Source organism: Zonotrichia leucophrys, chromosome 1A, assembly GCF_028769735.1.
Source record: "Zonotrichia leucophrys gambelii isolate GWCS_2022_RI chromosome 1A, RI_Zleu_2.0, whole genome shotgun sequence".
In the NCBI taxonomy this organism is placed as follows: domain Eukaryota; kingdom Metazoa; phylum Chordata; class Aves; order Passeriformes; family Passerellidae; genus Zonotrichia; species Zonotrichia leucophrys.
The window spans coordinates 24,363,825-24,493,594 of NC_088170.1; the positions used below are offsets into that span (position 1 = coordinate 24,363,825).

At 38.5% G+C, this 129,770-nt stretch overlaps 1 protein-coding gene across 1 annotated transcript; it reads left to right on the top strand.

Moving 5' to 3' along the window:
* Window positions 1-21,659: 21,659 nt before the first annotated feature.
* LGR5 (leucine rich repeat containing G protein-coupled receptor 5) lies at window positions 21,660-110,158 on the top strand. The gene is made up of 18 exons (XM_064701942.1): window positions 21,660-21,976; window positions 58,032-58,103; window positions 72,495-72,566; window positions 74,139-74,210; window positions 85,170-85,385; window positions 87,743-87,814; window positions 90,192-90,260; window positions 92,720-92,791; window positions 93,607-93,678; window positions 93,783-93,851; window positions 93,982-94,053; window positions 96,989-97,054; window positions 97,251-97,322; window positions 98,193-98,264; window positions 100,174-100,299; window positions 105,114-105,259; window positions 106,929-107,012; window positions 108,669-110,158. Exons 1-18 carry the CDS (start codon window positions 21,756-21,758, stop codon window positions 109,757-109,759), a joined length of 2,736 nt encoding a protein of 911 aa, XP_064558012.1. The 5' UTR covers window positions 21,660-21,755; the 3' UTR covers window positions 109,760-110,158.
* Window positions 110,159-129,770: the final 19,612 nt, after the last annotated feature.

Sequence of the window (129,770 nt, forward strand, 5' to 3'; positions counted from 1 at the left end):
CTTTGGAAATGAGCTCAGCTTTTAAAAGACTAAGTACTGTTACAGGAAGATGTAAAGATTTTACAGTAACAACACATGCCCAAATAGCAACAAAGGCCTACATACAAAACTCCTGACTTGCAAGTAAACAGCTGTGCAGCCCTTGCCTATTATTTTCAGCTCTCAATTTTCAACTCCTTGCCTCCTGAGCTTAAAAGAAAACTCTTTACTAATAAACCAATAAACCTTCCTATAAATATTATCTTCTATGGTTGTTTAACCATAGTTTGACCCATATAAGTGACTCCCAAGCCTTCTTTTTCAGCACACCTAATTTCAGGACAATAAACCCAATTCTGGCAGATCACTCCCCATGAATGATACAACTTCCCTGTCTGGGAAACACTAATCTTGATTGTAAGACTTATAGAAGAATGAGCAGAAGTGTCACCACCTTCAGAAATAGGTGTATAGTCAATATACCTTTCACTTTGAGTTCTCAGCATAAATACAGACACATGTAACTTCATATGCAGATACTCAAATGTTCATTTGGCCAATCTATAAAATAAGGATCCTTTTCCTACATCCTGGACCAAGTAAAAGGAAAAAAGGAGAAGCTTATATTGTCACAGATATTTTTATTTCTAAATACTCATGAAGAACATTGATACTTCAGTAGTGGGCTAGATGGACTGTAGAAATAACTGTGAAAAAAAAAATCATATCCAGGGCAACAGCATCAGGGTTTGATGTCTAAATAAAACAGTATTCTGGCACGTGCAGCTCCTGTGTTGGGCTTGGAAGGAGACAAACCAAATTTCAAAGGAATAGCAAGCCAAACCTATTAAATACAAGCATGGTGTTGAAGCCAGTCATTCAGTCCTCACTAGTTCAAATGTTCTTCCATACTGATGGGTCTTGGAACCCAAGTTATAGCAAATAAAGCCCATTAGCATCAGTGGTGGAAATAAGGAAAATTAAGATTGGAGCTGTAAAAGCAAATGGAAATATGTGATGTAGGATTGGGATTGTCATGTGCTGTTTGTTGTGGAAAATATTTCAAAAGTAACTTTATCTATAAAATGGACAGTATATAAACTTTTACAAGAAAGACACTAAAAAAATAGCTATAAATCAACCGGAAACACTGAGAAGGCTGGAATTCGGATTTGTATTCAGCCCTTCAATGAGTTCCATTCTACAACTGTTCTTGTTCAGAACAACTCCTTTTCTACACGTCCATACTATTAAAAAGCACAATGACTCCCAAAGACCTGGAGGCTGGATGTCAGCTCCACTCACAGATCATACCATGCAAACACTGTAATTTTCATCCAGTCTTGAGAAATGCAAGATCTAGGAATAGATGCTAAAGGCAAAACCAACACACTGTTACATTAGGCAGGTAGTATTTCTTCTTATTTGCTTTCTACTCCTTTTCTCACTTTGAACACATACTGCCTTTTAAAGAAGTAGAACTAGAATCTATTCACTCTTCATCTTTCTGTTCTTTTAAAAGAAAACAAGAGTTAAATCCCTTCATGATACAGCTGTGTGGAACAGAGTAGATCATGTTGGAGAAGGCATGGGGAGAAGAGGAGGCAATAGTCTCTCATTGCTTTGTTCCGGACATGCAGGAAGAAAGACAAGATGCAAGGGATGTGGTTTATTTTGGCTGCAGCTTTATTAACTCAGCTCCTCTGGGAAGTACCATCAATAATTTGTACAGTACAGGTCGTCATTCTTTCCGTAATCATTCCCACCTGCTGGAAAGCTGCAGTTGGCCTCCTTTCTACCATCACTCCTCCCCTCACTCCTCCCACCCCCACCTCCACCTCCACAGCTGGTCACCAGCTCGCCGCTGACCACCATATCCCCCCAAAAGAGAGTAAAGGGGCTGGAAGAGACAATTGATTCCTTGCTGATACAGACTTAAGCAATTCTTACTCTCAGCTTTTTACCTTTCTCCAATTCTTCCTTCAGTTCCATTTTATCACAGATTCAGATCTTTGTGGAACAAATGCCTATATTGTACATCTGCCTTATGGAGGAGACAGCAACTAGCTTGGCTGAGCTTGTCCACTCCTCCATCCTGTTTCCCAGAGTGTTAACAGTGCAGATTTGTGGCTAAGCATAAAGCTGCTATCTCACACCGTGTATACAGACAAAGCAAAGTGCCTCAAATAGAAATAAATGCCTTTTATCCCAAATTCTGATTATCACGACATTTACAATTGCTGTAACAATTTGAAAATGCCATTTTAAATAGCAACGGAAGTGGGTTTCTACACTGGTCAGCAAGAGTGAGAAGCAGAGAACAATCTAATTTCCAAGTTTTTTGTGCACACATCAGAAGATGTCTTTCACTTGCACACAGTCTTTGGCTGTAAGAACGGATAAAACTGCAAAGAGGGAGACCAGAGGACTTGGAATGAGAGGGACAATGTGCTTCACAAGTGCCAAGACTGCAGCTAAGGGGGGATGTGCCTACTGACTATCCCCACACACAATCAATCCCTTGGGCTGTTCACACATCAAGTTTATATGAAATGTGTGTCTGCATGTAGACCTGCTCCCCACATTTCCTGGCAGGAAGATGGGCCCAGTGTGTGCACCTTCAGTGTGGAGGAATGAAGGATGAACAAATGCAGCAAGAATTACACTCCTACCAACAGTCTATCTTTTGAGAAAATAGCAAATATACAATCAAAAGCACACAGAGAAAAAGTTTTCTGATACAATGCCAGCCATTTATCAGGTAAAAGCCACAAAAGTGTCTATGGAAAATTCCATCTGGTATTCCAATGTTATGACTGCTGCATCTTAAAAAGCAATCAGTCTATTTTTGTACTTCTGTTCGCCTAAGATTTTTTTATTTGTTTTGGCAAAGTATCTACATTTTCTATGAATTATCAGTGAATGTGGGAAAGGCTTTCAAAGACCTTCAGTGCAACAAATGTGTTTGGAAATACTTATATTTCTTAAGCCATTAAAATGCAGTTGTAAGCAGTAGCTATGCTATCACTGCCATGTCATTTTAGATAATTATCTTCTTTCTACAAATAACAGCTAGTGCAGACCCACTGACCCGTCTCCCTTCTGAACTAATTCCCTTTTCTCCTCTCTTACTGCTTCAGTAACCAAATTGAAATAATTAAAAGCTATACCAGTTTTAGAGGCAGTGTAAGACAAGAAATGGATCTATTCCCATTGACTTTAGAGAAAATGGAACATCAGTATGCATGATGCTGGCTCCAGGAAAAAAAATAAGAAGGACTTTGCATTTCTGCTTTCATATTTATTTATTTTTCACACAAAATTCACTAGTAAAATCAGCTACATAAAGAAAAAATGCATTAATAAAAATGGAACACATTTTCATCTGGGTTTTATGTTTTCTAAATTGATTCCCTTGAAAACGAAATACATAATTCAAACAGAAATTATATCTTTATTGCTCAAAAAAAATATATCATGTGCAAGATGTTGAATGTTGAACTACTTAGAGAAATTTACTCCTTTGCATTTTTCATATGAAGTTGCATTATTGGAACTGATGGATCTTTTCTGGAATCAAGGACATTTGTCTCTGTTCCCAAATGCAGAAGAATGGAAATATAGTATTCTATCATTATGCTGTGCTTGGTCCAGGTCCATTCAATTTTTTTTCCTCATGTTTTGGAAACATACAGACATGAAAACCAATGTCTGCCTGGCCCAGCAGGAGATAGTAAAATGCTTCACAAACACCAGATGGGATTTTAACAATGTTTGTAAAACATAAAATGCTTGAAGCATTCTCTACAAACCGAAAAACTGAGCATGTTTCATCTCATTATAAGTCTTTTTTTTCACCTAGTGGATTTTTTAACTTTTTTATTATAAGCCTGAGATTAACAGATCTCTGATGTTTAAAAGAGACCTAAAAATCAATTACTTTGGAAACTAATATTGATACAGATACTTATGTGATATCACTAGTGTAAATACTATGTAATCTCTATAATGTGGCATGCATGGTCTCAATGCTGGAAAAAGAAAACAAACTATATTTTTGTTTCATTCTTCTATTAAATAACAAAGGCATTTGTGGGTTTCAAGATATTGTATTATGTTGATGTTTCTAACCATCAGATAACATTTTAAAAGTACAAAAGTAGACTGCCTATCCATCATCACATCGGAAGAAATAATAATGAGCTCCTACTCCTCCAGGACTAGGAATGCTGCTGAATGGAAAATTTAAGAAAGCTGCTTTTACCACAAGATACAAAATGATTTAAACTGAAATTTTCTGGGGGAGATGAGCCAAAGGCACTGAATTTCTTATTAAAAAAGGAAAGCATTTCAAAAGTATTGAGAATAGTTATTTAGACCATTTTCTAACTCATTTTATGTTAGTTCAGTCTTCCTTTCTAAATTATCATCTTAAAATGTATGGCAGCAATAGCTGAAATACTGTCTTTAAAATGGAATTATGTATTTAGAAACAATCAAAAAGAACAATTCATGTCACAGTAATAGTTAAGTTCACAACCATTCTGCAATTTCAACATAGTGCCCTAATAATGAATGAACAGAACCATCACCATCTTGAAAGTCTTCCCAGGATGGAAAATAATTTTAAGTTATATGAAACAATTAAGTTAATTTTCATATCATATCATATCCTATCCTATCCTATCATATCATATCATATCATATCATGTCATATCAATCATTCTCTAAAAGGAGAGACTATTTGTTCTCTTAAATTCAAACATAATCTGAATTAACAAAGTAGTTGAGAGCATATGGTACAGAAGTATTGTTATTTCTCTTGCTAAACATGTCTTTGCCAAACAAAGGATATGCAGCTCTTGTATAATCTGACAATTTGCTGCCTCCATCAGACAAAGCAATTATTCCAAGCCTAGATCTGTTGCTAGCATTAATCGGTGTGTGCTCTCCTGATCAAGGAGACCTGGTCTCCCCAGCTTGGCAAGCTGCAAAGTGATGCTTTATGGTTCCCCTTGGATGCAATCTCTTGCATCCCCAGGAGCACAGGAGCACTCCCAGGGGAAGTGACAGCTAGTGACTACAGAGCGCCTGCAGCTCCTCTTTCTCCCCTCCTGGCAGAATACTGTGGGCAAACAGGACAGTAGCACTGGTGTTGCTCTAGAGGACAAGAGGGCAGGGTGCAACCACTGAGTGTCAATGGAAGGGTGGCTTTGTATGAGGCAGGAATTCCAAAGCCCTGCAAGCCAGCAGAACTCAGATGGGGCAAACTCCCACCCACACTGGGGGGCACTTCTGCATGGGCCTGGTGGCAACTTCAAGACAATCAGGGTCACACTGAAGAATATTAAGCAGCACGAGATGTAATGGTGGTAATGGTGCAAAATAGCTTTTTTGGCTGCTTCTTCAGGAACTAGACACCTCATTTAATGCAGTTTCAGCAATCTTCAGCTAAGGGAACTAAGTGGTGGTAATGCAAAATAGCTTAGCTTAGAAATACTTAGTTCCAGAAATGCCTATTGCCATCTGAAGGTACTTAGGAGAGTGTGGAAGTCTAGATATTTTTGCTTCAGGTTTACCAGATCCTCTCAGTTGCAATTTATATTTATCGTATCATTTTAAAGATGTGTCAAAGGAATTGTGGCCCCTAGAATATGTCCCTTTTAGCTGTGACTCTTGGATGACTTTATGCATAAAAGGGCAGGGTGTTGAATGAAGTAAAGCCACAAATGAGTAATGCATGGTCATCTTTAAACCAGAAGCGCCTTTAAGTATTTAGTGCCTTTAAGTTTCCCTATCCCTTTGCACTGCAGGCCAGATTTTCACAAGGTGAAGCTTGATAGCCATATATTTTATGAGCCTAACTTTTGCATCAGAAAACGCTACAATTGCATACTTAAACACAGCTTTATTTCGAGAAAACACATGGATATTTGTGTGACTGAAGGACTAGTGAGGTCTTACTGAACTCAGTATGAACATTTCCACCAACTTCAGTAGGATTAATGTCAACAGTAAAATCATATTTTTATTAAGAAATGAAAGATTTCTGTAGACACTTGCATAAAACAAACAACAAAAGGATGGAGTCAGATATGTCAGGATGTCTGGCTTGCTTTGTGAAAATCCTACACTGAAGGTCATCCAAGAATGATTTCAGGAGAGGTAGTGCTGGCATAACATTTTTGTTATGTTTTTTGCAGAGTTGGTTGTTCTATTAATTTCATAGCAGATATGGCTTTAGCAACCTAAATGCTATAAATTATTAATTGATTATTTTCATTTTCTTTTTCCTGTGGTGCATTATTGCATTTTCTGAGGGTTTCATGTGAAGTGCAGTTTGTGCATTTTGGTTAAATATTTTTAAACCAGTAACACTATCAGGATAAAGAAAAGCCAAAGTAAATTCTACTCATGAAAATTTTATTTTGGTTAAGTAATGTATATATATATGTACACATGCTACACATTTGGCTGCATCCATTTACAGACAAAATCTGCCTTCATAGAAATTTATGTGCTGAAACAAGGGACAAGCTTTAAAAGCTGGAACACTTCAATAGAGATCTTTTTATAACAATCCTATAATTTGAGTTACTCAGTTCCACATGTGGCACCCCCTTGACAACTACAGCAATTGTGAGTCTACAGTCACAGAATTAGGAATATTGCATATTTTCCTTAGTGATAAAGATATAAACAGCCAGTGTCCTGAAGGAATTCACAGGATAAAGCATATCTCACTGTGCAGTCCTTTACTGAAATACTCCCTGTAAAATGCTGGTCTTTGAGTGTTTTTATTTCACAAAGACCTTGTAGATTTTGTACCAATTTTATTCAGTTTACAAGTTAAATATGTTTGTGCTTCCTTTTGTAAATGGCACCCCTCTAAACTAGGTCTGAAATGTAAAAGTCAAAATAGGTTTTCTTAAGTGTATACTCATCAGTATCACAAGTAGAAGATGCTTCACAGCTGATGCTCCATTAGAAATGCTAGTCAGCAAGACTGAAAATGAATCAAATCCATCTCACTAAGTTTGTTGTGTCTTCAGAAAAAAAAAAAAAAAAAAAAAAAAAAAAAAAAAAAAGAAAGGCACCTAAAAGATACTGGCAAGGGCTGTGCTACCTTTGGAACAGCTGCAAGCACCGCTGCTCACAAATGGCTGCAGAAGGATCTGCTGCAGGCTGCTTACCAGGGCCTGCCTGGTGGTGCCTCAGCTTGTATTCTGCCCTGCTCTGGCTTGCTTTGTGTGTCATTTTGGGCTGCAGGGCTCCTTAATTGGTGCTTCCATGCCTTCACAAACCCTGCAGAAGCCCATAACTATAGAGCATGACTGCTGTGGCCCTCTGGCTTACATGAGAATGACCCTCTAGGGACCACACTCATCCTTAACATCAGCACAGCAAGCTGGCAAAGCTCAGCAGATAATAGAGGCAAACAATCAGAGGAAAAATGAATCAGTTTTAGTGCACAATTACTGAGAATTTGAGTTTTTTCACGGTCATTTTCCTCAGAATTGCTTACATGCAGAGAAGTAGGCTCTGAATTTCAGTGGGAAATGGGAAGCTGTGTCTCCCTTTGCCTCCTTTGAAAACGGCTCTCTGTACATTAGTTTTGATGCAGCAAGGAAAATGTCAGCTTAAAAGAACTTTTTTTCCAATTTCTTTTTGGCCGTAGATTACTGTCGATTACTTTTGCTGTCTGTGTATGTGTCCAGATGCTGCTTTTCAAGTAACACATCCTACCCAAGCTCCACATTAGGACTCCATCCATGCCTAGAGCCTGCAACTGTACTAAACTCTCATTCCTGCCTTCCCTTTGTCATCCAAAAGAGAGCATGAGGCTGCATGAGTCCTGAACTACATCACTTTTAATGAACACAAATGCTAACTGCCCTTTCTGAATTTAAAAATTTACATCTGGAAACAATAATAAAGCAATTTTGTAAGTAACTCTATCCATGCTACTTACAACTTAAAGAACATTTTATTTGTATTTCTATTTAAATAATTTGAGTAAGGTATCTCTGAGAAGCTGGCTGGTTCTCCGTGTCTTGGCTGAAGGATGCAGGGCACACTTTCAACCTCCAAATGTGGTCTTTCTTTCTCTTCTGAAAAAAGTTACTTAGGAAAGCCAGTGGTGTTGGTTCACCTGCCTTCTTCCATAAAACCTATTATTCATAATTTGAAACACCTACTTGATGACTGTAAAGGCACAAGCTACTGGCTGGGATTCAGTATATTTCAGCAAACATTATCCCATGTTATTATTACAGCTGACAAACACAATGTGCAAAAGAAATTATTTCAAAAGAATTTACGATGGCAAAGCAGATACACCTAATATAAAATGAAGCTAGAAAAAACCTAGATTTCATAGAATGTAGACTGTATTTTAATGAACAGTGCATGCTTCTCACAGGATTTTTTTTCAGGCAGCATATGGAATACTTCTTCCTTTTGCATTTTGTGGTAGGATCAAATACGCTAAAACACAGATAGAACTGAGAGTAGGGTAATAATATTCATATTTTTACAACACATCTTGAAAACCCAAGATTCATGTCAACAGAGTATAGTGTTCTGCAGTACATCAAAAATGTGCCAGAAAATAAAAAGCCAAATAAATCTAATGGCTAAAGCTGTGCTCCTTTTCTTGTTTCCGAAAGCAATGTCTTTGATTTTTCAAGTGCGTCTCCACTCTGCAGAACTATTCAATGCAGCCACTTGGCAATTTGCAAAACTTGTGGATGTGGTGCTTAGGGACATCATTTAGTGGGACTTGGCAATGTTAGGTTAATAGTTAGACTTAATGATTTTAAGAGTGTTTTTCAATCTAAATGATTCTACGATTCTATAGTATGAGTTAGCTCAGTTTTGCATTTGTCTGCTCAAAGCCAGCTCAGATATTTCAATATAGAAATATAGGGGCAAGTAAATACCTCTATTCTGTGTCATAATACAGCACTTGTGAGTTAAAATTCCCACAAATGTAAATTAAAATTAGCGTAATAGAGTATGGCCTGACCTGAAAGACTGACTCCTACAATTTTAGAGTTAAGAAAACTATGGAAGGAAATGATTCCCTGAACTTGCATTTTTCTCAATGTGAGCTCTACCATTCATAACTACAACCCACCTCAATTATTACATTTTTTCCCTTTGCTGACAGAAAAACAAAACCTTGAAACCACACCCTTCAAATTCCAGTATTTTCCATTGTGTGTCTCGAAGTAAGGTATAATGGCAGAGAAGTACCTGAGGTGAGAGTGCTTTCAAAGCAGATTTTTTTCTCCATTCATTGCCTGCATAGAGCTTAGAGTGGTAAATGGTGCCTTAAGGGTTTGAATGTAAGTGAATCATGCACAGCTATCTAATAAATGCTGTTTATGTGGGAAGCTTCTAAGCAGCAACGAGTTCTAAAAATCTCCAGTTTACTAAATCCATATATACACATAAGAAATATGCAGACTAACTATATCTATAATTCTGTTGTCCTGGCAACATCTGAGTGCCTGCTGAGATATTGAAGATGCAGGTGGTTTGTAAACCTGAAGCAGTATTCTCTGGTTTCTGTGTACTATCAACTGCTATCATGCCAATTTAAGTATCTAAAGGATAAAAAAAAAATACAGATGTGCTATTATAACTAAAATGATTTTTAGTGCATTTACATTATACTACAAAGTCAATCCAAGAACTGTTGTGGCAGGTGTTACAACAGCATCTGGAAATGGTAATATCAGCTGCACACCTTTCTTCACTCTTCTGACAGGCTCCATTTGGGGCCAGAACTACCAGAAATCCTGTGGACTACATTGTAGGTTCTGCATTTTCAACAAGTATCCCTGAACAAAGCAACCTGTAAAACATACACTGACTTCAAAGCCAGCCTTACAAATTATATTTGCAATGCCAGTTCCTCCAGGTAAATAGAGGGGTAACTTGGAAAAATAATCTCACGAGGTTTCTCCAAATTACCTCTGTATCTTCTGATTGTGATTTTTTTCTATTTTCTGAAAAAACATCCAGTAAATCAAAGGTATTGTGACCAGGCTATCTGAGGATACAGTGTTCTCATCAGGACTGTCATCATAGAACTACCAGGGTGTTTTCTAACATTTCTTCTCATATCTGCTTATCTTGTAGCTGGGTTCATCACTGCTATTATGTGACAGATTTAGTCACCCAGTTTCTTAAAAAATTCAGAGGGTTCCTTCAGAATTTCCCCTTGTAGACTGGGCTTTAGTAATTCCTCAAAAAACCCATCTTGAAATACATCTCACAATAACGTTGGCATCATGTTTGTAAAAGAAGTTTTCCAGATGATTAGTTAAAAAAGCATGTCCTTTCTTTGACAGTTTCCCTTAATGGAAATCACAGTACAGGCCCAAACACACCTGTAACCTAACATGTCCATGGCAGAATAATAGGAATCTATTGGGTCAAGATGATCTCACTGCATTTTCACACGTCATTCAAACTCATCAGGTGAAAAACAAACTCCATCTCCACCCATGGCCTAAAGAAATGAGGAAATCACAATGGACACTGGAGTGAGAGAAGGGAAGGAAACATTCACAAAGGTTAAGTTTAGCCTTCAAAGACCAGATTTTCAAACGAATTCCATTGTTAATAGAAGTAGGTAAGCTGTACTGGCGGGAAATATCAAGAATGCCTAGATAACAGCTTCTACTCTGTGCCATCTTCTCACTCTTGGTGTATTCTATGTTGCCCTGCTTTTCTCTGACACTGAAAACTTCTCTTTCAAACAAATTATGTACTTCAGTTCACAATTTTGGGGGAGTAAGGGTCTGCTCTCTCTCCCATGCAGTGAACAGTTGTGTCAAGCAGCTCTGTGATAACTGTTGGTCAAATGAAGGGTGCTAAAACCATTCCTTGTCATCTTGACTGCGATGCCTTTGCTCAGTGTAGAAGCATGTCAGAGACCACTACCACTCTGTCTAAGAGATGATGTGTAAGATTGATTTTAAAATGAGCTGTGTGTGGTTTTCCACAGATTTATGAATAGACAGTAGTTAGTACAGGGGACATGCAGCCATTTTCCTTAATGCCCAGGGAGGTGCCCAGTCTGCAGCCTTGTCCTCTGCATTTGTATCACACCTCTCCTCTAGGAAAGGCCTGCTGGTATGTAAAGGGTCAAAGTGCAGAAAGGGGACCGGGGCTTTCTCTTTACACAAGCAGAATACCATTTTTACCCTGGAATCTGAAAGACCTTTCAAGATGAACATGGGGTTAAAAGCTATATTATACAAACTCATTTTCAAAACTTTAATCTTCATCTCATATATAGAACAGAAACACAGAGCAACGTAGGCTGGAAGGATTTAAAGAGGTTACCTTGTTTAATCTCCAACTCAAGGATCAAATTTGGATTAGGTTTCTCATAGATTATTCAACTGAGATCTAAAAAAAAATCAATGAATCAATGCATCATGAGATAAATTATGCCTAAAATTTGAGGGTGGCTAAAAAGAAGTGAGAGAGGAATATTAGTTTACAGCCGAGTTTTACAAAAGAACTAGGATTAGTTAATCTGCATCCTCACTTCTCCACTTCTCGCTCTCTCTTTTAGTGATTACCTGAAATCACAGAAAGTAAAAACTTGTTTCTATCTAGTATTTTCTTTTCTGGTCTATCTGATGCTCTTTCACCATAACACTACTGTTACTTCAGAGTGCCTGAGCATTTCAAATGCAAGTTTTATACTTCTGATGCATTTTGAAGATTATATCTAATGTATTTTAATCGACACTTGTATTTTTGCTTCAAAGTGTAATTGGTTGAACTAAACTGCAACTCGAATCTCCTCAATTCTACTGCCCGGAACGCCTGGAGGCGAGGGCCTCAGAGCTCCAGCAGCAACCAGGAGAGGGAGCTCAAGCTTTTGGCTTGGTCTTGTCTCGCTGACGGCGGGAGCAGTATGAAGGCAACATCAAGCGTACAGATTCCGTACAGATAAACTCAAGTTTTGATAAGAGATGGTAGCTAAATTACTTTTTAATTCAAGCAGGAGTATCTGTGTCTTGGGTGTGTGTGATTTTGGCAAAACAATAAATAAAATCCACAGCTTCCAGCAATAAGCAGTTTAAAAAATTAATTTGTATGAATACACAAACGTATGGGAAACCATGCAACTTCTTCGTGGATAAGCTTGGGGATATGGTTGGAATCTATTTATTAGCCCTTGGCCTCATATACCTTTTCATCTGTCACTTTTTTTTCAAAAGTCAAACCAATGACTTGAGCTACTGCTTCAACTTCTTCAGTTCAACCACAGCTTTAGACTCTAGTGCTGCAAACAAATCTGTGCGCTTATATTGTCCATATGAGGATTCCCAAAGAAGTCATGCAATGTCCAAGAAACAGATTTATAATAGATATCTGTAACTTTCCCAAAAGCTAGTTCATCCTTGTAATGTGTTACTGAAATCTAATTGCTTGTGCTGTTTGGTTTTAAGTTGGTTGGGTTTTTTTCAAATACCCCTTTTGCAACACAGTCTTTGTGTGAAAGCAACAATAAACATACTTGTATTGTGTATCATGTATTATGGGTACGTTTTTACAGAGATTTATCTGAACAGTGTCAATTCACTTAAAAACAATTCTAAACTTGCTAGGTTTTACTCTGGCAAGGTAATGAGACAGAAAGATTAGCTTTGCACATAAAATCTTATGGCACTACCACAAAAGCCTCTTTAATTTAGACAGACTGCAGTAAATAGTAAGTTGTATTTGAAAAACATCTACCTACCTGTTATAACATTTTCTTTGTATCTGTCAGCTCAAAGCAGCTGTAAGAGACGAAAGAACTCACATTACTCCAAACTCCTACACATCAAAATAATTTTATGATAGAATTAATCTAGTGTTAAATTTAATGCAGTCCCTTAGATACATATTCTCAAAAAATATAAATTAACAGTTCTTACTGCATGGAAGAAGCTTCTCTTTAAAAATGCTTTTGGAAAAAGTTTGCAGATATAATGCTGGACAACTGTAAAACAGGAGGAAATTCTAAATATTAAAGCTCCAAAATAAAATACATCATAAGTAATCTAATTTAATCAGCGCCGTAAATCTGAATTTAGGTTTTCAAAATACCTTTACTTAGTCTAACTTTTGAAACTCTTTTGAAGTTGTTCTCAATTTTTAATTAAGTTGTTCAGAGTTAGAAAGCAAAAGCTGTCAAAATTAGCAGTTAGATTTTAAAAGTCCAAATAAATAGAAATACCACACTCAGAAGATTTCTGAGCACACATGAGCATTACTAAAGAGTGATGTCTGATTTGAAACTTGTATTCACCTCTAAATTCACCTGTAAATAATATGCTTCAGCCCTAAATAAAGTTTAACACAATGTAAATGTTAATATATATACATATTATAATGGATAATTGGACCATTTATCCTTGACCTCTGTATAGAAGGGGCAAATTTTGCTCTCTGTTAAAAATGGGTCAACCTGTAAACTGTTGAGGGAATAGAAGTCTGAGGGAAAATAATAGGAAAGTTGAATTCTGTTGCATGGCCACAAGCAACACAATGCCCCTCCTGCAGTCTTCCTCTCCTTCCAAATAATTTCAACCGTAATAAGTGCCCATGCCCAAAGAAATAATTCCTAAGATCATTAGCCAGCAGACCTGAAAAATCCTATTTTTTCTGTAATAAAATTTACTAAAAATCTGGATGTGTACTAGTAGTAGTAGTGATAGTTGTTGTTGTTGTTATCATTAGTGCATTGAGTATCTCTTTGTTTTACACATAAAGATATGTTTCCTGAAAAGGAAAACTTAGAGTAGAAATGAAAGTGGAAACATACAAATACAGTTTTTGACTTGTTGCATTCAAAATCCATTCCAAGGGGCCAAAGTGAAAAGTAATTACTTTTCAATACCATGCATTGTTCTCTTCTTTTGTCATTTTCTTTCTCTTTTTAAATTCTCAGTCCCATCTGTTTTTACCATAGTTCACAGAAATATTTCAGAGAAAAATTAAACCTGACCAACTGCTCCTTTCTATAGCACTGCTGCTCCTGCCAGATTCCAAGTGGCATTAGACCAAAATGATAAGTACTGATTTACTTTCAATCTTTTGTTTCACCAGTCTCAGGGGCTGATGAGTTAAAATTTCCACAGACGTAAATTAACATTAGCATGATAGAGTATGGCCTGATGCAGTTCAAAATGCAAATGCAGATCAAAAACTATGCATAAACAGAACATACTAAACCTGAGCTTTTCATAGTAGTCCTTGTTTGTCAGTGTTTCATGCATGTAACTTCTCAGGGTTCTGATCCTATTGCAGCAGAACACTAATTGTAACCAATGCCAGGATACTTTTTGCATGGTGATTTAACTATCCACAAATACATGAAATCATTAATGTAGGTGCTTTGAACCACTTTCTGGAGGAGTCTATTACACTTAATCAGCTTCAGAAAGATGCCTGGGAGATTAAACTTGGGTGGTACAAACATTTTCTCCTCATATCCTACTGTCTCCATTAATTGTTAAAGAAACCCTCAGAGGCCCAAGTTGTTAACAGAAATAAATACTCTGGCTTCCGTGGTCCATGTCCATATAAATTTGGATTTGTTCCAGGCAGTCTTTTAAAATAAAACTCCTGCAGCAACTAGGCATTAGGAAATTTCAATTCTCGTGACAGCAATTGGAGAGATATCCAAACCATCCAAGCATGGGACACTGTAATAGCCTAGAAGAGCCTGTAAGGTTCCTTGGAAGATCTCAATGGACAGAGAAAATAGTTCTCCCAGCTTGAAGCCAGAAGCCAGAAACTGCCTTGAGCAGGTACCTCTTTGTCTTCAATGATCACAGATGAAGACAAATGAAGCCACATCCTGTTCTCTGTTTTGTGGAGATGTTAGTGTCATGGGTCTGTGCTCGCTCTCTGTTGTCATGGGATTCATAAATATAAAACTCTCTCAAATAAGTAGCTTGCTTCAAAAAAAAACTCATCCCAAAACAAATGTGCCTGCCCTGAAGTCAGCTAACCAACCTTGCCAAGGAACAGAAGAGCAATGCAATGCAAAGCATGTTATAAACATGTTGATGTTGTGTAAGGCCCTGATTCTGACATTCAGTCCAGAAATATATCTCTACATCTTTCAAAAAAGTTTAGCCCAAATACATAGCAATTCATAGAGTAGTAACACTATTGGGGTAGTTTTGTAGAAGAAGATCATAGAAACTTGAGAGTTGTGTGTTTCAGCTGACTGAATTTACTGCAGATAACAAAGCCTTTTGCCTCTTTCCCTTGCACCTTCCCTCCTCTTCTCTGTAAAGATCTCCCTGTCATTCCCCTGCTCTGAAACTCCCGTTTGCTCCGAGTGTCCCCATTTTCTTTTTTCCAAATACAAGGGTTCATTGCACTCACTCTCATCTTCCTATCAACATCTGTGCTGCAATCATTCCTCTTTCCTTTGCTTCATTCCTCCCTTCATAAGGCTCCTTCTCTCTTCAGCTTCTTGGCAGCTCTAGAACTTCTACTTTTCCTTTCTGATTTTTGGTCTATTCAGATCCTTAACCAGCTCCCTTCCTCCACCTACAGTAAAGGCTTTGCATGATTGCCAGCCATGCAGAAGAAATAGCATTCCTTGTACATCCATGTAAGTCTGGCAGGCACTGGTGGAGGCTTTGTGGATGTGTTGAAGGTCACAGATCTGTATTTTTCTCCTTCCCCCTGCTTTATGTCATTTTACACTATTGCAGATGGGACTGGATCAACTTCAGAGACTCAGCAGAATCTGACAAAGTATCCTGACAGTTTATCACCATGGTACAAAGTGGATGAAGCACATGAGCCACAGAAACAAGGACGCTTCAACAATTGTTCTGATTAACTATAAAGCTTTGGGAATTAATTTTGCACTGGGAAGTATGCAAATAGTTTCCAAAATCTTCTTGAAAAATGGAGTCCCATTAGGCTTTCCATCTGATTGATTCCAGAGTTCCAGTCAATGACAGAAAAACTTCTGCTGTCAAGAGGACAGAGATGTTTGAAATCTTTTGGTCTTACTCATCAAAAAAAAAAATCTTGACTTCCCTCTCTGAAAAAAAATTTGCTTTTTCTGTGCTTACAACTCAGATGACAAAGAGAAAGAAATAAAAATACAGGCATCTCCCTCCTTCTGCAGAGAAATTTACAGGAAAACACAATACTACACCACATCTAAAGCCTTCTGACAATTTGTCACAATTAGGTGATTCTTTCCTACATACATTTCTTCCTTTTGCAAGGCAGCTGATCCCAGAATGACTAAAGCTATTACAACCACCACAAAAAAGAAAAAGAAGTACAAAAAATATTATTGTGACCTCCTACAAACAACTACAAAACAATGTAATCACCCATTATACAGTATCATGCAAATACACTTCAAAACCACAGGAACCCCAGGGTGTTTGCCACACAGACACAGAGGGAGAAGGAGGAGAGAATTGGACAGAATTTCTATAGGTGCTGCTAAATTAAAAAATTATTCATGCACATGTACTCTTGTCTTTCACCCAGAGGAGAGTGCAGATGAACACAGCACACACAGCACACAGTAATACATCATGCCTCTCCACACTCACACATATTCAAAGGTTTGACATTTTACAAGCATTTAAGGAAAACAAAAACAATCCTGCAACCCTCTGTGAACTGGAGTCAACCTCCTCACAGAAGTGGAGGGATTGACTTTCCATGGGATGAACTTCTGCTGCATTAAGTGAGAAATACTTTAAAGACATCCCTCAAAGTCCAGCTGATAAACACCACAGAATACAGAGCTCTCTGAACTTAAACTACAGTGCTAAAATGCACACTAGTGTGTTTCTAAATGTTTGGTTCTGACAATTGCTATTATAAGGAACAGGTAGTTATTGATTACTTTTGTGGGGTGAGAAACTAGAGACCCAAGGCTATGCAATTCAGGAAACAGAGATTATCTGGGGCTACAAGTGAGACAATCTTTGAATAGGCAGTTAGATATATTTTGATAAAATAAGATTTAGTGAGCCAAAAAGGGAGCTCTTGTTTGTTTTCAAAGATTAGTTGTTCTGGTAAAAAATCTTACTTAATGCCCGCCATTCTTCATGCATCTTTAGACACAACTACCATGTTGTTCTCCTCCTTCTTCTGTCTTTACTTGAGACATACAAGGACAAGGTAACAGACCAGTAAGTGCTAGAGTTTAAAAGCTTCATTTAAAGTAAAGTTTAAAGCACATAGTTTCTGTGTTGGTGAAATACTCAATGCTTTTCCAGCCTGGCTGTGATTCTTTGAATGATGTCACATCCACTCCAACTCAAAATAATAGGAGGTTCTTTTCATATACCTTATTTTCACATTTTCACCTTAACACACATATTTTATTTGCTAAACAGAGAATTACTGTGACAATTAGCTTTCATTTCCTCCAAAAAACCTTCACTTAATCTTCAGCCTTCATATTTACATTTTCCCCTTGCTTCTTTCTCGGATTTCTAACTATTTAAATGTGTCTGGGTAATCCTGACTTTTGCACTAACATTGCCAACTTTGCTATCAGATATTTTCAGACTAATGCTCATGCCAGCATTTGCTTCAAAATTATACATATAAGACAGCTGTCACCATATGAATTGCAACAGTAAAAATTCCTTTTTTTTCTAGTTTTGTCCCTTCTTCCCATTAGAAACTCAACTATTGAAGCATATTTCAGATGAATATCAGTAAATCTTTGCTGTCAGATGTTTCACCACAGCTCTTCCACCACACTGAGTACAGAACTGCTGAGGAAAGTGTGCAGCTAGATGGCAGTGTGCCAAATTAAAGAATCAATATGAAATTGACTATTTCTAATAAGGCATAATATAGTATGTTTTAAATAGCATGAAAACCTAAAAATCAAATCCGTAATGAAAAAATAAAACTGTTCATAATATTATTGTGACTGAAAAGCTGTAGCCAGGTGGTATATTGAGCCAGGGCAACTAAAAATCCTGTTTACATTCTGCTTCAAAGAGCAACTCTACCCTAACCACCCTACATTTCAGGTACCAGCTCTTATCACTATGTAAAACAGAAACAGTGCCATCTGCCTTGGTGTGAAGAGCATTGTATGGCTTAATAAAGGGATGTAAATACTTGTCTTAGTTCAAGGTCCTCCATGAAATGGGACAGATAATGGGATGCAAATGAACAGGAACATACACCAATAGGTAAATATGGGACCAACTGAACACAGCACATAAATACCCTTCTGCTGAATGTATAAAAAGCCTCTATAGCAATAAAACTTAAGGCACCATTCTCCAAGGCTAGCTGGCATAAAAGGACAAAGAAGGTGTTCTGCAAGGAGGAAAGGATCCTTCTGCTCAGATCACTGAGCAGTTGCTGTACTGTTTACCAGCAAAACAGCCTCAGGGCTGTGGAGCTGCCCACTTGCCCGCTGGACCCTTTCAATGTAAGGACCTCAATACATTCGATGAATAATTTCTTAGCCCAATAGGCAGAAAAAGAATTCCCACCTCGAACAGTATCTTTGTTTTCTCCACAGTCTAAACACACAATTGTACTTACTGCCTTCTAGGAACCTACCCTTCATCCATAGGCAGGAAAGGAAAAAACATGCTACAGTCAGCTATCAACTACTGTTTTCTTTGCTGCTGGGCTTTTTACTTTGGCTCTGCCTTAATATTTAAACTAGCTGCTCCTTTGCTAGTGCAAGATCTGTTAACACTTCTGATATAAACTCCATTTTGGCTGGGACAACCAATCATTTCAGGATTAAGCATAATTTTCCATTATCAAATGTTTTAGCCAAAATAATTTTTAAAAAATTATTTTATTAATTTTACAATATGGAAGTAGCAGGGATCAGTTTAGATGGGCTGTTTTCTTTTTGCAGTCCTGTATTTTAAACCCAAATTTCACATAAGTTTAAATATGTCATGCTGTAAGTAATGATGTTAAATATACATATACAAATAAATATATATATATATATAAATATATATCTGCTGTGCATTCTTGACATATGAATTGTTACACTTTTTGTGTGCTAAGAATATATAACACAACACATAATTTTGTTTACTTGTAGGTAATATTTCATTAAGATACTTTTTATACTGGTAAACCTTAGGTTAGAGCATCATCACATCTTACATCATATTCAAAAGATCAGGGGTTTTGACTGAGTATCAAGAAGGCAGGTTCAAGAGAACATTCTGCTGAGATCCCTGAGGGATTTTGGTTGTTGCCTTGATGAAAGAAAAGACCATTGATGGCTGTACCATGGATGTCACTTCAAGTGACCAGGACATTATGGTGAGATGCTGGAGCCTGCAGGAAATCTTACAGTCCCAATGACCCTTTGGAACAGTAACAGCACCTCCCAGAGATGCCGCCAAACAGGCTCTTGTTTTCCTTTTTCCCTTCATGGAGAACCAGAGACCTGTGAGAAACATGAAAAGGAAAAAACTGTACAGCCTAGTTTATCTGCACAAAGGTAGGAATTATCCATATATGTTCCTACAAAATCCTCCTTTTAATCTTCACGTTACTTTACTTTCAAAAAATCTTTAATTAAAAGTGTATAAAAGTACATTAAGTATTTTAAAGAAAGCTACTGGCCCAACAAATGTGTTTATGCAAAATAACACACAGAGGATGACTGTTGCAGTTGAACCCCCAATACTAATTAATGTATGTCTGTCTAACTTCAGGTATCTTGTACAAGCTGATAAATCCACAACAGAAAATGAAGAAACAATATATTCTTGGCTTTCTACAACAACAACAACAAAAAGTGTATAAAAGCCTCAAGTTACATAAATACTGTTTCACTACACTTATGAAAAATATGAACTTATAGACATGGGCAAAAGTTTTTGGGGAAAGAGGTCTCCTGGACACATATCATGACACAGAATGAAAAATTCTCTTCCTGGAGAATTTTTCTCTTTGGGCACTTCTCACAGGAACTTTATGCTTTCAACCACTGTTTTTATTATCTTTAGGACAAGGTGATGCTTGGGGAAAAGTTTCACAGTAGCCCCATAGGCCAAAACATTCTGGCCTGTCCAACTAGCCAGACAGCAGATTCCTTTTTTAATATTTCAAATAAAGCACTTGAGTTCCAGTACAAGGTCATTCTTCAACTCAGATTATACCAGATTATAGTCCACAGGTGAAAACAGGTGTTATAAATTGGGTAAAATATAAAAGCATGTATTTTGCTGGCCTTTTCATTAGGCTCTCATTTCAGACTTAATTGTAGATTCAAAAAGAGTGTAGCAGAAAACCTTTAACTAATGTTAACCAAAGCATATTGAGTAGCCTGACCAACAATTTAGTTACCAGTCTAAACAGGAATTGTCCTGGGACTGGGTTCTAGCACTCACAGATAGTCTGAAATTTGGAGTTTGTGGCCAACTTTGTTCATACTGAAAAGTAATTTGGAGGAAAAAAGTTTTAAAAACCTTGCTATCCTCATCTTTTCCTCACTCATTCACAGACACGTAGCACAAAGGCAAGTTTGTGCACTACCTGAGAACCTCTGGCAAGAAGCTGGTGAGGGACATCTCAAGAGCTTTCAATGGAAGCATCACTGTGAACTCAGTTTTCCTCAGCAACCAGTGTCCTTCAGAAAAGTGTTGCCTCTTGGCAAGCCTGTGATTGAACTATGTGGTGAGGGAAGAGAGTGGATCCCCGTCATTGACCATGACCATGGTCTGCATGGGACCACCAACTAAATAAGGTCTTGAAAGATTAGATCTCCCAACAGATCTGGCCCACTAGAGCACCCAATCCTTTGTCCCATCACCCCAGAGACCCACCCCTCACCCCATGGCCTCAAGACCATGCCCCCACTTCCACAACCACCTGGCCTCCCACCTTCTAGAAATGTCCACCACGTGCATCCGCACTCTGAGGGAGAATTACCCCTCAAGAAGAAAGGACTGAGAGGGCACTGCATAAATGTGTATAAATACCCAGTGGGCAGGAGGGAGTGAAAAGAAAGTGAATGCAGGCTTTTCTCACTGGTGCCAACCACTAGGACACAAGGCAATGGGCAGAAGTTGGACAATATGTGATTCTTGAGGTGCCTTGTGCTAGGCCAGAAATAGGCCTCGATGATCCCAAGGGGTCCCTTTCAACTCAGTTATTGTATGGTTCTATGATTGTATGATGCACAGGGAGATCCACATGATTATGAGGAAGAACTTAACGGAGCAGGGGATCACTCCTTGGAACAAGTTGCGGAGTGTCCCTCACTGGAGGTACTCAGGAACTGCCGGGGTGCAGTCCTGTGCCATGCGCTCTGGGATACCTGCCTGGGCATGGTGACCCCCGGCGGTGCCCTGCAGCCTGACCCGCTCCGCGAATGTGAGATGAGGGCCCGAGGCGAGCGCCGAGGCGCGGCCCGCACGGAGGGCAGGCTGAGGGCGGCGTTCCCCCGCTCCCTCCTCCCGCCCGCCCGCCGGGCCCGCGGCCGCCCCCGCCCGCTCGCTCTCTCGCACAGCGGCGCGGGCAGGGCCCGCTGCGCTACGGCGGGCAAGGCTGGGGCGGCGTCAGCGGGCGCGCGGTGCCGGCTCCAGGGCTTTAAAGCAGCGTGTAAGCTGAGATGCTACCACAGACAGCGGCGCGGCGGCGGCGGCCGCAGGAGCTCCTCCAGCCCAGACGGGCGCCCTCCTTTCGCCCCCGCCGCGCCCCGGGGCATGAGAGCGGCCGCCCCGCGCCTCTAGGTACCCACGGGCCCCATGGCGACGACCCGCGCTCCCCGCGCCCTGCTACTGCTGCTGCTGCTGCTGCTGCTGTGCCCGCCGGGGCTGCGGCGGGGGGCGCGGGGCAGCGGGCAGCGCCCGCGGGGCTGTCCGGCGCCGTGCCGCTGCGAGCTGGACGGAGTGCTGCTCCGCGCCGACTGCTCCGACCGCGGGCTCACCGCCGTGCCTGCCAACCTCAGCGTCTTCACCTCCTACCTGTAAGTGCGGGCCGGCCGGCCAGGGCGCACCGGCGGCGGCGGCGGCGGGAGGGCTCGGGCGGGCCTCCGGCGCTGACAGGAGGCGCTCCGTGCCCGGAGAGAACACCCGACTTCAAATAAGTTTCTAATCGCTTTTTAATCAGCGGGCGCGTTGTAAAGCGTTTATAGTTGTCTGGCTATCGCGGTGCCCGCTCCGGCGCCCGGAGGATCGCTGTGTGATGTACCGTTTGGAGGGTAATTAAAAGCGATTGCAACAGCAGAAACTCGATGCGGTCCTCCGGGACGTTATCTTCACCTTTGCTTCCCGGGACAGGGCTTTGAACTGCGGCCGCTGCCGATTTAATCGTTAACAGATCTCCCCTCGGGTGGAGCGAAGGCAGTGAGTGAATAAAGCGCGCTCCCGGGGGGCGGGCAGCGCTCGGGTACCGCAGTGCCGGTGTCCGGACGCAGGTGCCGGTGTCCAGATCCGGGCTCCGGCCGGCGCACCCCGCCCCTCGGGAGGCTCCCCGGGCCTCGCAGCGCCCGCCCGACCGGGAATCCCCGGCGGCACGGGCTGCGCTGCTTGCGAGCTGCGCTGCATCCCGGGCGCGCTGAGCTACAGCGGCTGGGGACACAGCCGGCGAGAACCGAGAAACTCTGCACTAGCAAAAAATCCACTCCAAACCGTGGTGAAACTTTGTTTGCTTGCGGTTTTTTTTGGGCTCAGTGTTCGTCATTTAGCTTCTCGTGGTGTCGTGTCTTGAAAGTGCTGGTGCTCTAAGTGTTCCTTTGCTGTTCTCCTTACTGGTTGCATAGTTTGTGTGGTTGTTCATTTACAGCTTATTCTTCGTGCCCAGCATAAAGTATGTCTGGTTTTGAACGTGTTTGTCCAGTCTCCATATTTTGACATGCTGTAAACATGCTTGCTACTATAGTTACTGTGAAGATGCTTTCACAGCTTTGTGTGTCTGGCATACCAAGGTAATCATTCTGATCACACTTCTCTGTTAGTACCATGCTTCAAAGGACATAAAACATATCTTACATCTGAAAGACAGAATAAAGTAAGCTAGAAATTGATTTCTATGCAAAGTATAAACATAGCAACGTGGACAAGGTGGAAATTAAGTGCAATCAACCAAATCTAAGTATATATTAGGGGAAAACCTAATTTAAAGAAAATAACATACATTTATAACGAAAGTGAGCAGCTGAAAGGCCTTTTATATATATTCTATGCATGTAAATACTTTTCTGAATTTTTTCTTAAGACTATTTTTAGCTTATTTTATCAGAAACATTTCAAAACAAAGCTATTGATAATGTTAGGAGGCAGGAGTCAGCAGTCAGCATTACTGAACGACCACTCACAGTAGAGCAAAACTTTGGCTATGTGTGATAAAGATGCAGTCCTAAGACACGTACAAGGTCTGTCACTAGTTCCAGAAGTAGCAGGTCCTGATTTTGGGTGTGCCTAAGATACAATGTTTTCTGGTGCTTTGGAAAGCCATAAGCAGAAGGGTAGACAGTGATGGCATAAAGGCATCCTTAAGCTGTACACATCCTGTGTTGAGAAGTAGAGACCCTAAATTCCTCACTGCTTGGAGGAATGCTAAAACCAGAAAAACATGAGACTGTTTGACTGTTTTATGAAAAAAAAAGAGAGCATATGTGTGGCAATGTCAAAATACCATTGCTGGGGTTCTTCTGCCTCTGGTAACCTGCTTCATGGGAGGATTGTGATCTAGTCTGCCCTTTTGTTTCTAAATCCTTCTGTCCTTCAGAAGGAATGTCTTTCTCCAGTCAAAAATCCTCTGTTGTTCAGTAACATACACCCTGAAGTGAAAAAATGTTATTTGGATAGGCAGACTTTTAAATGACCAGGACTGCATGCAGACAGTATAAAGGATAAAAGGCCAATTTATACACATAGGCAGCTACACTTACCATTTTCCAAATTTATAAAGCTGCTATCCTTGGATTGATTAATTATTGCCTAATTATGCAGAACTATGGCTCCTGCCTGCCTTCCGTAAAGAACTGTCAGGTCTCATTGTCTGTAGATGGCTAAGCAATGGCAAATTTTAAAACATGCCTGCTTGTTATAGGCATGTTTGCCTCCCTGAGCTTGGTAATGGCCAATCAGCTGCTTCTTGATTATTCTCCTTTCTGGTTTGTTTTTTTTTTTCCTCCCAAAAAACTCAGAAATATCTTTTTATGCTGTGACAATGTTTACCTCAGATCAAACCAAGAGATTAAAACTGTGTACTCACAGTTAATCTCTTTCAAGAAAAAAATAATCTTCTTCAGTCAATTATGTTCTTGCACCATAGATACATCTGACCAAAACCAGTGTTTAGTACTACCTTGGATTAAGTTTGAGTTTTTAAAGCTTTGGGTTTCAAAGTTTTGGGTTTTGTTTTTTGGTGGTTTTTTTTGTTTCTTTGTTTTGTTTTGTTTTGTTTTTTTCTTTTTTTTATTTCTGAACTTTTTATCTGAGTTTAACACTCACATATGAGAAAAAGGTTTTCTTGGTGTGCACTGGAGATAGTGGGAAAAGCTAAGCTGAAATGCTGAGGCCATTAAAGATTTGTTTTATTTTGAGACAAATGTCTATAGAGCATGATGTATTATGGTGACTGAATTTTACATGTACCATCATTTTTTTATGACAGTGCTCTTGCAGCAGAGCTAAATGTACTCTACAGATGGACCTGCTACAATTTTCTCCATTCTCATTTATAATCCCAGGCAGCAATTCTTTCCTCCCATCAAAAATATTTTTATTTATGATTATGTGTCTGCTGCCATGAACTGTTAGACTTTTTAAGAGCAGGCAAGGAGAATCCATGAGTTTCTTTCCATTCCTTTTTCTTCATTTACTTTTAGACTAAGTAATGTATTTGGTGTATTCAATGCAACTCCTGTTGACATAAATGAGAATTCCATGTGCTGATGAAGGGCAGGACTGAGTCTCTGTTTCAAATTAAGAACAGGTCACTTTCCTATCAGTTCACAGTGGAAAGAAGAAGACAGAATCTACGGGTCTTTTGCACATGGGACGCTCATTAATTCTCAAACCAAACCCATGAGTTAGTGAAATATTGTTACCATTTGCTGTGATGTGGAAAATTGAAGTGGAGAAGGGCTTGCTCAAAGTTAAAGTTTATGACAAGCCAGCCATTAAAAAATTCTAACTCCATTGTTTAGCCACAGGTTTGTCCTACTTTACTTATATAACCCTAGAATGACCCTAATTTATTACTCCTTAAAAATTGTGTGAAATTTGGAAACTCCTGTTCAAGAATATTTAGTATGACAAGTAATGAAAACAGATTTTCTTTCCAATCTCTTCTGATGACAATATAGAAGACAACACTTACAGATTTTTAGGTTGTTTTGGGCCTGGACAATACAAAAAAGTAAATTTATTTTAACTGCCAGGGCTGTCTAACAATTTGTATACTGTGTTTGTGATCAAAACCTGTCAATGATAAGCAGAATGTTTGCAAAATATTAGCATCATGGATTGACAGAGATATGCATGAATATAAATATTGCAGCATGTTGCCTTTTACATTATAGTTTACTTAAAAAGTCTTAATTTAGGTGTATTGTAAAAATGTGTGCTAATACTTGGTGAAATATGATTAATATAATTTTTAAATTTTCATTGAAATAATTTATTAAGAAAAATTATTTCTCAAAACATTGATAACATTGATATTATTACAGTAGAACCTATGAAGAAGATATCAATACCTGTTATAAGGTTTCAAATCTCTCCATCTTCAAATAAATTTTGTCCTTCTACTTCATTCATTTCTATGCTATTGTATTTGATGATAACTGTTCCTGTAGAGCACAGTCAAAAAACACTCTGAAAGTGTTTAAGATGACTAAACATAAAAAATGAAAAGGAAAAAACAATTGCAATGAACCTGAATGAAAAGATTGCTTACTATTTTGAAGGTAAAGAAGTATATTCCCAGAAAGTGACAATGCTTCTGAAATAAGAAATATAGCAAATTTTGTGTCAGGAATACCCCAAATCATTAAGAGCAATCCTTTGGGGTAAATTTGCATCCTTTTAGTCATTCTGATCTGACAGTGCAAATTCAGGTCTTGTCTGTGTCTTCATCAGAGGTATTTTGGGAATGACCATGGTTTTTCAAAGAGATCTATCAGCAGCATGAATTATAAAGTCTCTTACACCTTCCAGATCCCTTGACAAGATTTAGGAGTTAGACATTTCATAAGATGTCTGTTTTTTCTTAGGAAGTACTTCTTTACATAGCTAAAAACTTTATAGCCCTTAAATTAATTAATTGTCATGTGGTTTCAGTTAGGAATCTGAATCTTGTCCTGATTGAGGATTAAGGTAAATCCAGTTCTGGATTTAGAATTTGGTGCTAAATCTCGCTTTTGAAAAGGAAACTTAACATTTCCTCTCTACTCGTGGCAAATAGCACATATGCAAAGGTGAAATATACCTGACGATAAATTAGAGGTAAACAAAAACTGAAGTAACTATGCAAAGCATCATGTTTGCCAGTTTTCAAGAGATTTGCTTTAAATTTCAAAACATAGCGAGTCAAGTCAAAGTCAGTTTTTTTGAGAAAAATTTCAATCAAAAATGTTTTTTGAACTATCATTCTTCTCACTTGAGAATACTGTGTTAAAAATAACTCTTTACACTGCTTCCTAAAGAGCCTTTTGCTGCTCTGAAAGAAAAAAAGGCTCTCACACATTACCTCTCTCCTTTAGCATTTACTCTGTGGAAACACTGCATAAATTGAAGGGAAAAGGAAGCTATTTTGAAGCTGGGAGAGCACAAGGCATTGACAGAGCGAAGGCACCTTTGCTTGGGTTGGTGTCTGAAGCACAGCGGACAATTGGCCGGGCAGAGGGAGCCTGACTCCAGCTGAGAACGCGTGCACTGGGCTGACCTTCCCAGCCAGCATGCCAGCAGAGATTAGGCTTCCCTCAAGTGCTCCCTTGTTAACCCAGCTTTTTCTGCAATGTCATTTGTCTTTCAAATGCTTCAAATTGCTACCAGTCTTTCAGTAGTCCAGATCACTTTCTTTTATTCTGTGTGTTGGCCAAGATAATATTTCATCTGTGTGCACTGCTTTCTTAATTCTCTGTTGGCTATTTAAATAGTCATGATTAATACAATTTATGGTGTTGTCCCTGATTTCTGTACTTGAACTGTCCAGCAGATCTGCTTCTTTACCTAGGAAGAATCATGGTAAATAAGGTGTGGATCCTTTGGCTCCAAGTAAGCTGATTGAAGGCAGAACATGATGTGGTGTTTTTGACATACCAGAACAGCTTTAGACTTTGGTTAGAAGAAAATACCCTAACATCTTAAAAAAAAAAAAAGATGTGATCAAAGCATGCTTACTCCTCAGAAATTTAACAATTCATGTGGCAAATCCATATGCTTTATTCTCTGTAATGTTTGCTGAGAAAACCTGAGGATCTTCTGTATAATTTTACTGATCAGATGTGAGAAATTTATCACCTGGAGAACCATAAAAGACATAAATATGGTTGGGGAGAGGTAGGGCCTGAAATGATGTTGCTGACACTTGCTGAAGGAGTGCTACCTTTTTCTGTCTTTCAGAATTAAGGTTTAAACAAAAAAAAGTACAAAGATAGTGAACTGTTTCAGCTGTATAGGGCGGCAGCTCATGGTACCCCTGACTTTGTCCTAGTGCTTTTTTATTTCCTGGAAGTCTGGTAATTTTTGAATTAGAGATCTTAGAATGAGTATTAAAGAAGCAGCAGCACCCAAGTAGAAATACTGTCCTGGAATGTCTTTGCCATTTAGGTGGAAAAGACCCCCAGCCAGGTCATATTATACTAAGCACCAGCAAACCCCGGATCTCTAAGCAGTAATGAAATGGGACTGCAAAGCAAGTTCCCAGGAACTGGTGCCTTTTATCCAGCTTTGCTCAGACAGTACATTCTGTATCACCTTCCAGATTTATTTTTTTGCTGTGTTTTACTGATTTTTCGCTATGAGCTTTGGGTTTTAGAGGCTGTGGCCACAGCACTGAGGTCATTCCCTGAAAGGACAAGCTATATTTTCATGTCTAGTCACTGCTGCAAAAAATAATTAATCTGAAGTGTAGTGTTATCCAACAATGATAATTATAATAATCAGCCACTCCCAAACTGGGATTTTATTGGTAACAAATGGGCTCTTAGTTTGGGTCCAATTGTATGATTTGGCTTCAGTCCTGCAAATACTTATCCAGATACTTAACTTCAGTGTCAGGAATGGTTCCACTGAAATCACATGTGTAAATGTTTGTTGATCAAGGCCTTTAATAATTCTAAAACAATCATCCCTTTCCCACATATCAGCTCGTTTGTGGGGAATAGTTTCATTAAGCTGTTCTCCACCACTGTCTCATTGCACAGCCTAAAGCATTATGCATATCATAAATCATTTAATACCATTGTTTTCAAAAATTGACTGATTTGAATATTTATTTTTATCTGGAATGCACCATTCTCCAATGGTATTAAATTATGTAGTTGCAGTGAAATAATTTTAAGGACATATTTTGATTAAAAACTGCTGAAACCTTTTGCATTATACTTCAGAAGTATAGTTGGCTTTGTACCGGTGATATAGTATTGTGTGCATGGTGATGTCTGTGCATAGACAGATGTCAGACAAATTTTTAAAAATATCTATCAGTCTAAAGCAGGAGAAACAACTACAATTCCCACTGTACAAAATCTCTCCCTGCTTTTGATTAAAAACACTTGATTAAATGTTTTCTATTTTGTTGAGAGTAACCATGCTTAGTGAAATTACTAAACTTGCGTACTAATTACTTAAGTAATGCAGAAGTATTTTTTGGATTGAGACTTCATGTGCATAATGATTGTGAATAAACTTAACTCTTTTTTTGTGCTTGTGTCATACAGATTTTCCCATGAAAAGTGTACAATAATTTGATGATGTTATTTATGAAGGGGAGGTAGGAGGTAGAAAAGTAAAGCTGGTGTTCGGTACTACTACTTGTCTTTCTTTTTTTATTCTGTTTGTTTCTTCACCTAACACTTCAGCCAGTTTTGTTTGAGGATAGAACAGTTAGAGCACTGATATTACACAGAAATAAGACTTTCCTAGCCCTCATTTCTGCAGCAGTAGGCATCTTACAATGCCAGTTGTACCATGCCTTCTGGATCCTGTGATAATAAAAATGCTAGTGTAAGTGAATGAAAGAACAGATGTAAGATGATGTCAGCATCAAGGGAAGTGTAGCTGCACTGATTTGGCATTCACTGAGTTTGTAAATGAGTCTCTGTGTACCCTGAGGGGAGAAGGTCACAGCTGGCAAAGGAAGCAAGTAAGATAAGACAAAGTTCTCTCTCATCCACGATTGAAAGTTACATGTTCTGAACCACCTTGATGAGTAACTTGCCTTTGAGCTTGATCCTTAATCAGCTTGGTGTGGAGGCTGCCTCAGAAATTAAATATTTCTCCTGTTGGTCTCACATATGATGAGGCTGCATTTATGTTTGTAGTGGAGGGTGAGACTCTCCAAGTTGTCCAGTGTCCAGAAATAAGATTTATCCTTATGAAGACCCGGAACCCAAAGTTTCTTAAGCACCCTAATTCAAGGGATTGTCATTTTGAGAGCATGAGAAAAAGACAGAAACTGCTTCTGGGAACAAGGACTATCATCAGTTAGCCATAACTGGGATTCAGGTAAAGAGACCTTTAAGTCCTTCTGCTCATGGATATAGTAATTTATGGATTCAAGTAAATCACACAGCTTTTCTCTAGTCTTATTCCTTATGTGCGATGGCTGGGACAACTACCTACATCTGAATTTGACTAATTTGGTGGTCGCTGAAAAAAAGCTGGAGATCTGTAGATTAAGAATACTTAATTATGAGCTAATTGTGAGTATGACATGGCAAAATAAGGGAGATCCCAAGAAAATTTCTTCTCTTCAAAAGGGTATATGCCTGCCTTTCAGTTTTGCTCCTGGCTATCTATGTGACCTGAATTCTGTGATATATAAGTTTCTTATTGGAATAAGTAAAGTCTGTGCAGGCATCTGAGAGTAATATTTGACCTGCTGACAAGGAAATACAGGATCCATAAATGTGGTGCAATATGAAAGTATTGCCTGCAGTTGTGCTGAAGTTGTGCAAAGACAAGGAACTGGAAGCAATCCAAAAGAGGTGCAGGTTCAACTTTGTGACCTGACAGGGGTCTCAGGGAGTACGTTCCTGTCCTAGAATGTCCCTGCATAAAGCCTCACTGTATTGGCTGTAACCTGCAACAGGCACACACAATTACAGGAAGATTATTAGAGCAACAGAAAGTAGATGGAGAACAAAGGGACAGCAGGTTGCTTAGGAATCTGCCTGTATCGGTGCCATAGAGTAGTGACTTGTACTTCTCATCAGGCAGCTCAACCAATTCTAAACATTTAAACCCTCAGTAGAAGTGGCAATCTAGTCTAGCACTAAATTCTAAATTCACAATTCACATTTGTGCCTTGTATATAAAGTAAGACTTTGTAGTGTACAGTTTCTGTGACAGAGTTCTTATTAGAAGTGTTTGTTTCCTTAGTGGAGATAAGACCTGAGGGTATAGTTGTGGTGGAGTGAAGAGTAAAGGTGTGCAGTGCTGCTGGTAGGTGTTTTTAAAACTTGAGGGTGAGGCACTGTGGAAGAGTAATTGGTAGCAGGAAATGGATCTCGTGGTCTTTTTTAGGCCTAGCACTGAAAAGGGGAAATGTGAAAGCTCTTGATCAAAGAATAGCATCTGGGAAGACTGTAAGCTCCTCAGCATATGGAGGCTTCACTGTGTCTCATACCTGCACATATAGTGTGAACTGTCAAGTGCCAGCGCTTTACTTCCTTCTGGCCAAGACAGAAGATGTGAAAAGAAAGACCAGGACAATCCCTTTGGAACATGCTAACTACCTGAAGGCCAGAGACAGTACAGAACATAGTTAAACACATTCTTGGAATCTTGAGGTACGTGTTTTTAGAATAAAAAATGTTTACTGAATATGCACTATTATCTCAGATATGCTTGTTAGCCCACAGCACTGATGAACAGCACCTGGGCTAGCCTTTTTTTTCTTATCAGAAACCCTGTCTGCTCCCAGGAACTAGTTCTGTCTAATGAGCTCCTGTTTTTTAATGAACAGCCATGGAAATTTATTTTTCTTGCTTGAATGACAATTCAAGTGGAACAACGTTTTTGGTATCAAACTTTTAAAGAAAGTTACCGACCCACATTTTGACCACAACAGAAAATTACTAAATCCAACCAAAGCAATTACTAAAGTGACTAAAGCCAGCTCCCTTACGACCCATAAACAGCAGTCCTAAGTAAGACCCTCTGAGCTCTCCATGTTCACAGCAGGCTCTGATCAGGAAATTCCCTCTGTGTGGGACGCCTCTCAGAGCCAGCAAACTCTCAAGTTTGCTATAGTTGGAGGATCACTGCCAAGTGCCACCCTTAGAACCTGGGTCAATATTCCCACTCCTTGAGGCTCAAACCTTCACTTGTATAGAAGATGCAAAGGCATCTGATATGAGTACTGCACTTAAACAGGAATTTTTCACAGATCTATGCCTTGTCCATAATGCTTTAGGTGTTTGTGTGAGTGTGCCTATGCTATAGCAAATGTGTTGTGAATGTTTCTCCCTTAGATTTTTAAGTGGGTTAAATTCATAAGGTACCTCTATAAATGAGTTGGTATTGTGGTTATAGCAAATTCTATTGAATCTTTTGACAAATTGTTTAAATTAGGCTTTTTAGTGCTGCTAAATTTAAATGTGGTTAAAATCTTCAGGTGCAAGCCATTGGTCAAGTCTAGGGCTAAGTTTGGCAGGCAGATTTGCTCTGAACTTTGGGACTAAGAGGAAGTCTCTGTTACTCCTTTTAATCCTTATCCTTTTTTTCATCCTCAGCCTTCACAGAGATAATTTTTTGTCGATTTTTAGGTTTTAGTCTGATTTTTCTCTGTGTGCTTTAACCACCTAGTTAGCAGTAGAGTGAACCTTGCCAATGAGCTTTGTCATGCTTCCGCTTTAATGTTAAACCTGCTTTTGTTAGTGATTCTTTGAACAACCTAAGACACCCATTCATGACACAGTTTTCTGTGTGCCATTCCATGTAGGTAAATTAGTAGATTTATGCCAAGGAAGACTTCATGTAGCTTCTGCTATGCTTATACTAATGGAACTAACTTAATTGTGTGGAATTGGTACTGCTAAAATAAATTGAATTTGAAAATTTTAAAGATTTTGAAAAGTATTAATTAATATAATTAAATTTAGGCATTTGCTTTGGTTTTAAAGTACCAACTCTTGACAGAAAAGCTTCTGTTGTATCATTAGTATGCACACTGTGCATCTTTTTTAAAAAAACAAAAGCCAGTTTTTTCTTTTGAAAAAAAGATTTTTGGCATACCATTGAGTGATCATCCTTATCGCCTTGTTTGCATCAGGGTGCAGACTCTGGCATGTGAGTTGTGTTGTGTCAGGGAGTTGTGTCAACTGTACAAATTTTGCAGGAGTTTCAGGAAGGAAGGAATTTCTTTTGTTTTTCAAAAATTATTTTGTGGCCATTGTTGATAGCATTAAGTGAATAGAGCAACAGTGTTTTTTGGAGGATGCTTACACAGTGCTGTAGTACATTCATTACACTCATAGTTAGAAACAACTGTCATACCAAATAGAGTTATCAGAATCACATTCCTGTACATATTGGTGCCTCAGCTGTTCTGCCTTCAATGGCTGTCTCTGGTCAATTTGTGAAGAATCCCATAAACCTGAATCCAGATGTGGTCTGTTTTCTACATTTGTCATCAATCATGGATATGGTGTCTTGTAGTCATGCAGCTCTATGTTCCTGCTTGTCTTTCCATAATGCAGTGCTGGAAGAGCATCAGATTTCACAAGGAATTTGTAATATCCAGATTTACTGGATGGTATTATTTGCAGTGTTGTATCTCTGTGTGGGAAGTCTATAAGGAAATGCTCCGTGCTCTCAATGTGCTGCTGGTTTAATCCCTTCTGATAAGGGTTTGTGAAAACTAATTATGAGCCAGTTTGGTCTCCAATGAAGCTAGAACTGAAGCTTCTTTCAGTGATGTGGATGGAACCCCTGGTATGTCACAGTTAGTTTATTGTAGAGGATTCTGTTGGGACGTGATGAGTCTAATCTAAGGGAAATTACTCACTCTTTATCCAAATATCTCCATATGTTGAGTAGACAAGCAGGTTTTTTTTAGTATTTAGTGAATGAGTAATTACCAAAGTATCAATGATAGTAATTAATTGTTAATGACATTCATTAGTGGTTTGGATTATCTTGGCATGGAGAGCTTCCATTAAGTTGTATTCACATTTTTTATAGAGCAGTATTAAATGGTTGTTCAATTATGACCAAATGAAAATAAGAAATCTGTGAATTGTTATTTAAGAATATGATTTTGGTAAATGAATGGATGTCCCAGCTGCAGGAGAATTTTAACAGAAAGACATACAGGAAAAAAATACACCTTATCAGCAAAGGATTATGTCTATGTTTTTTCAGTTAGTAATATCACTGCTAGTGTTATAAATAAATGTTTTTTCTCTACCTGTAAACGGCTTATCAGGAAAAATTCCAGAAATTAAAGGACTTAGTAATTTTACATTTATTAGGAGGTTCAAACATTAACTGAGTGGTCTTCTATGCTGCTGAGTCTGTTTACAATGAAATGCCTTGAGCCAGCACTAACCAATGGGACACTTTAGAAGATGGGTCTGAGGAGCAGACGAAGCAGCTGGTGTATCTGTACGCTGTTTAACTCTCAGAGCTGCTCCTGGATCATTGGGCAAACTGAAATCTTCAAGCAGAGTGACAAGCAAATGCCCAGGTCAGTCCCCTCATGTGCAATTAGAGCAAGCCTGTTGCTCCTGCAGTGACCCTGGGTGCTCTTTGGGAATGCACGGTCCAAGGCTGTGCAAGCTGACCCAAAACAAACAGGGCTGCATCAAGTGGAAGAATGACAGAGGACAAAGGGAGTTCAAATTTTTTCTTTATATGCTATGGCACAGTTATTGATGAAGATGAGATATGAGGTGGAATTTTTCAGTAGTTTGAGTAGGAGATAGAAGCTTTGAAGTTGCATCATAAGATGATTCTGCAGTGCTGCTTCAGAGCATATAATTCTTGAGCTAGTATTTTAATGATATACTCTATGTATCTCTTCACTTGTAGTTAAAAAATACATATTGAATGTTTTGTTCTGTTTCAGGGGAAGTATAAAGAAAGAACTACGGGATTGATTTCAGTAACAGTTTTAAAAGTACAGAAAGAAACCCCAACAACATTAATTTATGTTTTATTTTGTATCATCCACCAAAATAGATAATAGAGAACGTGTAAAATCAAGAGTTTTATTTCCTGTGAATACTGGTTTTATTTTTTTTTTCATAATAGTCTTGTTCTTGCAGTTGTCTCTGACTGCCAGTTTTAGTAAAAAATACGCAATTAAATGTTTTGATAAGAAGATAATTGTTTTATTTACTGCTAGCACGACATCATAAACTAACTTTAAAATTATTTTCAAGCACTAAGAAAATAAATTAACGTAATATTTTGAGTATTAACATATTAATTAACATGAGACACAATATTGATGGAGAAATATTCAAACTGGACTATTGGAATATCACACTGCAACACTGGACAAATGAAAGTGCATGTTATACCAATGGAATAATATCTTCAAACATATGACACTAAATGAAAGTGCAGTTTTCTGTGAATAAATTAATAAAATGCAAGATTCCTGCTGTAGAGAAACAAGTCTGGGATGTCACTGGGTAAGTATATACATAAGGCTGAGTGATATTAAAATGAATAAAAGGCTGATTACCAGTTTGAATACCTGCTCTGTCTCTCATGCTACTCTAACAGTACTTCACAGGGCATGTGATGCTGTTGGCTGTGCTACTTACAAAGAAGAGTTCAGCAAGGGATATTAGAGTAGAGTTTATGCTGCTTCTAAAATTCAGGGAAGAGGTGGCTTGAGGTATTTTTCACTATTTTAAAATATCTTTCTCCATAGGTTACTTAAGACAGCAACACATCTCACAAAGAAAGGCCTTACACTGCTTCTTAGAAAAGCAGTCAGCTCATGTATAGATAGGGAATTGTTCCACTAATCAGAACTGTCAAACAGAGAATTTAAAATGTCCTTGTCTGGCTTCTTAGGAGGTATGCCATATACCACTGTCTTGTCCCAAGGGGGCTGGAGGTGGATGAGGGCCGTTCAGACTGATCCAGTCCTCCTCAGTTCTGTTAAAAATGACAGTCTGTCAGGACTATGAGTTTAGTTCAGCTGTTTGAGTCCTTGGCTGTTCTTGGATCTTAAAAAAAATTACTCTGTGTTCTTAACTATCACATGCAGAAGACATGACAATATAACTACAAGCTTTGCTAGCTCTATGTAAATCTCACCAGTAAATTTTTTTTATTTGTTATACATACTATGTTTTCTGGAGATTTAAGTGTAGGCTAATGCCACTGTGTGCATCTTCTGGATAATAGTTTCAGTTGCAGTGCTTCTCTATAGTGCAGTGCCTCCACACACCCTTTAAATCCTATCTTTCAAGTGTAAAATATGTTAAGATACAAAAATTAAGGTATTTTTTCCTCAGAATCTGAATCCTTCATTCTGTCAAAGTGGAAATACTGCTCAGCTAGCTGTACATTAAATTTTTCCTTGGGTACAAAGATATCCTGAGTTCAGGGGAGTCTGGCAGTGACATTATTTTGGATACAGCTGTTGACCTAGCAGGTTTGTGTCTGGAAGGAAAGATGGATTGTGCTGTGACTGGGGTGACATCAGGCAGTCAGCTGTGAGACAACTACCCCCACATCTGCTGCTCCCTTCCTAGTATGTCTGTTTGCCCTTTGCATCTCCAAATGCCTGCACAGATTTTATGACCTTTATTCTTACAATCTTTAATGCCTTACACCAGACAACAAAGCTTTTTCAAGCTTCTCAGATTACTACTCCAGATTTATGAAGAGACTTTTCCAAAGATTTTTGTATCTGAATCTGAATCTGAATTAGATGTCTTATTTTTTAGACATTACCTGAGAAAATAAACACTATTTCCTTTCTAAGTTGCACTTGATGGAATACATAGAGATCTTGTGTGTGCCTGTATACAGGCTTGGAAAGAGCTTCTTGGCATATGTTTGAGCCTAATAATATTTATTTTGTTGTATGCTCTTACAGTGAATTGTTTGGGATTTTTTAAATTCCTTTAAATTAAAGTTCTCAAAATAGATAGTGAGTACCTAGCAAATATATTTTTTAAAAAGTTATTTACTTACCAAAAGGAAAAAAAATACAGAGTAATTGAAATCAGTGCCATCATTGCAGAAGCTACCTTTGAGAGCCAATTTGTTCTTTACTCTAATTACTCTGCCTGAAAGAACAACAGAATGAAGATGTTGAGGACGTGTAGGGTTCAGTCCAAAGATTGCACTTGAGGGTATGTAATGAAATCTTGCAGTATTAGTGCTTTAGTGAAAGATATGAGAGGGAGGGCAGGAAAAGGGTGATTTGTATGCTTTATTTTCTGATATGTTTAATATATATGCTTTCACTTTTGGTCCTACAAGCACAGAATTTCATCTTTCAAAAACAGAAGAAACCAAAACGGGCTCTTTCTCCAAGCTGTGAAAGGAAACAGATTTAGGACTGGCTAGATCTGTGAGGAGAAAAAACTTTGAAAATGTAGACCACCAAAAGTGAACTTCCAAGGTGCCAGCATGTGTGCTGACTCCTGAGAGTCCTGGCTCAAGCGCCGTTGATGATTTTGCTTAGCAGGGCACTGGGAAAAGAACTTGCTTTCTGCAGCAGAATTCCCTGTGTAGGAGTTACTTGTCTTTGCTAGTAAAGTTTCTGCATTCACAGAAATGGAAGAAGACAGTGCTCAAAGTTTTCTGGAAGATTGGAGTTGGAAGAGGAAACTCAGGAAAAAGTGTGATTCCATATTAAGAGTCTCTCTGAAAAAGAGACTTGTTTAGACATTTATATTGGCTACCCCTCCCCTTGGAGCCAGTTGTTCCCCCACTCCTGCTCTAGGCTTCATCTCTTTCAGCTGTGCTGACTCAGCTGTGTGTTGGACTGTGCTCCTGACCAGTTCTGTGAAATTTAGTTTAAAAAGAAACACATTTCTGGTTGAAAAGTATGTATCTCATTTCACTGATGCACTTTACAATGTGGCCACAGAAACAGCCAGACCAGCAGAGCTAAATGGACAGAGACAACAGATTGGGAGCTCAGTGAGCTGATGTAGAGGATCAGAAAACTTTTCAAGTGCCCTTGCACCATTCCAGGTTCCTATGCAGAAATGACCCTACAGAAAACCATAAGGACAGAATTTTCTTTTCTTTGATTTAGTTGTAGTCATGTGCTCATTGACAAAAAGTCTTTTCCTTTGATTAATTTGGTATAGTTGATGAACAATATTTTGTAAAAATTTCATTGGTGATGCTTGTAACAGACACAATATAAATTCTTCAGAGTATTCCAGATGAATCTAGAATTTAGCAAAACTGAGCATCTAAACATTCTCAGAGAATCTGAGTTCATTTACAGTGCTTCAATTTAGTAGTCAACCGAGAGAAAAATTTTCATCCACACATGTCTCTAAAAGTCTTGAATACTCACAGTTCTTGAATTTGTGAGTCTAGTAAATGTGAAGTATATACACCAAATTTCAGATATATATACACAGATAATTTCAAAATAATGACTGGGTAAAAAGCTTGTAGAGCACACATGGCCACATTTAAGAAAGTGAGTGATTCATTAGATATGACCTTACCATTGAAAATGTCACCTCACTCTGAAAAAGACATGAAATATATAATCCAGAACAAGTTATTAACATTGATAATAATTATTAACTCTATAGAAAGAAGTATGGCTTATGTATAGATACTTGATATCTTGCTACAAAACTAATTCCATTCCTTTGGCTACCATAGCACTATGCTACTATATGATGCAACGACTGAACAAAAGCATTGTAAGAAGTGATTGCAGCAGCCAATTTCAAATATATTTGCTGGTTTTACCAAATTCTATATGCAGAAAGACCATATTCTCTTCTGTCTTCCAGCTGCCATTGCTTGCTGTAAAAATCAACCAAATTCTACAAATCTACAAATTCTACAAAATCAACCAAATTCACAACCAATGCTCAACAAGTAAAACCGATAAAATTACAGCAACCAACCAAATTAATAGGCTATCATCTTATATTATCCCTTTAAAAAAAAAAAGGCAAACGTATTTGTTTTTTACAAAAATCCCCTAAATCTTCCAATTTTATGTTTTGCTTTTCTAAAATTCCAGAATGCAAGAAATGGTACTCTGGGGGCACTAAAGAACATGTACCTTTATAACTGAATCATGTCAATATGAGTCTCTCACAGTAGCTAGAAACTGCATTTTACATGTCATATAACATTCATCAGAACTTATTTTTCTTGCTAAGATTTGTTTTAAGGAAGTTCTGTATTTCTGGATTATCAAATATCAAAGCCCTCATATATGTTTTAGAATCACCGCCCTCTATATATACTTAACATTATAAGAAACTATATTAAATGTTTAACCAGGTAAGTACAGCTGGATGTTTCTCTTATGTGGCGTTTAAGGCAAAAAAACCTTATATATGCTTCCGTAAAAAGTGTTTATTAAAACTGACTTTGTTTTACAGTTTAGCAAACTCTGCAGGTAACCTTAAGAGCCTGCTCAATTCATTATCATTAAATCAACAACCAGATCTTCTTTCTGCCATTCCCTGGCCAGATTAATGGATTTTGGCATGATTTGTGTACTTAACAGTGAAAGCTCTTGCTGGGTAAGCTAGCAAGCTTGACTAATTCTCAGTTGTGCTAACTTCATAAACCTATTTTAAGGTTTTAACTTTGACAAAAGATTAAAGATAGTGACACATACTTCTACCTTTAAATGCATCTAACATGATTATGGTTAATAAGTGTAACTAAAACATCAAATATGTATTGTATGGTACGTGTGACTATATGTATGTTTCAGATATTTTTCAATATTTTGTGGTTTAAAGTGAGATTCCACAAAAGAATTGATGTACTAATATTAAAGCATCTGCATAATATCTAATGGCTTGAAATATTAAATGATACTTTTAAATTAAGGAATTACTAAACTCTGTGACAGGAACAGCTCATTTGTATTTCAAAACAACTTACACCTGAATCAGAAAAGTGAGAAATTATTTTATTTGATCTAAAGCTGGCTTTCTCAGCAAACCCATTTTAACCCATTAAGCATTCCAGTTTCTATCGTTTTTCAGACAATCCTGAAATCAGTATTCAGAAAAGCTTGAAGAAAGGAGAAAAGAGAGGAAAAAATATTTTCAGCCTGTCTGACAAGACTACATAAAAAGCTTGTGATCAAAGGATCTTAAATACACGTTACTGGTGTGACAAACAACATTTTTGTCCTTTTATTAGATTTATTTTCCTTCTGAAAACTGAAATGGCCAGAGTATAGTTTGTGAAAGAAAGCCGGCAGGGTTGTATTCTTTGATTCCTAATTAACACCTTCAGTCTCAAAAGAGAACTAACAGAAATACCATAAAATGTTGCAGCTGCATTGTTATTCCGCTTGGTTGGTTTGTTAAAAGTCGGCTGGGCATTGGCAGCTGCAATAAAGGAGAAGCTCAATGGATGTTTTGTATTGTGCCCACTGAAGTGAAAGAAGGCAACCATTTTATTTTCAAATGGGCAGCTGCATAGTGATGTTTAAATGGAGCTAAATGTGAGATTTACTGTTAATTTATAGTAATTGGTTATAAATAAAGTGGCCATATAGCTTGGCTTTCATCTAAGAAAGCCGTAGAACACAAGCTGAAGGGAAATCAGTTATGAAGAGTAAAAAGTGAAGAGTAAAATAGTAGAGTGATGAAAAATGCAGTTACTTAGAAGGAGCAAGGGTATTCAGTTTTGCAATGTGATGCAGCAGCCACCTTGGAAACAAGTATTCAAGCCTTCTTTAGATAGTGCTTTGAGAAGTAAAGGTAGACATCCCTTTGTCCCAGTGTAGAGGAAACCAGTGTTTTAATGCCGGGGTTAGAACCAAGTGCAGCTCTGCCTGAAAAGCATAGGCTTGTATTTTCAGTAGTATAATGAAGGAGGTGTTTAACTCTGGTCAGATAAATCTCACTCACATTGAAAAACAGCAATTAGGGAAATATGTAAATCTAGATGTTTCATCTAATGCTAGCTAAGGGGTTACCAGTTCTTTCCTTGCACAATGACTGAACTAAAGAACTTCAGTGTCTGTGTAAGAACCATTGTCCCAGCCCCAGAGCCCGTTGGAAACCGAGTCCAGACTGGTCGTGGGAAATACCTACATATTTGACACAGGCCCCATTTCTGAGAGAAAAGGGGGTGGAATAGAAAGTATGGAGATTTTACTGTTGCATTCTAATCAGCCATGATCTGCCTAATTTGCTTTGATCAGGAAGATAAACTAATTTTCCTATAGGCTAGATAGAAGTAATTAGCAATCCAATGCTTTCATGCTTTTGTAAAGGGTAAAGAAAAGAATAACAGAAATTATAATGGTGGGAGCAAAGTACCCCTTTTCGACTCATCTGAAAACATTGTTAACTGAAAATAGGATGGTGCCATAGGAGAGAGGCCCTGATTAAGGTGCCTTTTTGGGCTGGGATATCATTGTTCAACAGGATCTATAATGTTACACAGCTGCCTATTTCTGAAGACTAATTTCTCATGAGTTTTAGTATATTTAGCTTCTGTTCTCTTTTATGGAAAAAGCATATTCCATATAAACAGTACATCTGCCATTCTGAGAGGATGGTGTTTGATTTCACAAGGCATTTTAATATCTTTTTCCACAATTACATTAGAATAATTCAGTGGTTTATTAATGTCTAGATTTGCTGCTGCCATAAGACTTCAAGATGAGGGTTTTTGAGGCCATAATAGTGAAATCAAAAACTCTGTAACCATAGCCAAAGTCAAATTACTGGATATCCCAGTCTCCTGATTCTATTAGGTAACATTTGCATGGTTCTGTGGGCCTGAGCTGTGACTGGCAGCCTGACAAATGTGCTGTGCTGTAGTATGCCTCTGCTTAGTTTCCTGGGAGCTGTCACTCCTCCTTGGCTTTGCCCATTCTACTTCAGTATAAATCAAGATGTCTTGCAAAAGTTTCACAGTAAACCCCTTAATATGCAGACACAATGGCTTGCCATCTTTATCCAGGCAAACGGCTCATTCAGATCTTACTGAATTCCATAGGCTGCAGAATCTCTCATTTTTAATATCTGTCTTCCCCTACATTTCCTCATCTTTATATGAATTGATTAGTTCAACAACCAGCTTGCTTAGTAATTCTGTCCACCTACCTCTCTGTATTTTCAAAGTTTTATTTAAAAAGTCAGATAAGCTTAAGGACTCTACTTATCATTTATGTTACTGTTGTATTGTCCACAACCATAATTGGGATTGTGGATCCACTATGTCAGGAACAGCTAAAGTATAGGGGCAGGCTCTATAAAAGCTTTCATAGGAAAAAAAAAAGAAAAGCAGCTATTGGTGATGAATGGGAAAAACATTTTATGGTGCGGATAGAGAAACAGGGGCATGTGTTCTATCTCAAAGACGCTCCTATTAAAAAAATAATATCCTTTAAAGACAGAGTTTGGAAAATTAATTTCCCCTGCCAGCAAGATGCATTGAATAGTATTTGGAGGAAAAATAAAAGCTCTGTTCCCATATGATAGCAGGCTTAAACTGAAGTATATAACAAATTTTTCAGTTGTCTTTCTACATCCTGTAATAGGTTGACATTGTAATAATCTGCAGTGCCACATATGATGGCAAAAGCTATGTTAGTTTCCATGTGAAAACATGGTAACAAAAAATTAAAACTGATGTAAGAATTATAAAAGAAGTAGAAGTATTCGTTGAAATAGCACTGAGAGTTGTGTTTAGCCTGGGAATATTTATTTGTTTTGCTTAAGGAGGCAGCACTGCCTCACAGATAAAGCATTGATTTGATATTCAAACCTATATTTTCATTTCCTTATTGCATTGCTTAGTGTCGCAGCGAAATTGTCTCCCACTCTACAATCTCCTCAATTCCTACTTAGCAGTTAACTCTTTGTGCTGTTCCTTGCAAAGTATTGCATAATTCAGTATTGTTGTACAAAAAGTGCAGCAGGGAAAAGACAGCAAGCACGTAATTCCCCCCACCTGTTGGCAATAAACATCCTTCTTGCATATGGGTGGGCAGAAGTTGCTCCCCTGGCCCTTCCAAGAGAAGACGAATAGCAATTCTGTTTCAGACTTTTGAATTACATCACTTTTTCTGTGGGATGTGAACTAGAGTTTAGATTCCTACAGCTGTTATTCTTAAACCTGAGGAAGGACTGGAGACTGCTTTTGTGCCTCTTTTTGAGGTGCACAGAAATTAGTTTCCTAAATCCTTAGAGTTTTTGACATGAAAAGCATGAGGAAATCGGATTATCGGTAGCTCTTACAGGAGGAAAACACTGACTCTAATTATGAATTTCTTTTTTCCATAGTGTTCTGTTCATTGTGAGGCTGAGCTGTTACCACTTTCTTGTGCTAATATGGAAATAGACAATTGTCAAAATGGTGCAGAAAAACAGTTTCACAAGTTTCACAATTTTGCAATATCACTCCTAGTCCTAAAGAGCTCCACACACACATGAAGTCAGATCTATGTAGACTTTTTTAGGAAGATATGTGTGAGCTCTGCCCTTGTTCTGAGCCATCTGGAAACCATCAGCAAAGCACTGATCCTGACCTTACCTGAGCACTAACCTTACCAAAAAGGATGGTTTTTATCTGGAGACACCTAAGAAAGTGCATGGGAGAAAAAAATTGTTCCACCTCATTGAGCCTAAAGGAGTCTGAATACAAGATTGAAACCTACATGAAACTGGACTCTCTAAGCTCTGCTTTCAGGAAACACATTCTGATTTACAGAGATCAAAGATTTCAAAACTGTTTTAATTGTTCTTACAGCCTAAATCGCAGTCACCTTCATTAGGGTTTTACTAATTTTTATTAAGTCCTCCTTATTGTTTTCTGTATTTCTAGAAAGATCTACCTGTTTATATTTTATAAAAGAAGGCCCAACAATCAAGTCACAAGTCTTAAAAGTCTTTACTTTGTCCTGACAAAAGTAAAGACAGCTTCTCACTTTTCAGTGTAAAGAAAACTAGTTTCTTTCACTAAAAGAAAAGCTTGAATAAGCAACCAGACATTGCAGTATACTTCTGATGTCAGGAAACTTGTATTGGTGCAAATTGGGAATCATGTTTCTTCATTTATTTTCCTTGTTCTACCACTAGTATAAATATTGTGCATACATTTTTTTTTTCTAATTTAATTGGTCACCCATACGTGCCTTAAGCCATTCAAGGCACTCCAGGTTATCTGGGATGTCTCCATGGGATACACATGATATGGGCTCTACAGGAAGGGCATCCTCTACTGTGCAAGCAGCGTTCATTGGGAGCCAGGCAAGCGATCTCAAGTGATGAACCACAGCTAAAACAATCTGGCAGTTCAGTTTACTTTTAGTCAGCCCAGAGCCATGGCATGGCTCCCCCAGAAATCTCAAAGACACACAGAGAATTGCAGTATTGTTAACACAGCAACCTGTGTGAAGGGGGAGATTTGGAGTAGAAAACACCTTTTTCAATTTGTATGACAGACTTCATATAAGGTTTAGAGTGAGCTGGGCTGAGGGTGGATGATCTGTGATGCCATATCCATGTTACAGAGAGTTTTCAAATTTAAATTACAAGGTTTCTTCCTTTGATAGTGAAAAAAGTGTGGGACATTGTGAGAAGGAAGGGAAGGGAAGGGAAGGGAAGGGAAGGGAAGGGAAGGGAAGGGAAGGGAAGGGAAGGGAAGGGAAGGGAAGGGAAGGGAAGGGAAGGGAAGGGAAGGGAAGGGAAGGGAAGGGAAGGGAAGGGAAGGGAAGGGAAGGGAAGGGAAGGGAAGGAAGGAAGGGAAGGGAAGGGAAGGGAAGGGAAGGGAAGGGAAGGGAAGGGAAGGGAAGGGAAGGGAAGGGAAGGGAAGGGAAAAGACTTGACTAAACTTCTCCTTTCCAAAACCACTAGTGGGAAGGATAATCTTTGTGTATCCTGGTGAGGGTAATCCAGTGATCCCCAGTCTATGTGTTCTTGACGTTCACAGTAAATTTTCTAATACAGCGGACAAGTCTATTTGTTCGAACAACGAGATCTGTCTGGATTGGGGGAAATTTGACAGGGGCCTGAATTTTTTTTCTTTTAATATAACAAAATTTGACTAGCATTGCATTACTGATATCTCAAACTATGTCTAGGGTCTCCAATGCATGATGTTGTTCTGTTTTTCTCTTTTCTTTGGTGCCTAAACATTTTGACCACACTATTTCAATAATAATAATAATGATGGTAATAATAACAATAATAATAATAATAAGCCTTGGGCCTGTCAAAGTAGGTCATACCTTGGCTCTGGTTTAAGCTATTGGATACAAAATGCAAAAAAAGAAAAAAATTTCTCTGGGATGTAAGAGCAGCTTAAAAATGTTTGTGTGTGAAAGCAGCACAGGTTTTGAGGTTTTAAAGTTTAAAGCCTGTCTACTAGCTTTAGTTGAAGAAAGTTACATTAAAACTACATAGTCCTAAAGAAACACAAAGCAGTATGTAACATGTTAGAAATTATTAAACCTTTTAATTATATAAAGTTTTTGTAAAATATCATAAATTATGAATGCTTAATAAGGATTAATATAAATTTCTTGTCTGTACTTTAAATATACAACAAACAAAAAACTTCTGCTTAAGGGAAATTTTAGACTGTTTCTTTGAATAAAGCAATCAAGTTGTGCTTTAATCAATTTCTTTGTTGAATTCGAAGAAACATACATTCCAGTCTTAAAATAGTAACATAATTGTAAAGTTGTCAGTCTACGGTTTCTGTTTGAACTGATTACACTTGATAAAAATAACAAACCATGACAAATGGTGGGGCTAGGTTTCAGTAATTCACTGAAGAATGTCTCTACCAAGTCTTTGTGGCAAAATGTCTTGTTTGCAGGACAAATGCGGAGTTGAAATAACAACCCATGAATACCACTGGTGAAATGGCTATGTACACAAGGTGAATGCTAAAGTTTTCCCTTCTGAATGGACCTTTTAATCCAGGCATTATCTAGGCTCTGAAAAAGTCTTCAGTGGCCTTACGTACAGATTAATGAGAAAATCTGAGACTTGGAGTTGGGCTATTTGCAGAAACAGTTTTCAAGATTTACTGATGGTTTACAAATGCCATTTAAGCTTTCAAAGCCATCAATATGCTATTGAAAGGGATTTAGAGGGAAATCCTCCCACTATAGAGAACGAGGACTTTGAAGGATCTCGGTGGAAGCCCTTGGTCTCCCCACCCCTTCAAACCTTTCACTGGCTTCCTTCAGCATATAGAGCCCTGAAACGCGTGGCTATGGGAAAGGGGGGGTGGCCCCTTTGAAAGGCGTTTGTATGTAACTGAATGTGCCAATCTGCTTTTGTTCAGGCATGAGAACTGAATAGAAGTGTTTCCAGAAAAAGTCTCTTGTGCTCATGATCAGTTTTTCAATGGGCTTTCTGCTAATAGATTTTTAATATGGGAGCTGGAAATGGTGAAATACGAGTTTGAAAATTCTAGTGAATTGAAAAATTGCCCAAGAAAGTCTCTCTGCCCTATAGCATTTGTAACCATGCAACCATATTCTTCTCTAATAGTGGCTTTCAAAGGAAAGGAACTTCATACATTATACATGTGACAAGACAAATCACCTGAGTTTAATTTTTTTAAATAATGTCCTTTAATCCACAGAAATTCTAAAACCTGTTTCTATGTTATTTCTTTTCTTTGGTTATTTAAAAATTCATTTTCAAACCATATGTTTTTATTTTTAAAAATATCCATTATGGGATTGAGTTAGGAAAAAAAGATAATGAACCTTAGATGATCATGTTTTAGTTAAAGGATTTGTAATTTAAGATCGGCATGGCTAGAAGTCCTTGCTTTTGCCCATGCTGTTCAGAATCAGCAGGATTCAAGATGAAAATTCTGAAGATCTTAATGAAATTGTACAAATGAAAAGTGGCAGAACCTGCTGCACAGTTCTGGAAAAAGGGATCTCAGAATCTCTCATGGATTATGCAAGGATATACTGGGGCTTTATCCATTAGGTTCCTGAGAGATTTGTGGTTTTCAGTCAGAACAAATGCCCACAAAATCCCCTCTGTGTTCCTTTTAATAGCAACAGTATTTATGCGTGTAAAACTGTGGTGCTGTCTTCCAGTCTGTCACAAGTATGTGAAAATTGAGATTGAAATGCCAAGGCCATGACTGAGGGGGCATTCTTCACCTCTAATCTTGACATCACTCCCCACATAGGACAGGAGAACAAAGCCAGGATGTGACCTGCTGTAGTCTCTTTATACCCAGTATGTGATGTGAAGAAGATCATTGTGCATCCCACCAACCCCAAACTCCTCATGAAGGGAAAGGAAACTGACTAGATTCTGCAGAATGTGGAAAACAGGACAATACATCTCAGCAGAAGACCTGCTTCTGCTTAGTGCTTTGATTTCTGTCCCATATTTCATTTCTATCTGCACCATTTTGATGCTGGCATCCATTTTGCCACCATCTGGGGAAGGAGAGCCGCAGTAGCAGCGTGTGGCAGGTACTATCTCATGTGGGGTGATCAGTGTCATAAGAAGCCAATATCACGTAGCAATTGGGTGTTGTGGTGTTCATCTGTGCTACTTGTTCATTGCAAAGCAAATGAAACCTATAGAAGAACTCCCAGATTGTCTAAGGCTTCTAGTTCTTAAAAAAGGATGGCGCATCTTCACCCAGAAAGAACCATCTGTTATATCCCACTCCTCTCCACAGATTAAGGGGGATGTTGTTTGAGTCACTTTACGTGATGCACTGGAGAAAACAATTCTCCAGACATTCAGTAGCAAACTTTTACTTGCAAACTTTAGAACATTAAGGTAGAATAAGGTACTTGGCAAATTTAAAATTAACTTAGGCAACTTGAACTTACCCAGATATGGATAAGAGGCACTTACAAGGCATTGAATTAAATTTTTTTGTCTAGCTTACAATATATTTTGAGAAGTTAGAAAAAAGAGAGAAAGAAAGGGTAAGAGTAAAAAGATATTACCATGCGTGGATCCAGCAATGAAACTTGATTGTTGCAATTTAGATGCCTACTGATCAAAGTGATGACATTTCCCTTAACCTGTGGAGAGGAGTGGGATGTAACAGATGGTTCTTTCTGGGTGAAGATGCGCCATCGTTTTTTAAGAACTAGAAGCCTTAGACAGTCACAGTCTTGGTCTGCCAGGGGTGGGGGGAGCCCATGAAACACAAAGTTCAGTGGTTTAAGAAATGGTGAGGTTCAAGTGGGAATGCCCAGGTACCTCCTCTAGGAGGGGGGAGGCGGGAATGGAATTTTACACTGTCGGATGCAACACTGTGGATCACGTGCAGTCTTCTGGAGGAAGGACCTAGAAATGAGTCTGGGGGTGCTTTGGGGGTCTTTGATGGTTTATGGCACCTAAGACATGACAATTGCCTCTTGGTAGAGTAGTTGAGCCAATTGTGCCCATCAGAGGAGATAAACACCTTCAGACCCACATGTGAATATCCCGGTATCTCTCCCCTAGAGGGAAGGTTTACACATGAGCCAGTTGCATAAAGAAGGACATATAAAAAGCACTACCCCACTTCCCAGGATCTGCTGCTTATCAGCCTCTTCCTGGCTCAAATCCCAGCTTCTTGCTAACAAAGGTTGATTTGTGGTGGTCATCCTCTGGTGCTCACACCCACTGCACCTGGGCTGTTACCTTGCACACTGTCAGCAAAACACCCATTGCTTTTTGCAAATGGCCAATTGTTTGAGCCTTTAACCATTAACATTTTCAGTCTCTCACTCCATCACAATGTACATAATTCTGTATAATCGTACTGGTTTCCTGATGGAGCTGATTGGAAACCTGAACTTGATGTTAAAGAAAAATTGAGCAAAGACTATGGAAAAGAGAGGGTGAGAAAGGAATATTGACCAGAATCAGCTCATCACTTTGGAAAAAACACCAGGAATGAAAAGTTAAGTACCAAAAAAAATTGGACCATGCAAGACAACCAAACAGAAAACCAAGAAAGGCTCTAACAGCTGAAAGTGCTACACTTTCCACTCCTTAGTGACCTACATGACATCTTGCCTTCAACAGATTTTAGAAATTATGAAATGGCTAAAAAAATATACATTGAAAAATTCCCCGTGAACCTATGAATACTGCATGCACTATTTCAGGCAAGCCAGTATGATGTTGCATAATTTCCACAACCATGCAATACTGCCTGTTGGGTAGAACCTGGCATTAGGAACTGGTAGGCCTGGGAGGATGTCTCCCATCCATGGGAGTCACTGGGAGTTTTGCTGCCAGTGGAGCCAGGTGTTTACCCCCAGGCACATTTCTAGTGCTGACATTGACTTGCTGTATTAGAGGAATTAAGACTTGTAAATAACAGGGCAACTGATTGTTTTCAACATTTTTATAATTTGGAATAGAAAAAGAGATCTTGGAAAGTTCATTTTGTGAGCAAAATAGGCAGACCAGACAGGTGCAGTTAAGGACACACTATTTCACATGTGCACATAGGTGCAATATAGTTGGCAGCAACTGTTTACATTTGGTAAAAGTTTGTTTTGGCTACTGATGTTTTGTGATATTGTCTCCAGGAAGATCCAAAACTCATATTTGAAGCCTGAATCAGAGACAGGGCAGAGGATTAGGCTGAACAGCACCAGTTAGTTGCTTGCCCTGAAAAGATTTTCTGTTGATCATCGTAACAATCACAAGAAGTGTGGGTCATTGCCCTCAAAATGAGGTTGCCAAACAGTGGACTATGTAAACTCTGTGAATAAAAGGAAGGAAAGAGGGATCGCTTTTTCTGGATCAAGGTGCTGCCTCTGCTCCTACTAAATACTGGCTTATCCCATGAACAGCCGAAATGAGCTCAATAGAAATAGTTCTGAAGTATTTTACCTCCATATATTAATTGTAAAGCTCTGATCCCATTAATTTCAGTTGTAAAAGAAAATAATTTCTCAAAAGAGAACACATTTTTATACTAGAAAGAGTACAGCTCTTTCCAGTATGATTATGCTGGTATAAGTGCAGGAAAAATATGTGCCAGCCCAGTATAAAACATGAAGTCTCTCTACTGGAGATTTCTCCTTGTTAGGAGAGATCTCGACCCTGCTCCTTGACCTGATTGTTTAAAGCTAGCTCAGGTATTTCGGTAGTCTGCCTATCTGAAGGGCAGCTGATCAGTTACGAGCAAAGAAAATGTGTGGAGACTAGATACAAGTAATGTCAGTATAAGATTAAGGATCTGGTATTTATTTATATTAAGACTGTTTCATACCAGTCCATGTGAAGGTATCTCATGATGAAAATGAATTTTTATTACTTAAGAAAAAATAAATCATTACCTGATGGAGAAATACAGTGGTTTTATGTGCATTATCTTTGTGAGAATCAAGCTACGTATTTCTTGGCACTTACTGTTGCAGAAATGTGGATGTTCAACCAGTCAGGGAAAGATCTGACAGCTTTGTCATTCCTCTGAGCTCTATAGGAAGTGTTGGAAGAGACTGTCAGGAGCTGGCACATGTAAATGCTTTTTGTGTTTCAGCAAACAAGCTCTGTCAGAGACATAAAGGGAAGATGTGCATAGTAAAAAAATCCACAACTTCCTATGTCAGAGGAATGTTTACAATATTTACATCCTAGGTATAAGATCAGTCTGCATTAGTCCAAGCCAAAACTTACAACTGAAATAAACCAGTTCTGCTTCACCTTTCTTGTGTTTCTTCTCTGTATTTGTACTTGTGGAGGCACAAACACCAACATAGTGAACAAATTCAGGAAACTGATTTCAATTAAAACCAATTCTTTTCCTGCTGGATATTTTTTTAAATATAGATCAGTTGCCAACTCTGGTTAAACAACATCTTTACAAAGAATGAGCAGTTCTAGATTAGGGGAGAGATCAGGAGAAATTCTTTTGGTAGCAACATTGAATGAAAGCGAGTATGTTGATGATATGATATCCATTGGGTTGTCCATGCAATAAAGAGAAGATTCTGTAGATAATTATTTCAGCTAAGCAACAGTATAAAATTGATCAAATCAGTACTTCAAAATAGAACTCTGGTAGGTGTAATGTAGCATAGCATCAGTTCCTTTGCTGGAACTCTTCAATTACTGTTCATCAACACAAGGTACAAGTAAGCGGTAGTAAAAGCAGAAGTGGCAGTGCTCTGCTAAAATGACTGGACATCATAATATTAATTGTGTTCTCCAACCTAAACAGTTCTATGATTCTGAGTCTGTGATTCAGCACCAATGCATAGGAAAATGGAAACTTGTAGGATAAGAGTAGCGAAGAAACTTACCAGCATTTTACTGCTAAATCATGTGAAAAAAGAAAAAAAAAGAGCAGTTGAGATTAAAGGCATGGACTCATGCTGACTTTTATTTTTGCTATCTCCTTTACTAAACCAGAATTTCACCCAGAATATGTGTATTTTGCAGTGAGCTATTTTGGGAATACCCAGTGTGTATATGTCCATGACACCTGCTACATTATGTCACACAGAGTGACATTGTGCAGACATCTGGTGCTGTACAATTGGAACAGCCATAGCATCATCCTGCTTTACCTGGGATAATTAGTCTCTCTGAAGATACCTAACGTGATAATGCATCTTCCAGCTCTGGACCCAGCTCACTCAGCTGGACCTTGGGGACCTTTGCACTATACAATGTAGATGTATTTCCTGCCCTGAATGCACAGATCTGTTGTGCACAGATCTTTGTATACTCATGCTTACATCATCACTGTTGAAATGTGTTTATAGTAGATGCTCTCAAAGCTCTTTGGGTTTAAATTCTTCAAATTCGTACTGTGGAATTGAGTTGAGGCAAGTTAGGATGCACAAAATAAATTACTTACACTGTATCTTATTACAAATGAAATCAGGCTAATAATAATTAATTTTCACTCTCAGCAGGCTTACAAAAGTTATCTTGAGTATTTTGGTGAAGATGAGTTTTAAAATTGGTTTAAATAACATATAATCTGTGATGTACATAATTTATGGTTAGCTATTCAGACCAATTCACTACTGGTGAGCCATAATAGTTAATTTAGAAATTTGCACTTTATAACTTTAGGGTTATATTTTGAATCTTTGTTTACACCCAGATATATTTTGAATTAGTTTCTGCTGTAGACAAGGTATAGCATGTCAATAATCAAACTATGCTTTGCATTTTGTACATGTTCTCTTGTCATATAAATAACCATAATTTAGAAACAGCCTCATTGAAACCAGAAGGATGAAATTATAGACAGGGAATTAGAAGAAAACTGGACACCCTGTTTCTAAAATGGATGAATGTGTCCAATCATTCAGGACTAGAAAAAAACCCCAAAAAGTAATAAAAAGGAAAAAATGTATTTTTGTCATTTATGTAACAAATAGTTGTAAAAATAAGCAACATCTGGAGTGGCAGAAAATATTCTGAAACCAAAGATTTCTTTTCCCCAGACTTGGTTACATTTAAGATATATCTATTGTCAATTTAATTGTGCTATTCTTCATCAAAATAAGATAAACAGTACTTGAAAAACAAACAAGTAATGAAAAACACAATAAACATGCCAGTAGTTGTCTTCATAAATTACAATAAAAACTGATATTATTTTCCTGTTGTATATTGTTTCAGTATTTGAACAAGATTAATCATGTATGCAGTACTCATATAATGTGTTCGACCTAGTGCAGCAGAAACAAGCAGTAACTCACAAAGTAAAAATGTACTAATACAATCTGTGGGCATGGGTGGAAGAGGAATTCCATCCAGTCCTCTTTACTGTCTCTGCTGGCTTCTGTATTATGAAATACTCCTTTAGTTATTCAAGTTTTTTAATATGTGAGCTAAGTACAGCAAATTATTGGCACCTTGGAATGTTTTTGTAAATTGCCCTGGTAATTATTCCTTAGCAAACTGACTCTTCAACCTCATATGAACGGCCATGAATCAGCTTTGATATGAAATGGTTAATTTTATCTAGTGGGCACCATGAATTTGATATTAGAAAAAAAAAAAAAAAACAGTCAGAATCTTTTTTACTTAAAATGATATATCTGGTACTTGTCAGATTAATTCAGCACTGGGTGTGCATCTTTGATCTTTACTTTCTTTTTTTGACCCTAATTGTTTGCTCTGACCTGCTCCCTCTGCTGGAGTCTTGGATAAACTGAATGGCAAAATTGTTTCCTGAAAAGATTAATCATGCACATACTCTTTGCTTTACAAATGTTCTGCAGTCCAGATATAAGTAAGACTTTGATGGTTGTTTATATGGAAGAATTGCTGTGTTCAGGAATAATGCATGGTGTTTAAAATCACTGTGTTACAGAGCTTCTGCGGTAATAAGCCAAATTTTGCTGTCTGTGACATCAGAGGAACTCAGTGACAGGTGTTGGGAATGCAAAAGTCTGGCCAAAGCATTTTGTTACTTTGTGTTGAATCCAGATGTGACCTCTCAGCCTGTTTGCCAGGATCCAGTATTATATGGGCCAACGCACAACAGCACAGAAGGGATGTAGACAGAGCCCTCCTGACCTTACTGAATCACCTTTGAGGTTTCCCTAAATTCAAGGTGCTTGATCCTTACCATATATATGTATTTACAATTGTGGTGGCTGGAGCCAGCACCACAGGTGTGACTAGGAAGGGTGTGAGATGGACAGAGGGAGTACTGTCCCTTTACTGGCATGAAACCTTGTGAGGTGTGCAGGCACACAGGCTCACTGCTTGTGACCACACAGCATCGTTTGCTTGTTGCGAGGCATGTTTTAATACAAAGGAGTTGGGTCTCTGGAAGGAGTGAGCTTCAATGTCAAGTAACAAAATTTTCTGTAATAAATGTGTGACAAGCAATCAATCTTCTTTTGGCCTTACACCCCTTCCATGTAAACCTGTGGCGTGGGATCTGTAGCTGTTAATTTGCTATTGCAAATAATATTACACAGGGTAATGGATTCTTTAATAATAGCATTTGTCATTATTTTGTGTCACTACATGTAAGCTAGTGTCAATTTTTGTTCTAAACGAATTAAGGAAATTGTCCTAGTTTAAAAACTGTTCTCAACTGGTAACAACTAAGGGACAACATTCAGTCTATTGACAATATTTTATGAGAGTGCTTTATCTTTCAAAGGCTTCCATAAAAGGAATTGTTAATACATCTTTGATGAGGCAAGCTTAGGAGAATCAAAATCAATAATAAGTCTTGATATTTTTTTTAATCAAACAAGTTGCAACTCTTTAAATAATTTGGCTATAAAATTAATTATCTTTAATATTGGATTTTTGTTTTGGATCTGGAATGGATAGACAAGTTAGTACCATTCAGTATAATAGACATTTAGCTTAGTAGAAGTTTAGCATGTATCCCTAGGCATACTTTTGTTCTCCTTTAAAAGACATAAATATAATGTGAAAAACCAATCTTCTATGATGAATAGTCACTGAAACATCTCTTGTAATAACAGTTAATAAAAGTTTAGTAATGTGGCCTGCAGACTCATCTATTATATGTTAAGAACTAATTTCACTTAACTTGTTTTACTGGCTTTCTGGAATTCATTGTGAACTACTTACTTTTAAGATGGTAACTGGATGTTTTTTCAGTGTGTTTGTTCACGGACAATAAAACTGGGGGAAACAAAGACCTACCGTATTTGCCTTCTTGGATGCTGTTTTGCAAATACTAATTTACTCATCCATTCACCCAGAAAAAAAAACAGGTAGATGCATGGTGCAGTTTTCAATATTTTCTGGTCTTCAAAGATTTAATCAGAGCTAGGATTCCTTTAACAAATCACCAGAGACACTGCATGGTGATTGATTGGTACAGAGTATGAATAAGATATCATTATAGTGAGCCATGTTGCCAAAGCAGTCACTAAAGCAAAGCTCCTTATCTTTTAAAAAGATGAAAGTTTCATTTGAAGGTTTGTTGCCTTTATAGTCAGCAGCTGGAATCAGGCTGCAGGAATGCTGATGAGAGAAGGGACAATGCATTCATCTCACTGTTCAAAATAGCATATTACCTTTTCAGTATGATATGGTAGCTCATGGTGGTTTTCACCAAGGTGGGGCTATGGCTGTCTCTATTCAGAGTACTTGTAAATTTACAGTATCTTCTTACCATTTTGCTCCTACTGTCATCAGTGGAATTTGTATGTGCTGTGATGCTGGAAGATGGGTGTAGTTCTGTTACACTGAGTTATGTAAAGGCTTTGCGTATGCAAATATTTCTAAGTTTTTCATCACTGTAGTTTGTAAGAGACTACCAAGATTTGATAGAAAATCAGAACCATTCCACTGAGGATAGTTAAAGTTCCAATACCTTGATTTTAATATTTTTAAGCACTTAGTTGCAAATGCTGATGTGCAAGCCAGCTTTCATGCCCTTCTCTTTCCTAGAGAGAGCAAATTGCTAGTTTTTACAGGCCAGCACTGAAAGGAGAAATCAGAAAACCCATTTGAAGGAAAGAAACCATCATATGTGCAGGACATAAGACATATGCTCTGCAATTGTTACTGGTTTTCACAGTGATGATATGTAACCCTAGAGTTTACCACCTAGCTATTTCTGGCTGTTAGCTGTGCTTGATTTAGCTAATGGCTGTAAATCTCATCCTAACCATGTCTTCTTGGCAGGTGTAAAATGCAAGCAAACCAAAATTCTGAGAACGTCCTTTATTTGTCTCTAGAGCACTGTGAGGAATTTCTGTTCAGAAGCCCAAATTTTACAGTATTGTTCACACCAGACCCATTGACTGATTGCATTGCATTACCTCTTTGTTTGTCTCACCTCTCTGAGCATCCCGCCAGAAATAACTTTGTGCCATGGCACTTCTCTCTCTTCTCTCGCTCATTCCAGTGAACAAAAATGTGATTAAATGCATTCATGGTAATTCTGAAACAAAAGAATATTATGAATCTAAAAACTGTGAGCACAGACGAACTACTCCTTTGCCAGTGTAAGGGATGTGTGGGATTTTTTTGAGAAATAATGTCACCTATTTAGCTAACCAGTACAGCTGGAAATAGAGAACTTTGATTTCTGTGCCTGAAACTTTCTCAGTTTTTCCCACTGTGTCAGCTAGCTTCATCAAATATATTACCTCTCACTACCGTAGTCTGCCTTATATTCTTAAACCATTACAGATACAAGAATTTCACATTGCCAACACAGACTGTAATGCCCTGTGTATTAGTTGCTGGTATCTTAAAAGCTACTTTAAAAAGAGGTGATTGAGTTAGCTTGGGAAGTAATTCCTGTTAACTCCACCATCCCTGGAAATATTTAGGAGATACGTAGACGTGGCATTTAGGGACATGGTTTAGTAATAAACACATGGCAGTGCTGTGTTGAAGATTGGACTGGATGACCTGAAGGGTCTTTTCCAACCCAAAAAAATCCACGATTCTGTGAAATATGCATAGGTAGTGTTTAGTAGTTCAGTTGCACAAAAACACCTTTGTATGTTTTGTTCCAAGAAAAGAATCATGTGGGGCAAAAAAAATAACCAATCTAACAGAAGGAAATTATTTAACTGGTAGGTTTAAAAAGAGTTAGAAATTGCTGCAGCGTACACTGGGAAAAAGGAGAGGTTCTCCTCCATCATATGATGTGGTACACATCCTTTTTACCACATGAGTGGAGTTCGAAAAGGAGAATAGGACCTAGCAGTGCACCGTTGGCAAATCCACTCTGGGGTCTAAAGATGTTATTAAGGAAAATGCACTTATTGTTGATTTTCTCTTTGGTCATCAAAGCACATAATGAAAGCCACCATCTCTTGTTCTAATCCTCTTAAGATATTAGGGTCTGGGTAGGCTGCTTCTGACTGGTTCATCATGGGGTCCTGTGGGTGATACAAGCAGACAAGTACTGTCTGCTAGTAACAGAAGTTAATATGCTAGAAAAGCAGGCTTCAGGTTTGTCTCATCAGCCAGAGCACTGGTTAATGCTGGGTTTGTAGAATGCCCTACATACGTGTGTGTCTGAAGACGAATCATTCCCATCTTCCACCAGGGCTGGCTTTTTAAGTCTAAAATGTAATTTGGCATGTTTTCAAAAACCCATTAAGACATGTGTTGAAAATATCATAATCAAAATGATCTTGTTAAAATATTGGGTTTATCTTAATATTCAGTAGTATATAATTCACTACCTGGATGAGTTTTTCTTTTGCCAAATAAATCCATGTTTTTGTTCCTTTGCCAGAATAAATCCTTTGAGCCTTTATCAAAGTGAAAGGGTAATAACCTGCTACACAGTACGAAAGAATTAGGTGATAAAGTGTTACAATAAAAAATGAATTTAATAAGTACACGTTTCTCAAATTATACTTTGATTTTTGAAGTGAATGCAGAAACCTTACTCAACATTGATTTGATAATTGTTGTAAAGTATTAACACATTTCCTTTATTTTAAAATCTCTATGTGAAGTATGTTTTTAAATTATACATTTTAAAATTCACCAAAAGATCAAACATCTAAATTAACTATGCTGACTAAAAGCATATATTCTGTAATGTGAAACAGACTGTGAGTAATAAGAACTAGATGGAGTAGGAATAGGATGCCTACCCACCAAAGTACAGATAACTTATTTACCTTGTAAACTCTCAACAGCTGGAAGATATAAAGTTATCTAAATAGTACCCAAAGTAGCTGGAAACTATAAGCACTGCTACAAATGTGTAGATATGTTTAAATAGTGGGGAGTTTTAAATTACTGTATAATGCTTGCATAAAATATGCAGGTCTCCTAATTTTGTTTTAAGAATCTACAGAAATTTTGATACAGTTGTGGAAGTTGTATCATCCACATAGAATTTTATTATGCAATTTGTTTACAGTCCTGGTGCTCAGTGAAAAGCAATTATAATGATACTGTAGGGCATGGGGAAGACAGTGGAAAACAGTGGATAGACAAGTTAAGAATAAAAGGGTATTATATGAAATTTAGTCTAAAACATAGCTTGAATGAGCTCTGACAGAGCTGATATTGCTGGTAGTTTCCTGTACCAGGAACTACCATGGAACCCCACCAGGAAGTGTGTTACAGAGCAGGATCACATTACACCCTTGTTTTATGGTTCGTTTCACTTATTTAATGCAATTTGAGTACCTGTAACAAAAGAGCACTCAAAAAGGGAATGCTTATTATTTGGAAATATGTCATTTCTGTAAGTCAAGTTGGGTTTTGGGGACACTTGACGTGCCTGTGTGAGGCAAGACAGATCAGTATGACCATGGAAGAGGCTGTATGGCAAAAGCAAAGCATTTCCATATTCATGAAATTTTAAGGATGATGCAGTTCCTTTGTATATATTTGCTTTTGTCTGTCTACTGTAGTAAACCAAGTGTACTGCAGCGCTACAACAACAAAAAGCATCGTAATTTTCCCTTACTACTCCAAGTACATTTTAATATAGTACAGTGGTTTATTAAAATTATGTCAACTGAAAGTGTTGTGTAGTGTTCTAGCTGATTTATAGAGCGTGATAAAACATTCCAAAATCTCTGGAAATGAGGAACATGCTACAGCCTGTATTGGTCTGACATATGAAAAAGTAGTGTTTAATGTGTTAAGTAGATAATGATTCATCAATTCTGGCAGAGGAACTAATTTTTATTAATGCAGTACTTAAAAATGTGTGGAATGAACAGCTGGATGCCACAGTTGTGGCTTGCCATATTAAGTCTCTGTCTGTTTTCCCCTACAGTGATCTCAGTATGAACAACATTACTAAGCTGCCCTCAAACCCTGTGCACAATCTGCGCTTCCTGGAAGAGCTGTAAGTATCATTGTGTCCTTGATGGGCCTAGTCAGTACTAGACACATTCCTGTGTTTGTCTCTCCTGCTTACTGTGGGAACCAGATAAAACGGTGCAGGAAAGCTGTCAGCCTGACTCTTTTGGCACATGCGGAAACACTTAGTTGAAAAAAAAACAATTGCTGTGATTCTGGAAATGAACTTATAAAAGAGTTACCATGAGGCTACAACTTCTCTAAGCAGAGACAGAGCCAAACAAATTAAAATTTTTAAACAAGGACTGTTTAAAAGAGCTGGATTACTTTTTGGAAATAGTTAAACAGCAGGATATTAAAAGTTTGAATACTGGCTCATGTTTATTAAAATCCCAAGTAAAGCTGTAATCAAAACCAAAACCTGCTGCCTTGTTCTGCCGGTGTCAAGGACAATTGAGTCCACATTTCATATCATGGAGGCTTCTTGTCCTAATCACTTTTAATTACTGTTTCCTTACTCTTAAACTTAGCATCCCTGAAGGCTGACTGTGGAGTACAGAATCCTGCAAAGAGCTTAGTTACGCTATCTACTACATTCACCGTGGGGAAAAATGTGCATTGGGAAAACTAGCTGATCAAGCACAACATCAAAAGAGGAATGTTGGCTTGAAGTGATTGTGACTAACCAAAAGTGAAAAGTATTGTGCATTCATGAGACCTGGATTTGGCAGTGACTCTAGTTATAATGGCCAGAGCTTAAAAGAAAATTTAGGTTTCTGAGGAGTGATGGAGACTCCATAAATGATGCTCCATAGATCTTGTGAAAAAAAGCTGGCACCTGTATTTGCCCGAGTACCTCTAAATATTGATTAAAAGCCTTTTATTAAATGTGGCTTTTAAGTTTTTAGAACTGAAAACCTTTTTTTTAGCGCTTTTAGCTGCTAACATGCCATTAAATCCATATAAGATGTGTGCAAAGTCATGGTGCTACCCTTCTTGCAAAGATGTTGTCTGTTTTAAGCTATGAAATGTGTACAGTCCTCTGCAATTTAGGTTGGTATTGCACTGACAATTTTCAGTGTCCTAGCTTACTCTCAATTGAATTTTGCCACTTGGTCTTTCCTGTCAGAATCTACCAAAAAAACCCAAAAAAACCCAAAAAAACCAACAACTGACCAAACAAAAAAAAAAAAAAATTGAAACCATTTTGTATGCTAACTTCAGACAATACCGTATTTGCAAGCAGGTTTTCCTTTCCTGTCTTATTTTTATTACTCTCAGTACTTCTATTTGGAAAGCTTTATTTCATTTTATTCTGTCTCTCTTCCTTTACTTACTCTTTTCCTTTGGTTCTCAATATCTGTCTTGCCATTAGTGCAACTTTCAAATAATGTAACAAACAGGAGCAAAACAGAGAGGGATGTCACACGCTAAGTGTTAACAATATTAGTTGCATATGGAGTGAATCATGCCTCAAAGCCCCTGCTTGCGGAGTTCTTCATCATGTTCTTGTTTGCTTGTCCAATCTCCTGTCAGTTGTAATAACCTTACTAAAACCAGCCAGCCCAATTGCTTTCTGGCCATTAAAGGAAAGAAATTAAATGAAAGTTTGGGCTTTTCCTGGAAGGAAATTCTAATACATCCAGGTTACCTTCACTGTTTAATTTAATGATTAAATCACAGAATCACAGAATCAGCGGGGTTGGAAAAGACTTTTGAGATCAAGTCCAACCTATGACCTAACACCACCTTAGCAACCACTGAGTGCCACATGCATTATTTTTTTTAAACACCTCCAGAGATGGTGACTCCACCTCCCTGGGCAGGTAAATGGCCCAAATAGTAAGAGTTAAGTCACTGCTTGGGAACTCTTGTGTGGTGTATATCAGCTTCCTAATCAAGACCTTTGAAAGTGTTCTTGCCTTCTCCTTGTGCTGGGCCTACCTTTTTCACTGGAAATATTAAACCTGTATTCTTACAAGCCTCTGCTCCAAATTAAGTAATTCCAGTCTTTTACCTGCTGGAAATATCAGCAAGGTATTTATATTTTTACTGTGTTTTGTTCTACATATACATATTCAACTCTTCCATTTGTTTCACACCAGACAATCACTTCTATTTCTCATTAGTTTAGTGCTGTTTCATTAATTCCTTTTATTCTACAAACTTCTGTAAGTTTGTATTCACTTTTAAAATAAGCTTAAAAAACGGAAGCCTTGAAAGATGGAAGGCAACTGATGTGAGGCAACTTCTCATTGTGCTGAGAGATTGTTTGGTGTTCAGAGGCATGCAAGGCAATTCAGCCTAGTATTATATAGAAAAATGTATGGACAATAGAAGGGGAATTTTTGATTTTATTCAGTTTTGAAGTGAGGGAGTACAACCATTGTAGTTCTCATGCTCCCCTATATTAATTTTTGAGCAGTGATTATACATATGAAATTTTTTTTCCCCATCCATGTGATTTTTTTTTTCCAGTTTACCTGAGAAATCTGTGCTTTGTTTGTGTGGCTCATTTAAAAGGTACTCTTGAAAAAAAACTTAGCCCACAATTCAGACTTTGTTGTAGTAAGATTTTATATGATCTTTTCTAAAGCAATGTTTCATAAAATTAAAATCCGTCTTAGAAATGTTCATCTGTTCTTTGAAGTACACAACAGCAGGAGCTTGAAATGCAGCTTTCAGGGTTTTTCTAGTGCTGAAAAAAGTCTCATTAATCCCTTTACTAGAGATCTGGTTCAAATATCTGATAAAAGCTCGTGACTGAACACTGAATTTTAGCTTGGATGTTACATCCTTACTCCTGGTTTGGCAATACTATTAAGTGATTATCTTGAAAGAACTGAGGTTTTGTTAAAGCAGTTAAACTAATTGCTTTGATTCCAAAACAGCGGCATATAAGACAGATCTGGTTAACCAGTTCTGACCTTCCAGGCTAAGTCTGGTCCACTTTTACAGCCAAGGTTAGACACCTCTCCATGCAGCATTCTTGTAAACCTGATGATCATGACTGGTACTTATTCTTAATCAAAGACTATGATCACTAAAGTAAAACATATTAAAAGTGTTTTTTGGGTGCATGTTCCTCCAAAAATTTTGGAAAACGTTGAAATACTTGAGACTTTGTAACTCTCAAAATAATGAATTCTGAGCAAATCTTCTGTTTGTGAAAATGATGGGCCTTTCAGATTTAATTTTCTCTTAAAACATGTATGACAGAACTCCCACCAAGAAAGAAGTATGTTTCAGCAGCTTGATTATCAGCAAGTTGCGCTGCATGAACTTGTACAACACTATTAAGTCAAATTCTTCATTATAAATTCAAAATAACTGCAGATATTTATCAGTCTGACCGAATCCAAGACTCACTCTCATGTGGATTATTTCTAGACATATGTCATTATACAGGATGTGTAGAATGCCTGTTCTAATAGAGTGGTGAATTAGAGTAATGAATGGAAAAAAGATTTTTAAAAAATCTAAAGGGTGGGACTCAACAGTTTTAGAGGCAACTACATCTGAGTGGAGACCTAATATTTTGTGATTACTTGCACTTCAAAGCAGTGCCTGAAACTACTTTATTTTAGAAATTAATGTCTCAATGAAACATGAGGAAGAAAGCCAATAATGATTTAAAACTATTTGAATCAGACCTACCTACAAAATCTCTCCAACTAGATATATATCCACATATAAATATATATGCATAAATATATGCACAGACACCCACACATGCACATATATAAAGCTTTAATTTTAAACCCAGAAACATTCCACAGATAAGCAAACCTTCAAGTGATATTTAGTAAATTGCTATTTTTCAGCAACTTCAATTAGGTGTTTTAGTAAAAGAGTAACAAAAGGCTGTTGTATTACAGTTATTTTACTACAGAGCAGTACAGTCCCAAATAACCTCTTTTCTACAAAATCAAGTAATGAAGTCACCCCAAATAATTTGCAATCTACCTGCACTGCAAGAATGTTTTCTGACACATATGGTTATTTTAAAATAATCTTGAAAGCAAATTAATATATCTACAAAGTTTTTCGATTGATCTTGGCATTATTATAGTGATCTCTCAGGCAAAAGTGCCTTTAAAAGCACAATTTATTCTAATACAGAAGTACAAAACTGCAGATACAGTACATAAGAGATGTATTATGTGAATCTTATCATGATTTGTGTTGAAATCCCTTTACACTCCAAAAGTGGTCAAGAAGCCACTGTATTTGTGAAAAAGTCCTAAATTACCAGGCATGATCTGTTATGAGCTGGTTGGTTTTTGTTTTTTTCTTTTCACTTCTCCCTCCATTCATTCTTTCTTGCTTCAAAGAGGTTTTCAAAGGGTTAATGGGAACCAGGTGATCTTTTCCCCACTGACTCTGAGATGTGGGACTGAGATCTCTGGTCATGTACATTTTTGAAGACTGAAAGCATTTGCTCTTGGAGTCCTGTACAGTCTTTTGTTTTGTACTGGTGTAGGCATGGTAGGACTAGCATTGAAAACAGATTCTGTACTTTAAACTATAACATAAGCTGGTAGAAAACATGATGAAAGTGCTGCAGCCATAGTCCAAAACTTTTTTCAGAAAGTGGGAGAATCATGTAATTTACTTCAACAATCATTAACATTAAATTAACATTAAATACTAAAATATTTCCTAAAGGTTAATCTGCATACATTTAAAAGCCCCTAAGGCAAGAGTAAAAATGCTGGCAACTGACATGCAGAGCTAAAATAAAAAGAGAGTATCATCTAGTGGTCTCAAACTATCCACACATTCCAATGTCACTTCAATACCAGTTTTACAGTTCTTGCACAGCAGGGTTTAGCAGAGCTGGTCCTGGTGGAAATTGGTTTGTGTCACCTCCATCAGCTAAAGTTTCAAAAACTGTTACTGCTAAATGACTTGTGATCCCCCAGATAATTTCAGAGCCATTCACAATCTAACACCTAAGTTGTGAATTCGGTTTCTTCACTTCATGTGTGCATCATGCAGATCAGACTGTGTCACTGTGTTCAATTCATGGTGTTTGTCAGTGAGAAATATCTGTCACCAGCCTAGCAAATGGCCCATGGCACACTGTAAATTGTGTTGCTGCAAGACAGATTTTGCTCATACCTGAGGACTGTGGTTTCCCAACATTGCTTTAATATAGAGCTGCACCCAAAGTCCTGACAGAGGGAAGTGCACCAGTTGTCTTGAAATAAGTTGGTAAAAACAGTAAGGAGATGTTTACCTAGTTAATCAGTTGGAAATAATTGCAATTTTCTCCCCTAGCTTTTGCATGCACAGTTTAGGTTTACTAAAACAGAACAAACCCAAGCACACAGAGGATTCCTACTGTATGAGCTAACAACTTGTAACCTTTAAATCCACAAAGCAAGGGCCCTGGTGTTCTGGAGCTCTCCCTGCCTTTGATGCCATCCCTTTGATGTCACCAAAGCAAGTAGCAGCAAAGAACTTGCCCATGTGGATGCATCAGCCTGACATCCTCCAAACTGCCGTTTTTGCCATCTTATCAAGAATAACAAGATGATGAACAGGGAAAAAAAAGAGGGAGAGAGAAAAACAACAGAGCAAATGCCTTACTAAATCAGAGCTGCTTGCATTACTTATTGTATAGCTTGTGCTGACAGATAATTATTCTGGAAATGTTAATGCAAATTGCACAGAGCAACCTTGACACTGAAACTGCTCTGCATCTGTGGGGTAAAGGGGAAGAAGGGGAGATGGTGGGATAGGGAAAAGATAAAAGAAAACCAAAAACATTCAGATATGCTTGCAAGCAGAAGCAATGAATGTTCTAGGTTGAAATCCAAGAAACCTTGTCAGTGCTGCTGCATTACCCTTATTGAGTGTCTGTTGAAGTTTGGTTTTGGCTTGTAGCTTATAAATGCTTTCTGGTACTTGTAATTTATTATCCAGCAATATTCATTAGGAACTAGTTTAGAACATCAAAAAGAGTCATTGGAAGTGCTTATTGTGTTTTGTGATCAATACAGATAGTGACATTACACTTAATTAAACTAGGGTGAAGCATGCTATATATCTGTAGATCCTGAGGCAGGATTTTAATTTAAGTCTTACACATGCTGTTTGTGCTGCAGTAGCAAGTATGCAGAAATAATTTCCTTCTTTTTGTCAGTGGAAGTTCAGCCTGTTTGTAGACTGCTTAATTTCAGTGCAGTGAGAACTTTTGGTACCTACATGGGTCAATTTTTTTCACTTGCTTAGGATGATGGGTAAGGAATTCAGACCACATCACGTTTATATCTAATAGGTTCTCAAGCACAGTAGAACCAAATTTTTCCCTCTAAGTTGTTTATTTGAATTTTCAAAGAGGAGTAGACGGAATTCCTCCAGTAATTAATTGCCGTTGCCTCATTGAACCACTCAGAAAACAGCAGCAATCTCAAAACCTGGATCTACACAATTTGTGTTCTTTGCCTATCAAGCAGAAATGACTAAACAGCTAATACTTTTTTCATTATTTTCAGTTTGATCATACTGCTGGGTGCTGCAGTACACTTCAGCCAGTTCCTGCTATTAATTATTATTATTTCCTGCCTTTTCTGATGATACTGACACTACTGGGATAAAACCAAAACCAGCATCAGAAGTGTAAATGACACTTGGGAGACCCAGCCTAGGAAATATTTTGTGTATGATCCACCATTTATTGCTCCATCTTGCTGTAGCATTTAAATACTGAGAAAGAAATTTTAAGATCGTTCTGAGGGTTGTGATTTGATGACAACTTTCTTCAGCCATAGAGGTACTGCCTCTTAATGATTGTATCCATGAGATCCACAGCTGGGAGCAGTGTGGGATGTCCTGGCCATGCTGGAGTCCCTCCTGACAGTTGTCCTTGATTGGAAGGCAGGTACTTGGATACCTGCTCAGCAGAAGGAACTGCTGCTGTCAGTGCTGGCTGGGGACAGCTTCACAAAGAAACAGATCAGTTGTCTTTAGCGGTGATTGGATGACAACCATGCTGGATGCAGAAAGAGTCTGTGCCTTTTTAAGTGGAGAAAGAAACCGTATGTTTTGAACCATATTCTTAACTGACAAAAATCTATGATCTGTTTCATCAAAGCCAGTTCAAGATCAAATACACACTGATTTCATTCCAACTGCTTTAGGTCTGTTGGAGTTATTCCAGTTGACACCCTACGAGAATTTGGCACATGCATTTTAAAAGGCAATTAGGCCCTAAAGCAAGAGCAGACTGTGTTGTATTTGAATTTCCAACTAAATTCTAAGTAGCAATAAACGTAACATGCAGCACAATTATTACTTGCACACTCTTCTCCCCTTATTTAAAGAAAGGAGAGTATATTTACATTTTCTTCTTTGATCTCTCTGACCATCAGATTTTTTAATAGATTATTTGACTCATATTTCTTTTTATATTACTATAATTTTATAGTTTTAATTAACATGACAGATAGAAATATAAAAATATAATTAAAATACACACTAACATTTAAATTCCTAGGCTAGCAAAGTAACTTAAAAAACATTTTGAAATATATGCTGATATCTGTGAATTATTAACACTGCAATTAATCATCTATTAATTAATACATTTCTATTGTATTGGCCTGAGAATAATCATTAATACATATAAAATCAAACTTTTAAATCAAGGTTTTAGTTGACTTTGTTTAAATGCTGTATGAATATCCATATTGCCAAAGCTTTTTTGATGTAAGCAGCAGGAACGTTTCACGTTACCTATTTATCGACATATATGTAAGCTGAAGAAAATTAGAAATAAAAATATATAAATTACATATTGGCTATATATTTATATAAGTGGAGTAAATATATGTGTTGCCGTGTGCTTGTGTACCTCTAACAGAACTGAGGCAAGATTCAAGGTTGGTAAATTCTTCCTTGAATAAAGGCAATTTTTTATACTGGAACAAGTTGTTCTAGAAAAAGATTTCAAAATTTATGTTTTCTTGTTATACTTCCATGCTGTTCCTCCCCAAGTCGCCATTTCCGCCATTAGAAATTGGGTTGTAAGTTAAGGATTGATAGAAGTGTTATTGGTGCAGCTCCTCAGAGAGAAGTAAATTACTGGCAAATATGATACTGTGGCAGGATGCAAATGAGAGCCCCACTTCTACTTGTGTCAGCACAAATTTTTCCCCTGACTTCAATGAGACTGATATTTCACCATGGATCTTTATCAGGTATTCAGAACAATTATGGCCGTTGGAGGAGGCAGAGCAGGCTTTTAAGAAAGAAGTTTCAAATTACAAAAGAGAGTTTCTTATCTGTACACAAGGTATAAAAGACACAGTCCATGATTACATTAATTTTAATGGAATTTTCTACATGCTAGTGTTTTAGCACCAAATTCAGGAAGGTACCACATACAGCCGAACAGGCCCATCTTTTGGGGTTTTTCACTGTCTCAGGCCTTCTGAATTTTCAATTTATATTCACAGAAAGAAGATTCTTCTATGTAATTTCTTTTCAATTTTCTGTCTGGAGAGGTTTTTAGCTGGAGCATATAATGGAATAAGTGATGAATGGAACATCTGTTTTCAAAAAAAAAACATAAAGCTTACTGAATTGTGACTCTGTTGATATTAACCTAGTCATAGATATAGGTACAAAAATAGATATATGGATGTAGACCTATCCATGATAACATTGTCTTAGCATGTGCAGTCTTTGCTCTTATTCCTTAAATAAAATCAACAAAACAATTAGTGAACAGAAGTAAAATGCAGAGTCAGAGACATACAGAAAGATTTTAGTTCACAGAATTATTCTTGTAGAAATGCCTCTGTATCTTCACACAGTTGAAGATTTCAGATTGCACTCACCATTCCATTCTGTATAAGATATTGCACTACATGGGAACTGATTAAATATAATGCAACACAAGTGATACAATGTCATATAACCTAATCTGTATTAAAGGGCATGCACTGGCATTAGTCTAGAAACACTGAGTCAGTCTGGTATTCATATAATAGTTTACTGGCAAATACTAGGAGTCAAATATATTTATCAGAAATTTGAGTGTGATTAATTTCTACATAATTGTATCTGTTCTGAAATACAACAGTTTCACTTTGCAATAGTGAATCTTGACTCCTTTTACATTTTTTATTACCATTACATGTTGAATGACACTGAGATCCAGTGTCATCTGTTCTCCTGTTTCAACACCTTGCAATATTTGATAAGTAACTTGTCCCAGAAAACTCCATTGTGCTAATCCTCTTAGAACACATGAATATTGATCAATGTTAATATATGCTTTTTCCTAAGGAGACAGTTGCCTCCCTTTCATGTCTTTTCTTTAATTTTGATACTACTAGATTTGGAAATACACTCCACAGATGCCTGATCAGCATCTGATCTAGCTGGACTAGATCTTACTTAAGCAGAGAAGGAAAGCAGCCACTACCAATATTGTACTGTCAATGTCTTCTGCAGACTGAGAAGTAGATGGGTTAGATTCCCACAGGTTCTTCCTACAGTTAGTGGAAATGTGTTTTCTTTATTAAATTCCACAATTTTTTTATCTGTAGAGAAGATTTTGTAGTGTTTCAAGTTCACCTTCATCCCAGCAGTTATAGAGGAGATGCTTGGTACCAGGTAAAGTTTGTCCTGGTGCAGAAAACATCCACAGAAAAAGCTGTTTAGAGCTGGCAAAGAAAAATTATTGTACTAGAAATGTAAAGTTGACTGTTCTCAGTCACAACTCATATTTATTTGCTTCCTTCTGATGAGTGAAGTTTTTTTCTTTTCAGACAATCAAAGGAAAATGAGAACAAAGTTTCTGATAATTTTTGGAGCTTTAGTTCTCTTGTCTGGGAATATTCTTTTGACTGGATGACCACCATCTCTCATAACTGTGACACTGCAGAAGAGGTCAGAATATGTCAAAGGGGTCAGCAGATGGGGAGCACTCAAAGGACAGCCAAACACATCTTTTCTTAGGTCGGCCCATAGGCCATGAACATGACCTCCAGCACTACAACGATTCCAGCAGGGAGCACTGATTGCCACTTCAGCTCTGTGGCACTGAAGATATTTTATAAACTACTGTCATTTAAAAGTATGGAGGTCACTTGCTTTTCTGTGTACCTGTCAGGGTCCAGGTATCACAGCTCACTTATTTTACATCTTTTAGAAAGAAAGTTGCAGTAGTATAAAAACTATGCCCAAGACAAAAGTACTCTGACTCCAAGCATAGCAAGTAACAGGTACTGAAGGAAATATGTGGTGGCTCTTCTCTGTAAACTTTTCCAGCCTCCTTTAGTTTGCAAGATTATTCAAAGCAGTGCAAGCAAAATCTAAATCTGAAACAACATAATGCAAAAAATAGGATCTTTTTGGATTACTTTTTCATTAAAGAGATGTGATATATTTAAGCCTAAATGTAATTAATGAGATATCTCTAATATGAGAGATTTTTAAACTAATGTCAGATGTGCTTAAAATAAAAGAACTTTTTAAAAGGGATGTTCAAAATTGTTCAAACAAAATAGTAAACCATTTGATTATGTAGGTTCTAAAAACAACTGATTTCATTCCTGTGCTCCGAAGTTATTAACTAAATACTCAGCTATAGAAACATGTACTGTGTCCATTTTCATTCATTCAGGGAAAATTATGCTTACCCATTCAGACTAAAATTACTATCTGAAGTACATCCAAAATTCAGTAAAATATTGAGCAACTTCCCTGAGGTAATTTAGGTAATAGAAAACAAAATAGCTGAAGTGGAGAAGAGTGTAGACACTTGATACATACTGTAGTGTCAACAATGGGATGAAATTTCCCTTATTCCAAGGCTGAGAATAGAAACACAGTAATAGCAAGAAAATGCTTAAAGACATTAAATATTATCAGAAACAAATAAACCAAATTTCCTGAGCTTTGAGGCATGCCATAAAGGACTGATATGCTAACTTTTATCCAAGAATACTAAAAGAATTATACAACCATCCAAATGAATATTTTTTGCTGATTTTTACCAAATACTGCAGTGATGGGGAATTCTAATGGGCTGGGAAGATGCTACTATTGTGCCAGAAGTGGTTTCACAGTGTGTCTTGGGGACAGATAGGTGCTTTTGCTGAACTTGTTCCAGAGACAATCATGAAAAGTGCATAATGGAAAAGGTTTTAGCATGGTAAATGAGTCCAGACAACATTGTTACATCAAAAATAATTGTTGCCAGATGTCTGCCTTTCCTGACCCTGTCAGGCTGTTTGGTGAGACAACTACAAGGACATGCATATCCATACATGGCATTTGTGATATACTTGATGTAACCCTTTGCTGAAGTACATAGGGTTGTACATGAAGAGCATCATCTGCTGCTACATCAGCAGAGGAATATCATATAAGGTAGTTCTAATTACTGTCTGTAAAATTAGTGAGAGCTCTTTTCAAACTGAAAAATATTCAAAGCAGAACTTCAAGAATGACCTGAGGTTGAAAAACACTCACAAGGAGTAAATACGGAAGTTGTGCCTACCAAAGAGTTTAACATGTTTTTTTCTACATCTATCTAGATGTAGAAAATTGTTTGTACAAGACATTTTGAATAATTAAGTAGTGAACTAAAAGGAAAAGAAGCAAAAATTTTTTTAAAGGGTTGGAGTCTGAAAAAAACCCCAAGTATCAAAAATTACATTTTGGTTTAACAGTTTGGATAACTACCACTCAGAACAGCTCAGGAGCACAGCTGTACATTTTCAAAAAACACCGAACATTAAGGCATGCTGTGGAGAGCCACTAAGATGCTCCAAAGCTGGGAAAAGCGAGTATTTAGCCATTGAAATGAAAATTTAAAGCTACACAGTGTCATTGCCACAGTCCTGCGTTTACAGTCAGGGGATACATGCTTGGTAATTGGCACAGCCCTCCTCCAGGAGCTCTTAAATAGGTCTGATTTTCTCAGCTAGCCCTCTTTGTGAAGAGTATTAAGTTCAAACAGGGGGTATTAAAATGTAGTGCATTGGGCAGTTTGCTTTGCCTCAGTTGTGAGTGAAGGAGTGGAGGCCTGAAAGAGCATGTTCTTGAGTCTTCAGACAGGTGGGTTTAGTTCTCTGCTCTTTACCAAGTTTTCCATATGACACTCACAACAGTAACCAAAGTGAAAATCTCAATACCTGCACCTTCTTTTATTTCCAATAGGGTTTTGGAAACCCATAACTTTCTGGCTCATGCTGAGCTCAAGTCCAGAATTGTGTCCAATCATGTTGTCAAAATGGCAGAGCAAAAAGGTGCTGTAGGGATGAAGTACTCTTTAGGTTTTCTTTTAAACAATCATGTCACAAGAACTGAAATCAGAATTAGACAGGTCTCTGCCTCTACTGGTTAGTGATCCACAAAAGGCATTTACTTCCAGGAGCACAATCTGCTGTTCCTAACATAATGCATGCCTGCTTGATCCAAGAACAACCCAAAAGTCATTGCCATTTGTGTTGAGAATGAAAGCTGAAGCTTGCAGAGGGCCCTCACACATCTGAAAAAAGGCCCTCACATCTGAGCCAGTAAGTGCCTCATCTTGGAGCAAGAGCAAACCAGGTTGGTTTACACATCTGCCTGTGGGAATTCAGCTGCCTGTGCCCAGTTCTGAGATGCATGGAGATCAGACTCCCCTACAGTCTGCAGTGAGAGACAAGCCCAGCAGCTCTGCCTGATGCTGATTGTCATTGCGGAGCACAATCACCTTGGTGTAACAGAGAGAGCTAGCTCAACATTGCAGGTTACGTAGTTCAGCAGGGATGTCTGTGCAGGAAAGAACCTCTTCCACTGACTGAAAATTCCTGAAAAATCTCTGGAACTAAGATCTAGATCTTTTATTTTTCTTTTCTTTTCCTTTTTTTTTTTTCTTTCCTTTTATTTTTCAACATGTAGCCAAATGTATCTTTTTATTTTCTGTATGAAAGCAGTGGCTAAAAACAAGGTGTGCACAGGACCCTGTGGTTAGCTCCAGGAAAACTCAATCCCAAAAGAAAACAACATTTAAGGGCCAATCAGTGCTGGATCTTTGGGACTCCAGTCAAAAGTACTTGGCCTTCTCCATGAACAGTATTAGCAAATCTGGTGCCTATTTCAGCACTGTAGGTTCCTCTCTTGCATCTTGGTACCTAAGGAAATTCCTGGAACTAGTCCTGAGTTCTTTCCTGAGGGGGCAGGGGCTGAATCAAATGCCAACTCTGGTATCACATCAGCTGGGCTCTGCAATCCTGGTGTGCAGTATCTTGGCTGATGGAGCATACAATTCCACTTGGTTTAACTTGTTCTGCAAAGGGGTTACATCATATCAGTTTGTGGGTTTTGTCAGCCAGGAGTATACACTGGGGCCCTACTGACTCAAAGGAACTTTACTAGCAAGTTGTCCCTCACCAGTGAGATTTCCAGGTAGGGCACAAGTATCACAGCAAATTCAGGCTGAGTTGTGATGTCAGAAGGCTGAATGCAAGATCATAGAGTGGGTTGGGTTGGAAGGGGCTTTAGAGACCATCTAATTTCAACTCCTTGCCATGGGCAGGGACACCTTCCACTATACCATGTTGCTCAAAACTCCATCCAACCTGGCTTTGAATAATTTCCAGGATCCTCTTGAGTTGCACTGATGGAGAACTGGACATGGAAATGCCATTATTTCATTTCAAATAGATTCTCTTTCTTAGACACAAACCTTACAGCAGAACAATGCCGTCAGTAATATGCTTTACAGAGTTATTTGGTGTAACCTAGCTCTGTTTACCCAGGTCTGTAAAATACCTTCAGGCAATCTGAGAGCAGGATGCAGTAGAAATAGGGGGGAGAAAGCCCTACAAATTTTAACAAATATACTTTTTGCCCACCTATTATACATGTGCTCACAGAGAAACCTGTTATTCCACCAGTACAGTAGTTTTACATGTAGTTATTTCACAATGAACTCTAATCATTGCTACGTGGATATATTTTTATATTTGTGCAAATGAGTGAAATGTTCACAGAAATCATACATGCACAATTCCAAAAGTTCATGCCTGTAAATCCTATGATGCTAATGGTTGTCACTATGTCTGTATTATAGTTGCTGGGGTTGTTCTAAACCCTGAAAAGAATATGAATAATTCAATCATAAATTTGCAATGAAATTGAATTTTTTTGCTGCAGTCCAGCTCTCAGTGAATCAACAGTTCAGTTACAGACTTCTCTTTTTTTGTTGTTGTCTTTTTGGGGATTTGTTTTGTTTTTGTTTTGTTGTTTGGGGTGAGGGGGGTTTGTTGGGGTTTTTTTAAAGTGTATTAATGAAAAAACTAGGCTCTTAAACTACTGCCTCTGGCATCAGTTGCTCAAACATAGCTGTGTTGCACTTTTTAGCAACCAAATTAATTCCACATGAAGAGAAAAGCTGTTCACTCTTTTCCTTTTTCAAACTTTGCAGACGTCTTGCAGGAAATGGCTTGACATACATTCCTAAGGGAGCGTTTGCTGGCCTTTTCAGTCTTAAAGTGCTGTAAGTAAACTGTGTGTTGTTTGATATATTTCTGATTTGCTAAATGCTCTAGGGAACTAATTAACCAGTGAAGTTTTGATCAAGTAAATTACATATTTTGATCAGCTCATTTTCAACAATTCAATTGAAGATACATATGAACATCATTAAATCTTTGTTTTTTCACATAGAAAGTATCCTAAACAAAAGTTGGAAAACATTAATAGCCTTCTAAAAACAACTTGCTCATCAAGTTGTAGATGTCTCTGTACAATATCAAAGGTAAAAATTGATTCAGTTAATAGTTTCTTTAATTATCTCAAAAGTCCTGATTTGAGCTGAATTTTTCATCATCACAAAAAACTGGGGGTTTCCTTTTCTTGAGAGACATGGGGGGAAAACGTTATTGTATACAACACAATGTAATTTAAAACAGTTCACATTTCATATATTTTTTCTTTGCATTGTAATGAGTATTATATAAATTATTAGAAATATTATAAAATTATATCATTTGGAGTAATAAGACAGTGCATGCAGTTACTAAAACTACTAGGAGGCTCCATCTCACAGTGTTTACACTAAAGGGGATCTTTGCCCATGTAAAGTTCACAGAAACTGCATTATTAGCAAGAGCACCAGCCTCTTAAGCAGTGTCAAGCCCAGCCTGGTGCTACTGTACAAATCTCTACTGAAAAAACACTTAGCAGGAAAAGAAGTATGAAGAGATTCCTGGTCCACCTACTTCTAAGTTGGCAAGCTCTAGTTCTTATTGGCCCAAGCAGATTTAGGCCTGCCAGAAATTATTTCATTTACAATGTCCCATTGAATATGCCTCCTTTTGAAGGCAGCATGTACTACTTTGGACTTATCCACATAGAATATTTATATATGTAGGAGTTGGTCCAAACAAGGGTGTTAGGTAGTATGAACAAAACCATATTCAAAAGAAGGAATATTCTTTAGGAGTGGAAAGTGATTTTTCAATCTTTGCAAGGTAAATGATGTGATATTTGAGAAAAAAGATTTGTCAAGTCATTGCTACCAACCTTTGGTTTGGGTAAATTTATTTCACTGAAAAAAAATTAGCAGTTTAATTATAGAGATAAAATTTTATTCAAACTAAATCATAAATGTCTCACACAGTTAAGAGTTGGTTTGCCATGGTTGCATTTTCCTGAGTAAGGATTTCAAGAGTCAGTCCTCCACAGCTTTATCAGAATAGAATCATTTCAGAAAGGGAACAATATCAGTGCATGAGAATGAAAATTTCAGAATCACTGGAGGCAATTAGGAAGTTACAAGCCCTACTGAAAGCAAATCAGATTTATTCTTTTAGCTTCCTTAGCTGCTTTGAAAATCCTGCTCAGAGCTGATGTCTAGCTGTTAACAAAGCTAATATGCTACAGGTATTTCTTTGCCTTGAAGAGAGCAGGCCTTTGACAGGGGCAGGGGAATGAACTGTTTGTGTAACTTTCTTTGTAATCTTGAAGTAAGACCAGTACAATGAAGGTAAGCTTGGAAGGAAATTTGCAGTAGAAAGAAATGATCTTTACTGTGTTGATTTTGGCTTTTGTGCTACTCCCAATGCAGGATGCTGCAGAATAACCAGCTACGGCAGGTTCCTACCGAGGCGCTCCAGAACCTGCGCAGCCTGCAGTCCCTGTGAGTATCCCTGGGTAATCAATTTCCAACCCTGCATGAGCAGTAATATACAATTACCTAATAATTATCTGTTAATAGTGCTTTGTAATGTGCTGAATCAACTTTTTCTTTTAATTCTCTTTGAGCTGCTATTCAAGAGAATTGTACTGTCAATTAAACATCAAAAGCAATTGATTTCAATCCAGTAATTTCATTACACTGGCAGCCTCTTTGCAGCATTATAGACTGGTTCAACATCTGAGAAGACACTCATTGGCTTGCAATGCTTTCTGTCAAAAACATGACTTCTTGTTAGTATTCTTTACCAGGGGAGAGAAGGAATCCCAAATTACTCCCTTCTTTTTTTTCATTTGGTGTATTTTTTTTTTTAAGCACTATGGAAAACACTAATAACTCATTAAACAAAATGTACTACAGGATACTTAATTATATTCTGGGCTTCAGGCAGGCCTCTGTATTTATAGCTCTTGACTGTCCATGCTGACTCAGTCCACAAGCTTCAGTTTTAACAGAACTGCTGCCAGAAGTGCTGGACCAAGAGTGAAGTGCAGACCATTGGCTGCTTCGTGATATGAATGAAATTATTTTGGTGTGCTTCTGCCCTAAAAGAATGGTTGTATCAAGTTGAGCTAAAAGCTGACCTAGCCCAGCATCCAGCCTGCAATAACAGGTGCCAAATGAAAACAGGAAGGTCCAGCAAAGAGTACAATTCTGCTTTGGTAAACTGTTCCAGCAGCCAGAGATTTGCACTCAGGGACTCACTGAGTCTGTTGTGGCTTTGATAGATAAAGGGTTTTCTTCTATGGGTTTGTACAATTGCAGTTTGAGTCAGTGAAACACTCATGATTTTTTGTGTCTGCATGTCTGCTGATGAGCTAGCATGGTGAGGTACCTTCTGATATGTATTTGGAACTTTTCACCGCATTTGATGTTCTCTGCAGCATCCAGAGAAGGTGGAAACAGCAGTTTAGTATTCAAGTACACCACATTTATATACCTCTCTTGTATCTCTATTAGTCAATTTTTCAGATGCAATCTGTTAGGATTGTCTGTCATGTGGAAGCTTTTCCATTCCTCTGTCATCCTTGTCATGTTGCTGAACTCTTTTTCAGTTCTCATGTATTTGATCTGAGATGAGTGAAGGAGAGATAAGCCCTGTACAGAATGTTTAAAGAACTTGGCACCATGGGTTTAGAGAGGGCAAAAATTGATGAGTTTTTGCTTGCTTTCCTACTAATTTAAAACTTTGTTTTTTGTAATTTTTTTAACCTTTACTGAATGCTAAGCTGTTATTTTCATTCTTATTGCAACTGCAGGACTTCTTTCTAGCATGTTAGTAGCTACTCAAGAACTTGTCCTGTAAAGTTGGAATTGCCTTTTCCCTCAGCACCTCTCTTGACACCTGTCTATACTGGACTACATCTGCCATGTACCTGTTCATGCACTTGGGCATCAAGACTTTCTTCTGCTGCATTTGCACTTCATTTTTTGAAACCACTAAGATGTTTTTGCTGTCTAAACAGAGGATGCAGTAAATTGAGTCAGTTTCTGAACTATCCACAAAATTGTATTGTCACCTGATACAAAAATAAATCACAAAATTTTCTAAAGAAGCTAATGATTTTGAATCTGCAGCATGACATATCTAGATGATTGAAAACAGAAAAGCATTTCTTTGCTCAGAGGAAAATGTCAAATTACTCTTCTCTGTGCTTTAGCTGACCACCTTATACTGTCACGGAATTACTTTCAAATAAAACTATTTTCCTAAAATGTTACAAGATCCAAATAGAGAATTCAATCTGGAAGTTCAAATAGCTTTCACAAGAAATGTTGCTACAATGTGCACTGATCACCAACATCACAAGTCAAAGTCTGACATTGGCAGGGATAGAATGAGCATCTGTACCAATCTGGTTAGAGTTAAGATGTGTTGGTTGAGAAATGTGCTATGTTGAACAAACTATTTATTTTTTTTTGTGTAGGTAAAGAAGTTCCACCAGAAGGTTAATATATTTTATATACATATTGTTCAGCCAAAATCTGAAGTCCAAAATTAATGAAATTAGTTTATTTACAAAAAAAATCATGTCATCTGTGTATAACTTAGCACTACACAGACACACATTATACTGTAATAGCTCCCATGTTCTTATGCCTGTCTTGAACTACATTTGCCTCCTTAATAAACAAAGCATTTGTTAAGGTTTCTAAAGGTGAAACAGCCCTAAGAATTAATTATCTTATAATTGTTATTTGGTCAGTGCTTTTTTTCTTTATTGACCAGACACAGACAGAAATATCTCAGCCATATACTTTTGAGGTTACAGTTCTTTCCTTTGATCTTTGAAAAAGTCATGAGAAAATGCTGGTCTAGAGACTATATTAGGTTTTGTTTCTGCTAAACAAACGAAAAAATCTTGCTGAGATCACATCACTCTATACACATTCTGGACCAAAACATGATAAGCCAAGCCAACAAGAGTTCCTTTGTTACTCTGAAAGAGATTGTTGAATTTTCAGTACAGTTGCTAAACAAAATGACAGTCTAACTCAGGCTTTGTTGCAGATATTTTTTTCCTTGGGTGAAGAAGTTGAAGTAAACTGGAATTTGTGCAGTCTATTTAAAGGACTGAATTAAAACAGAGGGAGAAAAGGAATGGTCAGTAGAAACCTTTAGACAGCTGCCTAGCAGACCCAAGATGGAATGATAGGGGTTTGTACAGAAAAACTACCATCACCTGAAAAACGATCACTAGCAAAAGAGACCTCTTTGAGGAAAAGAAAACTATTATTCTTTTGTTTGCTTAAAAGGGGTTGTGCCTGCCAGATAAAGGTGTGCACAGATTCAGTTTCTTGTTTCATATAGTCTCGGAATTTTCTGTTCAGGAGGTTGTTTTGCATTGGTTTCTGATTTACAATAGGAATTATTTCTTGAAGCCTTTGAAATAGCAGGAGTCTTTTCAAGAGTGTAATTAAGATGTTAAAAGCCTTCTCAAGAGCAGTTTCTATAAGATAACAACTTCTCTTTATTATGTTTAGGTCTGCAGGTGGCATGATTTTTCAAAGCCTCACTAACCCTTTGCTTTAGTTAGCATATATGTGGGGGGGAAAAATAGCCGGTGTTGGGACTCAAATATCTTCCTTTTGTGGTTTTTCCTCAAGAAAGGTAGTCATGCAAAGGGGCAAACCATAGCAACTGCCTTGATACCTTAATAAATGTGAAGAGGATTATGTTAAAATCCTTTTTATAGAAGTATCCGTGTTTAATTGTGCATGTGTGCACAATATGTACATATGCACACACTAATATTCCACATTCACTCATAATGCAGATTTGTCACAAATTTTTGCCTCCGGGGTATTTCTGGATGATATCCTCTCCCTATTATCCAGTTACAGGGCAAAAAATGACAGTATAGGTGTCAATATTGATAGAACCATTAATTGATGTTAAATGGCCTGTGGTATGGAAAATAAGAGCTGATGTGTTGCAGGAAAAGCAACAATTTCTTCCACTTTATTGTCCAAGTTGCATTGCCAGAATGTAGAATGACATGACAAGTTTGAGTGACAAATATTCATAAATTTCTTAAGGCTTGACTTACCTCTAGAACAGATCAATCTTATTCAGACAGCAGATATTACTCAATAATTACTATAAAATGAGAAATAGGCACAAAAGTTAACCCAAAACATGTAAGGTTTGTGAATTTGACCTTTGACAAGCAAAATCCATGAGAAAACCTAAACAAATGAATTAGAATTTTTTTCTGTTACTGAAGCAAATAAAATAATATTGAAACAATATTAAAATATTCTCCATTTTTATAAAAGTCTTTGTAGTTCAGTAGTCAAAACCAGTGATGTGCTGCTTTGATTAATAAATGAGTTCAGCTACCAGAGCATGGGCAATGTTTGCATAGGACTCTGGTTCCCTGTGTGGCAGGAGGATCAAGGAAGTAAGGAGTACATGCTGATTTTGAGACGTAGTTTTGAGCGGAAGGGTTTCTGTATTATTGGATAGTCCATAATTTTTCCTCAGAAACCTAGTGTGAGCTCAAATGATCCGGGTTGCTGGTCCTAACAATTGAAATGGCATTTATTTCTGCCAAGCACAACAGAGTGTGCAGATACCTTGATTGAAAGGGAGGAACACACAACCACTGATGTGTCACAACTTAGTAGGTGGCAGCAGGGTTCAAAGAGTCTCTTGAATGCTCTCATCTCTATTAGTCACCTTGAGAAAATTTATTTCTTTAAAACAGAGTAGAGAAGAAAAACTCTTGATTTTGTGTTTCACACATCATCAATATCTTCATTCTGTGTTTAAATCAAGAAAACTTTTAGTGATTTTTAATATATATGTATAGTTCAATAACTTTTCACATATGTATATAAACACATATGTATATAAACACATATGTGTTTTTCAAGTGTCATTTTTAATTAGCAGCTTATTTTCTGCCAAACTTTTTTTCATTTAATGCAGGTATTTGTTTAAATAAGTATATTTGTTTCTCTAGTACAATCACCTTATTTTTAATTTCACCCTTTATATAATGGAATTTACATATAATTTCAGTATGTTTGAACAAGCAGGGCATGGTCAAAAACTGGCAATGACATATCATTAGTATTTTTTTACTTTTTTCCCAAATATGTTAATATTTGATTTTTCCCAAATATGTTAATCTTTGATATTACTAGCCACTTGAAAAGCTGCAGATCTTCATTTTCAAATGTTGCTAAATAAAGGAGGAAAGGGTAATTGTCATTGCATATGGAAAAACTTCTGCTATTCTTTTATTTGGATTATTGTAACACAACCCTTTGCAGTGAATACTATAGATGAAACTTCCATTCTATTTATTTTCTTGTTTAGATATCATTGTTAATGATGTCTAAACAGCTCTTACTGCTGCATTGTGAGACACACAAATAGTCAAAATTAAGAACAGGTCGGGTGCTATCTCACTGCCCATGCCACACCAGTCATGAAGAACATTTCAAAGCAGTATTATTTACTGTATCACTTACTCTCATTCCTGTGACATTTAAAGGACTTTTGCTTTGATAGTGGAAAATAGGGCAGAATGGCATACAAAGCACTTTAAACAGTTGACAGATGGAAAAAATAAACCATTTTTTCTCCCTTAACAACCTGCAAAGCTGCAATTTTGTGAAGTAAAGTAATTCGACTTTACAAGTAACAGCAAAGTAGTGTCAATGAAATTTTTTAGCATTTCCAACATAATTTGTAGATTTCTTAAATTTTATTTATTGGGTATTTCAGTATTTATAGACCACCTGATGCTGACACTAAATTTGATACAAAATATTATCTAGAATTCATCTCAGATGTTCTCAGTAGTTGCCTGTCTGGAACAGGTCAGCAAATGGATTTTTCAATGTCCACCTACTCTCCCAAATATTTGACATTTAAAGAGAAGTTTCCATGCCTAGCCTGAAAAAGCACTGGAAGACTTTGAGGGCACATAGTTCTGCAACTCTTCCAGTTCAGGCTTAAAATTAAAACCCAGCACTTTTTTTCCCCAGAAATGTTAAATTTGAACAATTATTTTCCACTTTGATGCATCTGTTAATAATCCTGCTTTTTAATTGAAAGACCAAACAACTTTGATGAAGCTACATTCTCTCCCAAGAACTGTTTTCATGAAAAGACAGGAGCCTTAGTTGTGGTTTTCCATGTCACACCCCATGATAATGAAGGCTACAGAAGGTATTATCCTTCTCAAGAAAGCAGATACCTCAACGGGTACCCACAAACTCCCAGAGGAGGAATTTCCCACATTTGAAATTGAGGTTGTTTGTACCCATGCAGATGTCTACACATACACAAAGATGTCTCAAAATTCGCTGTTGCAGTCTCCTTGGTTTATTGCACACCTTCACCATCCGGCTGCTGCAGCCCCGGGGCAGTGGGCAACAGAAGAGGGACTGAAACACCAAGCAGTAGTAGAGTATCAGACCACCCCTGTCAGTCACAGACATTTTTCTGGACTGATAACCAAAGAGAGGAAGATAGAGGTGCAAGGTTACCTAAAATGCATTTGCTACTGGTTTTTTTTGATGTGCAGCCTCTAACTCAACCAGTCAGTTGCTCTCAAAGTGGGGTGCAAAGAGTCTGTATCAGCCGTTCCTGGCCAGCTGGTGATGTATTCTTTCATCCAATAGGAGCCACGAGGCATCTGACACTTTCCTGTCTTATGAGTAATCTCAAAAGAGTGGAGATTTATCGCATCTCTAAGACAGACAAATTTCTCAACCTCAGAACTCATCCTGCATGGCTGAAGCCCGCCAGGGTATGTGGGAGGCAAGAGGCTGCTGTTGGAGTGTTTGGCAGCACAGGGGCTTAGAGCAGGTTTCCAGTCAGGTCCTGGGGTCATGCAGTGGCCCCTGTGGTAATCACAAGCAGGGCAGGCAGTGCTTCAGAGCACTCCCAGGCTCTGGCTGTGGCCCCCTGTCCAACTGCACTCTTAACAGAGTCCTTGGCATGCTTTTGACCCATGCCAAAGAACATTCCCCTGAACTGGGGAATGTATTCCTGGGGTTCATCTGGTAGATCACATGCCCCTGGGACTGTCCTCAACAGGTGACAGCTTGCTTGGGAGGCTAGGAAAGGTCACTCCGAGCCATTTGGCTGAGGACTTGAGGGTGCTCCCAGACACATCATCATGTCTGTCTGTCTGTGGGGTCATGATCTGAGTCTGTAGCCAGGTTCTTGGGATAACCCAACAGCTGCTAGCCCCCACTTTTCCTCAGTTGTGGGGATTGAAAGTACCCAGTATCAGAGCCAAGGTTTTTATCTTTGTATAAACATAGCAATGCAGTTGGCCTCTTGTGTGTATGCAGCAAGACAGCATCCATCATCTTGAATGCAGGTTTACCAACACTCTTGAGCAGCACATGTGAATGTGAAGAGAAACACTATGGATTGAGAAACTCCCAGGGCTGCAGAAACCTCCTCATGTAAAGCTGAGCAGTGGGACAGAAACAAATGCTCCTAAACTGTAGCTTGTTATTTGTCCATTTTGGTCTTCTTGTTGCCATGCAGGGTTCTTTGTATCAGTCCTGTAAAACTGAGATATGAGAACTGCTGGACTGTTGTGTTGTAATTAAGCTTTTTACAATAGTCCTAGCATTTTCCCCTGTGGACCGAAGGGGATATCCTGCTTAAAAGACCAGGTTTGAAAAACATGGCTCACAACAGCCAGCCCTATTTTTATTACATCCACTTTTCAAAGCTAGTTTAGATGTCACTTGCCATTATCTAAGTGGTACTTTAGTCAATCCTGTGAACAAACCCCTGAGAAAGTCTGTGTGCCAACACACTAACAAAGATGGCGGGCTGCAAGTGACCCTCTCCTGGCCTTTGTGCCCTCCCCAGACAGGCCCTGTCCATCACTGCTCCAGACTTCATGGAGAAACTTGACTGAGGCTCCCTGCATTTCAGAGCAGAGTCAGGAGAAGAGGAAGGTGATACGAGAGGGAGAAGTGCCACCTTCTTTAATCTACCATGCCCAACATGAGTCTCCTGTGCTCCCACTTCTCTGCCTCCCCCTACCTCTTAGGTACAGTCCTTTTTCCTTTGGTCTTACCTCTCCTGCTTTAAACTTAAACATCAAAAGAAACACTTTATCCTTGACTTCCTAGTGGCTTCCATCTTCTGCAGACCTTTCATTGTGTTCTGGCCCTCATCCATTCAAAATGAGGCAATCCATGTAATAGCTGTTCATTTCAGAGGGAAAAATGGCTTGGGAGAAATCTCCTTCCTGATCTCCTATCTAGCATTTGATTTAAACCTAAATGAATAAGCAAGGCACTCCAAAAAGATATTAAGGAATTTCTTGGTTGTGGAATATACCCAGGTTGTAGCTGTTTTTGAGAAAAGATACAGAAAATGGGGGGAAATGTATATATATATATATATATATATATATATATATATATTCCCTTAGAAACCTACCACTTCTATGAAACTTAGCATCCATTCATATTAAATTGATTAAGAAATGCTAATCAAGTCTTTTTCAAACAACTGCCTTTGTCTGTACCAGTAAATGAGGTTTTCATTTTACATGGACAATATCTTTTCATAATTTGTGAGCATGGTCGCAGAATTCACAGTGTGTCACAGGAAACACTAGTGGGTTACAGTCCACATATCTCAAGCTTTTGCTTTGAAGGGTTTAGACATTTTAAGTGAGCTCATGGTGAATTTCATAGTGGCTGCTTTATTTACATGCTGCCTATCAGAAGAGATCAAGTATTTCTGTTTCCCTAAATTAGCTCTCTCTGGAATATAATAGCAGCTTTCAAACTCACCACATGTTATCTACATATATTTTTCAGTTATAAATAGGGTCATGTTTGTGAGTTAATGGGTTTAGTTCTGAAAGTGCCAGAACTTTGATCAACACATGTAAAACAATTGGCTGAAAAGGGTGATTTTGATCATTCCTTTATACATCAATGTGCATTACCTACAGTATGACAGGAAACATAACCACTACTGAAACCTTTTAATATCTGCAAGAGGGAAAACGGTGCTTGGAAATTTAAAAAAGATTAGATAACAAAAGAGTACTTGAGGCAGTACTTCTTATAAGTACTTGCAGGATATGTAACCCAGTTACAGAACCTGAAGCACAAATCATTGCAGCTTTTTTGTTTCTTCCAAGCTTTATTTAAACAATAATTCAACTATCTGGAATTTCATTTACAGTACAGCAGTTCTGTTTTTCTTTCTGTTCTGTGGGTTTTATTTACATAGCCAGTGGTGGGTTTATATTTGGAAACTTCAGCTATTAAAAAAAAAATCTATTCCTTGATTTGCTACGAAATATTGGTAAGATAAAAATCCTGGTCTCACTGACGACAGCAGAAATATTGCCATTTCAGCCACAGGGTCACATACAAACAAGTAACTGTTGGCTTCTCCACACAGCCAGCCATGCTGGGAGTGACTCCCATGGGGTGAGCAGGGACACCAGGGCTGCCCAGGCAGCCTTCCTATTGAACACTGAGATGTTAACTGCAATACTGCAGCACATGGAGTTTGAATAAAGCCTCCATTCTTTAATCAGGGAAACTGTCAAACTAAGGCAACTGTAACTTCTTAGTTTACATACCAGCATCACCCAGGGAAGAAATTTACTTCTGACTGAACACAAAGAAATCTCATCTACTCATTCAAATTATACCTTATTTGAAAACACAGGCATAACATGGTGTTGCCTGAGGAAAGGAGGAAGAAAAATATGACTATTTCTAAACATTTCCAGCCTTACCCATTTGTTGACAGACCACTGAGTTATTTTGGAAGCTCTGTCTCTGCTGCCTGACATGTCAGTTATTATATTGAAAATTTAATTGTACAAGGGCTTTGACACTGAACCTTATAAATTTGTTCCAACTGACCTTGTCTCAGTTATTTGCCAGCCTGGCACGGAGCCTTAGCAGTCATTATTTGTTCTCATGAAGTAGGTAGGGTCAGCATGGAACAGGAGATAGAATGGACCTGACATTTTACATGACTGTAAATGAGGAAGCAGCTTTAAATAAAGAGATTAGTATGCCCACCACAAAGAGTATTGCATTTCTCTCAAAGAGACCAAATTTAGGTTGTACAGAATTACTTCTTTGTACCCCAGGTGTGGCTGTTTGTTCTGTACTATTTTCAAACATCTATTTAAATTTATTTCTGTTTTACCATTCACTTAATTACTCTTCTCTAAACATTTCATGAAAATTTTTAGAGCACAGCTTTCATGTTATGGAAAAGGTAAAGTCACTGCAATACATTAAAAGCAGAAAAAGTTTATCAGGGCCCACATCCCCAGCTGGGTGTTTCACAAATTTTCAGAAATCTGAAGTGCACTTTTAAATCTTTCCCTGAAAGATTCACAATGAAAAAGCAAAACACTGCAAAAACAAAAGCCGGTGAATAGATGACGTTGTATTTGCAGCACCACATCTGAAAAGGTTTGCTAGCTTTAATCCTTAATTACACAAGTGTAAGAACAAGGCATCACCTGCAGACTCTGCAAAGGTACAACGTGCAGTTGAGCTCCCTCTGTTGGCTCTGCAGCAGCTGAAGTGCATTTAGCAACTTCTTTTTCAACACAAATACATCACATTGGCAATACGAATCTCTAGGTAAAAAACATTATGCTGCTACTAAAAAAATGTGAACTTCAGTTCTCATTAGAATTATTAGGATAAACAATATTTGCAGTGAAACAGGCTCCCAAGGGAAGTGTTCACAGCAGCAAGGCTAACAGAGTTCAAGAAGTGTTTGGACAATGCTCTTGGACACATGATGGGACTCTTGGGGATGGTCCTGTGCAGGGCCATGAGTGAGACTCAATGATCCTTGTGGGTCCCTTCCAACATAGCTCATTCTGTGATTCTGTAACTCCGTAATATTAAAGGAAAGGTAAAGCAGGAGCCTCCAGAGACTCAGAAGTGATTACTATTTATGGGTTTTGGAAGGGTGTTTAGCATTTGGAAATCCGAAATATCTTGCAGCTCAGTGATTTGTAGATTCTGGAAGAGAGTCTCTGGATGATTTTCGTGCACTTTTTTGTTCTATGGTTTCAAACAATTGGAAAAGGAAACAAAGTCATACCCGGTCTTTAGAGAGACTCTGGTCAAAAATGATCAGTGTGTGCTCTCAGTGAGTTGATGGCTCCGAAGGAGAGCTGTTGTCTCTGCAGAGCCAGATGACAAGCAGACATTTAAACATGATTTTAGATCTCAAGGATGAGGCTGCAAGCAAGATGGGAATGTAGAATCTCCAGAAAATGAAAACTGGAAGTGGCAATCCATGCCCATCCTTTGGGGTTATGTTCATGGTAACAACTTCTTATAGCTGTTGTGCAAAGACACTTTTCTTTTCTTGAAGTCAATTTTCTCTGTTTCTTCTTCTCCTAGGCGTCTGGATGCCAACCACATCAACTATGTACCCCCCAACTGCTTCAATGGCTTGGTCTCCCTTAGACACCTGTGGCTAGATGATAATTCCTTGACAGAAATTCCTGTCCAAGCTTTTAGAAGTTTACCAGCACTTCAGGCAATGACATTGGCACTGAATAAAATTCATTACATACCGGACTATGCCTTTGGAAACCTCTCCAGCTTGGTAGTTCTGTAAGCTTTATTGATTTCTTTTTATACACAGTGTCTTCTTGAAGGGCTTTGGCCTCTTGGAGAAACAGATTTTTTTTGCATCTTGGTACAGTTTGACTAGCATTTGCTAAACCACTTGTTTTGATCTAGCTTCAAAGTTTCCATCTCAATAAAATATTCAAAGGAATTAAAAATCACCCTATCTGGTCAGCAAAACAAACAGGAAGGGGTGCATTGTGTGTTGTCTAAGATTGAAAGAGAGAAGATTAGAAACAGGAAATGAACGGAAATCTTTCTGGGGAACTTGGAAAGAATGCCATCCAGTAGAAAAAATATGCATTTCCTGTCATAGAAAGTATATGTAGTTGTGTATTCGGTTACATTTGCATACCGGTTCCACTAACTGAAACATGCACAGCTGGCACCAAAATCGGGAAGGCATACTATGAATCATGGTTACGGCTTCTTACCTTCTGGGAATGTACCAAATGGAAAAAATCTAGACTGGCTGGAGAAACTTAATGGAGAAGTAATTTCAGGATGCTTTGGAAAACATTAACATTATTAAAGAGAGAATTATATAATCAAGCTATACAGGTTGTCAGAAACCATGTAAGACACTTAGCATGTGGTAGCATACTCTAGCCCCAGTGTAAGCATTGAACCTGGCACGCATCAGGGTTCTTCATTGGCAGCTATAGTCATTATCTCTGCCTCCATGGGGCCCCAAAATTGGAGATAAACCCCTGTCTTGTGCTGCAAAGCTTTTGCCTTCTCTTTACATTAAACATCAATCCCTTTCAAGTTAAAGAATGGATGGACTTGTGATTGATTGACCTTCTAGACTTATGTCAGCAATGGAAAAGACAAGAGGCTGTCTTGAACATTGTTCTCTAGACCCCTACCAGAAATGTAGTGATAAGAGGACAGTTAAGAAATGCAGGAGAAAATAATTTCTTTTCATGCCATGCTTGCTTCTGCTCAGTTAGGTTTCCTTATTTAAGCTCTGCCTTGCTTATTTCTAATCATCTGGGCTTTGAAGTGGTTAATAATTGAATCATTTCTCACAACCTACAATAGCTGATCTTTTTGGCTCATCAAAATCTTTGTGTGTGGTTCTGCTTTCATTGGGTTACTACTCTATACAGTGTGGCAAACTTTCTGCACAGTGGAAAAGTGCATGGTCAATTGGAGCAAGTCAAAACCTTTATAATTAAAGATCCAAACATAATTGGAATTTGAAGATGCACTCTTCATGCTAACTAAAGCATTAAAGGTCAGAGTAGTCATTAAAAATATAGAGCTGATTGGGTTTCTTCCTAGAAAAGAAAAAACCCACAGAACATTTTTATTTTGCTGTCAGAGTCCCTGCCTTTGATAGACAGGTAAACTCAATTTCTCTAGGTTCTGTAGAACATTCAGAGAGCCTCTGATCTTTAACAATATTTTCAGCATATAATGAAGGCCCTGGCAGCCACTCATTCACAGCCTTTCTTTTCTCTTAGTGCCCTTCTCCCTTAGTTTCCTTCTACTAGAGGGGTAGGATTTTGAGGACAAAATAAAAGGAAAAATCTGGGGAAAAGGCATTCTTTTTAAATTAAATGACCTGAAGTGGCTACAAGTTGAATCTACTCACATTAATGAGCTTCACTCAGAGTGTTTTTTTTTTCCATGTCAATTTGGAAGACAGAAATAGGTAGAACTCAGAGACTTGAGATGGGTGGCAGGGAGAAGGGATTAGAATTGGTTAAAAATATAAAAATTACTGTCAAGTGCTAAATATTTTAGGAAGTAGCTACTGATTTTCATAATTTCAAAGAAAGGCAAGTTACAGCACTTCTAAGATTACTTGGTTTACTCATTTAAGGGAAGCTACAACTTTTTGTGTTATTGCTTTGTGCCTTTTTGCATTCTGCAAGCCTAATGCCCCTTACCTGTCTGCTGTGTTATCCATCTCCTCAATGGCTGTTCTTTTGGGCCATACCCTCTAACACTCTCTGAATACAAATCTTTCAAATATATACATCTCACACCCCACATACAGTTTTTCAGGCATGTTACCTAACTAATTAGCAATCATTGAGAATATGTCAATTCATTATGCAAACCCCAGCCTGGAACTACAGGATACAATACTTTTGAACAGTCTAGGTGGTTTTAAAACAGATCCCTTCTGTGAAACCAAATGGAGAGCTATTGGGAGAATGGGTGGTGGGTGGTAGAGGTGTCACCTATACATGCTCCTGCAAAAGCATGATTGCATATGATCAATGCATGCCTGAAAATAAGTTAATTTTGATTTAACTATCAAAATGTTTTGCTTTAGTCCACTGTGTGCAGTGTACTTTCCTGACTGTGTGCTTAATGTTCCCCTGCAGACATCTCCATAACAATAGAATCTATTCCCTGGGAAAGAAATGCTTTGATGGGCTCCACAGCCTAGAGACATTGTGAGTTGACCTCTTATTTGTTTCTTTTTTTTTTTTTTTTTAGAGTGTTTTCATTAGTATTCTGAAAGAATAAAAATAGCCCAAAAGCCAAATGTGGGTTTTGGCTTGCCTAATCGCTACAGGATCTAAGTGATAGTTCACTGACTCTGTGTAGTAAATCCTATATTTGACTATAAAATTTGTTTGCCTTTTTAATAAGCATTGTCAATTGATAAATTGTTTGAAAGACAGCTGAAAACTGTGTTGAGCATATAAAAAGGAATGACTATTCATGAACTTATGGTTGCCTAGTTTAGTACTATTTATTTGTCTTGTTCAATCAATAAAGCTTATAGTTAGATTGGAAATTGTCACAGTGAAAAGCTTTAACACTAAGAAATTATCTTACCACAGAGGAGAGTTATAAAATTAGATGGGTTTATTTTTTTATGCCTGTAAAAAGCAAAAGTTCTAGATAGTGAAATAATGCATGTGCTTTACAAGTGGGAGAAATGTTTCAATTGTATCCAAGTTTTCATCTTTAGAGAGCTCTGATAAAGAATAGCACTGGTAAAGACTGAAACTTCCTCAACTTTCCACTGTAATTCTGTTTAGATCAATTCAAAATTTTTGAGCTTTCCAGCAAAACCATAATCTACATAAAATACCAAACAGGAATGCGGTGCTAATGGTTAGCAGGAATTATTTTGCTACAGTTAGTCAAATACAGATGTTATCTGCTGGAGTCACCCAGACCCCAGAAATGCCGCAGGGACAGTAAAACTTTGCATGTGCTTCTTCTCGCACCTGCTGCAGTCAGCTGCATCATTTTCAGTGATTTTGGATGTTATATCCAGCCAGGACAGAGGTTAAAAACCCAGTTACGAGAAACAAATTGTTTTAGACATGGATATTGCTAGTCTAAAGGTGACTATTTGCTTTCCCATCCACAAACCTGTTTACTGCCCACTTTCATCTGTCATTGAGATTAGGAAGCAAGGAGGTTTGGGCTTCTTGGGGTTTTTATCACCAGTTTGATTGCATTGATCCCTTGCCACTGAATTGCAGTTTTACAATTTGGACTTTTGGCCGCCTGTGAGTTGAGAGGAAGTCCCTTAGTGTAGCACAGGAAAGGGGGACGGGAAAGGAAGAGGGAAAATGTAATGGTTTGTTTTGTTTATTTAACTGATATTCACATGGCACTTGGTCACAAATGGGGAAAAACAGAACAATGGAATAAGTAATTGCAAACTCAGTCCCAGCCACCTGGCATGAGAGAGATGAAAACACAGAGGACAATCACAAACCCGGGAATAAATGTAGGTGCAGCCACTTCCCTGCAACAGGACCGTGTGGCACTTGCCTCAAGCACAGTAATTGCATAATGCACAGACCAGTTCCCAGATAGTCTCAAGATAATCTGAAGAGATCTTGGTGTAAATGATGGACGCCAGCCTTAAGATCATTTGTTTGCATTGAGGCGTAGGTCTGGAAATCACATATCACTAGAGGGCAAAACCAAACCGTACATGCCTGTAATCTCTTTTTGTCAATAAGCAGGAGAGATTTACAAGCAGGAAGGAAAGCCTTGTTGAGTTCAGACAGCAGTTTCCTGCCTGCATTACTTCAGCCTGATACTATTTCAATTTCAATCTATTGTAAACTGTGGCTTGGGTTTTGCCTGCCTGTTTAAAAAGGCTTTTGCTCCAGTTTTTCAGACTGTTTTCCTCACAAAGTGTTGCCAGAGAGCATCACGGTAAACTGGCATATCTCAATTTTAGTTTCAGCCATCTCCTGAATGCTAAAGCATACATAGGTCATGCTGAGGGCAGAAGTAGGATTATAATCCATTCAGCCTACCAGAATAAAGTCTAATTACTGCTACAGCATGAGCATTTCTTAAAGCAGAGGTCACTATGGTAGCTACACTATCTTTTTTTCAATTTGTGTGGTTAGAACGATTCTCTTGACTGTTATCAAGGCTTTAAATTAACAATACATCTCGAAATATTTATAGAGAAATGTATTAGGCATGTAAAGTACAGATCGCCAAAACCATTGAATATTATTTTGAAAGACTTTTTTCCCTGTTAATGTATTGCTAAGGATGGGAAATTTATAAAACAAATCCCTTAGTAGTACTTGAATTTACTTTCTTTTCTTATTACAGAGTAGCTAAAATGTAACTAAAATTAGAATGCTGATAAAAATAGGAACAATAATGTGCTCTAAATAGACTTTGTTGGAAAATATCCATACACTTTTGAGGATTTCCTGTCTTTTTACTATATATATTTATTCAATGCATAGAAGATGATAGTTCATTACAAATGCCAACAATGTTATGTTATCTGTTATGCAGTGCATAACCGAAATAATAATATCTATTTTCACACAGAGATTTAAATTACAACAGTCTGGACGAGTTCCCCACAGCTATCAGGACACTAACAAACCTAAAAGAGCTGTAAGTACAGAGCTCATATTAGGAAGAAGGATGTTTTGTCTAGTATGTGATTTCTTTGTTTCTTTTTTTAATGCTGGTGATTTTATCAGTAATTCTTTAAAACTGATATCCTAGGAAAAACTAATAAGCATGCCAACATACATAAAAAATAATTTTCAATGTTCAGTTTAGGCCATTCAAATTCTGACCACTTTTACTTTTATGTTGCCTTGTGCAGTGGGTCTTTTCCAGGAACTTCCTTTCTGGAGTAGAGTAAACAACAAACATAATTAATTCACTTTTAATCCTAAACACAAGAGTTAGATTTTGCAAACTATCCAGTGTATTAGTCTTCTAGCTATGAAGGCATGACAACCTTATTAGTCCATCAGATTTAATTAAGTTTTACCAACTTCCCTCCCTCACCTCTATTAAGTTAAAAGCAATTTATTTTCTATATATATAGTCATTTCTTTGTAATGTTGTGAATAAAACACTTTTGTATGCACAAGCATAGTTTGCATCAGGAAAATCAACAATGAAATTAAATTATTCAAATTTATTTTGAAAAACAGATGAATTATAAAAAACTGAAAGTAATTAAATTTTGTTCATACATCATACACACAATGTACACATTATTGCATATGCTCAGAACTCTTTCCTTTTGACTTATTTACCATGTCAATGGTACTATCAGCATAGATTTTTAACAAAAATAAGTCATCACATACTAGCTGGACATGGTTTTACCCCTGCTGCATCACAAACTGATCTAAAAGCCAACTTTAAGTAGCCACCTGAGATTTTTTCCAGAGCAGGTACCCTCAGATACTGTAGACTCCTGCTCAGCATCTCCAGTGTGGCCAGAATGCAGCTCTGCAAGAGGCAGCAGGGCTATGAGTTTCCCAGCCCAAATGTTCTCAGCTGCTGTTTATGCCATAAAATAATTGCTATGAAATCCAGTGACCTCAAAGAATTGCCTTTTTGATGACCTCTGGAGTCAGCAGCCAAAAATGGGTAACTCAGTTTACACCAAATGCACCAGCAAACTGCCTGATGTGCCTGAGGTTACTATGGCCCCCACAGCATTTCTCCTCTGAGTATCAACTATGTGCAAGAAACATTTGGGGTCTGAAATTGCAACCTGCCATGCCAAATGCAGCACAGACATGAGACCATGTGGTTCTGTGCTTTGTGTGGCCCTGGGAGCTGATCCTGTAAGGAGGGGATGAGTTCCACAGACCCTCGTGGGAGCGCAGCCCCACCGAGGCTCAGCTCAGTGCAGGGCCACCTCTGCAAGGCTGGTTCTGGCTGGGACCTTGTGTCTCTCTCACAGTTTGTGCTGGAAACTGTGACCTGTTTGTGCACAGCTATTAGCAGATATTGCTCTGGGAGGTAGTCATGCCATTTCCTTGGGTTTTTTCTGCCATGCAAGGGATCCCATTCAAAACCAATCTGATTACTGGTTCTAGACGAGGTGCTCATTCTGCTTAGAGCCTGTATGCAAAGCAAGCGGGGATGTAAGGCCTTGCTTTGCAGCTCATCACCAGTAGCACAATGCCTAAACAGCTAAAACCAATAATGGGGGACCTGTTCAAGTATTGGCCAAGAGTGCTTGCCTCAGTGAACAATTGGAGGCTTAGTAATGCATAAATGTAGGCTGGGAAGCCTTCTTCATACCCGACTGAACTAATGGGAGTTTCCCACACAAATCATCATTGTTCTTTTGAAATCTTAGTTGTTCCTTTTGTTTTTCACAATGGAGAATTACTCATATGAATGAAATCCAGTAATTAATGATGAGACAAAGATTTGGCTCTCTATCCAGCAGGCACAATTACATTTTGTTTGTGTCCACATTTAAAATATCTCAACAAAAAGGTGGTTGTGGGAGGATCAACATTACAATATAGTGTATAAAATAATTTCCTTCGTAAACTTGTGCCATCCAGCAAAAGAATGTTGAAGTTTAACAAGCGCAGAGTGAAATATATTGTTATCTATTTAATTATTAATATCTAAATATTGATGTTCTTAGTTCATGTATTTGTATATATTTACATTATATCAACATACATACATGCATATACCCTGAATTTTAAAATGTCATTTTGAAGTTTTCTTCATCTGAATAGTTTTGTTCATTTAGAGAAGTGCAGAATTTCAGCAATTTTGCTGTCTCTCTTCTCTTCTCTTCTCTTCTCTTCTCTTCTCTTCTCTTCTCTTCTCTTCTCTTCTCTTCTCTTCTCTTCTCTTCTCTTCTCTTCTCTTCTCTTCTCTTCTCTTCTCTTCTCTCTTCTCTCTTTTTCCTTTGCTTTTGTTTTTCTCAGTTCTATATTATTCCAGAAAACAAGGATTTACCTTTACATTTGGAGACTTTTCTTTCTCTAAAAAAGAAAAAGATCATTATGCATTGTGATTACAGACTGAGTCTTCCCTTTTTTTTCCTTGACATATAAACGTTTTTTTCTCTGTAGGGGATTTCATAGCAATAACATCAAGTCAATACCTGAGCGTGCATTTGTGGGTAATCCTTCACTTATTACAATGTAAGTGATAAGAATCTTTTCAATGACTCTTTGTATTGGAGACTGTGGAACTAAGTATCATATTTGTGGCTAATTGTCAATAGCTTTTTTTGTGAGTACACTTTGTAGCACGTCACCATTCAAGCAAACAAGCTTGTATCTTTCCAGCTTCGCGGAAAGAATGGCAGTTTTCAAGCACTGATTAAGGGAAGCAAGTAGTGGTCTCTGGCCTTTGACCTTTTATTTGAATGGTTACTTCTAAATCTCTTAGCATTATTGGCAACATAAAAGCTGGTAAAAATTACTCTTGATGGACTCCATTCTGAATTCCCATCATCTTACATGAAAATGAACTTAATGGACAACTTCAAATTAAGAAATTGCAAAATAAGTGTAAGAAAAATAATGATCATCTTGAGTAATATTCCATGACCAAAAGCAGCATGACTTCAAGAGGGCAAGGGAATCTCTTCTCAACAGCGGAAGTTCTGACTTCTGCAAGTGCTATGCTTACATTCGTCTCAGGTCATAACAAAATTCTTCATATGTAAAATATTATCTTCACAAACCTGGGAGGAAGAGAAAATATTTTGTTGACTGGCTTCTGGCATTAAAACAGGAAAACAATGACTGATTGAATGTTCAAAATGTGACATGTGGCTGGTGAATATAGATTAGAGAGTGAGAAAAGCTCAGAAGTGACCTCTGCTACAACCAGAGGGGCACAGTCTGTGATTCATCATAGAGAGTTTACTCATTTGATTATAGTATCATAATATATTTAGAATATTTAAAAATATTTTTCATTAAATGTCTTTTTATCCTTTTTTTTTCAGACATTTTTATGATAACCCTATCCAGCTTGTTGGAAAATCTGCTTTTCAACACTTACCAGAACTAAGAACTCTGTATGTGTTTACTTTTTATTTTAGTTTTCTTTTTATATTGTAATACTAGAGTTGTCCCACACTTCCATCACCCTAATTTTATTGATTTTTTTTTTTAATTTTAGGACTTTAAATGGTGCTTCACAGTTAACAGAGTTCCCTGATCTGACAGGGACTACAAGTCTGGAGAGTTTGTAAGTGCTAGAGAAGTATTTCTGCTTTGTTTTATTTTCTTGTTAACTGACTTATTGTAAAGCATGTGCTAAAAAAATTTTGGTTTTCGGTCTTCAAAAAGTAATTGTTTTTCATAAATTCTTTCTACAGGACACTCACAGGAGCACAGATCACCTTTCTCCCCAAATCAGCTTGTGACCAGTTACCTAATCTCCAAGTGCTGTACGTTTCAGTAAGATTATTAACATTACATTAATGCAAGAGATTAATAGACAAATGAAACTATTATGATTTCAAAATTATCCAATTACTACTATTTCTGTGTATCTCATTACTTCTTAGGAATTCATCTCAGGGAGTTGCCCCGGTGTTATTTAAAAAGTTTACAACCTACTTACCAATCAGGATTTCTCATACATTGCTGAGAAAGATATTTACTTGGTATATTTTTAGGAAAAGATAAAAAGATTCTTGACTTTGTTTAAAAAAAGACACACCTACCTTATTTTCATTCATTCTGTTTCTCTTACAGTAGTTTGGGATTTTTTCTCACTAGGGCAAATAATTCATTGAAGTAAATAGAAAATATAAGTAAGGAGAGCAGTTTTGAGTACTTGCTGTGTTTCTCTTTTAGTTTCTTTCCCAACCAGACATAAGTAGCTGGCTGAAGTTTTAATAGACAATTCTTTGACATAGCTGGCCATATTGGTATACTAAACACACAATATTATTTTAGCTTGGAAATTTCCTTGGAGTTTGCTTAATCACTAAGGAAAGTAATCATTGTGTCCACTTCTTTGAGAATGAGCCAAAAGCACTTTCCTCTATGTATTACATCACTAAGAATCTATTTGGTATTAATTCTCTAGCCAATATTGAAATAGCACTAATTATAATGCATTATTTGAATACCAGAGTGAATGTCAAGAGCATTTCCAGAAAAAATTAAGTTTTAGTTAATGGACTCAATATTACCGTTTCCAGAATGATAAAAGACAGTCTGCTGCCAGAAAAAAAGTCTGCACACAGAATTAAGTTTAAATATGTCCTGCAACATTCAAAAATAATAAATAACCTCGAAACAGAGTGCAAACAAATAATACAGCAATCAATAACTTACAGAGTTCATAGCAGAGTAAGCCTGTCCATTGGAAATGCCCATTTTTTATTTTTGAGTATTACCGTATATAATTCAAGCTGATACTTAAAAGAGGAGGGAACTGATTTATCAGCAATTTCAGGTACTCAAGAGCTGCTCTTTCCCCATTGCTGCCAGACTGGAATGAGCCTGCTGAGTTCCCATTTTGTCTTGCACATCAGTTCTGGCAGTGCCATGGAGGACATGGGTGCACTGAACCCACCCCCCATGCCTTGCGTGGAGACTGCAACCTTGCAGGGGCTCCCTGGCTCACACACACAAACAGATGCACTCAACTCACATCCAAGGGCTCTGGAAGGCAGTTTGTGCATCCTGCTGAGGTGAATGTGCTCGAGGCTCCCTGGAGGTGTGCTCACCTGCAGGAAAGGTGTCTGTGAGAGCACAACCCCAGCAGCCTGGAAAGGCTCCCTCAGCACAGCTGAGGGAACAAAGCCACTTGCCCTCTGCTGCTGCCAAGAGCCTCATCTATTAAGAAAGTGGGAAAAAAGACCTTAAAAATAAACAAGTAAAATATTTCCTGGAGTTCTGACAGAAACTGAGGGGAGAAGGGTGTCAAGTTCAGGGATTTTTTCCATGTGTGAGGAGGGGATGTCGGTGTGTACAAAATTCAAGCTGGTAACATATTTTTAAGAAGACCTAAGTGATAAACCTGTGGTTGACAGAATAGCCAGTGTCTGCCAGACATACAAAACATCCTTTACCTTGGCCTAAAAGCCTCTAGCTCACTTGAACCCTACCCTGTAATGTCTGATTTGTACACACATAAAACCAAACCAAAAGAAACAAAAATCAACCAACCAACCCAACAAAAAACCCCACACCCCAAACATACTGATATTTGCCTTTCTACAGAGTAAAATCAGAGTAGAATACCTTAAAGACACACACAGTCATTACTTGCACTACTTCCTCTAATCAAATATAAAGTAGTCCAAGTGCCCCTCTTGGAAAAATAACTGTGAAACTACAGTTTTACCAAGGGATTAAATAGGTGGAGGTGAACCAGTTTTAGGGAATTTGAGAAGTGAGAAGAATTTCAGATAGTGAAAAGTGAATCTCTTTAATGTGACAATACTGGATAACTGTGAAAAAGGACATTTTTTTCTAATTCTAGGCATAAGCTTTTTTCTCTATTCTTTTCACATGCAAATGTCCCATTTTGTTTTCCCTGAATGACACACACATGCACACGTATACACACACACACACATATATATATTGGATGTGACTCTTGGGTGGTGGGGGCTGGTGTCTGGTTGCTTTTTTTTTTTTCCTTCAGTTTCTGCAAATTGCCTGGGCTTGGTTTTGATTAGTTATATTATACTGTAAATCAGTCCAGATGTTTCAGTTATTCTGTAATTTGTTGAGTTTTGGCTCAAGTCTTTTTAAGATTTTTTTTCTTCCCATGTAGTGATTGATTTCAAAGTTAGTTCCAATATTTTTTGACCATTTCCTTCAGTTATAAGATGTAGCAGTCTAAGGATCAGAGGCAACTGCTTAATTAAAAGTGTCGAATGGGAAGATGATTGTGACTCTCATCAGAAAAATACAGGACCTTCTCTAAAAAAATATGAGTATATATGCTTAGTAGATTATTTTAAATTTTTAAAGCATTTATCAGAATTTAAACATATATATGAAATCTGTGGTATAAATCTAGATGGCCAATATCATTACTGTAAAACTCAAACAGAAGTCAACAATATCATTGCTGTAAAACACTCAACAGAAGTCTACACTTCAAGCAGGAAATCTTCAGACAATGAAAGAAATTTGCAAATGTGGATATGGAGTTAATAAATCTTGCCTTTTCTCCTCCTCTCTCCTCTTCAGTTAGAAATCAAAATGTGACAGATGAGAAATAAGTGAGTTTGTACACTTCTGCAACTGCGGATAGAAAGGAATTATTTTTAATTGAGCATGAAAGTATACAATGAAAGCTATTTTTTCTTTTAACATTCTTTTGATGTTAATCTATTTGTTTCTTGTATAATTCAGGGATCTGTCTTATAACCTACTGGAAGATTTACCCTGTTTTACTGCATGTAAAAAACTCCAAAAAATGTAAGTGCTAAACCACCATGAAAAGCTTAAAAAGAATCATCTATGTGTGTTTGATTATAATTAACTTGGTTATTGCTGGCTGATTTGACATACCCCAGATACACTTTATTGAAGTGGATCATAAGCACAATCCAAAACACCCCAAAGTGCCTTCCAAGTGTCTTTGAAACTGAGGAGATCCTTATTGCTATTTCAGTGACTTGCATCACAACGAAATCGCTGAAATCAAAGCAGACACGTTTCGGCAGCTGGCTGCTCTTCGCTCTCTGTGAGTACCCCCGGACAGACATTCACACAGGTTCTCAAAAACATGGGCTGCATCATGTCTGCTCATGATGTACCCCAAAAGATCCTTCTTTCAGTTTTTCCTCACTATGGTCTTTCACCATGAGTTCATAACTGGGAAAGGAGAGCAAACTTTGGAAGGTTTAGCACCTGCAGCAATGAATTAAAATATTTAAGCTTATGGCCATAGGAACTGTCATTTCTAAATGTTTCTGGTGGAATTAGAGAGACTGACTGGGCCAGAGCTGGTATCTGTTGGCAGGTTCACATTATAATCAGCTCTAAGGAGTGGGAAGACTTTTTACAGAGAGCAGCATCTTAAGATGTGGAGTCCAGTCATGTGCAGGTTTCCAGTTTTCGCACAGACTCATGTCCTAGAGGAGTGATTTTGTCAAGAAATTACTAATGATTGGAATTTTTTGCAGAATTGAAGCCGTACATTTTTTTAAGAGTTGCTTTCAGTCTCTTTGACTTTTTAGGGGTGGTGAAAATTGAGATTATGAAGTTAAGCCTATTGACCATGGGTTGCAGCTCTTAGTCACATGAGAATGTTTTAGAAGACTTAGCCCATATAACCCACCTTTTTTTCTCCTGCATTAAGGAGGCTGTGAAGCAGACTGAAATGCCTTGGGCTGTGGCAGGAATTGAGACATTTTAAGCTGCCAGTTTAATAACACCACAACTGACTAGTAAAAAGTTTAAAAATACTTTGCACTATGAGATATACAGGAGCTCATTGAAAATATTGGCATGTAATTGATACCTTTTTTATATTTAGGCCTTCTAATCAAGTGTTTGAAAACTTCCATATTCACTCAGTGGGTATGTAATTTTCTACTCACTTTTCTTGTAGGGATTTATCTTGGAACAAAATTAAAACTATTCACCCCCATGCCTTCTCCTCTTTACCATCTCTGATCAAACTGTAAGTATTTAAATATCTTGAACATTCAATTTTTTGCATTTTTCTTCCAAGAGCATGCAAAAGTTTAATAACTTGGTGCCCCAGCAGAAATTGAGGGTTTCTCTGTTCTAATCATCTGGTCTGTTGAATCCTTTTCTAAATGCCTGCTTTCTTGTATTTCCCCACTTCACATAGGTATTACAGCAATGCTGCATACAACACTGTGTAATCAAATGAGGTCCATGAAGATTATCAGTGCATCTGTCTCTTATCATTCAATTTATTAGCAGTTCATTTGTTGTGGTAGTGATAAAGATTTTTTGTTATTTGTGCTTCAGGCCTCAGGAATTGGATTAAAAATTAAATAAGAAATTTTTTTCCAGAATTCATCTCTATTTCATTGTTCCTCATTTGATGAAATAGTTTTTCCTCTTTACTAAAGAGGAAAGTTAGTTCAGCCAGAGCAGTTAGTGGTCTAAACATCAGCAGCCAGTTTTGCAGGCCTTGTTCACAAGCACTTCTCAGGGCATGCTAATTTTTTTTTCCTACTTCCAATTGTCACTGTAATGCTCTTTTGATATGAATCACTGAGGCATTGGCTGTACGGGGAAGATATGATTAAAAATTCCTCTGGAATTGTCTTGCTACGTGGTTGACACAAAAATATGATGCTGGGCATTTGCTCATAGATAATCTGGTAGCTACTAAACCTAAATTTGGAGAGGTGTTCATTTCTGTTGATGTGCAAAGCCCTCTGGATGGTGCACTGACAAATGCCCACACAGACAATTTTTGTCTATAATATCCCTTTTGGGGCCCTTCTCAGAAGTTACTTACTCTGTGAGGTGAGCAGTAAATTGCAGCTTTGGACAATAACATACAGCAGTCAGAGAGGGTTAAAGAAAAAAGCCCTTGAACACAAACAATAACACAGTGTACCAGTGATTCCTGAAATGGGAGTCTCTAGCCTTGGTCCCCCTCAAGTCAGTGGTCACTTTTAGCATTGCAATAGGACCTGAATTTCACCTTTGGTCTTTAAGGGTGCTGTGTGCAAGAAGACACACACTAAACCAGAAAGGCAGAAGCCCAGTCCATTAACATATCTTGTTTTATGCCTAGGCCTTAGATTTCAGTGTATAATCCAGACTTTCCTGTACATAAAAGCATTTCAACTGCATCAGACTTTGCTTCTTCCTCTTTGGCTGTTGCCCATCTGAAGTATAGAGAGTAGATAATTGTGAGGAGGACTGAAACTCATTGAATAAATGAGAGAGAGAGAGAAAAAAATATGAAAACAGTACCTCTGGACTCCCCCTCTTTCACTACTTTGCCGTATTGCCTTGATCACTTACCACTTTTTCATTCACCTGTTTTGTCTTCCCCAAGTTACCCATCTGTATTCATCTGCACTATTCTGTCTTTCCTCAGTCAGTCAGACAAACCAGCTTGGAAATGTCATCTCCCTCTGCTCCAGCTCAGACCTGTCCCTTCCTGAAATGCACATCTTCCCCACACACCTGACCTGCTCCTTGGGCAGCTTTCAGGGCAGCTATGCCTGAAAATGCCCTGTAGCATCCCACTGAATCTTTTCAAATGTGGGAAGCTCTTCAGCTCCTTTGAATTCAAACAGTCTAGGGAGAAGGTTTTAAATTCATTTTCTAGTCTCAAAACTGTCACTATGAATGCTTTGAGTCAAAATTTGGGAACAGAGACCCAACTGACTGCTAGATGTTACTGTTAGGTTTCTGCTAGACATAAAGGTGAGTACTCCTGAGCGGTGCTGCAGCTTTGCTGCATTCACTGGGGGCCTCTGTTTAATACAGTCATTTTTTATTGAGTTAGAAAACTTTAACCTATTTTTTCAATGTGACACTTCTAGTGTTGAAAAAAAATGAAAACCATAAGCTGATTTTTATTTGCTGTTACGCAGGGATGTGTCATCCAACCTTTTGTCCTCTTTTCCTGTGACGGGGCTACATGGTTTAACTCATTTAAAATTAACAGGAAATCATGCCCTACAAAGTTTGATAACATCTGAAAATTTTCCAGAACTCAAGTGAGTATATCATTAAAACTAATAAGCCACATTTGTGTTCATGTGCAATGGAAGGTGTGTCAGTGTGTAACGCATGTTACTTCGTATTGTCAGTCTTTGATCTGTGCCATTAAAACTAAAGCAAATATGATAAAAATGATAGACTTCTTTTATTATGCTCACTTTCAACTGAAGAAACTATGAAGGTTTTGAAATATTAACCCCAGTACTTGCTTAGTACAAGCCACATCTGCTTCCTGGTGATATGTTTCAAAAGCTGTTAAAACAATATCGCTGGCAACTTAGTGATATGTCCTTCTTCTATGGGACTGTGCTCACAGAACTTCCATTAAACATGATGAGAACACAGCAAATACAAGGGAAGAATACACTGCTGAAAGACCAGATTTCACCTCTTATGTTTGAACATTATTTTTGATTAAGATTCAGATAATGAATCTTTTGATTAAGATTCAGATAAAGTTTTCCCAGTATTACTAACACCCTTTGATACTAATAATTTCTGTGGGTTTTCTGTGCTACAGGAAGGAAGTGTCCTCTAAAGATCATTTGCAGCTCTTCCACTCACTGGATGACCATGGCCTGTATGGAGCTTGAACCCATGACCTTGGCATTATAAGCACAATGCTAGAACCAGCTAAACTAATTTCAGGGTCACAGCAAAGAGCGTTTTGTCTCTGACTTCAGAGTATTTGGGAGTTTCCCCTAACTCTCCTTTCATTTTTATATTTTAATTAGAAGATGCCAAGTGGAGCATATACTTTATCATGTTTTCCTGTGAAAAGTTTGGTATCAGAAAATATGAAGCAGCTAAACACAATGCACACAGTTAGAAAATCACAGAGTGGTTGAGGTTGCAAGGGACCTTTGAGGTTGTCTTGTCTAACCATCTGCTCAGGCAGGAGCACCTGGAGCCTGTTGCCCAAGACCACACCCAGAGAGCTTTTGAGTATCTCTGAAGATGGAGAGTCCATCCTTAGGTTTTCACTAGATTTGCCTTTTGCACTGGAAAAGGCCCAAGAGTCTGAGCAGGCAGACAGCTCAAGATGTGAGCATTAGTGAAAGGGGCTGGAGTGTTTCAGGAGTTCTCCGGAAGGGAATGATGAATAGAAGTGTGGAGCTGATGAAGGCTCTGTGTGCAACACTGGAGGGATCCACCCTAGAACACTTCTGTGATGGCATGTTAACACAAACTGAGATAAGAGCTGCAAAAAATGGTTTCAGTCAGGAAACAATGCCTGAAAGGTCTTAATAAATCCAAAAACGGTAGTTTGTCACAGGGGAAAATAGGCAGTCGCTTCATCATGTGCGTGAAACTATAACATTAGCATTCAAAGTACTAGAGGCCTTAAACTCTTTTACATTACAGATCTTGAGACAGGTCTCAGAGGCCAAGGAGCAAGCGCCATAAAAATAATGACTGAGCTTATGTCATGCTTTTTCTTCTCTCATTGGCTTTGCCCAAATGCTAAGGCAGGTGACAATTCTAAAATTGTTGAAATTTCTTTAAAAGAATGTAAACACAAGAAAAGTGGTTACTCCAACCTGGCAAATATATAGTGATGCATATATACCTTGACCTAGAGGCATAAGAGGTGCTGCAGTAGTCCTAGAATAATCCAAGATTTTTTTTAAATTCTTTTCTCAAAATTATACTCTATATGAATTTCCCTTCAGCAAAATTGTGTACATTATTCAAATGAAAGTACAGTGTATTTCATCTGGGCAAATTGTTAACAAAGATGTGTCCAACTAACTTAATTCTTTTTAAAAATGTATTTAAAGTATGATATCTAGTGTTAATTAACATCCATAAGAACAAATTATACCCAGTCAGGAGAGAATAGGGTAAAATTATGGTAAAATCTGCGTGACTTTTACCGTAAATCAAAATGAGGTCAAGATTTCCCACAGGATCACTGCACAGAAAATGCTCCAAGCGCCAAACCTAAACAGAGATCTAAAACAAAATGGAATTTCACCATTTGCAATTGTTGTAACTAACCAGTGGTTACGTCAAAGACAAATTCCTGCATAAAAACTTCCTACTCATCTAAATTCATCAAAACAGACACATCAAAGAGCTGAGCATCCCCTTCCCCATCATCAGCAATAGCACTATCACACTCTGCAGAGCTGAGCCCAGCCTATTGCAGCCTTAGGAGGCAAAATCAGGCTGCCAGACACTCCTTCCTTCTTTATCTGACACTTTGACTCAGTGCTGAAAAGAACCCAGTGCTTTGCTCCATTCATCACAACTGTGCCTTCCTGTTCACCATTAACTCCACACCTTTGTGAGGGAGAAAATGACCTTGTGTTCTCTGCTGCTTAATCTAAAAACAGAAAAAAGAGGCATTCCTCGCTAGAGGAAAAAAAAATTATCAAGGATAGAGATATCATTAGTAAGATAAGGAGTATATAAAAATAAAGTTAGGCAGTGTTTCTAAGAGTTTAATTTGACAAAGTCCAAATCTAATCACCCACATCAAATAAGCACCAGCCATAAAAAGCACTGCCTTCAGCACTGTACACCTGAAAGTTCCTTCTTTTTTCTTTTTCTTTTTTTTTTTTGTGTTAAATGTAGCTTTTGTGAGGAAAAAAACAACTCCTCTGTCACCAAGAAGATCTCATACTTATTTCCCTGCTTTGTAAATTATGTTTTGTCCTCTGTGTTCTGGGTTGCAGCCATTGTGTGCAGTTGGGCTTTGCACACAGATTAAGCAGCATTTGCTAATTTAAGGATTATGTGTATATCCTAATAGCACAGACTGGGGGAAAAACAAACATAAACTGTCCAGATTTAAGAATGGATGTTAAAAATAACTACAGAGAGGATAAGAAATGGGAGTCTTAATCTTTAAATATCATTTAAAAGCCATGGATGTTTTTGGCTACATGATCAAAATAGTGGACCAATACAATGAGGGAAGTCCACATTTCCAGTGTATGACAGGCCAGCAGGCTGGGAGGAGCACAAGATCTAGAAATCTGTCATAGAGCTGTTTGAATAATCAGAGAATAGAATACATTTCTGTCAGTCTCTTGTGCCTAAAATGTCCACTAACTGTTCATTCCCCCAGCTATATCAATGTCCTTCCAAAGTTCTGAAGCCACAAGTTGCAGGGATCACCTCGCAGAACTGCCAGTTACTTTTGATAATTGTTTTTGTTGTTCCAAAAAAAAGGGAATTTCTATTTGGGGATTGGGATTGTTTTTATCCCAGATGATTAGCTGTGGGTTAGTCTAGTAATCAATGAGTTTAATACAAGTTTATTTAAGAAGGGCTTGTGGGAAATGTGTTCAAAAATGCTTAATCAAGATAATCTCCTTATGTTAAAGGATGGCATGCAGATGAATGCATTAGAAATTAAATATTTAAATCTGCTGGCCTGTGGTTGCTTGACAGTTGGATCTTGGTTATCTTGAACTTTTATTGAGTACCCTAAAAATTTTGTATTGGGTACAAGAGTACAGATTATTGTGGTTAATTTCCAACAGAAATGGAAGGTTATATAACCTAAATGCTCCCAAATGCACTAATTTAAAAAATCCCTTTAGAACTTAAGATTCCGTTTGTTCCCCTTTGTACCGAGTTTTTGGCCAGTGCACAAGTCTAAGTCCTGTTGGCACTGGGCCTGATTCAGCTTGATTTCTCTGCAGATTTCCCAGGGGGTTCGAGGCTGCTTATTACACTCATTATGTTAATTTACATGATTAACCTGTTGAAAGTAATCTGATAGGAGGATCTAGTTCTACTTTATTCCTTTTAAGTTAGTTCAGAATAACTTCTAATCACCTCTTTATCTTTGAACTTTTTGCTATATTGGGCTTTGGGAATTAAGGTGAGTTATTTGGTTTTGCTATGTGCTGTTGGTGAACTGTGCAAATTAAATCGTTTTGCTTCCAAAGCATAAAATATATCTATGGAATAGAAGTAGTCTAAAGAACTCAGAAAGTAATTCTTCCACGCTCCCCAGAATTTGCACATCTGCAAAGGAATTAAATTCACAACATAGCAGCAATGTGCACTTTTCTGACAACAGGAGCCTTCATAAACATTGGAACTCACTGACATGTATTAGTGTTAGAAATAAAAATGGTCTTAAAATAATTAAGAATGAGTATCCTGTGTCCTGCAATGACTGTTCTCCTCTTTAAGATAATAAAGTAAAACCTTGCTCTCAGTGACATTTCACACACAGTGCCTGATTCACTCACCTTTTGGTTTAGAACACTGTTTCTTGTGCAGAAGATCAAGAAACAATCTCCTTTTTGCCATCTTACTGTGAAATGAGTTGAAGGTGGAGAGAGGTGAATAAAGCTTGATTTCCAAAAGTTCTCATTCTTCCTGAAGTGGAGAAATTCAATTTTGGAAGTGTTTTGTTTTTGCCTGGTAGGCAGGTTGTGATCTTTGGATATGCTTTTTTTTAAAAGAAACCATTAAGAAAGTAACTGTTGGAGAAACTGTTGATTTGCACAGTAAAATCATCAAAAATCATTAAAGCAGAAATACAGTTCTGAGTAACATTCACTCAACAGCAAGACATAGATCTCCCACTTTCATATCTCCTATGAAAACACATAAGAAAACTTCAGTATGCTTTTTCTACAATTAGCCTAGAAACCATCTGCATTTCCAATGAGGAATTTTATTTGTGAATTCTCATTTTGCATTATCGTGACTAATTTTTACTCAGAGATGGTTTTGCTTTCAGTTGTGGATATTTAAACTATTTCCTTTGTAGAGGATCAGTACAATCCAGTAACTCTGGTGCTTAACCACTCTCATGGTATGCTGCCTAACTCCTCTGCAGGGTCATGGAAATGCCTTATGCCTATCAGTGCTGTGCCTTTGGAGCTTGTGAGAACCACTACAGAATCTCCAGCCAGTGGAACAAGGATGATAATAGCAGCCTTGATGACTTTCATAGAAAGGATTCTGGACTGTTACAAATTCAAGGTAACCATCATCTTAGGCTTTTAAGTCTACCTGTGAGCAACCTGGGCTTTTAAATAAATCCAAAAGTCTTTACAGTCATAGGTGTGGCCTCTCCCTGTCTCTTGCCTAATAATATGTTATTTAAGTATTCCTGTGCTTAGCAAACTCGTTATTTTAGGTCTGCCATTCAAAAATCTCACTTACTTATGCACTCATTTTTTCATCCAAATAATAGCTATAATAATGTAGTAAATTAAATCTTCCCTTTATATGAGAGACAGGGTTGTTCAGCTGGTATGTAACTCCATACAAAAGCAGGCCAGCAAAGATGTAGTTTCTTGCAAGCCTCGAAATGGAACACATCCTAGGCTTACCCACAGACTTCAGGATGAGTAATAGCCAAAATATGTGGCTACTTTGGCATATTGTCTTATAGAGTCCTAGAATATGCTGAATTAGAAGGGACCCACAAGGACCACCCAGTTCAGCTCCTGACCATGTGCAGGACAGCCCCAGTAACCACTCCATGTGTCTGGGAGCATTCTTCAAACACTTCTTGATCTCTGGCAGGCTTGGTGCTGTGACTACTTTCCTTTGCAGCCTCTTCCAGTGCCCAATCACCCTCTGAGTGAAAAACCTTTTCTTTATATCCAATCTACACGTGGCTCAGCCTCATGTCATTTCCTTGAGTCCTGTCCCTGGTCATGAGAGGAAGAGTTTGGTACCTGCACCTCTGCCTCCCCTTGTGAGGATGTTGCAGACACAAAGAGGTCTCCCCTCAGTCTCCTCTTCTTGAGGCTGAACAGACCAAGTGACCTCAGCTCCTCATACACCTTCCCCTCAAGGCCCTTCCCCATCCTCGTGGCCCTCCTTTGGAAGCTCTCTAATATCTTCAGCTTTATATCTTTCTTATATTGTGGCACCCAAACCTGCCCCTGGCACTTGAGGTGAGGCTGCCCCAGCTCAGAGCAGAGCAGGACAATCCCCTCCCTTGCCCGGCTGTGATGCTGGGCCTGATGCACCCAGGACAGGGCTGGCCTCTCCTGACTGCCAGGGCACTGCTGGCCCATGTTCAACTTGCCATGGTCCATTAGCCCCTGGTCCCTTTCTGCAGGGCTGCTCTCCAGCCTCTTGTTCCCCAGTCTATGCACATAACCAGGGTTGCCAGAGAAGGCATTTATTCTGCAGAACACAAGACTACTGCATTTTTCTTCCCCTTCAGCACCTGGATCTGTTACTGGATCTGTTATGTAGGGGCACACATCCATTGACACCATCCTGTTGCTTTCTGTGCTGTCTCTGCCCCTGCAAACCAGTAAGTCTCAGAGTTCAGCGAGAATAGAGCCAGGAATATGTGCTAATGATGACAAAAGAAACACAGAATTGTGTTCTTGATAATTCTTAGTATTATGGCGCAACAGCAGAATTCATATTTTAAACTCCTTCCTAGGCAGTCATCACACTGAAATTAGGCAATAGAGAATGTACCTGTACATGATTATTTTTACAGAAAACAATTCTGAGTACATTAATTCAAAATCAAGTAGATACATGTCTGCTTCTGCTTACGGTTCAGCAGGGAAAGAGATAAGACCAGACCTTAAATACCACAGGCATTTTTGCAACTTTTACTAAAAAAACTTTTCCTGAAAATTGCAGTAACAATTCTGGGTTTTTCTCTCCCCAACAGATGAACGTGATTTTGAGGACTTCTTTCTTGACTTTGAAGAAGATTTGAAATCTCATCATTCAGTGCAATGCTCACCTTCTCCAGGTATGAAACTGCCAGACAGATAGGAATTCAAGGACAGTGTTAGTAGATGTTTGAGATGCAGAACAAACTGTGAATCAGATACTAGGACAGCCACATGATGTGCAGTAATTTGATGAGTGTAATACAAATACATAGCACTATAATATACAGTTTTGCATTGAATTCTACAAAACTATTCAGCCACTATGAGTGTAGCAAGCTTTGCCCAGTCACCAAGCTCTGGGCCCCTTTTCACCAGAATTTATATCCAATCAAGAAAATGAGAAAGACTCTTCTACTAAGATACAGATGATAAAGGCAGCAGAATCTTTGCTCTCTCAGTCTTTTGCAAAGCTGAAGTAATTCTTCTGAATGTCATAGAGTAATTTTACACATTAGCAACTTGAGCAATGCACAGTTTAGGTCTATGTCTAGGAAATACCAATCACTACTGCATTGGTGTGTACAGCCCCTCACAAAGGACACCCAGCACTGTTATTGTCTTCGTAGAATGTAGCCAGCCATGGTCATAAGTTTTGATTGATTGGTTCAGCAAACACTGAGCCATATCACTAGCCATTCTTTCATTGTGAAGCATGAACAAAAAAACCCCAAGTGACAGCTTGTACTTCAGCATTCATTTTAAGCCACGATTCTTGTTTGCAACAGCAACTAATAGTAAATATTTTAAGTTATATAAAGAGGAATAGAAAAGGCAGGAAGTCAAAGAATAGAGTTATTTGACTGCCACATATTCTCCAATGGCCTTAAGATAAGTTCTGAGTTCATTAAAACATTTCTGTCTTCAAGGTAAGTTATCACCAGACCTGAGAGAAACTTTAGCTTGGATTTTTCAAATAGTATCTTAGAAAAACTTGCAAACTGATGCAATAGATCCTTATGCTTACTTAATGGCCACAGCTGTAGTTATAGGGAGGTCATTTCAGCTGCAGGGTTTATGTCTTCATGGAAAAGCACAGGCCACTGTGAGGGGCTTGCCTAGCTGGCTCATCCCAAGGCATGTAATGTTTCTCTGGCTGCAGAGCATTCAGCTTCAACTGCACAGCATATGCACCTCAGTATACAGAGAATACTTCAAGTGTTGAGCAAGCTTCAGTCATAATGACCTGACTTCAGACACAGGAGATCCAAAAAGGCAGCACTCCCAAATGCAAAGAGAGACACAATTTTCTTGGACAATTACACAATTTTCTTGGACTGTGTAATGACATGTTTTAAGGTAGCCAAAGTACATCTGTCCATATCCATTACATCACCAGGACTCATCAGGAACCTGTTTTAATTTAGTTAGAGGTAACATTTTCAGCTTTTTTCACACACTGACAAATATCACAGCATTTCTTGAAACTGCAAGAGTTGACATTCGCATTGCAGTAGTAATGTAGTATTCACTGCCAGGCACAAAAGATACTGTGATGAAGGACAAAGACTCATGTGCACCACTAATGCAATATGCATCACACATTTAGCAGCAAGTTATCAAGGTCTCAGATTTCTCCAGAGAAAGAGCAAATTTCCAGCTCCCTCTTTATACTAAAATTCACTCTTTGGCTGTGCAGAAAATCTGCAAGAAGCATGAGCTTTAGGGTCTTAGAAAGCACAAAGGTTTTTTTGTTTACATGGTCTTCCCTTACCCTTTTTATTTTGGCATTTCAGGTCCCTTCAAACCATGTGACCATCTGTTTGGTAGCTGGCTGATCAGAATTGGAGTGTGGACCATCGTGGGTTTGACCTTTATTTGCAATGCACTGGTGTCTGCTACAGTTTTCAGGTCTCCATTGTATATGTCCTCCATAAAACTTTTGATTGGTTTAATGGCCATTGTGAATGCCCTGATGGGCCTGGCCAGCGGGGTACTGGCTGGCGTGGATGCATTCACTTTTGGTAGCTTTGCTCAGTATGGAGCACAATGGGAAAGTGGAATTGGTTGCCAAATAACTGGCCTTCTCTCCATTTTTGCTTCAGAGGCTTCCATATTCCTCCTTACCCTAGCTGCCCTCGAACGTGCATTCTCTGCAAAGCATGCTACAAAGTTTGAAACAAAATTCTCCACTGCTAGCATAAAAATCGCCATTTCCTTTTGCTTCATGTTGGCACTAATCATTGCAGTGATACCTCTTCTCACTGGAAGTGATTATGGAGTTTCTCCCCTTTGTTTGCCACTCCCCTTTGGAGAGTCCACTGCTATGGGCTACATGGTGGCACTGGTATTGCTGAACTCCCTTTGCTTTCTGGTAATGACTGTTGCTTATACAAAGCTCTACTGTAGTTTAGAAAAGGGAGAACTAGACAACATTTGGGATTGCTCTATGGTCAAACATATAGCCCTGCTACTTTTTACTAATTGCATTCTTTATTGCCCTGTGGCCTTCTTATCTTTTTCCTCCTTACTGAACCTCACTTTTATCAGCCCAGAAGTGATTAAGTCAATACTTCTAGTGATTGTCCCACTGCCAGCATGCCTAAATCCACTGCTTTATATACTTTTCAATCCACATTTTAAGGAGGATTTGGGAAGTCTGCGAAAGCAAACTTTGATATGGAGGAGATCAAAACATGCCAGTCTGATCTCTGTGAATTCAGAAGACATAGAAAAACAATCTTGTGACTCAACACAGGCATTGGTAACCTTCACAAGTGCCAGCATATCATATGATATGCCCACCAGCAGTTCCCTAATGCCACCGTCTTATCAAATGACAGAAGGCTGCAGTCTTTCGTCAGTCGCGTTTGTTCCCTGTCGCTAGTTGCAGAAAGAGTACAGAAAATACCTCTGTTTACAAAATTTTTAATCCCAAAAGTAAGTGTGAATGTGTGCATAAGAGTGTAGAGTGCCTCTAAATTATTACAACACACCTCAGAAAACAGACAATGACAAAGCTTGCAGCCGGCTGAAAATGCAGTACTTGAGCCTGCTAAGCCTGCTCCCAAAATGCTGGGATGAAGAGAGGAAATGAAAGCTGGTAAAGTTTGTGCAGTTATGTCAGCTGCTCTCTTTTAAAGTAGCACTACTCAGAAAGAGCATCAGTTGGGCAAGGACAAAAATAGCATATTAAAGTTGTAATATTTTTTCAAAGTATCACCTCATGTTTTCAGGGGTTGGGTTATTTTTTTCCTGTTTGTTGCAATTTGGTTTTAATAATAGTTTTTCAGTGCCATGATTTTTTCTAAGCATTTGTGTATGGCATTTGTTCAGCAAGGTATCTAAATGGAAGAGTAGTCCTGTTCAAGTCATAGATGTTTCTGCAGAATACCCTTTAATGAAGTTCCATGTTTGATAAAGTTGATTAAATGGTTTAACTGGTGCTGGGTTTGGATTTTGGAAGTCATCTAACTTGACAAAACATTTTTAATTGTCAGCAAAAGCTAAAAAATTAACATGATGTGAAAGAAGTTAATCAAAATCCTGTCAAGCATTTAAAATGTAATTGTAAATGGCAACACATTGTCACATGGGTATTTTTCTAATGAGGTTCTACCCAGTTCAGTCCTGAATTGCTTTCATGCCAGTAGAATTACTCCCAGAACTACTGATGATAAAATTGACAGATTATTTGTTTTATCAGAAGGTGGAAAATACTACATAGAAAGTCATCAATATAAAAAATTGGCATGCTGAGAATTTTTAAAGGACACCAAAGACACTCAGACAGAAATGTTAATTTAAGGTAATTTGTCTAGGAACAAAAACTGTAATCCTGCTCATGGCATGATCTCTGTCTCATGAAATAGTGATTCTAGAAAGCTGCTAGTTCTTAGTCACTAGTCAGTTGAAGGTTTAGAGGCCACCATGTTCTTTTGGATAAGGATAGCCAATATCCTTAGCCGAGGCAATATCAAGTAGGAGTGAAGAGGTTGTGTGATCTGTGTTCTTAGCACTGATGCAAGCACACCTGGGATATTTCAAACACTTATTGCATTCACATGTTGTAAAGAACATTGTGAAATTGGAAAGGATATGAATATCATAAATTTAAAAGAACTTAAGAAACAGGTGATTTTATCACCGTTTATAAGTAGCTGCTTCTGGGATACAGAAGTTTGAAGGCAGAGGACTACTCATCTGAGAGGAGAATCTGGCATGCTTAACTGGAAATTGACATTAGGGACATGCAGCATAGAAATAAAGGTGAAAATTGTTGATAGAGATGGTCATTAGCTAGTGAAATTACTGTCACCAAAAATTTCTAAATTCATAGTGGATGTATTGCCAAAAAAGATACTGGAGCAGCTGTTGAAATCCAGGGACTTCTGATGGGTTTAGTTTAGGAAAATGCTTGATTAGATTAACAGAATTCTCTGACTTTAAATCTGTTAATACTTTGCTGAATCAAGGCATGTATGTTTACACATCAGAAGCATCCTAGTTAGAAAGAAGAGACTTCAGTCCTTGCCAAGTCTACTGTTAAAATATCTCAGACAACAGAGCCACCTAGAATGTAATTCTTTGACCTCATCCAAACCATCAGGGGATATCCCAGTATTGTTTTCTCAGAGCTAGCAGCTTTTGCTTAAGTAAACTGATCATTTGAGACAGAAAAATGCACAAATTTACCTATTTTTGTTGTTGTTAAAAAGAGCTCCCTGAGGAGTAACATTTAATAGCCCAGTATTCACTGTTCAGTTAATGGCCACTCAGCCTCCAGGTGTATGAGACTGATTTTTTAACATTAGGAAGGTTAGTCTAGGCCCAGCAATTAAGGTAATCTGTTACAGATGATCTCTGTTGTTCATCTGTTCCTGTATATAAAACTTCCTGTGACTCCAGGGATGGATTTTCACAATGAAGAATTTGCTGCCAACAGTGCTAATGCCTTAATTTTCTTGTCCATTCACACTGGCATATTTTTAGTTTTGCAGTCACAGATGGCATCAGTTGACTTTGGCTGACATGTTCATCCTTCAGGGAAAGAAAATGAACCAATTCTGAAATTATGTATGATAAAGTCAGCTGGGTACTTATCTTAATCCTTTATCTGTTGTGGCTTTTGAAGCAGTGCAGCACACAGCTGCAGAAACGATGCCTGAAACCACTTTGGATTAAACAGAGGATCAGTCAACCATTGCACAATACCTATTACCATGTTTACTTAGCTTTAATTTAACTGGGGTCCATCTGTGCTGCTCTGCTTAATGTCAGTGAGGTTCCTTTCAGCTTGCTGTATTTAAGAAGTTTGTAAAGAAATTTGAGAAGCAAAATAATGTTGTAATTCTGAAGGCTAGTTTAAAAAAAGCTTCTTTTATCAGAACTTTTCTAGCTTGCAGAAGGTCCTAAAGGCTTTGTGACTTATTTTTATAAGCATGTTTGAAATATTTTGATCAGATATTTTTAACTTGAAATTGTTAAAATTCATTTAACAGATTTTTAAAGTAAAATGTGTAAATATAGAACTGTATTTATTATTACAGTGAAATGCAAGTATGGTAAAGGACATGAGATTAAACCCTGTACAGTTTCATATTGATATTTGCTATATTTTCTGCTCATATATGTTACTAGATTCATTATCTGTAAATAATATAATGTAAATGTGTAGTGATTGTAAATAGGTGACATGCTTTCTTTTCTATCAGTGTTCTGAACATATGTCAGTTGTAATAAAATGTGACTACACAGTAAAGAGCATTTAATCACAACCTAACACCTCACAAAATGGTGTGCTTTCTCAATTAATCCTTTCAAATTTATTGCAATACTTACATTAACCTCACTAGGTGTCTGAAATTCTTGACAAAATATAAGTTACAGGTTGTGTGCCATAAAAAAAAAAAAAAAAAAGAAAAAAAGAAGAATAGTGTAGAAAAAAGAAAAAAAAGAATAGTACACAGACTAAATCTTTTACCAAAACTTCCCTCACAGACCCTTATGGGCAGATCCCACTGCCTGTGCACGCCGCTGTGCCTCGCTGTGACCTCTCACAATTGCCACAGGTGACACCAGCACCTCCAGCTGTGTGATAAGGGTGTGCAGCAGGTCAGGCACCAGTGACCCACAACCTGCACACCCTGCACAAGAGAGGTGCAATTCAGCTGCACTTCCGATCCTGCTGCTTCTAACAAGACAGCAAATTCTCCCACATCATTCTTTGTTTTCTCTCCAGCTCCCAGTCTGGCAGGTGAAGCCAGTGAGGGGATAACCAAACAGCTGCAGGGCTCATCTGATGTGTGACAGGGGACAGCAGCTCCATCAGGTGTGAAATGGATGCAGGTGCTGAGGGCAAATGAAAAGTGGAGCTTAAGAGAGGTCGCTCAGGCTGCACCAGAATTCCAGCTCAGCTGAATTAAAGGCAGGCAGCAGCTGAGCACAGCTTGTTGTCACCTGGTAGGCAACAAGAACAGGTGGAACAGTGCATGCATTCTTGTTAAGAGAGACTGCAGCATGCAGCAGTTACACCTGCTTGCTTTTTGGAAATGGTGATTGTGGGTCATTCCTGTGAAGTACTTGAAAGAAGGAAGTAAAATGCCAATGAAGCAAAAACTCTCAGAAAGCAATTGTTTAGTCAGGAATTCACATGGCAAATAATGAATTATAAGGATTTAAAAAAAAAAAAAGTAGAATTCTCCTATATTTAAATGGATTTTAGACTAGCATGAAGGTTTTCAGGAGAGATGAGGCTACATTGGGGAAGGTTATTTCAGCCAGAAGGGCCTGTGCAGAAGAAGTTTGTTGGGTCAGTTTTACAATAGTCTTATTGGGATAGGACAGGACCAACAGAGAATGGGAATAAGTCATTAATTATCTTTAGGAGCGAAAACCAGAAATATGACAAAGAACACAGGGGAATGCATAACTCAGGGAGGACAGAGGCCTTCAGGAGACAGGATGCAAATGGGTGGAATTTTATGAGATATTAATGAATATTTATGAGATATTAAGAAGCATGATGGAGTTTTGTGAAGAATGAGGAGCTCAGAGTGGATACAAAAAGATGGAAGTGTTGTGATGGCTAAGGACATAGAAATGGTGAGAAAACAAGCAAGTAAAGACAATTTCACATGCAAGTGTGCACTAGGCAGTGTAAACACTACAGGAACCATAAGGAAGAAGAATGAAATTGCATTATTTTAGGAGGAAGATAGCACAGCTTGAGTAATGAAGAGAAAGAGAATACCCACAAAGAAAGAATGAGCTGGTTGGTGAAAGCCTCGATGAAGAAGGGAAAAACAGGGACTGTGGTTATACATCTTGATATGTGGAAGAAGGACTTTTATTAACTATGTACCAAACAGTGAGCAGTAGTGCCTGAGGTCGCAGCTTCAGTATTCTGAGCAATGTGCTAGCACACATGCACAGGGGGCTTCTCTCTGGAAGCACTGCAGTGTTCTCTGCAGTAACAGCTGAAGGAAAGTTTATTGCAGGCTTGTGCAATGGGTTATTTAGGGAGGCCAGGCAGAGCATGCCTCCACTCAGGCTCACTAGATACATCGCTGAGTTCTATTTGGGAACTCAGTCCCCAGAGAAGTTGCAGATGACCAAGAAAAAAGAGCCAGTCAGAGATACAGGGAAAGCCATAAAGAAGATGTGATCACCTGTAAAGTAATGTTTGGGGATAAAGGCCAAGCCTCAGCAGACACCAGCAGAGAAGCACAGAGAGTGACACCACATAAGCAGTGCTGTACCAGGTGGGCATGCAGCTTCAGTCTCTGCCCCCAGAAGAGGGGAGAATATCCCTGACTATTCTGGTCATCATAACTGATCTCAAACGGAGACCAGCCCCTTGTGCAGTCCTTGCTGCTGCTGCTGCTCCATATTTGCTTCATCCCTCTGTTACCTACATGTACTAGACAGTAGTAGTGACCTATGTACACTAGGCAGTGAGAAAGCTACTACCATATAAAGTACCAAACTATCTCCTATCCAAATCACCTCTAACAGGAATTTTGGCTTATTGGGGGCACCACAGTTTTCCTCTGACTGTTGTGTAAAACTGTAATAAAAATATCATAATCAGACATTTCTCTGTCGTAGTTTAGGGTGCTGTATGAAAGGTAAGCCACTGAAAATTTCATCGATCAAACACTTAAGAAGGCCTCAAATAATTTAAAATGTAGTAAAAGTAACGTTTTCCTTAGGAAGACACTGGAAGACAACGTATTGGAGACAGAAGAGAAAGAACAGGGATACAAAAAGCTGACAATATAAAAACAGAAATAGGATCACAACAGCAGCAGCAAGTGTGTCAGAAAATCCTTTCCAGATCCATGAAGCAGAGTAATTGTGCAGATGCTCAGGTGCTGCCGAGGGCAACTCTCTCAATCCAGGAGAGCTGTACTGCTTCCACCAGCAAGGGAGGGACCAGGATCTCCACCAGCCATAATAAACATCTCATGTTCTCTTTCATTAACATGAGCCAAACAAGGGATAAGTCTGTTCTTCTGCAACAATGTTATTGTGAAAAATAATGCGAAGCTAAGCCTAGAAAACTGATTGAACACTTTATATGTCTTTGCTTGAACAGAATCCCAGCTACATGTGATTAGAAATTTTAAAGGAAAATGCAAATTTACCCGTGCTAATATATAAAGCAGAAGAGATTCCATGTGTTATACCTAACCCTGGCAAATATACTGGAAAAAAAAGGCAACATCAACATTAGCAACATCTTGTTCATATAATGAGAATCACAGACTTGTGCTCCAGTAACTCTGGAGATAAAGGAAACATGATTATGTTCTCTCCATAAAAAATTTGTTGTGGCATTTTCAAAATTATCTAAAGATCCAATCTCAGTCATAAGAGAAAACAAACATTAAGAATATTCCTCTTGAGAGCTGGCCCATAGCCAGGATTTCTAAAAAACTTAGCCACAGACAAAGAGTCCACTCAAAATCCCTATTTAATTTTTTCACAGGTGGCAACTTGTCACCTTTACTTCCACTTGTCAAGTAAAAAATATGCTTTGTTTACAAGAGGAAAACTGTTCATCTGTGAATCTAAATACTTCCATTATGTTTTATGCGTGCACATACCAGAGTCTTCTGCAGGCAGCCTTGAAGGTCTCAGGACTCCAAAACTAATTCTTGAAGGAAGTTTCAAACATCTCCTTCTGCATCTGGTGTCATTCTCTATATGCAATCACTGTTTAGACAGGTGTCTGTAGTTATTAATTCAGTTCCATAAATAGCAACAGCTTCTCAGGACTATCTACAGAGGTCACTGCAGTTATGCTCAGCATTTCCCATTCATGAACTAACCTATTCCTGGAGGAAGGAGCTCTCCCAGCCTTCTAAGAAAAAAGTAATAGGGGAGACTGTTCTACTCAAAGCAGGTGTTTCATCTCTCATAGGAAGTACCACAGCCCTTTGGGAAGTCCTTCTAGGCCTCTTTACTGGCTGGCTATGGAAATGAACTCCAGAGAGCTTTGTGCAGCCAGAGAATGAATTCTGGAATAAGAAATCAGTGCTTCAGAGTGAGACACTGAAATGCTGGTGGTGAATGGCCCAAACAATTGGCCATTTGCAACAGCAGCAGGTGCTTTGCTGACAAAGACATGCAAGAGGAGAGCTCAGGTGCAGAGGGGGTGCACGCTCTCCACCAGAGGCTACAAACAGGGGTTTGAGCCAGATAAGGGAAGGGAAGAAGCAGATCTTGGTAGATAGGATAGTGCTTTTTATCATCCTAGAATCGTACATTACAAAACTGGCTCAGGTGTAAAACTTACCTCTGAGGGAGACACTGGGACATTTACAGGTAGGTCTGAGGGTTCATCCCTTGTGACAGGGTATGACTGGCTCAACTGCGCTGATGTGAGAGGCAGGTGTCATATCTTAGAAGGTGCCATAAACCATCACAGACCCCTGAAGTGCCACATGATCCACAGTGTTGCATCAGCCAGTGTAAAACTGCCCTGTCACAGGAGGTGCCTGGGCGTTCCCACTGAGCCTGAGCATATATTGACACACTGGACTTTGCGCTTCATGGGCTTCCCCCAGGCAGATCAAGGCTGCCACCATCACCTCGACCAGCAGCCATCTAAATTGCAAGAATCAAACCTCATCACTGCATCCAAGGATGGTGACTGTATACCTTTCTCCTTCCCTTTTCTTCCTCTCTTCTTTCTCTTTTTCTCCCTTTCTTCTCCCAGCTTCTTCTCAAAATATATTGTAAGCCAGACTAAAAACTTGTAGTCAGTGTCTCAGTAAGTGCCTTGTTATATCTGGGTAAGTTAAAGGTGGCTACACTTAAGTTTTCGAAGCTAAATCTTGTGAAATTCATTACTTTGTCTGGATCTGTCACATTTTAAAATGTGACAAGTACCTTAGTCTGCCTTAGTGTTCGAAAGTTTTCAAGCAAATGCTTGTTATTCAACCTCCTGAGAATTTTGTTGTTTCTTCTGTGCATCATCCAGAGTGAATCCAACAGCATTCCTCTAAACCCATGGAGTGGATTGCAGCAAAACATTTTAATGCATGAAGTGGGAAAACAGTTTCCTGGCATAACAGAATGCCTAACTGTGAATGCAAAGTATGAGGAAATTTGCTTTATTTGATATATATTTGTCCCAGTGTGCAGATAATGCTCCAAATTGTTCAAATTGTTGGAATTTCCCACGGGTTTTTTGTTAGAGGGTTTTTTTTGGAGTTTGTGTTTTTGCTGTGTTTTTTGGTAGGTTTGGACAACAGGACATATTATGGAAAAGCCTGTACTCCCCTGGACACACAGTCCTGCTCTACCTGGCCACCCAGGAGACCTTCTCTATCCTGTTCTGCAGGACTTGGAGAGCTAAAGACACCAAGTCCTGAGACATTGAAGAATATGTCTCTAGGGGACAATGACATTCTTGCTGAGCTGAAATAAGGCAATAAAGCACACAGGATGGAAGCTAGGAACACTGATAGCAGGGTTTGGCATGTGCTCGTTGCCACAAAGACAAGGAGTCAATGTGCTCTGTCAGAGAAAAATACACTTTCACTTGGCAGGAGGTAAAGTCAGAGCAGACTGGAAACTCTGGAGGATCACCATGGGTCAGAAAGCTTGTGCAATTACCTTAGAAAAATAGAGACTTCATATCAGAAAAATATTCTTTTGGAGTTTTCTTCGGAGAAAGTGCCCCAGTTCTGCAGCCCAAGCTCTCCAGTAGAGGTTTCTGTCTCTGCAGTGAGTGGTGCCAAAATATCTGCCTCAGGATATGCCACCTCTGGAACTGAAAGCAGCCTATGTGGCTTCCTGAAACAAAACAAGCTGCTCTGCAGCTGAAAGTCATGAGCCCTCCTTGTTCTGGGCTTAAAAGTACCACAAGCAAAGCATTTAACATAAGTTTGCCCATCTCTAGGTGAGCAAACATAGAGAGGTTGTAGAGATTGAGTTTCTTTTTGTGGGGAAAAAAACACAAGAAAAGAGCTTTGAAGATGCTGGAGCAAAAGCACTTAAGAAAATCTCATAATCATCAAATTTCTCATTCAAAAAAGCAGCAAAGGGAAACCAAAATGACAGTGGGCAGACTGTGTATGGCCCCATGTGCTGGACACAGGGGAGGGTTGTACTACACCCTTTATTGGTATTACAGAAACAGTACAAAACAAACAAAACAATAAATAATTGTGTTTTATTGGGTTCATCAAGTGTTAAGTTTGGTGAACTGACAGACTATTCAAAATGCAAATAACTTTACGCTTCTATTCACTCCACTTAAATAGGAATGGGTAATACCAGTTTGGACAGAAATTAAATGCAGGTCAAAGTAAAATATCAGTATTTATCATTTTGTTTCTATCCCTGAATACTGCTTTTCTACCTACTAAAACTGATTTGCTTTCCCTTCAAAAAAAATTTCTCTTTTTCCCATTCTCTTGACACTATTCTTTATACAAGACTGTGGGTGTATGTTGACTATGGGTGAATGTAGGACTTTCCAGGTCTTTAAGCAATTTCCCCCCAACCCCCAGAGGATTTAGCAATGAGAAATCCATTTTGTGAGCCATAGATGAACTCAGTATCAGTTCTCAGTATCAGTTTCTCTCTTCTTTTATTCTTCTATGTGTTAGGAGAGCCCTTTGGAGCTTTGGCTTCAGACCACAATCTGACTGCTCTAAGCACTGTGAAAACACAAAAAGCAAAATACTAGTTGGAAGCTCTCAGAGCTATATCCTGAACACAAGTGAGCAAAAATGGAAAGAAGAAAATTGGGTAAAAAAGCCCACAGACCTTTGCAGCATAGAATTCAGAAGCTTTCCAAGGGATTTCTTCACTTCAGTGGATTTCAGTAAGTGTTTATTCCCATACCAAATATTCCTATTTGCACAGTGGAATTTCTCATGTTTGTAGGCAGTGAATTACAGCATAGTCCTAAAAACTGTTGCTTTATGGTAGTGAAGCACTTCTCTTCAAATCTGGGCCCTCATAAATAAAACATTAGGTCTGATTTTTATTATTTTTTCTTAAATGACAAACAATAGAGCTATTGTCCACTAAGTACCATTCTTACACCAAGAGCCTTTCATAATGACAGCAGCACCTTAAAAGTGCTTTGATCTATGAAGGATCAAATATCTTTGTTTCCTATTAGCACAGCTCTCTTTCCCAATAGAGCACAGAGCATTTCTGATAATGGCACTATTATTACAATAATTAGAAAAAGATTGTTCAGCTCTATTTCCCCCTTAGAGCTCCCTGGCAAATTTCTCCTTTTGTGTCATTCAGATCTTCTACCCCAAATACCTCTGTCATAAGGAAAAAATTTTAAAGTTTAACTTTTTATGGCTCAGAAGTTTAGGTTGCCAATGTGATGTTAACCAGCCATTAAAAGATTCAGAAGAAAGATCCAGACTAAAAAGTAAGCCATCACCTTCTAAAAATAATGTATTTTTTAAATGTGAGTGAGATTTTCAATAAATGTCATAGATCTTTTATTAAGGTAGCAGAAATGTGCCCTGGCTTTATTTGCAAGGGAGACATGAGAAAACACTCCAGGAAAAGCTTCCCGGGGGATTTGAGGGTGTAATATGACCAGAAGCAGAATTCGCAGGACAGATGACAGACAGAGGAAGACACTTGCTAAGAGAGCATTCCCAGACATCCTACTGGAAGCTTAGATTTCTCACTTTGTGTTGCTCTGCAATACTCAGCCTTTTGCCTCTTGCATCAGCAGCTCTGATGCCGTGGGCAGTCAGGGTGGATGGAGAACATCAGCCTTTTTTAGCCAGGCTTTAGTGCCACCATGTGCCCAAGTGTGCCTCACTGCCACTGGGAAACACTACAGTTTCTGGTCAGTCCTCCCTTTTCAGAAAGGCTCAGAGGGACAGTTTGAGAAAATTCCCTGTGCAAATTTGAGGAATTCTGGCAGAAGGCACCTTTGCAGCCTCTTCAGCCTTGGTGGTGGTGGAGATGGACAAAAGGCTGGCAATGGAAGCCCTTCAGCTTCAATGGTTTTCCAGTCTGAAACAGAATCCTTGATCAGCAAGGTGGTTGCAAGTCATAGCAAAACCTTTTGCATGCAGAAAGGAAACAATCAAAGAATAGATCAATTGATAAACTGATCAAAGGACTCCAGTGTTATAAGAGAAAAGGATCTCATCAGCAGCATGAGGAAAATTACATCAGGAAAGTCAAAGGCAAAGAAAACAGACCCCAGCCAAGCAGATCTGGGAAAGCAGTGGCTAAGAAATCATGTGCAAAGGGCTCCCATGTCCATACAGAAGAATGGTCAGGAAATCAAGGAAACTAAGTGTATTGACACTGTTGTTCACATTTGTGTATTTATTATTTATGAAAGGCCCATATTCCTGTTTTCTTCAGCTATCTATAAAGGTAAGCTTTAAATCCAGAGTATTTGGAAGGCTGAAGATAGGACAGAGATGTCCTGAATCTACTGATGTCTTACAGTTCATGATTCCAAAATCATACAGCAGGTGGGACATTAGAAAGTGTGCTGGAGAAGCCAAAGAGATGATCAGTACTGCAGCTGACTTTGCCCCCATGTGCACAACCTAAATTCTTGCACCCCAACAAGTGTGCAGGCAGGCCAATCACAGTAAGGATGTAGGACCACTCCTCAAAAGCAGAAATGTCCTAGAAAGTACCTCCACATTTGACTGCTCAGTCAAGTTGGAATCTTATTGCCATCACCCCCACCACCACCGTTTCTATAGGCTTTATGGAAAAATAATCATTTTATTAAGAAAGCATCCCTTCTTTCACCCTGTATAACTCTTTATAGACTTGTTTTTAAACCCTACAGTCCTGGGAAGGTTGACATGGGCACTCAAGACTTCCAGGGCCCCAGTTCCATCCAGCAAAAAGCCAGGAGCCTTCAGTCAGTGTGCTTGGTTCTGTGAGCTCCTCTGGCTCCAGAGTCCCAGCACACAACTTGCCACCTACCTCTAGACAGAGACAGGTGAGGTCTGTCTCTGTATTTAATTCTCTGTATGTCTCTGTCTTTAATTCTGTACTGTGAATTAAACTTCCTGGGGATATTGTCTGCCCTCAAAGCATCATCCAGGTGTAGCGACACACACTCACTCCAATCCCTCTTTCCCCCAAAAACAGAATGGTATTGTCCATAAACTGTTTCAGGAACAGTGTTTGATCCACACCTTAATTCACCAAACAAAACTGGGGCAGATGCTCTATGGGCCCAAACCATGCCATGGAGCCTGCTAACAGCAGGCTGAACTATTAGCCTCAGCTTAAGTCTGTACCTTGCCCAGCCACATTGGTACAACCAATCCTTCTGGAGTTTCTGGCACAAATCCAGTGGTTCCCAGGGACGGAGCCCAGGGTGTAGGTTTAGTATTGTACCAGTGTGTCCAGCAGAACTAGATGCAGTATATCCAAGGAAACTTGGTGTATTTCTTTGCTTAGAGACTTTCCAGTCCACTCCATTGTCCAGTTGCCTGCAATCTAGGAAACACAAAATGCAGTGCTGGAGGAGACCCAGTAGCCAGCCTCATCAGTCAGTGTTCTGTAACTGGATCAAGGCTTCTTGACTCCAGGTTTCTATGGATGATTGTGCAGCCATTTTGTACATGTTACAGCTTAGGAATTCCACTACATCAAAAATGAGTGTTCAGTACAGAGTGAGCAAATCCTGGCATTGTACCTGCACGTCCTGTGCCCCTCTAAGTGCTAGCTGAGAAGACCAGGCTGAAAGTTTTTATTGCTCCATTTCCACAAAAGCTTTTCATTACATAAAGCCTCTGGACTGCTTGGTAGAATTGGGCAGAAAAAGAGGCAGAAAGACACAAAAAAAAAATAATCAAGCCTAACCTTTGATCTCAGTTCATCTGATAAAGCCCTGGCACAAGGCCTTCAAAAATAACTCAATATAGAACTCTGGAAGGATTATGCTGAACAAATGATAAAAGCACATGCCTTATTTTTATTGGCACTCTACAGACCCTGACCCTCTCATGTGCTGATTTCAGACAAAAAACACTTACTTTTTGCCTCCCAGATGAATTCCACTGGTCATTTTCCTACCATGTAATTGTAAAGCCGCTTACATTATATATGGTGTGGCATCCTTCTCTCTCCACAGTAATCTCCAAACAACCCATCAGATTATGCTGAGGCTTTACAGCCAGAAAACATATGGAAGGAGCAGAAGTTCCTACTAACAGAGTCAAAACTACTCCACTGGGCTGGTGCACAAGCACCACATGCCAGTCCTCCTCAGCATTTCTCAGCTGAAGCAAAGAGAGGCACTCTAAAGCCAAGTTCTTTGCAGTCTGAACAAGATTGTTACCCATAATTCAGTCTTTGGTTTTATCCAAGTACCCTACATTTGGCTTCTGACAACACAGCACCATAGCAGGCACCTGCTACAGGACTTGGTCTAGCTATGGACCATCTCCTGCATCCATCATCAAACCCTCTGCACACATTGCATGGCAGTCTTTACACATAGCCATCTTACGACTTTTGTGATAGTATTTTTTTAACCATGGAGTTTGTCCTCTGAGTAGAGAGATCCTTAGTTGATCCTCTCTCAATCTGCTTAGAAATGATGGCATCATACCTGTAATTGCACAGTTTGGAACCACTGTCCTTTTGAAAGCACTCTTCAGTCTTTTTGGTCTTTACATCTTTATGGTGATGTGAAGAATGTACTGCCACTCTTTCCTGCTGTCCCAACACGGGTTTTCAAAGTTTGACTTCTCTTGACTGTACAGTTTTGAACAGTGCAATTCATGGTGTTAATCTCCCTACTGAAATCTATCCAATCTATCCTGGCAGAGAAAGGTGCCTTAAGGTCTCTTCTAGAAGACAAAGGAAGATCACAGACTGTTTCAAAGTTCTGATTTCAGCTGGGGTAGAGTTAATTTTCTTCCTAGTAGCTGGTATGGTGGTGTGTTTTGGATGTAGTATGAGAATAATGTTGATAACACTGGGGTTTTTTTGGTTGTTGCCATGTAATGCCTATAATAAGTCAAATACTTTTCAGCCTCTCATGGTCAGCCAGGACAGCTGACCGAAACTGGCCAAATGGATATTCTAGACCCTATGGTATCATGCTGAACAATAAAACTGTAACTGGTCAGGATAAGGGGATCCCTACTCAAGGATGGGCTAGGCATCAATCAGTGGGTGATGAGTAACTGCACTGTACATCACAGGCAGTGTGGGTGGGGGGTTTTGGAGCAAGTGGGTTATTTTTGTTTTCTCCCTTTTCATTATAACTGTCATTGTAATTGTTAGCATCTTACATTTTAATTATTAATATGTTCCTAAACTTCAACTATTCTTGCACCAACCCATGCATTTTACCTTCTTCCTGACTCTCCTCACCACCACACCAGGGAGGGAGGGGGTGTGAGTGAGCAGTTGTGTGGTACTGAGCTGCTGGCCGGTGTTAAACCACAACAGTCCTTTTTGTTTTTGGTGCCCAACATGGGGCAATGAAGGGTTGAGATAACAACAAGTATGATTATAGCATGTTAGAACAAACCAGTTATAAACATTCATTATTAAGTCACTGATCACAGTGTTGATTTACTTGCTCTCAGAGCTGTTGTGCTTGTTATCTGAGTTGCATCACATTGTAGCTTAATGGTGGTGTATGATAGGACAGAATTGCTGGTTATGAAACAAATCCGTTACTTGTACTCAGCACTGCTGCCATCTGTGTACTTTGTGAGCCGTCTACTGGAAACTATTCATGATATCTTTTACCTTTTCTCCTCAGAGAGCCAGTCCATGGGAGAAACATCTTCACCTGTCTTCCTCTTCTCCTCCAGGCTACTTACTGCAGCTCTTGCAAATGTCAAATATGCTTGGGATGTTCAAACCAGCACAGTTTTATTGCTGTGCTCCAGGTCTTGTTGAACACCTACTTAAGAAAACCACACAGAGATCTGCCCTGAGATGGGACAGCTCTGAGTGGATGGGCTGTGGGATAGTGTGGGCAAATGCCTAGGACACTGGGTATTCCAGCATTTTGGAACGTCCCCCTGAACAAGTGTAGGATTCAGAAAAACTAGGAAAATACTTGGAAGAGGATGCCACCAGCCTGGCAGTTACAGAGACACAAATCACTGCAGTGTGCTGGGCCCTGGCCCATGTGCCCAGTTCAACACCAATTCAGGATCCCCAGGGAAAAGAATCTGCCTGGATTTGATGGCACTGCAGCTGCTCCAACGCTGGCCCCAGGCCCTGCAGCTGCCCCAGAGCACCAGCCCTGCTGGCATCAGTCACCCCTTCTCACCGGGAGAAATGGACACAAGAGAGTTTGTTTAGCAAAGGAGAACAAAGCAGGGCCCTCACAAGAGCAGATGGAAGAGGTGGAACAAGAGGGAGACACTCAGTCCCTGTCCCTGAGAGAGCTGTGGGGTGTGCAAAGAGATTTCAGCCATCACCCAGGTGAGCAGATGACTGGCTGACTGCTGGGATGCTGGGGAACAGGGCTAGGAGTTACAATTAGAAGGACAGGGAAATTAGAATTCCTCTGCAATTAGATAGGGAAAACAAGCAGCTGGGATCACCTTCTAAGCTCTGGAACACCTGGTAATATACTGATAATGTCATCGTGTGAGGCACCAAACAGCAGAATCTTTTGAGTAAGGAAGGAAAATACTAAAAGCTATTATTTATTATTAAACATTTCTTACCTCAACCCATGGATTTTATCTTCTTTCCCATTTTTCTCCCCAACTCAGTAGAAAAGGGAGCAGTATTAGCAAGTGGCTGTGTGGTACTTGTTTGCTGACTGGGGTTAAACCACAACACAGAGGGCAAAGAAAGCCTCAGGAGGGGAAGGTGAGAGCTAATGTGATTACAGATAGGTGCTGAAAATACATGGGCTATTTCCACATCACATAAAATCACAACTAAAAGTTCCTACTGGAAGATAGTAGAAGCAGTTCTGTCTTCCTACTCATGCTGTATTAACCCTGGTGAATACAAGAGAAAATATCACTGCCCTGATGGCACGGCCATTCTTAAAACTTCCTCAGCCACACAGTTTTCTCAAACTGACCAGAAAACCTAACTCCAAGGGTTACAAATGGAAGCTAGACTGAGAGTCATGAAAATAAACAGAGATAGAAATCAATAAAGATTAATATCTCATGGAAGAGTTCCTCAGATCACCTGTAGCCATCACATGCTGTGGCAGCACTGAGAAATCACTTAAATCATTACCTTTTCCACAGACAGAGTTTTCCCCAGCTCACTGTGAAGCAAGTCACTTATATAACAGCATCACTGTATTTTCTGTTATTTTCTGCTAGATCAAGCCTTCCTGACTGCACTGAAAGGCTTCTTCCCATTTAGTCTTTGTCAACAATTTACAGAGCCATCATACAGTCACTGCTGCCAGTACCCCAGGTGCAGCAGTGCAAACTTTATGGTGGCATTTTATGCTGCCATTAACAGAGAACAAACAGACACATTGGTAATTCACTGCTAACAGCTTATAAGGTTTGAGTTTCAGTTACAGGCCATACTCTGCTTTATTATCTGCTACTCTGGTAGGACAATAACAAATAGTTGCATGCAATAAAAAAGCAGCAGTTAACGTTTATATCCTCTTTTAAGCTAAATTTTGATCTTGGGCTCCTTGCAAACCTAAAGCTACCTTACAGATAAGGATAAGCTGACACTCCTGCTCTGTTCTGAAAAACAACCTTTTCTGCTCTCACCTCCTTTTTGACTGCTCCTTAAAATGCTAGGATGCTTCCCAGTGTCACGTGAAATGGCAGGTCATGTAAGGACACAGTCTAGACTCCCCAGGTAAGATGCAGCTCACTGCCCTGTAATTCTGAATGACATTTAATGGGATGTGAACTGAAATTACCTATGAGGAGGAAAGGGCTTAGTCAAGGTCTGACCAGCATAATGAGAGATTCAAGCTCCCGAGGGAAGTGATGGAGTCACCATCCCTGGAAGGGTTCAAAAAAATGAGTGGACCTGGCAGTTGGAGATACGGTTTAGTGGGCATGAGGTATCAGGGCAAAGGTTGAACTTGATTTTGCAGATCTTTTCCAACCTTAACAATTCAATGTGAGCTCTCTGGAGCCTCGCAGAAAAAAACTCATCTCACAGAACATTTATAGCAAAATGCAAGAGAAAGGGAGGCAAGGAAAAACATCCTATCTTTCATGATCAACACAATCTTGACCTTGGGTATATTGTGAAATTGGATCCAAGCATCCAGTTGGACACAGCGTACATGCAGAACGGCAGCACAGACCAGTGAATGTATGGGAGTTTGGGCTGCATTGGGCTCTTCAGGGAAGCTGCAGGATGTGGAGGTTTTCACAGGCATTTTCACATAATCTTCAGACCGGCCATGTGAAATTTCTAATGTTTGGTGGGATATTGCCACTTTGCAAAACTAGCTACCCCTTTGAGTTGTAGTTACTGAGCACAGCAGTAGCAGTACAGGTGCACAAGGAATATGCCTGAAGGATTTTGAACGCAAGCCTGTCCTACACCTTCCCCTCCCAGAGATGAGGCAAGGTCTTACCCGCTGCACAAGATCAACACAACTCCCTTAGTTGTCTCAATTTAAACCATCCATTCTTCAATTTCTGACAATCATCTTAACAAAAACCTACATAAAATAAAATTTTTAAAAACCCTAAAATATAACTTTCATCCGGAATAAAGCCAGGCGTGAAGTCTCTATCAGTAAGTGCAATCAGTGCACCGACTATATAAAACAAAAGGTGCAGTGGGAGAACACCTCAATAAAAACATTAAGGACACTATGAAGTCCATAGCTACTTCTTCAGCTCTTGTATATACTAAGGCAAGAAGTATTTACAAAGTTAGACAATGCAAAAGATCACACACTCACAGCTCTGCCTCAGCCAGAGATGCACAGAAAGGACCAACACTGCTGGCCTGGCCCTGGGCTTTCTGCCGTTGACTAAAGGAGCATGAAGATAACCAGGGTGGAAGGTGAAGTTGCTAAGACAAAGGTGGTGAAAGCACACAGGTTAATGGACACCAGGAATGTGACAGCACCACAAAATCACTGCAGCTGGAAGGGCTCTCTGGAAATCATCTGCTCCAAATCCCTACTCAACCCCCTAGGGACCTCTAGAGCCCATTGTCCAGAACCACATCCAGGCAGCTTTTTAAGTTTCCACCACCTCTGGCCACCTGCACCAGTGCTCAGTCACTTTCACAGTTAGAAGTGTCTCCTGACATTTACCCAAAACCTTCCACATTTCAGTTTATGCCAAATGGTTCTAGTTCTGCCACTGGGCACCACTAAGAAGAGCTTAAAAGCTTTGCTCTTTACATCCTCCTTTTGTACACATTGAGAAGCTCTTCCCGAGGTTTCTTCAGGCTGAAAAGTCCCACCTCTTGCAGCCTTTCCATATACGTGGGATGCTCATCTGTGTGGCCACTCAGTAGCTCTCTCCAGTAACTCCATAGCTCGTTTGAACCAGGAAGCCAGTCTAGGATGCATGGCTGCAGGAATGGCTTAGCCAGTGCAGATGAGAAGGATCACCTGCCTGGGCCTGCTGGCCATGTTTTACCTAATGGAGTACAGAGGGGGTAATGGCCCTTGCCACAGCTGATGTAAGAGCACCACCTGTCCCGTGGGAACTAGCAAGCACTAAAATAACCAACACCAAATGAGATTACTAGATTCAATGTAGACTTACATGAAGATAAACAAATGAAGCACTAATTTCCATTTATTCTTCCTAATAAATGCATCTAAATGTTTTGCTCATACTAATGTGCCTTTTCAAGAGCCAGGAAATGAAAAATACTGTAGTGGGAGTAGTTTGGTCCAGTGCTGTTAAAGATCTACACCCTATTTCCAGAGAGACCTAAACTAAATACCAAATAATCAAGCCACCCTTCATAAAGTAGCCGTTCTGAGCACAGAACAAGTAGTAGTATAACTATTTATGGAACAAGTTACTGTGCTTTCCCCTTATTTTTCCTCTTGAGCAACAAGCAGTTTGCTTGATTAACTAGAACTATCCTTTATTCACAATTCTTCACCACCATTGCCTGTAATCAAAAGATGCTTGTAGGACTTAGGAAAGATCACGAAATTGAAAGACTAGTATGTAGATTAAACTAATACCCTTGCTAAATAATTAATTAAGTTTTGGAAGTGGTAACTAGAAATCCCCTAGTTTCTGGAACAGAAAGCCCTCGTACTAGACTATCAGAGTCTGGAGACAATTCCATCCTAAGTCCAGATCTGTGGAAGCACTAGCTCTTTCCTGGAACTTCTACATTACCCAGCAGTGCATTTTTCTTCTTTCTTGGTAAAAAAAATGAATGTTGGTGCTGCTCTGAAGACCATACACAGCTTCTTCATACTCTTTCATTTTAGTTTCTAAATTAACAATTCCTATTACAATCGGTCACTTTTATATATACATCAAGTAAGACTGGGATTGGGTCAAAGGCCACATGCATCAATCATGAGTACTTTAATCAGAACAATATGGATCAAGGCCAGTGGAAATCAGAACATTGTGGGCTTTTGGTTTCCACTTCCCTACCTCCAAGTATGTTGAGAAGTCATTAAGGCAGAGTATACATGATTAATCCCTGATGAAAATGTAAAGTTTAATGTCTCCTTTATAAAGGTCTTCTGCTATAAAGTTGCTATACAGCTAAGGAAGAAAGGTCACAAAGTAACAGCAGTAAGTGCAATATGAGACTAAGGTAAGGATCACACACAGCAGCATTGCAAGCGCTCTAGCCCTTGACAGCTTTTCCATTTTTAACAGTGGAAAGGTAAAATTGTATCCCAGTAAAAAAAACACTGCTGCAGAAAAATATCAACTACTTATCTGGTAAATTTTAAAGACAAACGATGAGAAAATATTTGGCTATCTAGGTAAAATAGCATTCATCAAACTTAAGGGGGTTTTCAGTGGAACAATTGAACACTGCACTTGTGTGGAGTGTGCCACACTACATAGGTGTGAAAAAAATCAGGACACCGCCCTACCTCAGTAAAGAACAGGCTTGAGTCAGTTTTTGAATACTGATTGTATAGTCTGCAAGACAACTTGGCCATAAACTGAGTACTTGAAGTTTTATAATTAAGCAAAAATTATAAAATTAAGTATGAATTGTTTAAAAGGACTTAAGGTGCAGAAACACTCTCCATTCCCCTGGACGAAAACCAGTATTTTCCACTTTTTCCTCCTTTATGAGAGCTGCTTCATGTTCAGCTTCAGATAAAGTAAGGGTTTTGAAAGCCACTGGAAATGATATGTCTAACTACTTTGCCCCATTCTCTACCACAAAGACCATCATTTACTAGCATCTTAATGAAACACCTATGCAACAGGTACTACAGCCACCTTTTGATATAACTTGACACATATTTC

Excerpts from the sequence above, each read along its gene's own strand:
- LGR5 (XM_064701942.1), top strand. The coding sequence starts at position 21,756 with ATGGCGACGACCCGCGCTCCCCGCGCCCTGCTACTGCTGCTGCTGCTG. Across the intron at positions 94,054-96,988 it reads TTACCTAATCTCCAAGTGCT|GGATCTGTCTTATAACCTAC; the intron begins GTACGTTTCAGT and ends TGTATAATTCAG. Across the intron at positions 97,323-98,192 it reads CTGGCTGCTCTTCGCTCTCT|GGATTTATCTTGGAACAAAA; the intron begins GTGAGTACCCCC and ends CTTTTCTTGTAG.